Consider the following 144,179-nt stretch of genomic DNA (forward strand, 5'->3'; position numbering starts at 1 on the left):
TGTTGTTGTTAGCTACAACATGCTGTAGCACATGAATATGCCTTAAAGAGAAAGCGGCACAGTGGGCCGGGTATTCACACTGTCAGCAATAAAATGTGTCCATATTTCTGCATCGACTATCAATGCATCATACTTAGTGTAATTTGTCCCGGGCAAGGACTCAGGAATACTAAAGAGGTGCCATCATCGATTCACATGCAAATCCTCAGCTCTTATTGGTGGGTGGACTGACTGATTGGTCACAAAGCCCCATCCTTCATATCAGCTGCTGGAGATTCTGTACATGTGGAAATCGGCTTTTTCTCATCAACCATTTGTCTTTTAATACAACATAGATACTGACATCTACTCCATCACTGATAAGACCCTAGCACACGTGCTTGTCGCCCTCACATCTCTTCATGCACCGGTGCCCAGAAGATTGTGGAGATGTGACAATGAGTGTGTGCTCATGTGTGTGGGTGTGTGTGTGTGTGTGTGTGACAAGCATCACAAGCTTCCAGATGGGCGAGTTTCACTGATTACCTTTTCACCACTCAACATATCTCTGTATCTCCACCCTGATCCTCTCTCTCTCTATAACTGACTGCAGGGTTACAAGGACTATGTGTTAATATGTGTGTCTCTGTGTGTGTGTGTGTGTGTGTGTGTGTGTGTGTGTGTGTGAGATGCTTCTCTGATTGCATATCCAAATATACTCTGTATTCAGCCACAGCACTGCCTGCCCCAATTGGCATAGCTTAAGAAGTGCCTGTGCCCCTCCCTTGGCACTGCTGTGTGTGTGTGTGTGTGTGTGTGTGTGTGTGATCCATACAGTCAGGGTGCAATTAAAAGGCCTGTCAATGTTGTGTCGGCCATCACAGAGGCTCAGACTGTCACTTTCAACCAGCCTCAACACACAGTGTGTATGGAGCAGCAAACAAAGAGAGAAGAGGAGGAAGAGAAGGACAAAATAAGTGATAGTAAAGAGACAAAATCTGCTGTGAGTATTATTATTCCATCTGTAAAGAATAAATCCACAGTCCTATTAAATGTTACACTACAGAATGAATCACAGAAGAAACAAACAAGTGCTTATTGCTTTTTGCTTATTGAACGGGCTGAAAATTGTGCTTTGTGTCTGTTGCCACATCCGTTTTCGGTGATGTGACATCAGGTGTTTTCTTAAGCTAATGCAGTGTATGAATACATTTAACAAGCGCACGTTACGTTCGCCCGTACTGGTCAGAAGTATTTCTACTAAATTCAACAAAACAATAAGTTGGACAATCATCTAATCAACTGAAGAAAATGTTAATAACTGCTTTATTGTCAACAGTGAATTAGAAGCATTCGCTGGCTCATGCTTCTCAAATGTAGGGTTTTCTGATTTTGTATTAAGAATGTTTGGGTTTCAAACGTCTGAAGACACCTTGAGCTCTGGGGAATTGAAAAGGACGTTTCACTGCAAAGCTCAACGCAGTGTTCATGAAAGTTCAAATGTGTTAAATAGAAATAAACAGAATTATCCTCGAGTATGAAGAAAAATGTGAGATCATGTCACTGTGATTGAGATTTGATTGGTTAAAATCTCATTATGTGGCTTTACTCAAATATTGTGTCTTCCAATGCCACGATTTTATAATTTAGAAAGCTGCAGCTCTGACAGGAGTAAAATTAACAAATTGAATTAACACTTGTTTCAGCAGAACACATGTTGACACTGGTACTGAGGGTTCAAATGAGGACACATGTTGTTAGTAATCAACAAGTAAATGCTAATTATTACATGACACAGTGGTCTTTATGGAATATCGTTTTATGTTGCATGTGATGATCTCTCCTAATGGTGGGCGGCCTCTTGAAATCTGACTATTTGTGTTGATGTACTGTGCAGTCTAATGTCTATAAAAGGTAAACAACTATCTTAAAAATGTCCCTATGAGGTTAAATGTAACATATATAAAAAAATCACACAATGTCAACTTAAACAGTCTTTTTCAGATTTTAATCTCAATATTCAGAACAGATGTTTTGTTTACAGAGGTCAATTAAATACATGTACTACAGTATATTTACATCACACACGGTCTTTGCCTCAACCTGCAGGGGCAGCTCACTCTGCCATGTTACTAAGGAATGTGTAAAGACGGCTGTTAAGGATGTGCACAGTTGTGTTGTCCCCTCTTCTTCCCACACTCCTTCTGTACAAATTCACATCAGCGATCCCCCCCCCCCCCCCCCCCCCGCCTCATAGCAGGATGCGGTACTTGAGGGCCCGCGGGACCCTGTTGATGACGAGGCGCCCGTCGTAGCTGAGCGAGGCAAAGAGCCAGGGGTCGGCCGACGACCACTCGGCCGCATACACGCTGTCCTCGTGCTCCTCGTAGGTGGCCACCACGCTGTCCTTTAAGGGCTCCTTACTCCTGGTTCACACGGAGACACAAAAACCACACAGAGAGGTGAGAAGAGGAACGGATCACATGTTGCAGATGTGTACGTAGAAGTTTCCATTTCAAAGAGTGAAGCTCTGCCAATGTGACTCCACTGAGGGTCGCGTCCAACCAGCCTTCTCTCCTCGTTTCAGAAAATATTAAAAAAGGTGTCAGAAGTTTCTATAAAATGTTTTGTGTTTTATGTATGGAATGTATTGTATTCCTATTATTTGAGTGGGAATATTGTGAAACTGTAATTGGTCGATATAATCTTTAGTATCTTCACTGGTTTTGAAGGTGAACTGGGACGTACCTTTGTGCATTATCCCCACAGACTGTCAATCAGTGGAACAGCGGGAACCAGCGAGGGCGATGACCCTTAAGTCCCCAGTACTACCACAAGGTACCTTTAATGGTTTGTTTATTTTAGGTATTCATTAGTGCTGTCAACTATTAAAATATTCAATCGCGATTAATCGCATTTATGTCATAGTTAACTCAAAAATAATCGCGATTAATCACAAATTTGTATCTATTCTTAATGTCTCTTCATTTATTTTTTCTCTATAATTTTTGGGGGTTTTAATGCTCTATCAACATGGAAAGTGGATTGGCTTGCTTTATGCAAATGTTTTATTTTATTGAAAAACAACATTGCCAAACAGGGCGCTACAAAATAAAATTATAAAGTGCACATTTCAGGTAAACAAGGACTCAGCCTATAGTGCAGTTAAACCATGGCTTCATATTTTCTTTTTTTCAAGTTTGCTGTGAACATAGCAGTCAGGCCTCTCAAACAGACAAGCAACAAAATAACAAACAAACAAAATTTGTTTGTTATTTAAGTGTCTGCCTACAAATTAGACACAGAACTGTGTAGGGCTATTTGAGTCCTCCCCATATTTGTGGAAAATGTATGAAATAAGAAGAACCCTATTTTGAAATAAATAAAAACATATAGCTGCAGCCTAGTAGCTTAAAAATATATATTTTAGTAGGCGAAATATTAAAACAAAAAGCGAGAGCAGGTCAGACTGGAGGCGAACACAGATACTGAAGATCGGTAGAAACCAACTGCAGCTTCTGCTCTGATCAAGACGCTGAGGCGCTGATCTCTGATCAGCTGAGACCAGAGAAACTCTGTGTTTTCACTGTTTTCATAGTTAAGAAGCAGTGAGTCACTGAGAGGCTGCTGCACGCAAACAAGCTCTGATCTCACTGTGTCTCCCTGAGCGAGTGCGCAGGGGCAGGGGGCGGGGTTACGGTGCGCTATCTGGAACCACACACACACACACAAAGACACACACACACTCGCCCGCTCCTTGTACTTCATGACGGCCTGATACGATGATGTTTTAAAAAATGATTGTTATTTAGTCAACCACCAACATGCAAAAGCGTGTGTCACACGGCGAAAGCGTGAGAGTTGGCAGCTCTGCGTAAATCTCGCGATAAAAAAATTGACGGCGTTAAAATTGGTTTGCGTTAACGCCGTTAATAACGCGTTTAACTGAGAGCACTAGTATTCATAGATGGAATGTGGAATGTGTGATTATCTCACAGGCACATGCACACGCACAGTTTGTCTCCTTTGTGTCGTGGTCAGCCCAAACACGCCATCGCCTGCCGAGGCCTGGAGAATGTTTGCCTCCCCAGTGCTGGGACACTTCTCCCGCTGCTTCAACAATGTGACAATAAATACAATTTCAGAATTATTATCCGGCATTATTGCCATCCCAAATTTCTCCGAAACCCACTGTTGTAAGTAGTCCTGAAGGAAAACAGTGACGTACATATTTTGATTTATTTTACACATTAACTATTTCAAGGGGATAGAAGCGGCTCCCTCGGGGCTTCAGCCTAAAATAAAAACCATCCGAGTGCTGAGTTCAAATAGACACATTGGGGAAGAACCGAACAGGACGGTTTATGTGAAGTAAGCAAGGATTATGAAGGAATGTGAAGTTTTTAGAGTTTATATTGTGGACAGTTGTGCGTTCTGAGACGGCTGTAAGAAGTGGTTATCAGAGTAACTGTGGCAGTTCTGCTATTTGCCACAGGCCACTGTCAAAGTCACAAGCTGTTTTCAGACATGAACTCAGAAAAATGTCTGGAAAATTGAGTCCAGATATTTTCAGGAGTTTGCCTTTCACCCATAAAGACGACACAGGAGATTTTCCTGGACGATGTGAGACTGTAGCAGGAGATTCTCCGCAGGATTCAATGCGAGCCATGTTGAAGCAGTTCTAATATGCAAGAATAGCGGGCGTAAAAACGAAAAAAAAAAGGATGACAAAGTGGTGTCGTTGGAATAGAAGACACAGACGAAGATGTCAAAACATCGTTTGGTAATAAGGGCTGACGCCGGTGTGTTGGAGAAAAGTCAATTCTGCTGACATCGTCCGGAGTTCATGTCTTAAAACAGCTGTGGTTTGGAGACCAGAGATTCTTGTCGGGGGTTTCTCCTGGTGAAACATTGTGTATTGTGTGACCCCCTTTTACCAGTCAATTGTCTCACTACCACTGCAAGACTCCCGATCACTAGACAGCAAGTCATGTAGTTAAACTGCACAGCGACGACCTTGAAAGTGGTTTAGTCTGAACTTGGCATAAGACTAGGCTTAAATGATCTGAAAGGGGAATATGTTTTGGGAAAAGGCCTTTTAACCCCATGAATACACAATGTGTACAATGACCAAGCATCAACAACGTAAAGAATCTTAGTTTGCTTCAACTTGCAAACCTTAAAAAAAAGTCATCATCCTCAAAATTGTCTGAATTGTTGAAAGTTAAAAGTGAGTCGGTCCAGGCAGTGGAAGACATCTGTAGGTAGCTCTCAGGTGCTGTGGAGTGGACACGTTCATACAAGAGGGCTCAATGACTGTAGTGGATGGGTTGAAGCTAAAGCGGAGTGTTGGTGATTAGGAAGAAGAGATGATAATTGCGGATGGGAGTCGCTCATTGCGTGGTAAGAGCTGGTAGTTATGGATGAGAGGGGGAATGGGACCATATAATGGACGGAGGACAGTGACAGATTTTGGAAAGCACTGTACGGTAACCATTACACATGATATCCCTGCAATTTTAAAATCAACTCTAATCACTATAGAGACAAGCTCCTGAAGTATTTTGACAGTAACGCAGTTTTAATGTGTTACCCCTCCGCTTCTATCGGTCTGAGTGCCACAGCATGTGGACGTGCAGGTTCAGGGAGTCGGCTTTAATGTCAGGAGGACCAATAGCAAATTCACTGTTTGAAATGTGCAGCGTGTTTTTATACACACTCAAGTGTCTCAGTTTTCTTCATCAGGCTCCTTCTCAAACTCCAGAAATGTACAAGAGTAGAGTAATTAAAAAAATGTAATCTCATCAGGAAAGATATGAAATACAAATGTCTTTAACACACCGGTACGATTCCAAATCTGAATTATAATATAGAATTAAATAGGAACAAAAGAATTTGACACATACAATAAAAGACGACTGAGGTTATTCATAGATGAGCCTTTAAAAAAGAAGAATAAAATCCCAGCCCTGTTTAAGAAGAGGGGCTGTGAGGGAAGGTTTATACGTGGTTATAAACATTAATGACTGGCAGTGGCGCTGTGCCACTCAGTTTAAATTTACACTGAGTTTTCTTTTAGGTACACAAAGCTCAAACTAATGCAGTATTATATAAGAGTCCTGTGATAAATCCCCACTTCACATAATGTTCACTTTTCAGTTGAAACTGTATTTAAGATTCGGCTGCACGACCATTTCGGGGGCTGCAATAAGTGCTGCTGTTGTTGCGTTATGCAGAGTTGTGTTGGCCATTTAGTCTGTTTTGTAAACTGCAGTTTGGACACCTTGAGTTTGACAGTTTGTCCTGCACCATCTTGGTTTTTGAAACCTGAAGTATCCATATTTGGAGGAACAGGAGAGGAGCCTGACAGGGTTTGAGGACACTGCACCCAAATGGACGTGTCTAGCTGTCAATCACATGGTATTCATGCCCCAAAGCATCCTCTGCTTTCTTGTCTATTTGACTCTAAATGGGATAATAATGTTTTCAATTCATAGATGTAGTCATTTTTATACATTTTAATGAAGAAATCTAATATATATTATGTATTTAAACTCTACTAAATGGTTATTTAGATTTTGTATCATAACTGAGGCACAACAATAAAAATCGAAGCTCTAATAACCACTTTTTATTAAAGGACCTGTGTTATATCTTCCATCATACCGCAGATAATTAAAGCGATTACTGCTGATTTTAAGAGCGCTGTAAAGTTGCTCTCACTTGTCGTCCTGGTGGTTTTCCTCCCCCTCGCTCAGCTCCTCGTCATCCACCAAGTGTCCGAACGGCTCTGAGGAGATGGACACCATATTGGAGAGGATGAGGCGGCTGTCACTGCTGGCTGTCAACACCAGCTGGTCATGGCTGTGGTTGTAGCGGACGCTCCACACCCTGGGATGGAGACACACATTTACAGACGCGCATTCAGAATTTTTAACAATGTGCGGAGGACACAATGTGGGGTACATTAATATATTCAGGCGTGGAGCTGGCTGCCATGCACGTAGAGCCCATTGTTCCAAATAATACCAGAGTGAGCGTGTGATAGACATTCATGTTCAGTGTATGTTGACTGTGTGCTTACAGGCAGACCCCACATGCTGACACGCACACGCAGGCGTGCAGAGAAACCGCATGTGTCTATCTCTCTTTCACACACTCGTGCCAACACAAATCATGCAGAAAATGCAGCATTCTCACAGTGGGATTCACAGCGAAATATGCCTATCGTGGTGTGTATTCAGATGCCAGTAATAGGGATTTGGTACCTTAGAGTCAGTGTATGGGCTTAGTTCACATGAGTTGACGATCATTATCATAAACTCCCTGATCCTGGTTTTATTTGCCGGTTGCTCAGTTTCACTTTCTCGATCCAATTGTTTCTCACCTTTCCTCCATTTCTCACTCCATTTTGTCCGCTTTTTTTTTCTATTTCTGAAACTGTCAACACTGTCTCTCTCACTTGCCTGTTTTCATCCTCTTTCACTCTCTCTCCTGGTGCTTGTCAATGCCTCTTTCTCTCTCTCTCTCTGTGAGCCCCGGGCACAGCTCACAGTGCGGTCCCACTTCCCTCACAGGGAGGGATTGAGGGATAACCGTGGCTGTTGACAGAAAATCAGCCTTGGCCACGCCGTTCCCTGCGCTCCTCTAATCCGCTTCCCTGCTAAAAAATAGTCCCTAATACCCCCAGCAGCCCTGAGGCCATATCCTGGCTGTGCTCTGAAAAAAAATGAACACGCACAATAATCACACACACAGATACACAAACACACTCAGGGTAACACCCACACACACATGTATATGCATCATATTAAAGATAAGTGCACAAACAGGACAAATACACACAGACACAATGCAGGAGCATTATAGAAATGCTTGAATACACATGCACATAGATTCACAAAGAGATAAAGAGAGTGCTTGAAAAGACACACACACAGACACACACTCTCTCACACACACACACACACACACACACACACACACACACACACACACACTATCTGATATCTGCAGCTATCTACGGTTATGGATATGTTTGCCAAGTCTATCTTTCCTTTGGAGATAACACTCGCTCTAGTGTGTGAATGTGTGTGAGTGTGTGTGTGTTTGCCTTTATCAGGTGAGGATTGGTGTGCTGCAGCAGTAGCCCAGTTTAGCTCGAAGACACACTGATCGTCTATTCAGCTCACACAGAAGAGAGAGAAAGTGTGTCTGTGTGTGTGTGTGTGTGTGTGTGTGTGTGTGTGTGTGTGTCTTCCATGGAAACATGCTCCTGCAGTACACCACCGTCAGCTCTTAGCACCGCCTGAAGCTGCACAGAGGACAACTCAGAGCTCGACTGGGCCGTACTGATTCGATCCTCCCTGACAAAACCAGGAGCTCCCTATTTAATTAGTAATTGCTATATTACTACTTTTTATTGCAGCAGTAGTTAGGGCATTTCATTAGTTAGGAGATAAAGCCATTAATAAAACTAGAAAGCAATCAACAGCGAAGTCAACAGAGTCGTCAAGTTTATCATTAGTGCCAGTGCGTTCTCCTAAATGTGCCTGAATTATCCTCTAATGCTAAGTGAGAGGCGTTTTGTTCATTATGCAAATACATTTTTTAACACCTTAAAATAGTCAAAGAGATGAATGGCTTGGCAATATTTCTTGTCAACTTATACCCTATACAACAATAAAAGTTTCGGTAAAAATGTTACAGCCTCCGATAATTTCCCCAATAAAAGTTCACACTTCCCAACATTAAAAGTGAGATGGGATAAAAGTTTTGTGCTCGAGGCGCCAAATCAGAGCGACTCTTTGAAAGAATCTATGACATCCATCACCTCTAATATAAGATTCATCCTCGCTTATCATTACTGGTATATAGCCATTTGGATATATTTGATTGAGTTGGTTTCCTTTTGTGGCGTCTGCCATCAAGTTTGCCACCTCCCTCGAAAACAGCAGAGTTGAGATTTTTTTTTTTTAATACCACAAAACACACTGTCAACTGTTTTCATGTGGACTAGTTCTTCTGATATTAAAAGGAAAGTCATTTTCTGTGAAAGCCGTGGATTGTTCAATTGACCCTGGATATTGTTTCTCCAAAGATATTGTGTTGCTATATCTTAATGTAAGATGCACATGTAACAAGCCTTCCCAGAATCAATAGGTATTTTAAAAGTAGTGCATTTTATGTCTTGCTGCTACAGCACCAAGCTAATGCAACACATTGGCTATGCCGTCACTCTTTCTACTTGCCAGTGGGCATTGCTTATCTACTTGCAGCACATGACCTGCATAGCTGCAGATGACTCGCTGGGTCAGGGAGTGACGGACGGAGAGAGAATTTCACTTGCATTTGAAAATAAGCCGACATGAAAACTGAGCCCAAAGCTTGGCACGGTCAGTTTGCTGGACTATGTGGAGCATTAAAATGTCTCCTCACTGGAATTAAAATCCAGACCCAGACAGAGCTGTCCATACAGCTTTGGCTATTTAGTGTATTTTAAAATGTGTGCACCAGACATTAAGAACCTGCTTTAACAGACATTTTATAAACTTAGGAAAACTTTGAGCAGTTCTCAAAATATGGTTTAAGTGTAAGTAATATTGAACACAAGCACATGTTCTAGACCAATGTGGACGTCGCAGTGAGTTAGATGAGTGAGATCCATACAATAAAGATGTGTTGGATATCAGAACAGTGCAAAAAGAACAATGTCTTGACTTTCATGGAAGAGAATAGTAGAATAGTAGTGTTAAACAGGCCCTTAAAGCTAAATTCAGACATTTATGGTAGAAAGAACTGGACGGATGAAACTGACAATGCTTATCACGCAAATCAATTAGATAGTTGATAACCATAAATCAATAATAGCAGTAACCATCATTCTCAACAGCTATTTCATGATGGTAAACACCATTGTCCTATGTAATCAACTTTAGCATGTGAAAAGAAGTAGCGAGTTGCTCATTGAGAGTTCAACTTCATTAGGTATTCTGTTAGATAACTTAAAGTGAGTATTGTTCTTTCTGAAAGCTTTGGGATAAGGACGTAACAGACGAACTGGAGCAGTATCACCAGAAATCCTGGGGGGCAGTGTAACTAACATTTCCAGTGAGACAACTTTTTGAGTGGAGATTTGCAGAGTTTGTTAGAAACTACAGGCACAGGGAGGAATAGCCGCTTTTGCGAGGATCTTAAGAGGATCGTTGTCACCACCGCCTTCACAGTCACCAGACTTCTGTGCTGCCCTCTAGTGGATGTATTTCTTTACAACCGTGCCAACGTGAAGGTCCCATGGAAATATTTGGACAATGATTGCTACACCCTATATCAAATCTTTTCGCATGTCCTGTGATTCAAGATTGCTGACTCCCCCTCCCAGGCCAACCCTGTTACCCCTCCCTTCACAATTCACCGACCAGTGGGAGTGCTCCTCCAGGGTCTTGACAGGCTCCTGGACATTGCGGACATCCCAGAACTTGACCTTGCAGTCGTCTCCGCAGCTAGCCAGGTAGTACTGTCGGTTGGGGTTGAAGTCCAGGTCACGCACCAGCTGGCCATGAGCGTTCTCGATACAGTAGATCTGACTGGAGAGGAGAGAGAGGAGGGAGGGGAAGATTGAGTTGATTAAACGGAAAAAGGGGGGAAAAGATGAGAAGTACAGGTAAGGAAAGGAATTAGGATGGAGGGATAAGAGTGAGAGGGAGCAGCCAGGGAGAGAGATGATAAAAGATAGGCATTGGAAGAGAGAGAAGGAGAAAGAGGGGAGGGAGACATAGGACAGAACAACAAAAGGAGATATGAGAAAATGATTCACAGCGTCCACACATGGAAGAACATTCCCAGGCTAAATCAAAGCCTCCTCTGTATCGGTGTCTGTCAGTGAAGGCCAGGCTCAATAAAGCAGCGATCACCGGTGGTGGTAAATTATAAAGGCAAGTCTCATAACCACACAACCTTGAGTTCCTTCCAGAGTGAGGTTAACAGAATGACAGAGGGAAGAAAGACGCTCTTTGCATTGTGTCTCCATCTTTCTGGTCTCCTCCTCCACTTCCTTTCAGTTCCTTCTCCTATACATTCTCCTGGAGTCACCTTATCTTCTCTATTTAAACGTCTACACTGTTAAAACAAATCATTTATTCTAGTCCTCTTGCATCCTTCCTCAAAACTTGGATGTTTCTAAATGCACTGCGACGTTCATTTTTATTTTCAACAACTTAACTTCCCTCTTACTGTGAAGTACAGCGTTTATTTGTCAGCTGCCCTACACAATGAGGTTTAAGTTATTTCAAGAGGCCCTGAGCTACATTTCCCCCCGACAATTACAGTATGGTAACATAGAGATAATAAAGATAGTGAAGTATGGAAGATGCGGCTCATATGCAAAACAAAGCCAAAGAGATTGATCATCCAACTCTGCACTTTCCCTCCGCTCTGTGGAGCATGGCAACATCTTTTAGTAAAATCTGCTCTTATCAACATCATTTCCATAAACAGCTGGCTGATATTTTAAGCGAAAAAAGCTCTGATCATCCCACTGCATGCCTCCTTCCCAGCATCACGAGGAAAGACAGACACAATTTCTAACTGCTGAAGAAACTATCCAGCAAGTTAAAGGCTGTTATATAAAAATGAAATAAAATATATCTTCTCAAACTGGAGGAGAACATGGAAAACACAATAGATAAATTATTAAAGTGATCATTGTCCCATGATATTTGCTTGTTTGACCAAGTTGCAAAGGGATATTTAGGATAATCACAAATATAAATTGTCCCCAAAGAAAGGTTGATTCATTCATTCTCAAAACTGATATGATTATGACTGGCTTTGTAAAAGACTGACCAGCTCACTGAAGATGTGAATCTACTGTTTAACTTCAATTGTTTGCTAAAAAGGTAGGGGTGCTAATTTGAACCTGTAAAAACAAAACAAATCACGAGAAAAAGAAAGAAAAAGGAATGTTTCTAATAATCAAAACCAGTCACTTCATCAGTACGAATAAAGTGATTGATCGTTTTTTCTGTCACTAAGCAACCTGCCTGCCTGGAGTTTTCAGCCAGCGAGACACACCCCGCTGAAGCTGAGACGTTCGTCCCAAGTAAGCGAACACGTCGCTGAAAAGTCAGTTTGGTAGTTGGTGATTATAAAACAATTTAATAAAAGGTGGGCGAACATGCACATTTCACCAAGAAACCAGGGAAGAGATTGCTCTCACGACATAAGAAGGAGAAAGCAAAACACACATGTTGTGCAAAATCCTATTTGTGCACAAGCAGCCCTTTTACACAACGTGTGTGTGTGTAATAGTGTCACTAGGTGTACAGGTGTATATATATGTTAATGGCTGTGTTACTAATATTGGCTAGCTGTCTTTGTAGCCTCCTGACACTGTTTTATAAATAAGACATAAGTCAATCAGCTGGGGTTCACGGAATCGAATCCCATTTGAATAAATTGGTAATTAACAGGATCTAGAGCTCTGCCTTTGCCATTAATGCAACATGAGACTGTGTCAAATAACTACTTTGTTTTTCCTCATTTCCTCTCCAGACCGGCCTAGCACGGCTTAGTTTGGCACAGTTTTGTTCAGCGGAGTGGAAAGCCACAGAGTTATTGCCCAGCTGGATGCCAACAGCAGCTAGCCAGCGAGCTAGTCACCCTGCTGATCACGTTAGGCAATTAACGTGCTAATTAAAAATCTCATTAAAATAGGGGAGGTGTAAGAGAATGACCTGGGGCAGACCGCTGGGCTTCAATTAGGTCAAGACAACGTCAGGGACTGTGTGTGACTCTGCGAGTGTGTGTCTGTACGTGCAGTTGCCACCACCAGACCGTGGCATCGGTGATGGCATATGGAGCGCGACAGAAAACGTCACACAACAACTTTGAGCCTCCGATGAAAACACACATTTTTAAAGAAGCACAGAGTGAGCTGACAGGCACGTTGCAAATAACTTATTCAGTACAAATGAGTGTACATAAATAGATATATGGTGTACACTTGTTACCATGCACACACACAAACATTGATCACTTTTCAACCTGCTATCTCCGAATGTGTCAAGATTTGCAAACACAAGCTGTGTCCCAGTTGCATAATATATACAATAATCATGTGTTGAATATGTAGTGCATCCTCACTGGAGAAAAGACAGGCAGTATAATGTACAGACATAAATTAAGATTGTTTTTAAAGTGGCATTGATAGACACTGTTGTCACTGCGATGTAGGACAGTGCAGGAGCAGCACAAAGCTGAAAAATAAGAACAACCTTAAATAATCAGAGGACACAGTGTTGCTCCTGCTGCTATCTCTCGTGACAGTTCAGGAATCAAAGGAAAGAAACATTTATCCAATCTTTGGGTATTTGTTTATATGTTTGATGAGTTCTAGTTCCAGCTGGATTGATTTCTGAATCAAGACTTGTTACCTCGGCAAAGGAGGTTATGTTCCCTATCCGTTGATTTGTTTCTAAGAAAGATAACGCAAAAACGACTGGATTACCACAAACATTGGCGGACGGATGTGGTATGAATCAGGAGAGAAGCCTTAAAATTCTGGTATGGATGGTTTAAAAAAGGTGTCACTTTCTTAAACATTTTAAGACTGCAAGATTTCAATATTATCATTGTTTTCGTGGGGAGTAACTCAGTGAGACAGTGGAAAGCTGTCAGAGATTGATGTTTTCTTCCCTAGTAACAATTAAACAGAAAAATTAAAACAATTGCTCTTTTTAGCTGCTTCTGTTATGGATCCAGTTCCTGGATGTGACATATTAATGTTATTGTCATGATTAATTCAAGCCAGTCTGTGTTCACCCGACAATCACATGAGTTTTTTCATTCTTGAGCAACGCATTTTAAAATAACTCTATAAACCACACTATTTCTGTGGTTCAACAATTGATAGCTTGTCACTAATAAACTAAACTGCAATGGATAATTATGTAAATAATCCATTACCCTAGTTCTGGGAGTCAACATTTCTCAGGTATATGCCATACGTATGATGCCATTAATTGATTGATCACTAAGTTGTGAAACAAGACCCCCACTATTCTTAACTTTAGTTACAATTGTTGAAACCTGAACCCAGATGGATTTGAGAAAGGATTTGGAGCTGATAAGTGGATTAGATGCCAGATTCAGATTCTGTTATCAAACCCCAACACTGCTGGTAATCACTTCAACATTTCTTGTTTCAAGCCACTGCGGACAGTGCTGGCTGTAATATGGCTTTATTGGATAGGATTTAACAGGATTTTCACTACATCAATTTGATGAAGTACCTTGATTTGTGTTTTTCTGTAGGAATGAATGGAACAAGGCATCCCTGTCTGTTATGTTTCCATACCATCTGCTTATCAGCAGGATTAAACGAAAGCTATCGAACACATTTCCACAAAACTTCAACCTTAACATTGAACACATAATGTCAATTAACAGTTTATTATTTAATGTTCTACTTATGTAAATATAGGTATATAACGATTGCAGAATTAACTTCATATACTGTGATCAAAGACTTTATCCATATTTCCCACCCCTTAACATATTTTATTCAGATATATCTTCACATGCAATGACAAATGGCAATCAGACTGCTATATAGATGCTCTACCTGTCTCTGCTGCTCTTTTCTTTCCACTTCAGTCTTAAATTCACAGACTTTAAATCTGTACTGGACCCGTTTAACTGACATGTGAATGCAAGGATTGTTTTGTTCTTTCATTGTTTTTTAAACTGTCTAATTTTCTATTTAGCCCTGTTGCAAGAACACATGGGAAACACTATCTCACTCTGCCCTAGACAGCTGGTGAAGTAACAATAACTTGAATCTTCAATCTTGCATTATGGGATATTTACTTATTTATTGCATTGATTGGCCTAGAATTTAAAGAAAGTAAATCACTTGTGATTTGAAACAAGCATTTATCAACCAACAGTGTTATAATCGACTCAGAACTTTTGGTGAACTTAAATTTGTACTCTCAATTTCTGTCTAATTTTGAGCTGGTGCCCATGATTTATTTACAGCCCTCCCTCCCTCTCCTGAGTGTGACTCTGAGGTAAAAGGCGTGACCCCAGGCTGCAGAGTGGCTGGTGTTCAAGCCGGCCCGCCGTGGAAAGGGACGCGGCCGCCGCGTGAAAAAGGAAATGGAGCAGGAAATTGGGTTAGTTTCGCTCATTCCCTCTATGGTGTCTCTGTGCAATCCCCTCCTCAAATGCACGCACGCACACGCACACACACACACACACAACAACACACACCCAACTGTCAAACTCCCTCGGCACAGGGCTAATAGTGGAGAGACCTGGGACTTTTTGTATGTGTGTGTTTGTGTTTGTATGAGTGCGGAGGATTAGAGCTGTGGCCGACCTAAGCCACCAGGCGCACTCCATCTAAAGTCATCCAGCCAGCTTTGCTGAGTGTGTGAGAGTGTGTGTGATGGGAGGTTGATGAGGGGACAGGGGACCTATTACACACACTGTTAGGCTCACACATATAATAACATAAAACAGGAAAACACAATCCCTAAAATAATGTTTTATGTGCAAATACAGAAGAAGATAGAGGTGTGTAAGAGGGAAGACACAAAGGCGGTACACATTTGACCATCTCTCTATCACACACACACACACACACACACACACACACACACACACACACACACACACACACACACACACACACACACACACACACACACACACACACACACACACACACACACACACACACACACACACACACACACACACACACACACACACACACACACACACACACACACACACCCCTTCCTGGCTTAGACTGGGTGATAAATCTCCCTGCTGAGGGGATCGACTGGAGCACAGACGCTCACAGTCACACGCACACACAAAATATCTCTCTCTCTCTCCGTCTCTCTCTAACACGCACACACACATCTCTGTTTCTATGACAACTGCTGTGGGGAGAGAGGGGGAGAAAAGAAAAATCGAAAGAGGAGAGCAATCATTTCATCGCTGATCAAAATTAAAGCCTGGCTTTGAGATGGAGCTGGCAGGGAAAGAAAGATGTGAGGGAGAGGGGCAGGTAGACGGAAGAAGAGAAGGAAGGAAGGAAGGAAGGAAGGAAGGAAGAAAGGAAGGAATATAACACATTATATTATATTATACTGCATAACATTGCATATTGCAATTTGACACTGTTCACTGTTTTGCATTTTGCATTTCACTTCACTTTTTATATCTTGTATATATTTTTATTTAGATATGTTTATGTCTAAATAAATGTTACTTTATAAATATTAGAAAAAGTGAGTAAAGAAGAAGTAAATAGTGAGTAATATCATACTGTTTTTTTTTATTGCTTTTCTTATGTATGTTGTATTTATTGTGTTTTTATGTTTCTATGTTCATTGTATTCACCAATTACCAGAGCAAATTCCTGGTAGGTGTACACCTACTTGGCAATAAATACTTTCTGATTCTGATTCTGATTCTGAAGGAAGGAAGGAAGGAAGGAAGGAAGGAAGGAAGGAAGGAAGGAAGGAAGGAAGGAAGGAAGGAAGGAAGGAAGGAAGGAAGGAAGGAAGGAAGGAAAGAAGGTAGAGAGATTTTACGTGTATAAAAGTAAGGGATCAATACATCAAGCAACTTAAATGATTGGGTGAATCTTCATGGACAGATGGAAGTGCAAACAAAAGACCACAGGAGAAAAACTAATATTACATATGTAAGTTCAGGATAACCTTGGAAATTAATTATGTTACAGCCTCTACACATAATTTCAGTGTAATTAAAGATGTCTGAATTCAGTACTTGTTGGTAATACTGTATCAATCAATGTACCACAAGTAATAATGCATAAGTGGTGTTTATGGGGTTGTAGTAAGAGTGATTGGGTGGTGTCCGTTTTAACCTTTCCACTGTGAGGAATGGCTCACACAATGAGTTTATCTGTTAGCACACCATTAAATTATTACATTCGTTTGTGTGGATTCAGGTCACATGTGAGGAAGCCAGTCCTGGGGATGCAGCTACTGGTAGTCCCTCTGCCCTGCTCTTTAATGGATTTGGGTAATTTACATACAAGATACCTCAGCAATAATTAGCAAGGTTTGTTAAACAACTCCTCATCCTAGATGCCGTTTATCTTCAAGTTTAAAAGTGAAAAGATAATACCTTTTGAATGATTGGTAGATGTTAAAACTGCTTTGGGGTAATTTGGGGTTTGGTGTCTTGCTTAAGGACACTTCCACATGTGGACTGGAGGAGCCCGGGCTCACCCAACCGACCTTCTGAAGAGTGGGCTCTACCTCCACAAGCAGCCTTACTTACATCAATTTAAGAACAACGCTGCTTCTGGTCTCCCATTCATCAACAACTGCTTTAGTATCAGTCTTCTCGCACAAAATTATGTACGCAGCCACCAAATGCATATTTAACACCTTTTATACTGAGTTGCCTTCGTAGAAGGAGTCAGCTGGAAACATTTAAAACTCAGCCAAGGCATTACTTTGCAACCAATGCATAGAGGTGACATCAGCTGAATTTACAGTGAACCGATGTCCTGGTTTGTACAGGATTGTCCTGGTTTCAATTATATAAACATGTCACCTCCATTAATCCCACTCATTATTACCTAACCTAGTGGTGATCGCAAGCGAGTGGGGGTGGAGGGTGAGGACACTTCTAAAATGTGAAAGACGTAAAGAAGAAGGAAAGAAACCACATATCAAGAGGCTTACTCCCTCCTTTATAAGGCGTTGTGTCGTCCATGGTGAGTAAATGTGCCTTGGTAGTTGTGCTAAGTACAGAATTTATTGCCACCCATTCTTGTGAAAACACCCATGTTGCATGAACCTTCTGTGAAATTTAAGGTTACATTTTATTATTATTTATAATATGGTCACCATAGCTCACTTAGCTATCCAGCTAAGCACAGCTGATTCAATCTTTGAGTAGCTGTTTTCATTTAGAATAGTAACAATTATTTAAAAAAAAGAGAATATCGATTAAGTCTAACTCCATCTGAAACTGAAAAAATACAACAATTTTCCTTCGACAATTTCTTCCTCCATTATTATCACAATTATATTGAATATGTAGCAGCAAGAGAACAAAAGGCTCCCAGTAAGAGTCAGCAAGAGGTGTGGTTGAGTTGCAAGCATAAATCTGGAGATGTTAGTTTTTATTCTTTAATTTCAAGGTCTGCATAAGGTCATGAATATACCATTATGGGAGTTACAGTATAATGTCTGGTTCATGTCTACTGAGGGGGAGGTGGGAGCACATGAAAAGGTTACAGATGATTGATTTGACAGTAGCAGAGTTCAAAAGGTCAAACTCAAAGCAACAGTGGCAGTGGAAAACCAGCATTTTCTAAAGCAGCTGACATCTTTTGCATAAAGGCTTGTATATGATATTCCTAATAGACAACACTTTTTGCATAATGGTGCTATATTTGAATCTGTGAATAAAGTATGATACAAAAAGCTTTTGAATAATAGTTTACCTTCGGAACCCTATCATCATGGAACGGTGGAGCACTGTTAAATCCGATGACTAGGTGGCAAGAAAAGGATGTTTTAGGAAAGGTGGCGTGTGTGTGAGTGTGAGTTGTCTGTGTGGATGAGCAGCTCTGATGCCGTCGGCTTCCTCTCTTTGTACCAACAGACAGCAAGCTTTTAACCTGGACAGCAGAGGAGCATAAAGCACCACTATCCATCTTTTAGCCTTCTTTTACGCTCTATTCATATCTGCTCATTGTGCTGTCTATGTTGCGTATGACACACACACACATACAAACACATACACACACATTCAAACCCACACACACACCACAGGGGAGGTGTAAATAGTACATGCTTCACTGCAGCACTGCACTGCTTTTCAGTATGCACCCTGCAGTGAATGGTATGGCTCTTTGTGTGTGTGAGTGTGTGTGTGTGTGTGTGTGAGTGTGTGTGTGTGTGTGTGTGTGTGTGTGTGTGTGTGTGTGTGTGTGTGTGTGTGTGTGTGTGTGTGTGTGTGTGTCTGTGTGTGTCTGTCTGTCTGTCTGTCTGTCTGTCATAGGCAATCTTTGGGGGAACACTTTACACTAAAGAACACTTAAAATGGGGATGGCTAAACTGGCTCAAGCCCCACCCACCTACCGTGGACCAGTGGGCCCAGAGGCTCCAGGCTGTGAATTGCATGGAAAGTTTAACTGCAAGCCTAAGACTCAAGATGGACATTTACTTTGCAAAGTGGACACCTGTGATAATGTATCTGTTAAAATGAACATTCTGTTGACATTTGACTGGACAAGCTGGACTGAATGTGAAACTATGTGAACCCTTTGGGATAACTCTTCTGCAATTTGTGTTTTATTTTTATTTTGTCTTCACTTGTAATATTGTATGACTTGCTGTGTGAGACTCACTGTCAAGGTACTTGTTCTAATAAAAGTAAAAAAAAAAAAAAAATGGGGATGGCTTGTCCAATGTGTGCAATTGCACACATGTATTAAAATAATATAAAGTGAATACTTGGGAGGCAGTTAGTTGATACAGTCAATGTTTAGGTATGGGGCTAGTGTGGAGATTCATTCATTCAAAAACTTAAACAAACAAAACATGTTTTACTAATTCCCCACCCTTCACTTGCAAATACAGTCTGGTTTTACAAAACACCATTAACAAACTAATTTCACAAAAACAAAATGCAACCTGACAAACAAATTATACTTCAGAAACAAATAGCCTTCCGGATTACAAAAATAAATAAATCCCACAAGTACTAAAACATGTGTCCTACATTTACCAAAAGAATTTGAATGAATTTACTGCAAGTACAACAATTAAAAAAAGATATTGTACCAATTACGACACAAAATCACGTGTCTTTGGTCACAATGTTTCCCCCCTCCATGCCCCAACAAAAGATGGCACTATGACATGCATGTCAATTGCCTGTCAATTTAGTTAGAAATGAGAATCTCGAAAGTACATTTTTGACTCCATTACACAATTCTTACAGTATATTTTGTATAAGCTAATATACTGTCCATTTAACTATTGTTCCCTTATATATGTAATACTTACCAAATGCAGACATTTACACACTAAGATAAAGATAACTTGTAATCTTCAAACTTCAAATGATGGACACTAACAGTCAGTATTCCAGACTCAAGGATGGAAAATGGAAGTTCACAAACTAAAGGTCACCTTCACGTTCGGTTAACAGTTGGTTTGATCTGAAATTCTTCCCTTGTCACACAATTAAAAAGGGAACATTTACGCTTTCTACATGAGAACATTTTACTTGTCACTGAGAAAGTTTTTCATTAAAGTTTTTTTATATGAATATGAATGTAATTTATAAATCACTTTGAGATTTATACGTTCAAGGCGCGTAAGAAAGTTACTAAGTAACTTGCATCAGAAAAGCTCTGTGAATACGACACAATGCCCCCTCAGTTATTCCAATAAAGTTTTGCACCACAGACAGATGATCTCTTATAAAGCCCTCTATTCAGGAAGAAGTCCTTCTTAGAACAACTGTGCCAATTATGGCAAGAAGATTAACTAGTCCCAGTGGACAGGAGGGAGACCGGCCCAGACCCATTGTCAACAGACACACTTGGCCTGCTTAGATTAGTCTTGTCTGTAGTTATGAAATCCACACAGGAACACATCTGTGCCAGACTAAATCTGTTCAACTTTTTAATCATGTACTACTTGTTTACTGCCAATAAATCACCAGGTGCACCTGTGCTGCACCTTAGTGAAGTAAGTGGTTGCGAGTTGAAAGCTTGCAAGTGTGAATGAGCAGTGAGTCACATTTGTCTGTGCATGTGTGTGTGTCTATTTGAGTAAGTGACTTGCATGTGACAAGTGATGTGTGCTCGTGCCCGAATATCTAGCCCGGATATCTAATTCAATTTACTTCAATTAAACTCATATCAATTTAATACGATTTATTGGCATGAATGTCAAGAGAACAATAGCCAGTATTAAGTGTTTAGGATAACCCAATTCAATAATGAGTAGTTTTTATGGGCTGTGTGCAACAGTTTTTGCAATGGTTCCATGAAGTTCTTAGCATGTGTGACATTGCCCTATGTGAGTGAGTTTTATTATAGAGAGACAAAAATAAGATAATTAACCTGGAGGTGAATTCAGTATTGGCATACTGAATTGCCCCCCACACTTCTTACTTATTCTGGAGTGAGTCGATCATTAGGTGACCTTACTGAGAGTTAGTGGGACTGGAGTTGAAACAACAAACTACAATTTTGTGATAAATGCAATGAAGTATTTATCTGTGACATATAGCATGACATATGAACACATCATAAAAAGTATTTAAAAAAGCAACCCTACCAAGAATAGCCATACTTACATATCAGTGTAATTAGAGCAACCTAGAAAGACAGAAATCTTGGTCCATGTCCCATCCACTGACATGGAGGCAGTGGGGTTTTATGACCTATTATGTAGCCAGCCACAAGGTGGCGATTGAGGCAAATTTCATGTCATCCCTCTTAAAATACATACTATAGGTAGAACTAAAACTTATCAATCTGCTGTATGTGTCGTATGAGAGCCCCAGTGAAACCTCAACATCCGTGTGAGAAATAAATAAAACCCCATTAGAAATTATCTTTCTAGTTTGCCAAAATAAAGAAGTAGAGGGAGAAATGAGCGCATTCACCTGGGCTACATGTTTCCATCACTTCTGATTGGAGCCGGAGCTGATAAAGACCTGTGTCTAATGCAGAGTCATTTGACTCAAGAGTGAATGCTGACTGTATCTATTCCCACTGCAAAAATGTTTAATGCTAGTTGGTGTAGACCAGTGGAAAAGGCTTTAGATTTAAATATATCTGCAGCAGGACACCGAGGACTGTTAACTATACAAAGGCTTCAGTTTCTTATAGCAGCCGCTAAATGGAAATTTGTCATTGAACATTGAAAGTAAAGCCCAGTAACAGCCAGATGTTTCAACCTCCTGACTTAGTACTCTGTATTTCACTAAGACATATTTTTTACAGCTGCCATGTTCCCCATAACATTTTTTACACTTGCACATATTATTCATCAAGGGAACTCTTCAAAATGCTGCCAAGCACTTTCTGATGACCTGTGGCAAAAGTGAAATATGACCTTTTAAAAACACATTAATGAAAAAGACCTTGCCGGAAAATCACAACAGCAGCCGTGTACAACAGGGATTAGTTTCTGAATAATGTAAAAGCCAAGATACGCTAAAAAAGACAGGCTCAGAGAAGTGAAAATGTGTCAGGATTTTCCATTAAACACCGCTTTCTGTCCCCAATATCGGAGTAGAGTATTCCATAATTTACATAATGCTGCATATTACATCAGTACAAACTAGAACAGGATCCATATATATTTTATAAGTAGTGTTATCTTTATAGTTTTTTCAAAGTGCTGTGTGTCTTTAAGAGAGGGGTATGCAGACACTGTGCTGCTCTTCAGGGTGTTAGACTAACTAGATGTGGGTGCTACCGTCGGGCTCTTGTCCTCTACTCCTCTCAGAGTAGGGCGGCGATGTTTGGGTTGGTAGAGTGGGTGACAAGCCCTGGGAGTTTATGTGGAGGGGGCAGAGAAGAGAAGTGTTTGCTGTGTGTGTACTTTTGTGCATGTTTGAGGGGACACCTCAGAGGTTGTCCGAGGAGGCAGTGGAGCGTACTGAAAGGCTGCCTTCCCACAGCTGCCACACCAACTGGACTCATGCACACACACACAGAGCATTTATGGACAGGCATGAGTGCACAACACCACGTACACACAAAAGCAGAAAGGTACACATAGCAGAGAGCAAACACAGACGAGCACACAGTCACTTGTCACATGCAAGTCACTTACTCAAATAGACACACACACATGCACAGACAAATGTGACTCACTGCTCATTCACACTTGCAAGCTTTCCACTCGCAACCACTTCGCACTTGTGCACTGATGTGCACACATGAACACACAAACTCACACACATACACAGACACACACACAGTACCCATGGCTGGTGCCTGCGTATGTCTAAAACACTGGATTGAAAGAAGCTGGAGGAGGGGATTCTTTCAGTAAATTGTTCTGATGGACAAATGATGTGGAACCATACAAACCACAAACCTGCTAATTACAATAAGAAGATCACCAGTAACAGTAAAGGAACAGAAGCCCATCATAATTACTCATAGTAATTATAAGTTATAAAGTTAGTTATAAAATAATTACTAAGATAACTTGTTTAGATGCTGTGTTCGTGGAACAATAGAATGCTGAATCAAAGAGATTCATTATATCATCACAGCAAAGCTAAGATGATCAAAACTGTTGTTCAAAATGTCCCTGCCTCAATTCATCAATTAATCATTTTCAAGTCCGTTTCATGGATGACCATAAAGAAACAAACGTAGAGGCCATGTTTAAAAACAATGGAATGATATGTGTGCATCTTAGACACAATTTGTTACCAGATAATTATTCATTCTTGGGCCCAATAAATTGATTTAATAAAACAATGCTTTATGAAGGGCTGAATTCAATCCTAACCTCCAACAATGGTAAGGATTGTTTTCATTTTTATGAAAATTACAAAAAAATAAAAATATTGAACATGATTTGTACATATCTAAACTACACAATAAGTCTCTGAAGAATTTTAAAATGAGTGAGTTTATTATAACTAATTCATGTTATTAGTTCAGTGACCTTTCAGAAGTTCATTACATGAACTAATGTCAAGCAGAAATACCTATAAGGAGACCCATTATACTTTTTCAGTCTTTCCCACTCCTTAAGGTTGTATATGTTTTTTGTGAATGTATACTATATGTATAATGCATGGCTCAAAATCCCAAAGTCTGGAGGAGAGGGCGCTCCCCTCTCCCACAGTAAACATTTGTCTGCTGGCTGTTGAATCGCCTCATGTTTGATTTTTTTAATAATTTTGCCACGCGTCTACATCACGACACATGCACGTCAGGGTACGGCGTAGGGCTGTGCTTAGGCCGAGAGGAGGGAAGAGGGGTTTTCTACATAAGCACATTTCAAATCAAATAAGGCTGAATTTTGGCAGCATATTTAGAAACATTATTAACAAGACATCTAGAGTACGTAAACTTGATTGGATGGTGAAACACATGTGTCCAATGAAAAGCTGGAGCAGTCTGGAAACGAAATCATCTTTTTATCTTTACTGTTACTAACAGAAGATATACACAAAGAAAGCTGCATGTTAAAATATATATGGGAAAATAATGAGCTTATTTTAATATTGTTGTTTAAGGCCAATGCACGGTGCTCCCTCTACTGGCTGCAAGGGTCTCTTTAGATAATAATGGTGTATTTTCAGTTCACTTTCATATCAGAGATGAGACTGTCGTGTCTGCTAACAAGCCCTGTGCTGCTGCCCCCCTCCTTCCTTTTGTGCCGACGGCCAAATCAGCACTGTTGCATCTTTCAAAATAGCACAGCAGGAGGAGAACGGCCAAAACGGAGCATGCAGGAACTCTTTAATTTATTATGTGGCTGACGGGGAGGGATATCAATGATTCAGCTATCTTATCTGAGCCTGAGATGCGCATCTTGTAAATATATTCTCACTCTCACTCTCTCTCTCACTCTCTCGTTCACACAGCCCCGCTCTCAATCTCTTCAGCACTTTGCTGTTATCATCGCGATCGATAGCGAGGTGATTATTATTCCTCTAGCAGAGCCCACACATTATGACCTCACTCATCACGTATCGCAGAAACACAGGAAACACAAATAAAGCACACACAAACACACACACTTACACACAGCTAGAGGTTGTAAGATGGGCTGATGATAACCTGCAGTTACAAGGTTAATGTGTGGTACTACAATGCTCCATGTCAACATTAGTGTTCCACCACCTCGCACCTTATCAGGTGTGCTGAGGAGGGGTAAACACTTCATTACATTCATGAACAACCACCACAGGCAGATAAACACAGGTGTCGTAACAAGCCAAGGACAAAGATTTGCCAGATAGAGACTTCTGGTTTCAGATTTGGATTTGAATCGTAGCAATGAGCAGGTCTCCCCCGACCCCCTGCATGTAATTTTACTTACTTAACGCCTTAGGCATATTTAACAAATCTACTATGAAACATATGGATCTCACACATTTCCAATGCACCAGTGTCTAATTTTGTCATATCCATTGACTGTATATAAAGACAGACGCCATGAAAGCTTCCAAAAGTTAAGCAAATACATCTTGACCCCCTCATACCCCAGGGGCTGGCTGCGGTATAGGTCATAAACCCTCCCAGTTCCATGTCAGCAGATCGGCCATGGACACAACTAAGAAGCCATAAAGCTCCCCTCCTGTGGAATCACTTCCCAGTTGGGGAGCGGGGCGCTTTCTCTATGTTTAAGATCAGCTTGAAACCTTCATTTTTTATAAAGAATTGTAGTAACAGCTGGCTCAGGTCGGCCTTTGGCGAGCTCTTACTCATGCTGCTATATACTGTTACAGTTACTGACTTGACTTCTTCACCGGAATCCATTTGCTTTATCGTTGCAGATCCAGGATCGCTGCTGCGGCCACATGGTGGATCTTGGACCATGGCGGCAGTACTTAAATATATAATAGGCCTGCCCTCTTAAACTGCTATTACAAGCAATTCAGCTATCACTACATTTGCCATTACTGCTTCCTTCATCTGTCAGACATTTTCTTTTGCATAATTAGTTTAAGCATTGATAGACCTCACGATTGTTTTAAATATTCTTATTTTGTTGATGTGCTCCGTTACACGCAACATCCACTGCATGTCTGTTCGTCCTCGGAGAGTGATCCCTCACTCGCGGCTCATTCATGCAACAGTATGAGTATAGCATAAAAATGTGGTCCTGTCAAATCTCTTGTCACTGGGGCTCATGTTGATGGGTCCAACTTAATTTTATCTTTAGCTGATAAAAAGCCATCAGACCTTCAGTAACACACATAAACGGCACCGCTGCTTAGAAATACGAGGTGTGTTTCTGCTTGCAAAACAGGAGAAATGTCATTAAGCTAACAAGTATCGGAGGTCTGAAGGATCCTGGTTCTGTGCTGTTGCTGCTTTGCTTAATGGTATGACTTGTTAACTCACATCAGTGAGAGCTGTCATGTGAATGTGGAAATTGATTCAGGAAGGAAAACTTGCAGAAGGATCAGAATTCAACGGATGTGTCAGCCCTTCACAACATTTTCATTAATTCATTAAATGTTGGTCAGACTCAAAAAGTAGTCGAGTTCAAAACCCAGCCTTGGTCATAATATGAATCATGTCATTTAGATATCACTGAATGCATATAATATAATTGAAACTGCATAAAATGTGAGAATCAGAGCTTTGCAGTGACTGGATATAAAAGGGCATTTTTAAATATTTCTAATGACTGTGCAGCTCTGATGTGGATAAGTGCAAAAGTTGAAGCAAAACTCATCAGTAAGATTTTCTTTCAGCCTGATGAGTCACATTAAATGCATGTTTCTGTGTACTGCACAAACAAAATCTTGTAATGACATGTAAACACGTGCTGAGAGCTAAGCCCTGGGAGTTTAAACATACAGGACTCTTACACGACTCACTTCTGTCAGATCTTAATTCTGGCTGTTGGAAAACATCCGACTGGTTTTAAGTCAGGTACATGTGGAAATATGCCATGTAAAAAACAGAAGTGCCTTAATACTGAGTGGCACAGCTTATAGAAAACATGCCTTGTGTTGTTCCTTTTTTAGTTTTCAATACTCTGTGAGACCAAAGCCCTACTTTTAAATCTTCCTGGCACTGGCTTATCAGCAGCCAGTAGATGAGTAGATGTGGTCTTATCAACAGGAACATCTGTACTTCTTCAATTTTCCATGAAAAGTATGGATAAAGTGAAACAGGAGGAGACGTCTTAAAATAGAATCCCTCAAAGGATAGTTTCCATATCAATATCAGGATTTGAAGATGTGAAAAGGGATTAAAACTATATGTATGCACAATATGTTGGAAAATTGCATTTTTTACGACGAGCCCCACGGCAAACCGAGCTCACCTCATAGTGCGAAGGTCCCAGCCCCGTATGGCCGTGTCATTGGCTGTGGCGAGCTGACTGCAGTTGTGGTGGGGGCTCCACTTGCCCGAGGTGAACTTCAGCTGACCTTTGCCCTCCAGGGTGGCAGTGCTGGAGACCTGCAGCAACACAAGAAACCTCTTCATTAATATCTGAGCGGGGATGTGAATCTCATCCAAATTTCTTGGACGGGTTCAGCCGGCGGTGAACATCCAGCATAATTAGACATAATTAGAAGTCATTTTCTCTGCAGGTCACACTCAAGAACTACATTCGTCCAGTGAGACTCTGTAGTAATATTTGGGGCATTACTCGCAAGGCTGCTGCCAGTAGATGAACACCATACTGAAACATCAACACACTCACCGTCATTATTATTTCTAATTACCTTGCTATTAGTCAACACTTCAAAATGTCTTATTTAGGACTCACAACTAATTTAAAGCTGCATTTTTCTTTCAACGTTAACAATTGATCAAATGACCAATGTGTAATGTGATAGTGGGTCACTCATTGTGGTTAACATACAACTGTTAAGCCTCTTTAGGCTCATTTACTCCTTATTTTAGCAATTAAAGGCATCTGCTTGCAGCTTAAAGTTCTGAGTGAGCCTTTTACACCCTTCTCCTGTGCTTTCATCCAAGTGTCCATAAGCCCTGACATTCTGGCAATTTCAGTTATTTTTTAAAGTTTGAAGATGTGATCACCAATTTCTTTAATTGCATTGGATTGGGCTGCAATACTGTTTACTGCTGAAACTCCAAAAGTGTTTTTATGGACTCAAACACTTCACCCACCCTCCATCAGTATAGTGGTAGATAATCAGTGAATTTTCATTTTTGGGTGAACTATTTCTTTAAGATGCGGGAAGTGATTGACAGAATATCAAAGTAACGTCAAATGCCATGTTTAACTAAATTAAATTTGAATAAAAATGAAAGGACATCCCCGGTAGCATTGAACCACATTTAAATGAATGCATCCCGTTAATATGAAGAGCCACTCTCTCGTGTCTGCAGTACGCTACAAACAACGCTACAATGTTCTGAGCTCAGTTCAATGCCTTGTAGCATGCAGGTTTTTCTGAAGGACCTATACAGCAAGAAACTCCTAGAGTGAAGTCTGCACCGGCCTCCCTCTAACCTCCTGCTCAGTCAGCAGACCCTACTGACCCCTGACTCTCCACGGCCCCACGGTGGAGATCTAGCTTGCGCATTTAGTTATGGGTACGAAAATGAGAGCAGTTTAGCTGAAAGGCGGTCAGGTTCAATTGCAACATTTAAGACTTTTCAAACCAGATGACATGCTTGTCATTGGATATTTATCAAACCTGCTGCACATATTTCACAGGGCAACAGATTCTGTGAAATTAATCAAAGTCAACACACTTCAAGGACTTTGAATTATAAAGCATATCACTTCATCGGGTTACTTTAAAACTGGAATTCCAATTAATTCATCAGGCTGGCTGTGGAAATGATTATCTTTCCCTTAAATTATGATGCATCTGACAATCCAAAAAAAGCTGCATCACACGGCTTCATTTTTCTCTGCTCTGTGACTGTCTATGGGTTTTTATCCTCATCTCTCCCCCTTCTCTCCCATCTCTGCCTGTCGGAGCAGGGATCATCGATCGCGCCGTCACCGCACAGCTCCCTGGTACACTCTCATTATTTCAGCTAGAGAAGACAGAGGGAGAGCGAGCGAGAGCGAGACAGGCCAACCGACCAGAAAGGAGGGAGGGAGGAAGGCTGAGGAAGAATAACAGAGGGGATAAAAGGAGGGAGAACAAAGAAGGCAGGAGAAAAGAAAGGAGTCATAAGAAAGGAGTTGAAGAAAGGTGGCAGAGGACAAGGGACTGATAGAATCAGACAAGGAAGAGAAGCAGGTTTTCCTCTGTGGCCTTGATGTAAAATTCCATGACTTTTCCATGAGTGTTCATGATTAAATCACAGTAGCTCCATAAACTCGAACTATTCCTGCTACAATATTTATTAACAGGAGCATTGACGTGATTTGTAAATAGATATTTGATTCTTGGGTTATTGTTAATAATCTTACAAATCAATTACAGACATGTTGGAACTAAACTATGAAGCGAAATGGCAGTAAGAATGTTTTGGGAGCAATGATATGCCGCATGATGACTGTCCCTGCGTCTACTGCATTTTTAGATCATCTAAAATATTGATAATATTTGTAACATTGAGATGGAGCTACAAAACACAGGGACGTTACTAACTATGCCTGCCGCAAAAACATCTCAGATATTCTTCATTGTGAACGTTAACGTACTGAAGACCTACCTAAACTTTTTTAAAGCAACACTATTTATAACCTTTACTGAGCAACAGCGCCCTCTGCAGCCACTTAAGGTGATCAAATCAGTATCGCTTAGTTTCCGAGCGATTAAAAACAATCATGTTGTCCCCACCCACTGAACTGAAACACAGTCAAGCTTATTACGGAGCTACTTTCTAGGGTAAATATTTAACATTATGTCAAAGGCCCAAATCCCTTTTTTACATGGTGGCCATCTCACAGTTGATCGTACACATTTCTGCATATACCCTAAAGATCAGCTTGGGTTGTTCCGCTGTGTCTTGAGCATTTTCTCAACAGACACAGTTGGGTTTCCTTTTTGACTGAGCTTCTGTGTTCAAGACACACTCGAGAAAATCTACTGCAAAGAATATATAAAGAATACAAATTACAAAGCAGTCCATCACAGTCCAGTGTCGTCCTGAAATGTTGCACGTTTGCAAAATATGATGCCTGTCCCTGAATTCTTCAAGTTCCTGTTACTTTCCCCCGAGACAGTACAGAAGCCCAGCAAGCTCTGCGATCAGTGGGAGGTCTGGAGCAGGAGTCTCCCACTCTGCGCCAATGCTACAGTGTTGCCGCAGAAACATCTGATCTTCGTGCATCCCAGGTTCCTAGCTTTATTAGTGCACTAACCAAATTAGGGGCCCTAACATGGCAGCACACACCACACCAGGGGACGCAGTCAAACAGGACACCAGCGGCACAAATGCAAGACTATCAGTTATATCGCCATGCATTACTGCTTTCTCCAGACTCCAGAAGAAGGAGAGAGAGAGTGAGTGAGTGAGTGAGTGAGTGAGTGAGTGAGTGAGTGAGTGAGTGAGAGAGAGAGAGTGAGAGAGAGAGAAAGAGAGAGAGAGGGAGCGTGCGTGTCTGTGAGCAGATGTGCAGGACAAGGTGTGTGGGTGTGCCATGAGCCAGTAGAAATGTTCCACTAGTGATTCTATTTGATGAGCTGTGCACATGGACACACACACACACACGCACACGCACACGCACACACACACACACACACACACAAACACACAAATCTTACTTCAAACAATGAACACTGGTATGCTAATGCAAATGATCCTGTCTTATACATGTGTACACAGAACACACACACACACAAACAAATCTAGGCCAGGGCGTTGAGAGAGACACATCCACACTGCAGCTGGACACGGCTTGAGATGAACACATCACCCTCTGACAGATAGAAGGAGAGAGAGAGAGGAGAGTGGGATGTAAGGAGGGAAGAGGGAGGGAGAGAAGGAGATTAGCATTCTCATCAGCACAGGAGGAATTTGTCTTGGCTGCCAAATTCTTTCTCCTCTCTTTCATTCCCTTTCTCCTCATCAGTCCCACTCGCTTTCCTTTTCCATATCACCCGCCCTAATCTCCATCTTTCCAATCAGCAGGGCCCGTCATTGTTCCCTCAGTTCCCGCCCTCCCTCCATCTCACCTTTCTCATGTTATTCCCTTCCCTTCCTCACTTCTCTCCACCTCTGTCCTTCTCCCTCACTCCAGCATTTACGTGTTGTCCATTGTGTGTGTCAGAGGACAGGATCAACAAGCCGCTCGCAGGCTTCCTGGTCCAACCTTTCCTGGTCCAACCTGAGACATGCACGCACGCACACAGAACTGAGAGACTTTAGTAAGTATAATGTTTGAATGTCTTTCACGTCCATGGTGTCATTTTGAGGAGGGTTAAATCTAAATTATGAAATTGTTTTTGGGTAATTTATCATTGTTCAAACTCTTCCAGCTTACATGAAGGTTTGAATTGTCCACCAGTTACTGTCTACTTGTGTAGTGAGACTTGTTTCTCACAGCTCTGCCATATTTAGCTCATTAGACAGGATGGTATGTGCAAAGGTGAATGTGGCAACAGTGCTGTTGCCGTGTGCCTGGTCAGCTGAAGATTTTAATGTTTGTGTTGCAGAATTCGCAGAAAGTATGTTCTGACTAAAAGCAATACAAATCTAGAGGTCTGGTCCAATTCAATTCAAATGCAAAACAATACATATTGCTCAAGTGGCACGTATTGTATATACTAGATCTAGACTTCTAACTTGTACATACATATTTGTTCCTATCCAAAGGCTTTACCCTATAGTTTGTCTGTACAGGTTCCAGCAAATAAAACTAAACGGAAAAACAGCCAACACATTAACACAATAAGGGGACTATTATCTTTGCAGATGGACCTTCAGAAATGTGTCCTTAGACTGCCTGAGTCCCAACAACTTCAGCGGGCTGTTGGCATTACACCAACCAACGTCTGCGCTTCCGGGTGATTGTGTGATTCACCCATCTGCCTCCACAGCTAAAGGAAAGTACCAGTGTAACACAAGCACAGAGCCTTCCCCCTGGAGCAAGCACCATCATCAGACACGATGACCAGCTGAGACACTTGGTGACTTAAAATTACATTCAACTTACTGGTTGTGGGGAAATGGTTTTATTTTTTTCATTTGCACCAGCATCACAGATACACAGATGCTTCACATTAACAGCTCAACGACAGCATTTCAGTCGAGAAGATAATCTCGGCTCTGCGGATGGGCGTGTGCAACGTGACAGTCTTGTGCTGATAGATTCGGTGCCACAGAAAATCTGTGAACTGGAAGTAAAATGTACCATGTCAGCTTCCAGTGTTCAGGTAAGCCCACCACTTTGAACGCTTTTCTTCTTAAACCAAACCTTCATCAGTGATCAGCTTTGATTTGTCGACCATGCTACAGGGTTTTAACTACCCTTACATCATCTTGTTTTTACATACATTTTTAACAACGACCTTTTAAAGTCCCTGTTCCCTATTGATTCACTGCGATATCATTGATGGTGACAAACAGGTTCACTTTTGCTTTTCTTGGCACACAGCATTGAAATTTGATGACCAAGGATTTGTTTAATCCACATTAATTATAGAGATTTTTGCACCTCATTAGGAAGAACCTACACTGAGAAGGGCCTCCCTTTGTTCTCAAATTACCCTAGATTCATCTTTGCATTTATTCCCCAAGATATTGGAAACTTTCCTTTTAGATTCTGCTCCATGTTTATGCGACTGCATCATTACCATCATCAACATCATTTCTGCAGATTTGTCAGCTGCACATTCACACTGCCATTCTTCATTCCAAAGATGTTCTGCTGGATGAGATTTGGTGACTGTGAAAGGCACTTTATCCACCATCCTATTCATGAAACCAGTTTAAGACTAGGAAGCCATTTGAATTTGAATTTCAGGACTTCCAGCCCCTATATGACACCCCACAAGCCGTAGGCAGGCAGTTATTTTTACGTTTGAAAAATGTATCACAAGCTACTTCCATTGTATTGGATTTGGCTGGAACCCTGTTTAAAACTGGAACTCCAAATGTGTTTTGTGGAGTCAAACACTTCACCCACCTCTCCATCGCTAAGAAACTGCACCATGACACCACCACCAGCATAACAGACAGTTGACAAGGCAGGTCGGGTCCATGGATTCATGCGGTTGACATCTAACTCTGATCCTACAGTCTGTAGCCTCAGCAGAAATCCAGACACCTCAGACCAGGCTATGTTCTGTCCGGTGTTGCTGAGTCTTTGTCCACTGCAGCCTTCTGTTATTGGCTGTGGGGAGAGAAACCTGGTGTGCTCCACCACCTTAAGGTTCGACGTGTTCATTCTGCTCAGCACAGTTGTAAAGGGATGCTACTGTAGGCTCGCTGTCAACTCTAACCAGTCGGACCATTGTCCCCTGAACTCTCTCTTCAACAAGATGTTACTGACGAACTGTTGCTCTCTGGATTTATTTATTTATTTACTGGATTCATCCGACACCAACAATCACACCAAAGTCACTGAGATCACATTTTCCTTCATTCTGATATAAACATTTACTGAAGCTTCTGACGTGTATCTGCAAGATTTTATGTGTTGCACTACTGCAACATGGTTGGGTGATTGGGTCCTTGCCTGAATAAGCAGGTGTACAGTTGCCTTTAATAATCTACTCGACCAGTGTATCTGAATCAATGGAGAAACAGTCAATCAAATAATCACTTTGGTAAATTACAATGTGATGCGCCATTAAAAACGAATCAACTAATTCAACTGATATCTAGATGAATCTAGATCAATCATATTTTCACCTCGACAATACGACAGCAAAATCATGTTTAAAGATGTTCAATTCCTGACTGTATCTAAAAATGCATCTTGTCAGTGATTCTTTGGGATGAAGAACGTATAGTACGTACAGTCTAAATGGAAAGGTCTAACCTCAATTTGCCAACACAGCTGCAAACTGTCGTCACACACCACAGATGGTACAACGCTAGCTTAGAGCTAATATCCATATACATTAGGCACGGTGGGAACAAATGCTGGCCCAAGGCCATGTTCTGAAGGACGACAAATGAACATGGCAGACTTCTCAGTCATCCCGCAACATGACAACCCTCAACAATTCGATATTTATATTGCACATTTCAACAGCCTGATACTATGGATAAACTACAAACAGCTCCATCTCATGAGCAATCTAAATCATTGCATTTTCTGAAAATCAGTGGCAACATTAAATCACCTGAAATAAAACGCATCATTGTGATTTGAATCACTTGGTTGATGTGAATGTGCAAAAAAGTTGGAATCGGAGTACAACACATGGCCCCACAATGACAGAGCAAGAGCCAGTAAGGCAAGTAATGTACATGCATTAATCCAAACTGTGACTAGAAATGTTTCAAAAGGTAAGATTACTCTATTCACATGACCACACATGCATGCCCACACAGACAAACACACTTGTTCCTATTAGGTGTGTGGCCCGGCTGCCCTTTATGTGAATCTCTCAACGAGTGCATGAATTACTAATGACTCATCTATATTCCCCATCGCTCATGGCTTCTAATGGAACAACACACACACCCATGAAACACTGGGCAGACAGACCACTCTATTACTTCTTCCTCACATGCACATACACCTGACACACACCATTATCTTGAGTCTTTGAATACATAATGGGCATTTTAATTGCAAAGCTGGCTGGCTGGAGACAGAGAATTTAGAGTGAAAAGCCTCTTCACCTTGCATTAGGAAGGACACATCTAAGTGAACTGACCGAGAGTGCTTAGACAAAATTCAGCTACAGGTGTTAAATATATTTGTAGGCAATTAAAAGCCATTATTGTGCAATTCTGCAGTATTCAAAAACATGGCGGTCTCTCTAAAATCCCTGTGAGACAACAGTTTGTGTTGGTCCCTCTCCTGATTTAACATAAAATGATTCTTGTTCACACATTGGGGACCATAAAGAAATAGTTGCCCTGGTTTGGTTGGGTAGAATAGCCCCTTAAAACCAAGCACTTACAGGAACTATGTAACCATAGAAACTAAAACTGGGAATTACAAAAAAACCTTTTGAAAATTCCTATGTTACCACTTCACCTGAAGGACGACGGGTCTCCTTCCACTATCTAAAAATTAAGCCAAAATATTCTAGGTACCAATGGAGCCATCTTTTGCCAATGATGGCATTTGGAGCCAAAGTCTACACCGTAGGGCTGGAGTATCGTTATCAAGGTCCCTCCGATAAACAGTCGTCCAATCGTGAGTCTGTCTCAGCTGTCAATCATGACATTTCACCCTGTTGTTATAGCATCAAATGGTTAAGACCAAACTTACCAGAGAATTAGCAATTGAACAAACACCAATGTGATAAGAACTAATATAAACTTGTGGAGCGATCATGTCATCCATCTGTACAAAAAATGTAATACCTTAGCCTGTGCCTCACAATGTTCAACTCAAATTCCACTCTAATACTGTGTGAACTATCTGAAAGTGTTTACTCAGAACACAGTTAATACCGTTGTTCTGGCACTAGACAGACATTATTCATAAATACCATATATAACTAAGTTCCGTAAAAGGTTCTTGGTTATCTGAGAAAGTTTCTCAGTAATCAGTAATTCATTGTTTTAGTATCATTTGTTCTAGTAGTAGATTTAGGTATAATGTTCCAAAGGCCACAGACATTTGGCCATGAAGTCTATGAACTTTGCAGGTGAAACTAGAAGTTTACTGTGGAAACAGATACAGTGAAGGACTTTCTTCTTGTTTATTAGTATCACAGTGGCAGAGACTTAACCAGAATAATACTGAAATGCCACAGCTTAGAAACCTGACCAGGCTGTGTGAGTGTGTGTTTGTGTGTGAAACAGAATTACTAGTGCACACTCTGCTGTTGTGTCAGAGAAAGGATGTTTGCGTCCGATAACACCGAGACGATACGGTGGTTATCAAATAATGAGTTAGCTACTGTATTGTGTGATATGGGGTTTGTGAGTATTTATTGTAGTTTACATTGTGTGTGTGTGTGTGTGTGTGTGTGTGTGTGTGTGTGTGTGTGTGTGTGTGTGTGTGTGTGTGTGCGCATGCAAGCGTGCATGTGTGTGTCTTACCGTGGCCTGTGAGGAGCTCTCCTGCAGGTCCCAGAGTAGTGCGTGGTTATCAGCCAGTGAAATCAAACGCTTGCCATCCCCCATGGGTTCCCACAGTACACTGTAAATACATACACACACAGACACAGGCCGACACAGTCAATTGTAATCCAGAGGTTGGTCATGCCTGCATGCACGCTAATCCCCACATGATGCAGATATATGGTAATATGCCAAATTGGTAAGATCTTCAATTGCCTGTAAAATACAGCACCAGTGAACTGATTTTAAACATCTGTATGTATCCCCAGGTCATTTTACTGGTGAGTGTTTGCGTCCAAATATATGGATGCATATTTTCTGCACTTACAGTATCAAAAAGGAAATTACATTCATAAAAGGTTGATAATTTGACAAGCTGAAGGTATTCTCCATTCTTCATGGTAAACAAAAGAACATGTCACACAGGGAAATAACGGAGCTGTGTGGTAAACAGTAATAACATATCAGGCACATTTCTTGTTAGTACAATATATTCATTGTTAAATTTATTTATTTATTTTTCAAATTTTTTGACAATTATCAAACAAGGCTAAGATGCCAAAGCCATGGCAGCAGCTATGTGAGGCTGTCCACAGGTACAACAGTGCACTTAATGAATCTGAATGTCAGCATGCTAATATGACCACGATGACAATACTAATGTGCTGATATAATCAGATATTATATAAAGTATGTTCAGCCACTCAGTTTTAGAGTTTTAGCATTCTATGATTTTATATTTGCTCAAACACAAAGTGCTTCTGAGTATGATGAAAATAGAAATGTTCTTACTTCAACTTATACGCTATTAATCTTCCTATAATTCCCCTAAACATTCGATTTTGATTCTATGATTCCAAATACATATTGCTGGTAACTGTTCAACCCCTTCACATTTGTCCAGTTTCTGTAAGCCAGCTTCTGTAAGCCAGACCCAGCAGTCTATGTCATCACCAGCCAGAGGTGTTGCAGTTTGTCATGTTAACGGTGGAAGCAGATGGCCAGCCACCCTGAGTCTGCTTGTGCTGGAGGTTTTCTTCCTGTTCAAACTGAGTTTTTCCTCCCCTCATGTCGACACAAGTTTTCTCACTGTGGGAAATGTTGGGTTTCTCCTTAAAATATCGTAAAGTGCTTTGAGATTTTGTATGTGATGATTTGCCACTTTATAAATAAATCTGAGCTAAAATGTCATATTGCCAGTGGCTGGTTTGATTTTCCCAAATTAAGCTACAGCCTGCAGCATCATTACTTTGCCAAGAAATTGACGATTGCATACAAGTGAGTACTTACTGCCAAATCCAGCAGCCCAATTCTGTCAATCTAGTGTTCAAAAGCAGCAGTGGGATACAGGGTAGCCTCAATGGTGTTACTAAAGTGGTAGATTTAACTGCATACTGCTTTGATTTTGTTTTTTACAGAATATCGATTCCACACAACATTCTCTTTCATAGTTGTGATTCTCCACTTTGTTCTACCTAAGGAAATCCACTCTGCGCACAAACCTCAGGGACGTAACCACACCTGACACAACAGAGCCCGAACTTCAGCTTTATAACTCCCTCGGTGTTGGTTGGACCACTTGCATGCTTTTGTTGCCTGCTCTCAGTTTGGATCGGCTCAGCAGCTAAATGCAGGCAGGGACACAACTACACGGTATGAAAGAGAGGACACAGCCCGAGTGAGTAAGCAGTCCTTTTAACTCTTGAGCTCTGTCGACTTAAAAAAAGCAACATGTCGGGAGACCTGGCAAAAAGCGTAACTTAACCTTGGCCTGGAAAAGCTGCAATGTACTTGTTCGGCTTTTCATTAGTGTGACTTTTTCGGCTCAAGGAAAAAAGAAATCGGTGTCTAATCTGGGTTAAAGGAGGTAAAATGTCAGGGAGGTGAAGACGTGGTCTGCGGCTGAAGGTTGGGGTGTCTGAGCCCAGCAGCTTTGAGAAGCTACTGACATTAGCGGTTTACGAAATGATGCTATTTATTTAAAGGCTCCATCAATTAGACACCTGCATTTCCTCGGACTCATTTGTCAATTTGAAGCAGCAATAACGATGCCAGTGTTACAGAGAGAGCGTGTGTGAGAGGAGGTGAGCGTGCTAGCCAGAGATAAAATAAATGACAGGAAGGAAGAAGTTGGTCTGAAGAGGACTGCTTTTGAATGTAGTCCAAGGCTCAACTATGCATATGTGTGGAGAGAGATATAGAGAGAGGGAGGACAAACGGGAGGTAGGACAAGGAGCTGTGTTAATAAGTGCTGTAAATTCATGGCTGCTGAGGGACAGATTTTATTGTCCTCCCGAAGAGCATGAAGTCATGGGCAGGGACGCACAGATACACCAACCACACTTGTCATTTAGGAGGGATCCTTACACTGACTTACATTTATTGCCTGGAGACCAAAGGTCACATGACCGTGTGTATGTTTAAAATGTCTAAAACTGCAGGGTTATTATCCATCTTGAGCTAATGACACTAGCCCATTGTTTACAGCAAACTCAAACCAATTGCACCAAAATCATGTGGCACATACTTCAAGTATAAGTTTGATTGTGGAATTCCAGCAGCTGCCTTCTTTCTGCCACCTGAATATTTTTGTATGAAACCATAAAGCTGTTGTGTCCTCCCCCAGGACATAAAAGATCTTCAGCCAAATGCATATAGTAGAGACACAACCATGGAGTGAACATATTTCAGAGAAAAGGATTCAGATCAGCTCACACAATCAAGATCCCTTTGCTACAGATTAATACATTTAAAGGTGGCAGTGACTAACTGTTTATTTGTCCTCTCTTAGCTTTAATTTTAAATCGATTTATTATTCGGCCTAAGGTATATCAGTGGTATTATTTCCTTAATCCAAGAATTTTTTCAGTTAACATATGTGAATATTGTGTTACAATAGACCTGAAAACACCTGACAAACCATTACCCCTGCATGTCTAACCCCAACCCTTATCCTAAGCAAATCCAACATTAAAGGAGAATGAGTTACCTTGGGAGGACCAGCTTTTTGGCCCTGAAAGCAAGTTGAGTCCCTATAAGTTAGAACATTTTTCGAATGAACATACTTTACATCTTTGCACTTAATATGAGAGCACATACACACAGCAGTATCTCAGCATATTCACTTGTAGGCAGGATGTTAGAAACCACTTCTCTTTCTCTCACACACACATTCCCAGCAGCTCAACACTTAAAACATGCTCACCACTTTGGGATTCACACACCGTATGCTTTCCTATAGTCTCTATTAAGACATGCAATATAGGGAGGAAGAGAGAGGGAGAGACAGTTGACTCTATGGTATCTTATACCACCTTCCTCTCTTATTAAGAATAAATGTTACGTGCATTTGACCTTGAGCTCGGCAACAAGCTGGCACACTGTACTGGAATGGTGGTATGCAAATACTGCTGGGGAGAGCTATGGAGGTTTTACAGCCCCATATATCTATGCCTGGGACACAAATGCACCTCTCTCTCCCTCTCTCTGTTTCTATCTATGTCTCTCACTCATCAGATTGTGCCCCACTTTGCTGTGCTGTGCAGCCATATGAGTTTCATCACAGGTCTTCAAATACAAAGCTCACAACCAATAGAAAAATGGCATGTGACTGGTGACTGGATGAGATTTTGGCAAGAATATAGTGACACTGAGGTCAGTGTTTGTGTGTGTAATTGCACTTCTAACTTTGTGAGGACCATAAGGAAAAAGGGGACATATTGGTTGGTCCTCATGTTAGCTTCTTTCAGATATGCAGTCCTGAAATTATGCGAGTATGTGAGAATGTAAATGGCCGAGTCCGGGACTTTATGTGTAATTCTTAATGCCAGCCCCCTTTTAAAAACTCCTGATAATATCAGAATGAGCACAATATCTGGAGGATTCACCCCGAGTGAGTGACCGCATTGAGGACAATGTCAATGTGCTGTAAACAAAAACTTGTGATCTCTGCAGTGGAAATGTAAGATCGCCTCCTGTGCCACCCCTCAGCTGAATGATCTTGAGATTTTTATGCTTTTGTGAATACGTTTGGTTGGATGACCTCCTGCTGCATTCTTTATACGTGAAAGCAAAACTCGGGACAAAGACCGTTGTCCAGACATTTTCTGGAGTTCATGTCTGAAAATGGATTTGGTGGCACATTCAAAAGGCTATTTAACATTTGGTTCAAGGGTTCAGGTTAAAATTACAGATCAGCAACAGACAAGTTAAGACGGCAACCTTACTAAAAAATAAAACTACCCCAAATGGCACAAAGGAAAACAGTGCATACACAAGTATGGTGGGAAAAGATTGGTTCTATCAAGGCAATTAGAGATTCACAGATTTCAGTCTTTATTACTTGATGAGTGTCATGTTGTGTTCAAACCACAGGTTTTCTATTTTGGTTCTGCTGTTATGTGGAATTCTACTTGACTCAACCAGTCCCTGAACGCGTGTCTTCCAGTGGGGGGAGTAATGTCATTTTATCACCATTATTATTGTGAGTAACTGGTAATGCAAGTGATTACTTTTTGAAATAAACACTATAACAGTTATTTAAACATATAAACAGATTACTCCATCAGATATATGGACAAATTCACCTTGGAGGAGAAAAATGCAGGCAATACCCGACTTTACGATGTGGAAAATGAGTGGATCAATCAGCATTAAGCAACACAATGGCCGACAACCTGAGTAATGTGAGCTGCCAAAGGACAGAAATTTACAAAATTCTAATATCAACCAATCTCTTAGCGAACCTTTAATCTCTTTTGTTTGCAAAGAGCAATGCTTAAAGCATCAGGGCTGGTCTTTGCAGATAAAAATGGCAAACACAGGTTATACATGGGTTATGATAAATGGTGCAACTGTGTATCTACATTAGAGAAATACATGGATTTGTTAAGCATTGCTGACATGGAAAACCTAATTGAATCTTTTATTCACGTTCACTCTTTGGTTCGTCTCTTTTGCCTCCCGCTCTGACACTACAGGGATCGGCACGGAAAAAAAAGACTGATGTGGTATAAAAAAAAATCTATATATATATATAATGAAAAATACAAAATCGAATATTTACTTGCCAAATGTCAGGTCCTTTGTTTATCTATTTATTTACCATCAAGCATGTTTATACAGATCCACCAGACATCAGTAAATCAATATAATTGCTATTCACTGAAAAATAAATCCGAATCAATATTTGTTGCTTTGACTGAAGCTTATAAATCTCTGCGGCTGCAGAACAGCAAACACTGTTTTCCCCACAAGTACAAAATGAGTCAGGAGAGGACTAATGAATGTCACACAGCAGTGATACAATATATAGAGACCCCTACAACCATTCAGCACAGCAGAACGTATTTGATTTAGGGTTGATAGTAGATAGTATTGTAGATTATATATTTGTTATATTAGTGTCACATATCCTGCTTAGTCTGGTATTTTCACTCAGTTCATGTGTGAATTCTAAACCCTTAAGGCAACAATTGATATAACCTAAAAACAAATTATATTAAAATATTAGGTTTTCATTTGACAGCATGTGTACGGTGACCCTGAGAAGCAAATCAAGACAAATCACAAAACACAAATGCAAGTAAGGAAACATGAAAAAAATCATGAAATGTGTTTTGTCATTTCCTTTGTGAAAAAAAGACAGACGGTGTGTTCGTCCAATGAGCGACAAACCTTGGGATAGCACAGCGGTCGGCTGTACAGTGCATGCTGCGCATATTTTTCGCGAAAGGTGAACTTAACGAATCAGTTCTTTCATATGATGAACGTGAGTGAACGTAGCGTTCACGCTCATTTTTTAAATAATCATCGTATCAGGCCATCATGAAATACCAGGAGCGGATGAATGTGTGTGTGTGTGTGTGTGCGCGCGCTCCCAGACAAACCCTGAGCCCCGCTCACTCGCTCAGAGAGACACAGTGAGATCGGACCTCGTTCACGTGGAGCAGCCTCTCTGTGACTGACCGGCTGCTTCTCAACCGTGGAAACAGTGAAAACAACAAGTTTCTCTGGTCTCAGCTGATCAGAAATCAGCTCCTAAGCTTCTTGATCAGAGCAGAAGCTGCAGGTGGTTTGTACCGAGCTTCAGTTTCTGTGTCCGCCTCCAGTCTGACCTGCTCTCACGTTTTGTTTTAATATTTCAGCAACTAAAATATGCGTCACATCCTATTATGTCCCGGAGCTCTTCCCTGCAGGTCGCTAATCTATAGTTCCGACCCACGGCCTCGGTAAGCTAATCATGGATAAATCCCAGAAAAGAAAAGTCTGGGAGGAAAATAGAGTTTAATTCTGCGTGGACAGATTAATTTGCTTTCACTGCCATCGATGCTGTCTTACATGTATGCTTGATATGTGGCGAGGAATTAGCAAACAATAAGAAATGTAATGTTGAAAGATATTTCCAGAGCAAGCACACAGCATCTGCTGAAAAGTACCAAGCTGGAGATGAGCAAAAAAAGCTGAGTTCTGTGTTTAATTTATTCCAAACTAGGCCCACACATGTATTTTGTTCTCCAATTCATACGAGTTTGGTGTTTTTCTATTTTGTAACAGGTAAAAATAGCAGTTAAATGTCAACAGTTGTTTTTATTGTCATTCTATTATTTAATAAATGCAACAAACTATAGTTTTTATATATATTGTATAACTATGTATATATATATAACTTTATAACCTGTGTTATCAAATATGTTGTGCGGCTCCAGACAGATTTAATTTGGGGGAAGAGGGGGCGAAATGGCTCTTTCGATAGTAAAGGTTGCCTACCCCTGGGATAGCAGGTACCCACCCTCTGTGTTAAAAGTTAACAGGTTAATTGTGTTTTGTAATTTGTTGTGATTCGCACTTCAGGGCCAACGAATCAGAGGGTGAGAAGAGATTATAATTGCAGTTACTTACGGTTTCAGTTCGAATTTGGCCCTTGCACTCATACACCTCACTTTTGAGAAGCCAGGCACATAAACAGACAAAGAGCAGAGACACTATTGCTCTATAGGGTATGAAAGGCATGCAGCCAGACTTTTTAAAGAAACCCAGGATATCTAAAAGCCTTTCACTTGCAATGATCACACATACTGCACATGATTGCATCCATGCCTGTGTGCACCAACACACAAAATCACACCAACAAACACCTCCTACCCCCTCCTGTCACACCCCACTTTAGAAAATCAACCTCGTTGCCTTTTGCGCTTTGCCATTCTCTCCCAGGGCTCTGATTGGCTCAAATGGCTCCACGGGAATCGATTTGCTCGACTGGCACGCGGCTCCCAATCGAAACCAAGTGCAAGGAAGAATAAGGAAAAAACAGCCGAGCACCAGAGAAGAAAAAAAACATGGTTTTCCCCCTGCTCTGTTTAGCCCTGTTTTGTTGGTTGTATTCTGCCGATATTTCCATTCAGAGCACGCCTCACAACAGGGCACAGGCTCAAATGTTTGCCCACCCGAACAATAAGGGGATTTGGAGGAAGGAGAAAGTGTTATTGTTGGTGGGAGTGGAGGGACACCAGCAACTAGAAAACACACCCACGAAGGATGCAGGCAACACACGGGCAGACACGCTACAGAAGACCCAAACACACAGAGAAGCAGGTGAACAGATACACACACATGAAAAAGACAAAAGCCTCAAAAGTATACACGCTCCAATCGCCTCACTATTTGGCTGCTCACACGAACACACACGCAGACACACACATACAGTCAAAGGTGCAAGCCACCAGTATTATTAGAGTCAGTGGGGATAAGTGTAAGTGTGTGTGTGTATGTGTGTGTGTGTGTGTGTGTCATGAAAAGATGGAAGAGGTGGGCAATAGACCAAAGCCATCCATCTAAGGAAGCCAATAGTGCACAGCATAGGCTACAGGCTTCACAGCGCCCAGCGCACACTCCCACCAAACACACACACCCACACACACACACGCACACAATTGCACACACTGTGGTGCCCTTGTGAGGGTTACAGCTCTCGGGGCGTTGAGATGTTGGACCTCAGAGCCATCAATCTTTACCCAGCAGCCTTGCTTGACCTACCCTTTGACACAGACACACATACACACACAGTACACATACATGGATACTGCGACCCTCATAGATACAAAGACCTCCAGTTACTACGCACAAGCACAAAATACACACAAAGTTGTGTACCCCCCCCTACACACACACCTTCTATGCTTTGTTAGCATCTCACCATCTTTCTCCCTCCATTGTCCTCACTCTCTATCCATATTTATCCTCGCAGACACCTGCTACCGTCTACATCATGCTAACTGATTGGCGCCTCTAAAATTGAGAGCAATCATGAGGCAGCTGATGAACAGTGGACTAAAAAGGCGAGTGACCATTGATTTTCATTCTCATTCGCATTGAATTGTAGCAAGGGCTTGTGCACAGGACTAGAGAAGATCAGGCCTTGAGTACAATCTCAGATCAGGGCCGGTCAATCTGTCAGAGCCATGAAAATAAAATGAAATTTACGGAACATTATACACACAGAGAATCATAATGAGAAGGGTCATGTAAGGTAAGATTCTTTTCCTTTTAAGAGATACTGCTCACTTAAATGTGTTTTTGAGCTTTAAACTTAATATGACTGTTCCTTGATAAAATATATGAAAGCTGGTTTTAATATAACATTTATGACAACAACAAAAAAAAAATACCAAAAAAATGAAGTATTTGTTGGCTCAAAACAACACCTAGTGTTTGAAGCTGTCTTGGACCTTTCAGGGCCAATGCTGCTGTAGAGTCAACTATATGGGACGTCTCTTCTTAATGATATTCATATATAATAAAGTCAACACCCTCTTATCAAAAGATGGCGGCCGCCCCGCCTCCAGCAATCACTCGTGAGTGAGAATTAGGAAAGCTGCTGAAACTAAACCTGTAAACTACCACATGCTCGGCCACCTCCTCAGACACGACTGTCTCACACACACCATTTGAACCACTGACTGGGATCTCTCCCTGTGCCAGCGGTTCAAGCGGCTCGGGACCACAGTCGCCTTAGCAATCAGGAAGCTGTTGACAACATTCACTTCATACAACATTGCTTTTGCCAAAGTGTGCAAACTGACACACTTAACTTGCACTTAACGTGTGTGTGTGTGTGTGTGTGTGTGTGTGTGTGGATCATGAGAAAAGAATACTGCTAAGGTGCCCTTGAATTCTGAAATTACTTTGTCGAACTTTGAAAATTATTTCTAATATGACTACGCAGACCAAACGTGATTCACTGTTTACTTTGAATAGTTAGATTCAATAAATCAAAAGACTGTATCGTTTAACTGATATATCATAAAATTCCATTAGCTAAATGTGAATCTTACATCAGAGTAGTGTTGTACTGATTTACTGCTCAGTTCTATTCAGAAAATGGATTATGCATTAATCAATACAAAGGTTTGGAAGCGACCAAACTGATCACATGAATGAGGTCATTGATTATAAATAAGACATATTTATATAATTTTATCACCAGAAATGTATCTAAGTGTCTCAGGCCTCTCTTTGTAATTCATTCAGATTTCCATAAAAAAATATTTTCCTTCAGATACACACAGGAGCCAAACAAAACTGCACACAGCTCTGGATCAGAAAAAATCGCTGCACTTGCATCAACTTGTGTTAAGACTTTTACAATCATTCCTCAGCAACACCTACCAGGCTGTGTTGCCATGGGCACTGCTGTCTAGGTGACAAAGCAGCTCCAGGGTTTGAGGGTTGTGGGCGGTGTCGTCAGGTGACTCGTGGCTCCCCGTCTCCCAGTCAGTGGGCATCCGCCATACCGCCCCACAAGAGACCACCCTGCTGTCGCTGGCTGGAGGGAGGAAAACACACAAGCACACCACACGGTCATGCACAGTGTAGTGTGTGTATTTATGTTGGGGGGGGGGGGGCACTAATGCTTTAAAGCCACATCACAAATGATTTATTTTGGCACCTGCACACCAGAGCCAGAGCTGCTAATTGGACGCAGTGGAGTAAATGTAGAACTGATACAGTAATTGGAATAAAAGTTTAAGGCTGGAAGGCACAACCGATCACAGACACAGAGCGAGAGAGAGAGAGAGAGAGAGAGAGAAAGCATAGAGAGAGAAAGCAAAAGAGCCTAATTTCTTTTTGGTATAGCTATCGACAGTGTGTGGGCAGGCGTTGGGCTACGAAACACTGGCGTTAGGCCTGTTTGTCAAATTAAAGAGCAATGTGGTGCGAATCCACAAGCTCTTGAGTGGTTTTAGACAACCTTGCATTTGGAGTATGTGGGCAAGCAATCATCTTGAACAAAAGCCCTATCTTACCCGCAAACAGGAGCGCTGGTGGGAGGCGGCATATAGAAACATTGTAAGGAATGCACTTGAGTGTGTGTGTATATTGTTTGTACTGTATATACTGTATCTGAGCGAGTGTGTGTGTGTGTGTGTGTGTTTGTGTGTGTGTGTGTGTGTGTGTGTGCATGAGTGTGTGTGAGCAGCAGTGCGAAGTGAGATGTCGGGAGATCCTGCCTGGTCGAGAGTGGCTGTCATACTGTGAACTCAAGCATGTAGCGATCACCTGACAGACGAAGAGACAGTAAGAGAAATAAAAGAGAGCGAGGAAAGAAAGAGATGGAGGTGATGTGTGTGTGTGTGTGTGTGTGTGTGCGCTCACGTGCGTGTGTGTGTGTGTGGTCTGTTTGCCTGCTCTTGTGTGTTGCAACCTCAGTCACACATTCTTGCTAGGACCCTCAAAAACAAACAGCAATTCTAACTCTACAACCAACTTTTAACTTAAATGTGTTTTTGAGCTGCAAACCAAATTTTACGACTGTTTCATAAAATACATATTATTGGTTTTAATATCACATTTCTTACCAAATAAAAAAAAAAATCTACATTTATGGGATGAACATAACTCATAACACCACTTTGTTTTTCAAACCGTCATTTGAGATGTCTCTATATCATGACATGTACACATAGCTGAAAAGGCTAACACCCTCAATCAAAGGGAGGAGGCCAGCAACACCTCATTTTCAAATCCAATCTAAATCTAAACCACCACATCGTCCCCCACCCTCTCCTGCCCCTCAGCTGTCTCTCACACACACACACCAGTGCGGGACAACCGTAGTCCTCACACACAGTGTAGCCCCGGGTGTCTCAGCACGGGCAACCTGTGCCAGTGGTCCAAACAGCTAAGGATGACTTTGGTCTTGGCTGACAGGAAAGTCTTCATGCAGCATTTCTGGAGTCCTAGACATCCTAGCTGACTTATTTTTTGCAAGCTAATTAGCATGCTGCATGTGTTTGTGTTTACGATGTCCATGTGGGAGGGGGAGAGAGATGGGGTTGAGGGGCTAGGTAGGCGTGTCTCTGCCTCGCCTTTTAGAATTTCCAGGGAGAGCACTACTCCCAATACATAGGGGTTATACTTGAAAGAAGAGCGCACTGGGAAATTTGTTTTGGCTTTCCAAAAATATCCCTGCTGTGAGATGTTGACGTGACTGCATCCCATAATTTCAACATATTTTTTCAGATGCACATTAAAGGTGCAAATCACCCATTCAACCAGACAACCAAACCCTGAAGGTTTTCTATTGGATTCAGATCTGGTGACTGGGGAGGCCACTGAAGTGCACTCAACGTCATCGTCACGCTCATGATACCAGTTTGAGATGACTTTTGCTTTATGATACGCTGCATTATCATGCTGGAGGAAGCCATTAGAAGATGGTAACTTGTGGCCATAAAGGGATGAACATGGTCAGCAACAATTCTCATTAAGGCTGTGGCGTTTAAATCATGATTGATTGGTGTTAAGGGACCCAAAATGTGCCAAGAAAACATTCCCTGCACCATTACACAACCAGCAGCTTGGATTTTCACATCATTTTGGACCATTATCCTTACAGTAGTTATAAAAATACAACACATGTTGTTGTTTTTCACCGTGCACTCAGGCATTAGCAAGAGCGAGGCAGAGCGAAACAAATACACTCGCCGAAGATGAGCGCTATGTCCTGAAGTAATCATTTTTGTGAGTGATCACACTGTGCGCTGGACAAAATAACGATGTTAAAACTGAGTTGATTTGAACTTACATTCACTCCTCCTGCCATAAACCACCTGACAGTGAAACAGTGTTTGGCTGTTTTCCAAAATCTTTCTTCGTATTGGACGTCTCACTTTTCCAGTGGCCACTTGTCACCTGACGGAGTTCCTGTAGCGCAGGCGGTTGCTCTCTCACTCTCATCCCTCTTGTATAATTATTTTCTCTGACAAGTCAACATTTTTCAGACTGTCAGAGTGCAACATAATAAGGCGGCAAACAACCCATAATGCAACACTCTGTAAAAGACCATAGTTAAACTGAAATGCTCTCCATTCATAAAGCATATCTGATTTAATGAATGAACAGGTATATCGTGTTATACACTCTTACTTTTATACCTTAGAAATAAATGCTGCCACTTTAACTGCCACCCGCTGGAACATGTACTCCACAAGAATACCGAAGGTGTCCTGTGATATCAGGCACCACAACGTTAGAGGCAGATCCTTTAAGTCCTGTATGTGAGGCTGAGGTGTGCGATGCGAAGCAGCCATGGATAAGACTTGTTCCAGCACATCCCTCAACAACCTGCCACTGGCTTGTGGTTTGTCCCTACTTGGCAGTCGGTACGTACTAACCATAGACTATAAGCCACTTCTCAACCGCAGGAACTTTCCCCTGTGCTTTTGTTACATGATTATAAACTTTATTCACTTCAAAGTCAGCCTTTCTCAGGCCATGAAAGTGTGAGAGAACATCCGTGGATATGACAACAATATTTACACTATATGTCAAGACCAAAAAAAGTGAATCAGATGTTCAAACTTTTAAATTCTGACACCAGCATCAAACAGCCACAAAGAGGATCTTTTTTCAATTGTATATAAAAGATATTCAATTTCATTTCCTCCTGTGTTTATAAATATGCATTGATTTCCTACGTGTGTAGTCATTTATAAATTGTGAAAAAAAATATAGTTGTAAAATATGTTTCCAGAAAGAATTTAGTTAGTAATACATTTCTGATTCTCCTGTATGCAGTGTTGGGATGTAACAAAGTACATTTACTTCATTATTGTACTTCGTGCATCTTTACTTTACGTGAGCAGATTTAATTACAGGTACATTTCACTTTTACTCCACTACAGCAAATGGCCGTACTAACGGGTGCCTGTCGTAGCAGCTCCTGGTACTACTGCCTTTTTTTTGTGTTTTTATAACGTTTGCTTGTGTTTGGCTCTAAGCTTGTTACCCTGGAGGAGGTGGTGGAGGACAGGATGCTGGCAAAACTGCTGGCAATCATGGACAATCCGTCTCACCCCCTCCACATAACACTGGACAAGCTAAGGAGCAGCTTCAGCCACAGACTCATTCAACCCCGCTGCTCTAAGGAACGATACAGGAAGTCGTTCCTCCCAACCGCAATAAGACTGTACAACGCATCTACCTCTGTCAGAGCCACCATCACACAACTGCACTAAATATACCTGTCTCAATTCATCACTTTATACAATAATATTGTCTTTTGCACACTCTGTTTACATTTTCTTACACTCATAGTATATTATATTATGTATTATAGCCAAATACTTATATTTATACCCGTACTATATATATCATATATTATATCATACTCTTTATATATTCTTTGTATAGATAAGTCTATATACACATATTTATACATGTGTACATGTTATACACTATACATTATATTATATTTTACTATTATCATTATAATATATACTGTTGCTGCTATTATTACTATATACTGCTATTATTATATTGGTATAATTACCTTCATATATATATTATATACTATATATACTGTAATATTTTTTTTATATATACTGTCTAAAAACAACATTATCATATTATCATATCATCAGTACTTACCATCATCTGCCACTGCACCTTATCTACCCATTTATCTTGTGTTTCTGTTTTTATTGTTTCTACCGCAATATTTTATATTTTATATTTTATTTTATTTTATTTTATTTTATTTTATTTTATTTTATTCAAATGTACCGGCTGCTGCTATGACGACTTAATTTCCCTTCGGGGATGAATAAAGTAATCTATCTATCTATCTATAGGAGTCACAGTTAATGATAAAGTTGACCATTGCATTAGGCAATAGGCAACACTCTACACTTACGTTTAATTTAAAAGAAAGTACTTAATTACTATACTATTATATTTAGACTCTTACTAGAGTAACATTTTTGAAGACTTCCTTCACCACAGCCTGTATGAGGACGAGAATGTGAAGGTTGACATGTTCACACTGTCCAACATTCCAAGGTACTTCCTTTTCGATCGCAATGGGTTTACCTGCCTTGGTCTGTTGTAGATTGTTTTCTACTTTAAATTCTGTACAGATATATTGTAAATCCTAAAATAACATGTTTATAATATTACATTTGACATACATGTCCCTGACCTTAAAGGATTTGTTTCCCCTGGCAGACAGTGAATTTGCAGCTGCTGCTACCATCCCTCACTTGGGTCATCATGTCCACACATTAGTATTGATTCTATCAGTCTGAACATGACTCTGAACAAGTCCGCTATACTAGCAGACCTGTGGAGACAGGTCATCTGTTAAAGATGCAATTACATGTTCTGAGTTTCAACTGGACTCCAGGTCAGTATTAGTTCATTAGGACATTAGGATATGTAGACAAAGTAAAGAAGATATTCAGCAAATGCAAAAAGGAGACAAAGAGAAACAGAAGGAAAAAGAGAAAGAGAAATATGCTGAATACAGAGGCAAAGAATAGAGCCAGAGACATAAGGAAACAGTGGGACTCACTTTTGCTATAGCAGGTGGTAAGCACAGCCTTATCTGCAGGACTGGCGCCAATGTGCCATATCTCCCCAGCTTGGTGCAGAAGGACATTCTTATTAATGATGTTATTCTCATCATCAAAGTCAATGATGTGGATCTGGAAATAACAGAGAGGCAGAGACAGTGAGGAAGAGATGTGTTGAGGATGAAGCCAGAGCTTTAAAACACTGTGTGATCCTCCCTCCACACACCAACCACAGTTCAAAGCTCCACTCATTCCTCAGATTCCTCTGGAAAAGAAGAAGGTTCCTCTTTTAATATGACAGTAAATGCAATTTCAAGGGCAGACGTCGCTTTGGTTCTTTTTTTTTCCTCAATCAACTTCATACAGCTGAAAACTTTTCATCTCGATTTGGCCTTTAAAGTGACGATTAAGGCACTTTAAGAGGTCAAGTTCCATTCGAGGGAGTTTTGCATTTATGACGTGTTGGGGGAGTCGGAGCATAAGGTACAAAAAAGAAAATCAATAAAAATCTCATTCATTTTTAAGACAATTAGCCCAACTCAAAGGGAGTGAGGATGGGAGCATTATCAATGTGAGCTTTTCGGTGAAAGGTTTTTAATTGTGTTATTTTTCAAAGAGACATTTGTGTGAGCACAGATTTTGTTTAGCTTTGTGTCCTCTAATTTCTTCTGTTTGTTATTGTTTTGCATACTGTAAGATTAATTTATTAGTTAAATACGTGAATGAGAACAATATAGAAAGCCAATGTCAGTGTTGAATAGCTGTGTATTAAGTTAGAAGGTGACAGAGGGTCAACCTCTTTTAGCATAAACACTGGAGGCAGTGGCAAATAGCTACACAATACAATAAAATACACAACACAAATCTTTACTATTACTACCGCAAACTGACTAATAATCCCAAAGGCAATTTGGTTTACAGCAATTCAAAAATTAAAAAACAACACAAGATAAAAGACATGTACTGACAAACAGCACAAAAGGCCAAACAAATAATGATAATTATTAAATACATATTTTTAAAATGGGAAATTATCAAATGTGGGAGAACACAGACATAATGACATATGAAAATTATTTCAATTCTGAGAATGTATTTGCACTATGGACAATTCAATCGGGAAAAAGGAGCACACCGATTTTGTGAGCGAATTCAGAATTAGGAACTGAGTAACTTGCCTTATCAGTCATGCTCTCATTCTGTTGCCACATTTCAACATTTCCAGTTTGCCCTCTTTTCTATTGTCCTCCTAATACGGGAAAAAAAAGTCATCTACACTGTAGGCAGCCATGTTTCAGTTCTAAACACAAGTTCAAAACATCTAGTTGGTGACGCTTCCCGTGAACTCACTCTTATGGCTGTGGTTCTCACTCGGCCAATCACTGTTCCTTTCATACTTGTCTCCCCAATTTTGAAATGTGTTTGATATTAACACTTTAAAATCAGAGAGGCTCTGATTTAGTTGATAACATTAAGTCTGTAAACCTCTGATAGTACAGAATTATTAAGCCAGATAATCTGATCAGATCAACTTGAAAACTGAAACGACCCTGGGATCTTCGGAAGTCCTGAATTGACTCAAACCCAGTCCGATAATCCCTTATTGAGCAGTAGGCATAACATGAACGTCTTGCAGAGGAAGTGACTGAGCGTATTCCCCAAAATGTAAGACAGCTTCTTTAGGATGCATTTTTAAATGGATTCCTCCTTTAACCCGGCTGGTTTGACATTCTGCTGACATGAGGGGAATGTCTGATGCAATTATGCGTCTGAGGTTGGCATCCTTTAAATATAATTTTGTAAAGCTGCGGGTACTTCTTAACAGGGTAAAAAGCCTTTTGTTGCGGTTTAATTCCATAACAGGTGAACCAAGGCTCACCAGTCGGGAAGTGGTGCTAAATCTGAATAAGTGATGTTAAACTGATGCTTGCGTGCCACAGAAGAATACAGGTGAAAGTTCAAATAGTATGACCCTGAGATGGAATTGTTCTCGTCAGGGTTGAGGATGCAGAAGATGAATGCCAAGAACTTGTAAACACTTACACCACTACATAATACTCAGCTATAAATCCTTTTTCAGCCGTGTAGCTCCTTGACCTGGCGTAAAATTGAGGCCTTGGCTGCACTTTAATAACACAATCAACAGCCGTGCACACGGCAGCACTCACAAGTTGAATAAACAAGCTCAACTTTTATCCATAAGAAGTTAATGGAAACTCCTCCATGATCTCTTTTCATTAGATGGAAATCTATTCTATGAGGGCCCTCCACTGAAAGCAGTTCAGGGCCCACCGCTGCCGTAAAACAGTGAGGGCCTCAAGGTTTGATCAGACAATATATGGCAGTTTCTCCCATAAGAGAGACACTTACTGCACCTCGGGGGACTGTTAATGGGGTCGCACTGGACAATAACTCCTGCTAGGCATTTCCACTCCCCTTGCCAGTACTACTTTTACAGGCAGAACAAGAGGATGAAAGGAGGGGGCGTACGGAGCAGGAGGAGGAGGAAGAGAAGAGCGTCGGAGCAGCAGCATCCTTCAGCCTTTTCAAAGTCAGCTAGGCGGCTATTAACCTTGGGTTAGACTGCATCGAGCAAAAAATTATTACGCAAAGTTATAATTTTATGGCGGAGAGGGAGCGGTACAAATAAATTCAGGCCGGCGGGACAGGGTAATTGGAAGGCCTAGTAATAGGGTCCCCCCAAATGAACTCAGGTGTGAGGGGAGAGAGAAGTTCTAACCCTCCTCCTCCCTCAGGTGATTTATCCGCCATTCTTCCGGGCCCGGGGAGTGACTCATAGCCTTCAGCCACTTGGGCATCCGGCCCAGTGCTGTTAATTATGTGCCGCTAGTGGGAGGAATTGAGGTATAGAGGAGCGGAGGGGGAGTCTGGGAAGAAGGGGGTAAGAGAAGGGTAAAGACGAGCATGGCTTGTGGCCCCCACTTCAGACGTGTCTCCGCTAAAGCTCTTGAGCCGCACAGATGACAGCGAGCAGGGCGAAGGAGAGGCGAGCGGGTGAGAGGTGCCAGGCTCAGGCGCTTTATCTCGTTAGCAGCCTTAAATGCCATGCCGACGCTCCCTCCGATCTGTCATTCCAGCTATTGGTCTCTGAGGGATTTGAGAGGTGCTCGGCGAGTTAAGAGAGGCATTTCCAACCTGCATTATGCTTAATGGGAGGTGGAGAGGCCAGCGGGCTTATGGTACAGCGGAAGCTATCAGGGCTGAAATGCCAATCGAAAACACATTTTTCATATGGCAAGTTCGAACTCGGGAAGAACTGAGCCTACCAATGTTTGCCAGCAAAGCTACGCAGAGTGGAAGAGAGAATGAGCTTCATGAATAAAAGGCACCGCACTGAGTGAACCCAGGAGTCTAATGGAGGCTGATCTGAAAGAACAGAACAGAGGATGAATAATGATCCCATTTAGGATTTAAAGCTTTGAATGCCCTTTGACGTTGATATTAGAAAACAAAGTAGAGGTCAATAAAGACATTGCCTTTTGTATTTTAACTACTTGGATTAACACATAAGGCATTTTCAAACCAATCCGAATAGAACAAATGGTTATGTATAGTTTTGGACCCTATGTTTTTCTCATGATAATAATGGTATTGTGCTCGGTTATAGACAAGACATCTTGAACTTAAGTATTTTCATGACCTAAAAAAAAAAATCTAGACTCTAGAGCTATTCCTGATTTCAAAATAGCACGTTAAGACAGGTTAAGGATGTGATAAAGTCAAGAAAACATTTTCCGGATTACAGGCAAACAGATATGACTTGGTTTTGAAACAAAGCATTACCAAATAACCCATTGTATCAATCTCAGTTTTAAAATTCAAATCAGAGTCAAGGAGGATTCTTAAGTTTTTGGAAGAGCATGATATGGGTCAGCATGAAGCCAAGTCTTTCTTGTTCTCTCTACTACATTTACTATGCTTTTATAACATGTGTTTATACTGCGATCCATGTTCTCTATTTTAAACTACAATTTGTTCAATTAAGGTGTGTGAGATTAGAGGTCAACAGCAGATAGCAGCTAGCACTAGTAAAGGCTTTGACCTGCTGCCAATTTAAAATAAACATCTTTCCAGGCGGCAGCTACAGCCAAACAACTGCTCACTGTCCTGTAGGCAGGGTTCAGACACACTACACAATATCAGCCCGATTATAGCCTGACCCTTAAGACGTAGGGCATCAGGTGAGTCTTGAAATTATTAACGGGCATTGGGCGACATGGATGAAAACCAACGCCACATTTAGGATGCCGAATTTCTTTTTTTTCCATTTTACACAACAGGCTTTGTACCTCTGTGACGTTGAACAATTGGAGCACGGCTGACAAACGTACACTTGGCGAAGCAAAAGGGGAATGATGCCGTTAGTGTCACAAGGTCGAACTGTGAAACAGAGGAAAAGATTTTGGGCTTTTCAAAGCACAAAACACAAAGTATTATACACACCACTTCATACGCCATGTTTGTTTACATCCTTGTCCCCTGATGTCAGTTGCAAGTGCTTCCTTTCTGGTGAGGTCAAACAGGTTGTTAAAGATAGGAAACAAAAATTGGAATTTGGACGGGGAGCATCATGAAGTCTGTCATGTCTCTGGGCCATGAATTTTTTGACTATAATCATTTTATCTGGAATGGCAACCATCTTGACAGATAAAAAGTAGTCAAGCCCGCAAGCATTTTGTCTGAAACATACTGAGGCTCAATGCAGAGCTGTAGCAGGCAGTGATCTTTATATGATCTTTATCAGCCGTCAGTCACAGGTACAGATCCAACTAGATTATTCGGCAGAAACAATGCAGATAAACAATGTAACAGGTAGCAGGAACCCTAACCCTGACTTAATTTCCTTCAGTAGATATTGGTCAGAAGTAAAAGGGTCAAATTAAAAACAGGAATCAGTATCAGAATCAATTTGAGGAGACAAAAAGCTGGATTTGCCTTCTTTGAAGCGACAACCGACGATTTCTCGCATTATTAATTTTCATCTGACACAGAATCACAGTGTGTAGTTGCCTCAAAGCAACAAGTCTGAATTAATGAGCAATTATCACTTTCTTACTATTTAAATCCAACAATAATACCAGGATGAGATCAACATGACTCTGAAGAATTCGCCTCTTTGGTTTTGTTGTGTTTCAGCTCTGTGCTCACACCAGAGTGGAGGAAAGTGTTAGGAGGAGTATGTTAAGATAGTGACAGTGCATAACAATTACAAAGACCAACTGGGATGCATTGTCGCCCTTCGTAACAAGCACAGTGTCTACACAAACCTTGGATTGAACTACGTCTGTATTCAGTCCCAGTTTTTCAGTTTTCACACTGAAGTCTGCCAGAAAATTGGCAGTTTTTTTTTTTTATCAAGGCACAAATCCTTCTCTTTCTCCCACACACACACACATACGAACACACTCGCATCCCTCTCTTCCTCTTGCTCTAAGAGAGCTAATTATTTCTCCCCCCATTTAGAGCCAACTGTTTCTGTCATCTGTCTCTGTAATGACCTCTGCATGCATGTATGCATTCGTTCACACACACACACGCACACACGCACACACGCACAGACAGAGACACACAAAGCACAGAAGCCTCACTACAGACCTTTGTTGATAACCCACACAGGTCAAATACATCACGGATGCACGTGCAACAGATCTGTCAATTAATTAGTATGACAATGGCTTCAGTGCAGTCATTGATGTATACGCTGAAACCTATAATTAATTTTAACTTTTTTACACAACGCTGGGTGCTACAGCCCAAAGGCCATGGACCCCCAGCTTGTCACTGTTGCTGCTACTGTAGGGTAATACATTATTAATCGACAACCACTTTGATTTCTTATTAGGATTTGTTGCTGAATTAATTTGTTGATTAATCAATAACTCTACAATCAGAAAAGTAAACTGCAATTACAGAATTTGATTAATTTTTTAAGCAAGAATCTCAACATCAAGACTGAAATGGTTAGAGAAGTGATCAATCATCATCATTTTCTTCAGTTTATATACATCTTTGGTTGGTTGGATAAAACAAGTCAACTGTGGATGTTTGGACTTGAGGATTCTGCACTATAGTCAATTAACCATTTTCATTGTTTACATATTTTGATCTACCATTTAGTTGTTTTATTTTGTAGACAAATTATGAGGAAGTGACTCTATGAATGTTGCTGCCATGATGCAGATCAGCACGAGTTCACGAATGTCTGTTGAAATGAAAAAAGTCAAGTTATCAGAATTGTCTTGTGGACGGATCATCCTAGTAGGCTGCCAGTTGCTGACTGTTGCTGCAGTTTATCCAATGACATTGAACGAGATTCAAATTGGTCCGCAGAGTAAATTTGCGCTGCCCGCCCCCACTGACCCCAGATTTTAGGTTATTTGGTCATGCTTTTAACATTTAACAGATATTACAAAAAACAATTTCCATCTGTGTGCCTGTGATCTGGAGGAAGTTATTAATGACTTTGTCACATCCTTTCCCAGAAATGAAATTTCATTTTATACCACTGTATACAAAAAAGAAATGTATCACCTGCAGTTGCTTCAAAATTAAACTTTTAAGGAAAATATTATAAAAAATTATTTTGGCTAAGAGCAAAGTGCAAGACAGAGAGTTAAATGTGGAAGACTATGAAATGTAGCTTGTTTTTGCCAAGCTTGTTTTATGTTTCAGAAATCTTAACCTCTTATTTACACGTATAAACTATATACTTATACACACACTTCAACTTATAGTACTTATTAACAATCAATCAATCAAATTATATTTGGATAGCCAACAATCACAGGTCACAATTTGACTGATAGGGCTTCACAAGGTGCAACATCATCTTCCCCTAACCCACAATGAACAGGGACAAAACAAGACACTTGAGGAGGCTGCTTAGGGATCCCTTGTATACAGATAAACATCTGGTAAAACTGATGGATTCATCAAGAAAATAATCTATAATGAAAATAATCAGCACTTGAACCCAGCAGATGCAGTGTAATGCATTTCTCAAGAAGAAAACAATGCAGCAGGTAGCAGGATGGTTGTGCGACACTTATTATTAAAAGACAAGTATCAAACAGCTGCACAGCCACACAAGCTACCACTATGACATAAATGAGTAACAACAGTGGGTCCCCTGCCCCCGGTTGGGAAACGTCTCTTCCATCAGGGCTTTACATGGAATATAAAACCCGCCATAGAGTGTTTTTCTCACCTGGTTGTCAAACTTCAGAGACTGGGTGCCCACGAGGAAACGGATGGCGTCAGTCTCAGCTGTCTGAGCAGTCAGAGCTCGTGCCTGAAAGGTAAACACACAGGTACATGACTGTACATCCACAATAAACAACCTGTTAATAACTACCGCGATGAGGTAACATTAAGTAAAACAGTCATATATGAAGCCAACAAAGTAAAGGGTATGGGTGTAACAGGGTGACACGGAGGAGAATAGCTAAGAAGGTCTCATTTGAGGGATATAATATAATATAATAGAGCTGAGCTAACGTTAGCTGTCAGTGTAGCATCAACATGTACCTGAAACTCGAGACCGTAGATGACAGGAGCGTCGTCCTCCATGTTGGGTTCGTTATGAAAATAAGCACTTCCTTATTCTTTTAAAAGCGTTGTCTCACGGGGGGGGGGGGACATGAAGTAAATATCAATAAGAAATTGTGCTGCGGACAGAACACAACACAACACAGGAGCTGCACAGCACTTCCGCGATTTGAAAAGAGGAGAAGCGCAACCGTGCGGGTAACGTACGTAGCGGAACTCGTGCGACGTTGCTTATCGGGTTGAATAGTGCGTAGAGGGCGTTGAGAATACCAAACACCGCTGCGGCGTCAGGTTTGTCAGCTGTGAGCCACCGTACATGTAGATTTCCCGTGGAGCTTCTCTCGCTGTCAGTCAGCTCTACGGTAAGAGAACCCCGTTGTTGTGTTTTATACTCTAGCTGTCATTGTGTAGCGCTGTGGTTAGCATAGCAGCATGTTCCGCTGCTTTTAAAGCGCGGCTAGCTCTCATTGAAGCGTGTGTGACACAGCTGCTAAGTTAGGTTAGGTTAGCTTAGCAGTCGGCTAATTTAGCAATAGCAGGATAGCTAACAACAACCATGCAACAACCTCTGCTTTACGCATTAACTGCTCGTTTCTTGATGAAACCGAAAGCTTGAAGTGAACCGAAGTGAACCGACCCTGCGTCTGAAACCGCAGCCCGGTGCTGTCGATAAGGGTTTGTCAGTATTTAGCATACAATTACAGGAAGTGACCAAGGCACCGTTGAGCAAGAATATTGAATAGTCACTGTTAATGTTAAAAGGTAAATTCCCTCTGTTTATATTGTCAGTGTCGGTAAGATGGAAAGTGGGGATGCTGCTGCTCAGCGGCCAGTCACCTTGGACATCACCGTGGAGGATGTAAAAACGGACGCTCCAGTCAGCCCAGAGCCAACGTCCCTCCAGATCCCCTCCAGAGACCTCGTCCTGCCCACGGAGGACAGCATCGACCTGGGTGGTGGAGAGTTTGCCTCTCCTCAGGAGGTCAGCATTGCCACACCTTCAGAGAGCCTGATGGAAAAGCTCAATGAGCAGATGATGGAGAGTGTCATGATTTCGGATTCGCCTTTAAACAGTGAGGAGAATGATGTGGCGCCCATTGACTCTTTTCTGGATGGAGAGGAGGAGGAGGAGAAGGAGGATGATGATGAGGAGGAGGAAAGGGAGAATGCAGGAGAGATCTCAGGAGACAAGCAGGAACTAAGTGAAACTGGACCGACTATAACTACTCTTCAAGTTCCAGTGGAGGGACATGAGGGAGGGGCTTCTGAGGAGGAAGTAGAAGAGGACACAAAAGAGCAGACAGACTCACAAGAGGATGCTGTGGCTTTTTTTTCACCTCTGGTTGACACACAGGATCCACAGATTGACCTTCAAAGTGAGGATCCAGCTACAGAGGAAGCCAGCGGGATGAGCCCAAAACACAAGCCTCTTCCAGTGTGCACCATATTCAGCCACGGGACCCATCCCAAGTCTCTGGTGCCTGATGGCTTCCAGCCCACCCTCATCAAGTCCCCCAGCTTTAGCATGGGGAGTGGTGGGGGAGGTGACGATGCTGTGACCCCCACCAAGTTAACAGCCCCTCTTGTATGCCAACCCAGCCCCAGCCTCAGTAAATTCTTCACCGACAATGGACAGACCAATCCAGCTACGGACTTCTTTGATTCATTTACTGCCCCCTCCGACTTCATCTCTGTTTCCAATCCCAATGCAGAGATTCCTCCGGGCGCCAGCCCTGCACCCATAGCCCCCACACCTGAGCGCCAGCTTTCTTCCACCTCCTCATCCATCTCCTCTGCTGCAGGGCCCTTGGACTCTGACACTCCCACCCTTATTACAGTGTTTGGCCCCGTCCCTACAGAAACAACCACTAAAACCCAACCTCCTACACCCCAAATAGTCCCAGCTCCAACTGCTCCACCTGCCTCAGTCCCAACCACTCTACCACAGCCCTTCAATCAGCTCCAAGCTGTATTCTCAGGCAATGATGACCCGTTTGCGACAGCGCTGAGCCTGAGTGAGGTGGATAGGCGCCATGATGCCTGGCAGCCATCTGAAGAGACCAGGAAGGTGCTGATCTCTGTGGCCACTCAGCAGTTCAGCCCAGCCTTTGTGGAGACCAGCAAACTTACCATGCCAGGACTCAAGTTTGATAACCTGCAGGTAGGACAAGCACACGGGCAGTAAAATACTACAACTGATGGGTTTTAGAACGGGAGAAAGTTCTCCTTTTACAGAGCCACTACACTAATTGAACACTTTGAAGTGGTGGCTGGTCATATCATTTAATTGAATGTATCTCACTATTATACAGAATAATTTTTCTCATTAAAAAAGCATATATTATTTAGAATCAGTGTCAACATTTGTTCTGAAACAGAAATTATTATAATAAGTATCATTAAGTTTAGGGATGCAGGAGGCAGGACATGACGTATACATGTCAAAGTGACAGGTCCAACACCCCTAACCAATCAGAAGCTGCAACGTCAGCAAACCCAGCACCAAAGTTGTCCTTAAAGTCCGGCCCCTGGACTTATGAGAAACGGGCACGTTGACATTTACATAAAGACCTATGTAATGTACCAGAGGATAGAAGTTATGCGTCTCCATAACTACCCATTAATATCTCTATTGTCCTAATTTCTGTGTCTGTGGCTGAGGGGTTAGAGTGGTCGTCCTCTAACCTGAAGGTCGGCAGTTCGATCCCCAGTCTGACCCATCTGCATGCCCAAGTATCCTTGGGCAAGATGCTGAACCCCGAATGGCCCCCCTAGAACAACAAAGTGCTGCAAATAGATGCACTGTATGAATGTGTGTGTGAATGGGTGAATGTAAAACTGTACTGTAAAGCGCTTTGAGTGGTCATCAAGACTAGAAAAGCGCTATATAAATACAAAACCATCTACCATTTACCATTTCTGTATTTTTGGATATGCCCCACATAGAGCTATAGATCAGCTCATGTGTGTAGGCTAGAAAAATGAACAACAACCGAGAAATCAAGTGATGAAACATACAATGCAGCTTAAGCTCTCTGTCCATCTCAAGCATGCTAACTAGAATAGTAAATGACTTGTGTTTAAGTCAGGTAAACGCTTAAGTAAAGATATCTGGCCCTCACTATTGTAGTACTCATGAAGGCCACTCCGGATTAACGTCTCATAAAGTGGCGTAAACTTGATGCAGCAATTAGAGGGTACAGCCATCCTGAAGCTCCTCTACAAGGAACATTCATTAACACAGCAAGTTTAGGGCAAAGTCAGTAAACCTCAGATTACAGATGAGGACATTTACAGTACAAAATTACCAATGTTTAAAATGTATTTGTTTCATTTTCTCACCTATAATTTGTGGAAACCCATACGGGCCGATTTACTCACAAAATGTGTCAAAATCCAGGACTGCTCTATCTGTTGTAGCCAGCAAAACATTTAATTTGCGGAAATTTCTGTACAAAAGAAAGTCAATAATTGTGTTTTCTTTGTTATTCAATTAATTCAATTATCAATCAACGAGACATTTGATCAAACCACCTGGAGGCGTTGAAAGGCTGCAGCTAACTTGATAACCAATTCAGTTTTAAAAAGTTATTAATTTGGGAGACTCGCCAAAGACAGGTAAAACTAAATTAGTGATCATTCATATGCAGACATCAGAATCTTTTTAATCTGTAAAATGAGTCCAGATCCAACAAATTGCTTGCTACATTTCCCTTAATGCAACTTTCATGATAGTGCAGGTGGTCTCACACTCTCGCTGGTGCTTTTGCAGTTGTGTAAGTTAGTTAGTTAGTTAGTTAGTTAGTTTGTTTGTTAGTTGATCTCAAGGAAAATGTAGGCGTCCAGTAGGTAACAAAACAGTCAAATACAAGAGCATAAAAATCTGGAGTAACTGACTCAGGCATTTGCATTCTCACAGAGGGATTTTTATCCATCAGTCTTGCACCTGCTCCAGCACTATTTATTACTGAGAAGACAGTTACCTGTAAATACACATGCATATGGCCTTCACTGCTCCTTCCACGCTCCTTCAATGCTCCTTCGACGCGCCTCCTTATCATGTTATTTTCTCATAAACATCCTCTGAGCTCGAGAGCAACATTTATCCGTAATAACCGCCCGGATGAAGCAACAATTTTACTTATTTATTCGGTTTAATCTTATGGTGTGTGTGTCCACCTCCCAGCTTTGATTGTGTTCATTATCCCCCCAGAATGTGTTTGAATGCATGCTTGAATAAATGAATAAGAATAAGTGATTTTCCGTCATCTTGCGGTTTTTGCCCACTAACCGTCTGTTTTCAACAAATTAGATCCACTCTCAGGCTGGATTCAACATGGCACTTTCTTCAGTCTGTTTTGTTCCTTTCCTCTTAGGGGTGGTTACTGTTTTACAATAATAGTGATAATAATATAATGTTACTTATGAAAATAAACTTTATTTATTTAGCACTTTTCCTAGGAATGTTACATAGTGCTTTCAAAGACAGAAATATAACCAGACAAGGCAATGCAAATAAAAAAGTATAAATAAAATCTTCTGTTAAGCAAAAGCTCTTTTTAAAGGGTTTTTCAAAAGAAGAGACTTGTGTCTGAGAGATTTTAGGCAGAGAGTTTCACAAAATGTGACCAGGGAGTAACAGGCAGAGCTCCATCCATGGATGTCAGTGGTCGAGAGGGCACACACCAGGTCAGTAAATCAAAGAGGCACTTAAAGGCCTAGGCCGTTTAAGGTCTTAAAAGTGAGCAATAAAAATTTAAAATCAATTTGAAATCTAACGGGGAGTGTAGATCTCGGCGTAGTGAGGCAAGAGCAGGGGTGATTTGATCGAGTCTTGGTCCCAGCAATGAATTGAGCAGGAGAGTTCAGAATGGGATGCGTTACCTTATAAATTCTTAGAAACCTGCATGATATTATCTGATAGGCTGCCAAGATTAGGGGATGAAGTTTAGGGAAAGAGCTCATGGACGACCAGACCACAATCCACTCCACAGAGTTACCCCAAATAACATGTCGACATCGGATATGTCTATATCGCAGATAGTACACATAAAAATGCCAGCGTGGCGACACTCTCCAGGCTCTTCATGTATTCTGCTGTGTTATTTTGCATTTTATTGAACGTGAGTGTGTTTCTTGATGCAGGGTGACGCTGTGAAAGACCTAATGCTTCGTTTCCTGGGAGAACAGGCAGCCATGAAGCGTCAAGTTCTCAACTCCAACTCCGTGGAGCAGTCGTTCACAGGCCTCAAACAACTCATCGTAAGTCTCTCACTGTACTTTTGTGTGCATGGGTCACCCGGAGAAGTTCTGTTCTGAGGATCAGTGTGAAATGGAACCTGATAAGGGATAAAAAGAAAGCCATGTTCTTTAAAAATCTTTTCATTAATTAAACGTATTTCTTTTTCCAAGGAGGTTATGTTTTCACCCTTGTCTGCTTGTTTGTCGTAAGGATTGGAAGGATGTGGTATGGGTCAGGAACAACCTGGGGCTGATCCGTATCGGGGCGAATCCAGGATTTTCTTTTCACTTTCTTTAGCAAGGCAATATATGGCATTTTTCGACATTTTCAGCAAATTCTCGAAGAATGATTAATAGATCGTTATGAAAAAACATCGGAGATTTTTTTGTCTGTGATACTTATGAATGTGTGTGAAATTTGGTGCAGATCCAAATAAAAATCCAGATCTGTGGAATTAAAGTGAGCTTTCATAAGGAGACTGCTGGGTCTTGGCGGAGGTTTGCATTCAACTATTCTAGTTCATATGTTATTTCTGGATTTGTGAGGTTTGCATACAGTTGAAGCAAACTGCTAGTTTGGCAGTCCATTATTTTTCTTGGCGGTGTGTGGTTTACATGCTCACTTGTGCCCGATTTTGACTTGTCATTTTACACAAGGTAGCTATTCTCAACATTCATAGTTTCTTGACAATTGAAATTTCTATATCTCTCAATAAAGACTATGTCATATGGTTGGAAGATCCAGGTCAAGCAACTCAATCAACAGCTTCTTCGCTTGTTCAGCTCAAATTGTGTATTAATAAAGCGAATACATTTGGACCATTTTTAATGGGGACATATTGTGAAAATTCCACTTTTGTAGTGCTTCTACACGTTAATTTGGGTATCTGGCATTTCTACCGTCCCAAAAACTCTGGAAAAAAAACACTCCCGCAATTAGTTGTTGTTCCTCTATTTCAGAAACGACACGCTAGTGTGCATCGAATGGGATTACGACCGAAATAAACGTCATAGTCAGACCATGCCCATGTAGGGAGTCTGGCAACATGGCCTTGGACGAGCGAGCTAACGCTAGCCGGGGAGCCGGGCTCGCTGCTGCTACCCGTCAGACATTTAAGTAGCCGCATTAACAAGGGACCCCCGGGACACTTCTAAACGTTGACTCAACAGTGTGGAAGGATGCTGCTGCTGCTGCGCCAGCTCAGGCTCCCACTGCTCCCACTGCGGTGCTGCGCTGGGGAGCTGGAGCTCTCGCAGCAAGGCTCACCGGGGGTTAGGGGGGCGGGGCACTCAAAACAGGTCAATCTGAGGAGGGCTGTTTTAAACAAGGTAAAAAGGGTGCTGTTTTAAATGATCCTTGTGGTTTTTTGACCAAAATATGTTACAGACATTTCATTAAGACCCCAAGGAATCATATCAACTGTGGTAAAATGGGCATAATATGTCCCCTTTAAGTCTTAATAACTCAGCAGGTGCTTTGATGATCTTCTGGCGGTAAATGAGAACCATATGCAGGTCACTACAGATTTACATCCTGTGGCGTCTGCAGCTTGTCTGACCTTTCCAACAGTCGGTGACTTACCTGAAACTGCTGGGTGGTTCAGCTTTATAGCGGACTGAAAACGGTGAATCGTTCCTCTACTCTACTTATACATCTTCTCCTACCAAGCTCCGAGCTCCATCCATCTCTCCAGCCTTCGTGCCTTCCCTCCATCATAATTTCTGACCCACAAATGACCCTGAGAGATGGTTGTTATTTAAAACATATGCACAGCAGCAGCAGACAGCGTGATGGAGTGAGCGGTTGAGGAGAGGAGGAGGAGGAGGGGGGGGGGGGCTGGAGTGGAGAGGTGGAGATCCACTCGGCTCACACGTTCTTTTCTCCTGCTGTGTCTATGTATTATGCATGGGATTGGTGTGCATATTTCAAGGGCCTTCCGGACTCTGTGTACATACATACATACATACATACACATACATACATACACACACATACACACAAGATGGTGCTTGTATTCAACTGCACTATATTGTGTGTGTGTGTGTGTGTGTGTGTGTGTGTGTGTGTGTGTGTGTGTGTGTGTGTGTGTGTGTGTGTGTGTGTGTGTGTGTGTGTGTCTGGTGTGTGTGTGTGTGTGTGTGTGTGTGTGTGTGTGTGTGTGTGTGTAAGAGGATCACACACTGTCTGCCAATTGGTGTGGGTGGTTCCCTGGAGGAAGAGGAGAGAGAAAAGAAAGACTGTGAGCCAGAAAGGTAACACGGGCCTACAGGAGAGATGTCATGGAATGACAAGCAAAAAAGAAATGGAAAGCAAATGTTGTGTGCGAGGAGGACTTCACCTGACCCTGAAGCACACACACAGGCCAACTTTTGGCTGTTCCCGGCCTCCACGTGAGATAGGACCTACTATTGATTAAATTTTGGTTTCTTGATTATTTTAACTAGTTTAAGTTGAACACTGGCTACTTAGGATTCAAAAAATGGAAAAATAAGCCTCATTTCAGAAATATCAACGCAACACTGCTATATTTCAATTTAAAATAACACCCCAAAGATTACTTTGATGGTACACTGACTTGCAATATGTAACTTTGGTGAGCAGATTCGATCTCCTGTGAGAGCTGCAGTTTAAATAGTCAGAACCAGGCCCAGCAAGTTCAAGATTATTGCCGAACTGTTGATCTACAGATGTAGAAGTCATTAAAAAACATATTTTATCACTGTGATAACAGATGAAGAATTCTAAACAATGTTTGGTGTATTTGTTAAAGCGGCAGCTCTTCTGGTTCAGGAAGCCAGGGATCATGGGTAATATCCACCGTTCGGTTGTGTTTCAGTTCAGTGAGTGGGACAATGCAGTCAGAGCTCCGATTTGTTTTTGCTCAGCATGAAAACCACTTCATCACTTGGACACAGAGCCCAACAGAATTACTCACCACACATGACGCCAGAGGGCGCTGTTGCTGAGTAAAAGTTGCATACTGTTGCTTTAAAATAGTGCAATTCAATTTTAGTTTAGGTATAGATTACAAGTTATAGATTTATCTAGTAAGTATCCAGGGATTTCGTTTGAAATGACTTGTAAAAAAAACTACGACATCCCTCTTTGTCTCCTCCAATTTAGTTATTCAGTGTGGTTTTGAGTACCACATACTGAATGTCATACCCAGGTCCATTTTATTGTTACTTTTTTACAGAGGAGAAAAAAACTTTGCCTTTTCTGTCCGATAAACAACATAACTTGAGGTACGGCTTCTAAATTACCATTAAAGGATCTGACATAAAAACTGCCCGGTAATGAGAAATATCTTGACAGATGAAAAACAAGCATTTGCTGCCTACATTTAGGATTTTAAATTGTGTTCAGTCAGGTTTAGTTTTTTTGTAGTTTACCTGTGCTTCCTGTCCCCTTTTATCTTTCCTTGGCTCTCGGATCTTGTCAAATCGCTCTTCTTCTCCCAAAGCTGAATGCGGATTGATGCTGTTGGTGTTTTATTTTTCCTCTATGTGTGTGAAAGAAGTAAACACAGGGTCAGTCGGTAAAACTATGCAAATGTTATCAGCCTATAGCGGTCTAAATTATATTATATAGTGGTACCTCATTTTAAGAAGCTTTTCAACTCTTTACACATGCTGAATTTGGAGGCATTTCAACTCGTCAGATCATGTCTGGGGATGAAAGGTACTGTGCTACAATCAGTTCCCTATAGTAAATCTCTCTTGTTACTTGTATCACACTCTGGTGGATTCCGCTGCCTGCATGGTTTGTTGATATAATCAAAGAATCCTTGTGTTGACAGGATCAGCAGCCGGTGATCCGTTTTCTCACCATTGTAATATCATATCTCTGCAGCACCACAGTACAGTTATTTATAAGACTTATATTCTATACAACTTGGTTAATTTACCTATAGTTGATACGCTGGTGATTAGTATTTCTGTTCCACTTGTCCCCCCAAAAACAAAAAATGTCTTGGATAGAAAGACGAGCCTAAATGTTCACCCCTGCAGTGCAAGTTTTTGTATTTGAGCTGTCATGCCTGTGTGTGATTGTTTTCACATGCCAGGGTTATCATATGTGTGTTTACACTCTTAAAACATGTTTCTTGTGCGTGCGTGCGTGCGTGCGTGCGTGCGTGCGTGCGTGCGTGCGTGCGTGTGTGTGTGTGTTGTGGAACTCTGCTATGAGCTGGCAGAATGAGTCATGCTGCAGAGCCAGAGTGTGACTGCACCCACTGCCACTGCATACTCCCCATTTTTATACATATACAAAAGCATATGCAATGAATGACAATGTATAGTGAATACAACTTGAAGAGGCTGCATTCCCCCCCCCCCTCTCTCTATCTCTCTGTCTTTTATCTCTTCGTATGTGTCCCCCTCATCTGGTAAATGTGGACCCCACTAGGACTCTGTAGGAGAGCTGCCATTACACACACACAGACACACTCAGTGCTTCTCTCTGATGAATCTTCATGTAGAGTGAGAGTGCTACATAATGTAGCACTGTTACACACTGCTGAGAAGGATCTTTAGAAATATTTCAATACATCTCTGGGAAAATAGTTGGACCACCACGCTGCGCTCTCTGCTTTCATGCAATTCGCAGGCTCTGAAAAAGAATCATCATATTTAAAGCAATTGAAGATCATTTTTGTTATGAATGATTCAGTCTCTATTACTTTAAGTCCACTGCACATTCAAACTGGATCGAGTGAATGTTTACAATGTTTCATTGATAAATGATTACTCAATGTCATAATTGTTGTTGATAAGAAGTTCTTTCAATCAGTTTATGAATTGAAGGATAGAAAAGTCAGAAGTAACAAATAAAGGAGTTTATTGTATGCGAGAGGAAATTACTGCATTTGCAAAACCACTGTAATTAAAATGGCAGTTACTGTGGTTTCCAGCTTGTTGCTTTGTTGCCCTTCCTTAAATACTTTCTAGAGACACATAAACCTTTTGATGCAATTCAATTAAATGCTTTCATACAGACATTTTATCTTGATTTTCATCAGGTTTCCCACAAGGCTTTGTCAGTTAGGTAAACACAATGAGGCCACAGTTTTATCAACCAGTTTAGTTGGACTCAGAGGACTGATTTACAGCTGTTAGACTCCGTTAAATTATTCAGTAACTGTCTCTAATTGAGTCATTATTCATCTTCATTGACGGGACGATCCAGATTTCTTAAAAGTTCTTAGAAAAAGGTGCCATGCACACAGAGCATACCGACGAGGACATCTTCTTGGAAAGACGACTAAATCGAGAGCCATTGGTGATCAGGGCTGAGGTTAATGTTCTTTTAAGAAAAACACTGTGCTTTCGACGGCAGAATTTACAAATGACGTCCTGCCTTTTGAATGCTCTACCTATACAACATCCCTCACCTGAATATTACAGCTATTTTCCTGTTAATTTGAACGCATTGACCCAGACAATGTCCTGCTGCATTCTTCAACTGTGAAAGGCAAACTATATGAAAAATGCCTCCACCCAACTTTATAGACATTTACTAGAGTTTAAATCTGAAAGAATTATAGCTTTCTTTCTTTTGAATGTTTTCTAGTTGTTTGTCTCTGTTTTATACCTTTTGAATTGCAGTGATTTAAATATTATATTATGAAAGTAGTACTGTCTGATTGTCTGACTGCGTGTAGCACCATTGGACTGTGACGTTATTCTGCTCTTCTGTCCTAGATCATACTTTGGTGAGTACAATGGTATCATAAACTATAAAAAATAATTGGAACTTAAGCAGGATCTTAATATCTTTACAATAAAATCAAAAAGCATTTCTTTTAGAAAAGGTTGTTTATTGAGGTTTTGATGTTCTATGAACCAAGTTTATTAAGATATATCTGCCAACCATCTCCCTCTGCCTTTGTCTTCCCTATGACCTCTGCCTCCCCTCCTGCCCTCGATGTGGTGTGGTCAGCAGTGGGCTAATCTCTGGCTCAGCACCACCCGGGGTTGGCTTCATCTGTCTCTCTCATTAGCAATCACCCCCCCCAAATCCTCCCTGTCTCCTCCTACTCGTCCTTCCCTCCTTCTCCTTCATCTCTGTCTTCAACTCTCTCTCTGCTCCTTCTGTACTTCCCACCGGAGACTCTGTCTTTCCTCCCACAGCATGATGCTGTCTGGGCCCGGGGCCAACATATATGTGTGTGTCTTGGTGTGTGTGTGTGTGTTTGAGATAGAGAGAGATGTGATTGTGAGAGAGAGAGACCCACCTTGGCTGGGTCAGACAGACACACCCCCATATCACTGCAACAACCCAGCTGCTGCATTGCACTTTGATATCATTGCTGTAACCTTTACTCGTCATTATCATAACCTTTTTACATAGCTGTCATTTCTTCCACCAGTTACACTTGCAGGCTGAGCTGTGGGTAATGCACCATCAGCTTTTGTAGTGCTGAAGGGCATGTTTAAACCTTAGTGGTGCTTGTTCTCACCTGGATCTGTTTACGTTGGCTGCAGCTATAAGATCAGAGTCAGGCCGGTTAAGTGTAGATGGAGTAAAGTCTTTTAGTTGAGCCATCAGAATAATTTTAGCTTGTCACAACTTGGGATTTTTTTTATTTTGGTTTTTACTATCATTTGTATTTGCACGATTCAAAAATGCTTCTCAACTGTGCCAAGTTGTAGTTATCAAGAGCAACATTGGCATCAAAACATGCCTGAGGGTTTTCCATTCTATTTAGCTAAAAAGGCATATGCATATTAACAATATGGCAATGGTGGACCTGACAAACAATATGCCACTTGCAGTTCATTTCTTGTAAACAACATAGGACAGTTTTTATTCACCTGTCATGGCACTCCATCCAATACTTGCAAGGGCATTTTAGTTAAAACCATATATGTAAAGTTATATGTAAACTAGAGGTAGTTAAAGCTACAGTAAATGTTTAATTTATACAAACTCTTATCCTCTTTCAGGTTATGAGCAAAACATGGATAATTTGGCAGATTTTAAATTTTTTTTTATCTTCATGACTTCGATCAAAGTGCGTCTCAATTGGTCATGTTTTAACTCCTCCCCCCCCAACCTCTGTGATGTCTGAATTGAGTACTGCATCCAAACATTTTGTTTCACTGCCAAAAGGGAGTGATAAGTTATGCATTTTCTGAAATTTCCTCTCAACTTTTTTTTACAAATACTGTCGCTTTTAATTTTTTTTACAAAAGAATTGCCATTGTCTCCATTTCCATCCTTCCATCTCAGTATTAACACTTCTACATTCAGATGTGTTCGGAAAACTCATCTTCACTGTCTAACAGTTAGTGTTTCATTGTATTTCCAGATCTCAGCAATGCCTTTTTTAAGTACAGTGTTGCTGGCCTATCGGTGTCTTTCCAAAATCTGTCAGTATCAACTTTAGCTCTTGTGTGCGTAACTTGTCTTGAATGCTGTCTTAAGCTGCCATCTCAGAGGAAACGGGAAATGGGACATGCTGTTATTGTTGACAACCAAACCATCAAAAGATATCCAGTTGCCCACTAGTCAATCAGTGGTTGATATTACCCAGTGGAGCATCACTTAGAACTTGGAAGCTGAGTTGAACCATCTTAGGGAGTGTTATGTGGAGTTCTCTTATAAGCCAAGAGCTACAATGGTGTTTTCACATAATATATTATGCTGGTTTGTATCTCAACGTCTCTCAGTGAAAGTGTTTGAAGAGTCCAGCGATTGCCTGTGGGAAACGAAATGGCTGCTTTGCTAAGTTCATATCAGTACAGTAGCCAGGCAGATAGTCCTAAGGCTTGAGGGCGACAATCTGTCCTCTGGTGTTTGTAGACGAACTGCAGAGGCATCAAAGTAAAGTTTTTCACAGATTGGTGCTCACTTTTGCATATTACTAATATTTTTCCCACATCCTCTTTGTAATTCAAAATGTCAGGTCTTAATTGAAGTAGCAACAGAGATCCCTGTATTAACTAAAGCTGGTGTGTGCAAGCCTTTTTAAGTCTGATTCGCCTGGAGGCTTCGGGTCTTGAGAGAGAACAAGTGGGCGTTCGTTTGTTCATCAAGCTTTGTTGTGCAGGTTTTTCTTTTTTCAAACTCACCAAAGGATAGGTGCACTGAACTTGCGATCTTCCACACAATTAATAAGCCTCACCCTTTTTAAAAGTATGACAATACTAATTATCTATGTGTTTGTGTGTGAGAGAGCGATAATGGATTTTAGTTTTTGAACACGTTCCATGCACACATTTGTGTGGGTAGGTGTGAGTGTGAAGGAGTGTGTGTGAAGCATTGTAATACTATTGAAGTAAAGCCTTTTTAATTACAATCAATGACATTGTGTTCTTTAGTGATGAATGTACTTCCAGCATGTCCTCTCTTTACATTTCATCTGATTATGGCTGAATATTCCTGATGAGTTATACTACCTTTTCATTTGAGTTCTAAGCTTAAAGGGATAGTTCACCAAAAGTGTAAGTTCTACTTACCACTATGCCGATGGAGGGGTAGGTGAAGTGTTTGAGTGACAATACAGGGGTAAACAACATTGCAGCCAAATCCAATACAATTGAAGTAAATGGTGTCTTCAAAGTAAAAAACTGAAAATCCCTCCATCCTGCTCCTGTGGCGTTATCCAATCTTCATCGTCATAGTGGTGAGTAGAAAATGAGTGAATTTTTTTTGGTCAACTATCACTTTAACAACTCTTTTTAGCGCTGGTGTGACACTCAGTGAGGACGCATACGATTTTTCCTGCATTATTTATCTTCTTCCTTCTGTCTTTTGTCTGATGTCAGGAAAAAAAAGTTGAGTCTACCACCCACCAAATACAAACAAATGAAAATGGCTCTTCCCCACTGCTGCACAATGGACATGCCTACCCAATTCCAACACACACTTCTTTCACTAAGCCTCGGTACTCAATTCCTCATTTAATTTCACTGGCAATAAATCATCACAGTAATTCCCCCTCATTGGATTTGGGGAGATCTGATTATGCCTTATTGCAGAGTCACTTAGCTGAGCTTAATTATTAATCACCATCGGCCTATTGTTTTTTCTATGTTTCTGTTCTCCTACCACTCGCATTCTTTTTTTAATTGAAATCATTCAAACCTGGGAATATTAATGTAGTGTGGATGCAGGACAGGATTCATGGCAAGCTTTCATAAAGCACTTTGCAAATTTTTAGACGAGGAATAAGTTCTATCTATATCTATTATATCTATTGGATGGATTGGAATGAAATGTTATGCGTACCTGTGGAGCTCAAAGGATGAATTGTTCCACTTTTCTGATCCTCTGAAAAGTCACAAACATGTAACCTTGACAAATGAAGCATTTTAAACTACTGCTTTGTCTCAAGCCACCCCAATCATTATAGCACAAGACAATGTTTGGTTCGAAGCAGTGGATCTTCCCTGGATGCCTTGCATGGTTTTTCATGTGGCTGGGAATGCTATGACCACAGTGCATGGCTCAAGCAGGCCCCACTGTAATTGTGGAAAAATGTGAATAGAAATGAAAAAGACAAAATATGAATTTCGGTCAGTTTAATGTTGGCTGACAGCTGGAGCCATTACCCTGTACATCCTAAATGTTAGATGCATCTTGAGCACCGTCCAGTTGTTGATTGTTCTTTCTGCTTTTCATCAGTTGAGATGACACTTGAGCGGAGACATCCTTCATTATCCCATTCAAGGGTACATGGAGACACTCTCTTTAATTGAACTTCAGGTCATTGAAGATCACCACTTGAGCCAATTAGACCGTCTTCTGTCTATTCATTTCACTGATCATTTATTACTGCAAACATCTAGCGTTTAGTTTGGACTGATTTGTTCCAAGACCTGGTGAGAGATAACTTCTCTATAGAGCCATGCACAGCAGCAATGCTGCATTGTTACATAAAGGCTGAGCTGAAGTTCACTTCTCCAGCCTTGGTGTGGGGGGGGGGTTCACTTTGGCTCCTCATGGTGCCTCTCTGCAGCTCCCTTGGCTCACAGCTCTCTTCCCCTCATCTACTTCTCTCTGCTCTGCTTCCCACTGCTCCTTTTTTCTCTTTCCAACTCTTTTGGCCCAGAGTTCCTGCTTTTTTCTTCTTCCTACCACTATGGCCAACTTTGACTTCTGCGCTCTTTCACTACATGTAGGCAAGATTTTTTTTTCTTTTCAACTATATGCTTCTTATCCTCTGATGAATCTCTTTATCCCTTTGTGTTGTGTGTTTGTGTGTGTGGTTGTGTGTGTGAGTGTGAGAGAATGTGCCTGCTGTACTTCATGGCTCTCATTTTCTTCTTACCCTGTATCCCAGTCTCGCATAGAAACTTAAAAACACACACTTGCACACCTATCTTCCTGTGCCCTGTGGCAGTGCAGCGGTCTACTGTAGAGTACTGTAGGATATGTGTGTGTGTGTGAGTGACTGCAGCTGCTTTTGGCCATCCAGGCTGCCTCCTCGTTTTCAGCTTCATTTCCCCCCGTAATGAAGATTCAGAGGCAGCGCAGCTACTGGCACCGGGCAGGGGAGGAGAGCAGAGGAGGGGGGGAAGTGTAGGAAGCAGCAAAGAGGAGGAAGCCATAGCAGCAGCAAGAGAAGAGAGGCAGAACAGAGAGATGGAGGGAAAGAGGGGAGGAAGCATCGTGATGGAGGGAGAGGAAATTATGGGAGAACCCTGAGGAGGAGACAAAAGCAAAGGGAAGGAGACAGGATGACTGGAAGAGAGGACAGCAACAACTTAGAGATGGGTGATGAGCTTTGTGTTACAACTATGCAAAGTATCCCTCTCTCTCCCTCCTCCTCTCTCTCCTCATTACCTCCCTGGCTGTGATGAATGGCACTGCACTTGAGACCCAATAGGCACACCGACCTTGTCATGTGTGTGATGGGGTGGGGTGACTCTACACCCCTCTGCCACCTCTGCCCCCCTCTTACCTAGTGTACCACCTCCTGTGGAAGCAGATGCTGCTTGTGTGTGTGTGTGTGTGTGTGTGTGTGCGTGTGTGTGTGTGTGTGTGTGTGTGTGTGTGTGTGTGTGTGTGGAGGGGGAGGTGTTCTGTTACAGGCTACCTTTGGGGACACATTTTAAACTAAAGAGCAGTCAATTGGGGAGCACTTGTGCAATTTCAGACAAAAGCTGTGAAACCAATTGTGAAAAGGCTGATTTCTTTCTTTCTCCGTTTTAAAGACTGGGGTCAGAGAAAGAGAGGTCATGGTCGGGGTGGTAGTAAAACTATCTTGATGACTCTTCTCACCTTAGGGTTAGGATAAGTCTCAAATAAATTCATGAAATGTTAAGAGTTCTGCAACAGTCTCTCTGTGTAATGTGCCTAAAATGTACCCATGACAGTGTGTGTGTGTGTGCGCTTGTGTGTCTGTGTGATTTGATGGCACTTTGCACACATATCAACATCGACCACTGCATACTGATTTTCTTTTTTCTTCATTGAACAGTTTTAATATCTGGAGCTGACACTATCGTATGAAACACACCGTCACATGAATTAATTACTCAATTTTTTATAAATATTCAATAATTTTAAGGGGTTTTCTCTGCTCTTCTCCACTTCATATCATAGTCAAGTAAAAATCTCAGCTTTTTGGACACTTGAACACGTTGGACACCAAGTAATGCTTTGATTAATTCAATGTTTTAATTTCTGATGAAAAACCATGAAAATAAGATTTCTCCATCGTTAATATAAAATGCAGCAAGTGGTTTGATAAGCGCACAACACAACGAAAACATGGATGTATTTAAGACCTATTTCTTCTTGCATGTTTCCATCAGACGGTCATGGTGTGTGTTTCAGATGTATTGTTTCTCTTCTCCCCTGCAGACTAGTAAGAACTGGCGGGCTGCGGTAGATCTGACGGGCCGGCTGCTGACAGCTCATGGTCAGGGATACGGGAAGGCCGGTCAGCCAACCTCCCACACCACAGACTCACTGCAGGTGAGATGACAGTTACTTTCTCTTCATCCTTCCATTGTTCTGTGTTTCCAGAAGTCCACCTGTTGGCCCTACCTGAAATTTCACATTTCGCATCTTTGGTGATCCGATCACATATAGACAGCTTCAGAACAGATGCGAATACACCCAAGACACACTGAGATCCAATCACCTAAACCACGTTCAAAGGTGGACTTGGCCCAATATGGCCACATCACTTTTTATTTTAACAATAATTATGTCCTGGGCCATGATGAAAGATAATCTACTTAACTGATGTCCCCTGGCCTGTTGCAACTCCATAATTAATGCATATTAAAGTACCGGACGTGCACATTTATTTTTGGCTGTTTACTTGTGGAGGTCCACCACAATATCAATATTGACAAAAACATGTTGCTAATGACATTTTTTATTATGTCAAATTTGTCCAATTTCGTGGTAGGGCTGTGGGGAAAACATTGATCTGCCCAGTTCAATGTTTTCTTTCTCTCTCCCCCTCTCTTTTCCCTGCACACACACACACTTGATATTAAGTTTTTTTTTTGGTTTCTCTGGGGCAAGAGGTTGCCCCAGAGATTCTTTTGTGGTTTATTATAATCCGAACCTCTTCACATTGATGGTCAGCTGTATGAGGTCATCATGCTTCTTTGTTTTAGGTCGATGATAAATGCCCTTATTTTCCTTTATTTCTATGACAAAGTTGTTTCACCACACTGTCAGTAGGTCCATCTCATTTCTGTAAGCTATTTTATCCTTATTGCTGATAAGGGCTAGCACTGTTGTGTCGTTAGAAACCTTAATGATGCACTTGTTCCTGGATGAAGCAGTGCAGTCATACTTCAGCAGCTGAGTGTTCAGAGTGGGCTGAGTACACAGCTCTTGGGGGTGCCGACGCTCAGTGTGGGCGCTAAGGAGGTGTAGCTGCCAATTTGATTTTTCTGTTGACCATCATTGAGGAAGTCCTGGACCTAGGTTCAGAGTGAGGTGTTGAGGCCCAATTGGATTAACTTCATCAAATGTTATAGGGACAGGGCTGTGTGGAGGGCATACATGTGCTCATCCTCAGTGGAGTACTTGGAGTGATAAGCAAACTGGAGGAGGTCATGTGAAATTGAGAGACTGCAGGGCCAGCCTCTCGAAGCACTTCATATGTGAGTGCCACAAGGTGGTAAACATTCAGGCAATACACGGAAGACTTCTTAGGGACTTGGATGATGGCGGTGGCAGATTTGAAGCATGGGGGCGATGACTGCTGGGGCCGCAAGATGTTGAAGATGTCTGTGAGGACACTCGCCAACTGTCCAGCCAGTTCATAATTGAATGAACCATTGTATTTGGTTCTGCTGATTTGTGGTGGTTGAGCCTGGAAAGTGTCCTCCTCACATCGTCTATAGTCACATGCAGAACCTGGTCATCATCCCTACAAGTCCCATTTAGAAGTTATTAATTACTGTACATCTCAAAGGGAGGCTTCAGTAGCCAAAGTCTGTGGTAGGCCTTTGTAGTCTGTCATGGCTCTGATGTCCACAAGTGCTGTGTGTTGTCAGTAAATTGGTAGTTGATTCTCTAATTTTTTTTCCTGATACCATGTAACAGTGAAGTACTTGCTGCTTTGTGGGCTGGCTTCTCCCCAGATCTGAAAGAAACATCTTTGATCGAACCTCAGCTATCAGCCATGGCTTCTGGTTTGCCCTTAAGGTGATGGTTTTAGTGACTGTGACATCATCACATACTCATATTGATGTAGGCTGTCACATTTTCTGTGTATGCTTCTAGATCGATGCAGTCCCCACAGGAAGTTGCCTCTTTGAACTGATCTGAATCAAAGAGGCAGCATTCCAATCAGTGATTGCCATGCTGTCCTGCAGGGCTGACATTGGGCCCCTGGCCAGACCATAATCAGTTTTTTCTGGATTGGTCGGCAAAAGTTCACAACTGCCTTGCCGGGATTAACCATGTCAGAGATGGGATCTAAATGGCAAAGGTGGGAATGTAGGGGAACTCTTACTATGCATTCTCAATCCCAAAAGCTTCCAACTATGAGGAAGGAATCAAGCCTGCTAGACCAGAAGCATATCTATCTGCCAGAGATCATGGCAACAGAATCAGTCCAGACCTTCTCCTGGTCCCCTGTCCCTTCGCAGTGTGGAGATTACTGAGCCTTGAGAGTCTAGCAGGACAGCAAGGTTCAAGAGTGCGAGTGGAGATGACTTGCAGATGATTTTTGGTCAAATCATCACTGGGCTCTGGAAAGAGAAGTGAGTTTTGAGTTTGGGCCCAATGGCAAACCACCAGGTTTTTTTCAGAGACTATCAAGTATTACAGCAACTGACTTTGACTGACCAGGTGTGGGCTCAAAGGAGATCCATAGTAAGGGGGTGGAAGCAGAGGGGGCTCACCTGGGAGGCCAGATGTCTCTGGAAGGCCTAATGAAATACCAGTGAAGAAGATGTATCTACTTTGTGGCAACAATGAAGTGAATACCCCAGGAAGAATTGACACTGTAACAACACAAAGGCTAATGAGATCTAAATAAAGTTAAACCGCTATATAAGAAATCAAAGTGTTCTGATAATTGTTAGCGATGAATAAAATTCCTATGAGCTTAACTTCTCTTTGTCTGAAACACATGCACCTATAGTTTAATATGTTCTATCAATTTTGCTGTAAGAACAGTTTTGTTCTTGTTAATGGTGTTTTATCCAGCAGATGAATTGCTGAATAGGCCATCCATGCAGTAGGCTCTGCCTGAGACTGCCAATCAATCCACCATGTTGGCTTCTGCTATATATTGCAGTTTATTTTTTACATATTTTTTACTGCCTTAAATATGTGGCCCTCCTCAACTGTGTCTTTAAATGTACTTGTAGTACTGTAGAAATAATGCCAGAAAAATATAACCTAATCTCAGTATGTTTCACGGCAAAGGTATTCCTTTTGGTACTTCTTATGTTGACCTTTTAGAACCCAGTGTAAACCTGAGGGGCATTATGTTGTAATTGACTGGTCGCTCATCTTTTCTTTTTATTCATTTCCACAGTGGAACAAAAAATAAGTTTCTTTCTGTTTCTCGTAATGTTATTCTCCACATTTTATAGATGAGAAAAATTAATATTTTACATCATAGATAAAAATGATATTACATAATATAGAAGTCCTGGTACTTTATCAAATAACTGCAGCAAGTAATGGAATATTCTTCACCAAGTTGAGTGAATAATGTTTAAAGTTTGAGGGCAAATGTCATAATTTGAAAATTACAATCTTGTTTTTAATTTATTATTGACATTATAGTCAAATGGCATAAGTAGAGGGCAGAACAACTGTGACCACTCAGGATTAAAGGATCTGTTTTTTTTATCTTTTCTTATTGTAGTGTTTTCTACATTTGACCAATAAAGAGAGTTGTGTTTCTGTGTGTATTGCAGCTCTGGTTTGTGCGGCTGGCTCTTCTCATCAAGCTGAACCTCTTCCAAAATGCTGAGCTGGAGTTTGAGCCCTTTGGCAACCTTGATCATCCAGACCTCTACTACGAGTACTATCCCACTGTTTACCCTGGGAGGAGAGGTATGTGCACGCAAACACACACACACATACTCCACTTGCACAAAACAACTCCATCATCATCTTTTTGCTTACTATTATTGACCTTTATGTAGGAAGAGCATTGTTCATATTGTTAACAGAAGCTCTTATATAGAGACTTGCTTTGTAAAAATCACACGTTGTTTCATATCTCTTTTCATGTTGCACTCTCCGAAATCTGCTCTGTGAATTCTCATTGAGACCCGACTGAAGGTTGAATTGGGCTGTTCATGATGGTGTTGAAAAGCTGCTCTGAAGCTCTTCATCTGTGAATTTGGATTGTGTTATTAGCCTGGTCTCCAAAAGGATTTTGCATCTTACCCACATTTTTTTAAAGACACACAAGCATACCACCGCTATGCTATTAAATATTCAAAGGAAAGTTTCTGCCAGGAGCTTGATATAAGACTGTATCGTCAAGAAGCTCCAACAACTCCACTTGTCTCCAGCAGTTCCTTGGTTTTGTTTTTCCTCTTTTTAGACTGCATGAATTGCTCTCTAATGTATTCCCATTACTTTGGATCTGCTTCGCCCCTTGGGCTACTACAGTGAAGGCAGAGGCAGAAACTCAACTGAGCACACACACTTGAACACACACACACACACACACACACACACACACACACACACACACACTATACTACACCACACTGCACAGCCTTCTAAAGAGAGCACCAATTGACTATCCATTGCTCAATATTAAATGCTTTGTGCCCTGCTAGGTGCTCGCAGACAAACTGGCACGAGTTGTGTAGCCGGGTGTTAGAAGTTGCAACATTTCTCTGGCCCTAGTCTTGATTCCCATAAGAGGCATGTGCTTGTGTAACGCTCTTTCTGTTATCAAGATCAACCGATCATTTGTGAAAAAATCTATGTTTTGGGTTATTAATTTGTCTGCAAAATTTAAAGTTGACTCTGATTGGGATAAGAAGACACATTTAACACATGTCTATGAAGTATTATTCATTCATGCTGTTTTTAGCTCTATCTTTATTTTAAGGTCAGATTCCTTTCATATGTAGATCAATGAAAAAGTCACGCATGGGTTTTCTTGTAGGTGACATCAGTGTTAATTTCGTTGACGAAGACAATGACGAAATATATTCGTTAACGACCCTTTTTCCATGACGAAGACGAGACGAAGATGTAACGAAAACGAATCTTTGAAAATAAAAACTATGACGAAATCTATTTTAATTTTCGTTGACGAGACGAAAATGTTGGTGGATGACTAAGTCACAATAATTTTTAAAACATCATCGTATTAGGCCGTCATGAAGTATCAGGAATGGTCGAATGACTGTGTCTGTGTCCGCCCCAGATAGCGCTCCGGTCCGTAGCTCCGCCCCCCGCCCTGCGCACTCGCTCAGAGAGACACAGTGAAAGCAGAGCTCGTTCTCTATGAGCAGCCTCTCAGTGACTCACTGCTTCTTAACTATGGAAACAGTGAAAACACAGAGTTTCTCTGGTCTCAGCTGCTCAGAGATTAGCGCTGCAGCTTCTTGATCAGAGCAGAAGCTGCAGTTGGTTTGTACCGATGTTCAGTTTCTGTGTCCGGCTCCAGTCTGACCTGCTCTCCCTGTTTGTTTTCACATTTAAAACTAAATATATATTTTTAAGCTATTAGGCTGCAGCTATATGTTTTTATAAAAAAGGAGTTTAATGTGGCTATTAAATGTGACTAAGAAGGATAGGATAAGAAGGTTAAAACTAATAAGGATAAAAATGACTAAATGTGACTAAAACTAGACTAAAATGGAATTCGTTTTCGTCGACTAAAACTAGACTAAAATGTAATTTGTTTTAGTCGACTAAAACTAGACTAAAACTAAGAAGGATAAAAATGACTAAATGTAACTTAAACTAATATGCATTTTCGTCAAAAGACTAAGACTAAATCAAAAATAGTTGCCAAAATTAACACTGGGTGACATCAAATGTGCTAACAGTCAAAAATTAACCTTCCCAGCTTCTTTGAGAAATGGTCCGTGTCTTTATTCAACAGCTAGTTTAAATAATATTGCACCTTTTGCACTCTAATAAATCAGAGTCAAGTGATTTAATGTCAAACAAAAAGACCAGGGAAACTCATTAATAGGAATGAATCGTGTAAGAATATTTAAATGTCTCAATTTGATTCTAAAGGTCCCCTGTTTAGTTTTATAGTCAATGGTTCTCACCAAAGTCATCTATAGCTGTGTCTCATTTTAGTGGCTGCATCCTGCAGAGGACCCATACTGGTGGTGGGTTTACTGAAATGAGGCGGTCTGGTCTTCCTATTATGTCCTCAGCTTGTCCCGCCATTACAGCCGTCACCTAGCAAAAAGCTATGGACTAATATGTTCTTCAATTGATTATAAATGTAGAAAGCAGGTATTTTCATGTTAAACGTTAGCTGTTCGGTTGAGTACATTCTCCTGACATTTTGGTCTCGCTTTTTGCCACCATTTCCTTTTTGAAAAACAGTGTCACTGAATCACGATGAATCATGGGATATCTTGGGTTGGGAAGGATTCACCAAGTGGAGCCTACATTGCTCGGGAGTAGAAGGACACATTTGTTTGTCGCATTTGGAGGAGCCTTCGAATTGGGATAGTCTATTCAAGCCGCTGTGACACTTGATCTATGAATGCAGCGGACGAAGGTTGCAACAAATGTGAAGAAAGCGTTTCAGTGTCTACAAATCATTTACACAGGGAACCTGCATTGTTACACCGATATTTCCTACTGTACGCTAGCAGTCCTCTTCATCCCTGCCCATCTGGATCTGCCTCCAACTGTTGCTGAATCTAAAATAAGTAGGACTGAAAGCTTAGTGACCCTTCGTAGTCCATATGTCCAAAGTCCACCTATATTAATCCAATTCAGTCAAGATATGTATAATAACCCACCATCCAATCAAAATTTTAATTATTGTTTTTTAATTTTGAATATGTATTACTTGTATTAATTGGTTTATTTGCTCAGGACATTTTGTATCTTTCTTATCCACTCATGTTGTGGTCTAAATCGGGTGTGGAACCTTTTTCCCATCAAAGGCCATTTCAGTTTTTATAACATCCCTGGAGGAGCATAGACCTTCTATACTTCTCAATACACACAGTATATCACTCTAACTTTTTAATACTGTTTCGCTTTAGGGAGGTCGGTTTCCCAGGTTTTGGTCAGTTAAGTATTTGAAAGAGTCCATTTTTGAAAATAACAGCTCAGTGGACAGAGCCAGAGATCCTTCAGTCTATATTTAATATATAAATTAAATATTTGAGTACAACGCCTACAGATGAAAGCTACATTAAATTAAAAAATATTTTAAAATAATAATTATTAAATAAAATATGCTAACGACAGCATTCTCCAACCTATACTTATAGTCATGGTCTGTTTGTTTAACACTTATTAGTGTGTCAAAGTTTGCCAAAGTAAGTCCAGCAATTAAATCTATGTTCCTGAAAAATGTCCCAATAATGCTAATGTGACCAGGCCCTGCAGTACTGGTGAATCTAATCACCTGTATGCTTCAGTGCATAAATGTGCAGTCTTAAAAGAGATGAGCCATAAATTAAATATACACCATCACACCAATGCTAAGTAAACCCCACTACGAGTTTAAAACTCACAAGGTACTTAATTTGTGTACAAGGTTGTGTTTTCATGGGTTTCTTTTCTTCTTCGTTACAAACATTAAATTCTAACAGATATTTTAACAATAGAAAATGCATCTGATGAGACTTGCTAATACGGAAGAGTGCTGTCCCATCAGTATGAAGATATAACAATGCAACAGAGGGCAGTCATATAGACAACAGGTTAATGGGGAGAAGGAGTGTGTATTCTGATGATGGGGAAGATAGAAAGCACAAGCAGATAGACAGCAGAGATAGAAATAGAGATACATAGACTGGATCAGACAGTATCAAAGAGACCCTGATCAAAGCCTGGGGACTCACCTGAATATAGGCTCTTCCTCAAGTTAGGGCTTGTGCGTGCGCGCGCATGTGCATGCGTGTGTGCGAGTGAGGCAGTGTGAATGATGTAGAGGCAGCTAGAGACAGAGGGATGAGGCAGAGAGATGAGTGATGGAGCTGTGCAGCACACCCAGAGAGAGAGATGAGAGGGTTTAATAAGCAGCCATACGTAGCCCAATGCCATCTGTAGGTTCCTGCCTCCAGGGCTATGTGCAGTCTGTGTGTGGGTGGATGGGTTTATATTCTCATCTTGTGCTCTGTGTCTTTCTGGCTCTCTCCCTCGCCTTGCCTCTCTTTTCCCTCTCTCTTCCTCCTGCTATGTCCTCATCCCACCCTGTTTCTTATTTTCCCCTTTTTCCCTCACACATTTCCCTCCCTCTGCCTCCTGTTTTCCCTTCTTCTCCCTCCCTTCCTCCCCGTGCAGGCTCCATGCTGCCGTTCTCCATGCGGCTGTTGCACGCTGAGCTTCCCCAGTACCTGGCCAAGCCCCAGGAGGCTCTGGACCGCCTGCACACTCTCAAAACCGTCTGCCTTGCCGTTAGTATCCACACACACACCAACACAGCCTCTGGATGAACATAAAGATATGCATGCTCTGTAGCGCCCGCACAATAAAACTACACACCCACAGAAACGCACATTAGCCATGTTAATCCTTAAGCCCACCTTTATAAACAGCCAAATATGGTTGGATTTTAGCGTTATTGTATATGCATATTCTAGTACACACATAAAAAGCCTTCAGGAATCACTGTAAAGCAACACCTCTCTCTGAAGTTTGAATTTCTCAATTAACAGATTGTAGAGAACTTGGAGAAAGGCTTGGCTGAGGATGGAACCATGATCACCTTAACACCGGAGAACAGGCAAGGTAAGAGTACACACACACACACACACTCACTCATATGGACATTTGGCAACAGATCTGGACTCATTCCCAGACTGCATCACACTGTGTGAAGAGAGTGAGGTCATGGGCCCCAGTGGGTAATACAGACACACGCACACTGAGGCAGAGGCACACCTGGTGCAGGACTGCAGCATACCTTGGCCACACATACACACACGCACACACACTCTCAACCACACAAACACACCAATGCGGTGCTCTAAAAGTGTTTAGCACCTCACTGCTCCGCTACTCGCGCTGCATATCAAACGGTGTCTCCAGCCCTTCACCCCGAGCAGATCAATACAGATCAATTCTATCCAATCCACTCACATCTGCACAAGTGTGCTGGGGAAATAGGCACCTTCATCTAAAATTCACTAGTTTTGGGTCGACACTCTTCCACATAACCCCATGTTAAAAGAGCTCTCCTTCTCCTTCTCTTCTCTTCTCTTTTCTTCTCTTCTCTTTTCTTCTCTTCTCTTCTCTTCTCTTCTCTTCTCTTCTCTTCCCTCTCTTCTATTCTCTTCTCTTCTCTTCTCTTCTCTCCTTTCTTCCCCCTCTTTCTCTCCATCTCTTTCTCTCTCGCTCTCTCTTTCCCTCCCCCTCACCTCACCTCTTCCTCTCCTCCGATCTTCTTCCTCTTCTCTCCTCACGTCTTCCGCCCCTCTCTAGCTGTCTCTCTCTCCCCTCCCTCTCTATTGCTCTTCCTCTTTTTCTCTTTCCCTCACCTCATTTCACCTCACTTCACCTCACCTCACCTCTTTCTCTCCTCTTCACCTCTTCTCTTCTCCTCTCTTTTACTTCTCTTCTTCTTTTCTTCTTCCTCTCCCTCACATCTTCTTCTCCTCTTCCTCTCCTCATATCACTTCACCTCTCCTCACCTTTTTTTTGTTCTCTCTCTCTTTGTTTGCCTGTGACCACTGATTTGACTTTTTTGTAAGTGACTAAAAGCTACTTAATTAGCTAATTCACATCAGTGAACAACAACAAGACACTTGGCAAAGTTGACCTAAATGTACAAAGATGCTTGCTCGATTGTAACTCTGAGAATTGGCAGAGCGATGACGTGCCGGTTCTGCCGACTTCTCCCCCTCTCTAACAGTAGAGTACTAGCTGTGCCCTCTGTCTCTCCTCTCCCTGCCCATGCAGACGGTCGACAGTCAAGTCAATAAAGCGCAGGGCCTTCCCTTCACACATCAGACCCCTACTGAGTGATTAGCTCCTCTCCCAAACACACAAACGCACACACACACGACTGCAGCGATGAATGCTAATAGGCCTGCACACAAGCCCTTCCACACACTGTCTGAGGGAAAAGAGGAAAGCGTGTGAGAGTGTGCCGCAGTGTCTTCCTCACCACCTCGCCTTAAAATAAACCCTGCTGTGGAGGGGGAGGAGGGGATGGGGGGGGGGGGGGGGGGGGTCGGGAGGAGCACTGGGGGGATGGAGGAATAAGAGGGATGGCTTTCAGAGAGGGGGAGAAAAGGGGACACACTACAGGGACACCCAAAACAAGTGAAAATAGGAAGAGTCACCCTGTTTCTGTCTTCTCTTCTTTTTCTCTACCTGTTTGTAGCATCACTTAAACTGTGGCAGTCTCGCCTCAGCCGGGTCATGTACTCCATGGCCAACTGTCTGCTGCTGATGAAGGTAGGTGTGTGTGTGTGTGTGTGTGTGTGTGTGTGTGTGTGTGTTTGTTAGTTTGTGTGTGTGTGTGTGTTTGCTGACGCTTTATGTATCGCAGTGTGTTGGATTGAATATGTTCCTCTATTCACGTCTACCTGGATGCGTGAATGTATGTTTGTGTGTGTGTGTGTGTGTGTGAGAGGGAGTCTCAGAAATCTCTGATGCCAGCCTGGTGGAGGATTCACAGTGAAATCCCCCCAGACTGACCACTAATTGGATTCGTGGTCAGTGAGAGAGAGAACAAGACGGAGAGAGTGTATTTGGATCAGACTGGAGAGAGAAACCACAGTGCCATCTACTGGTGAAGTCCAGTATTGTTCAATTGCTTTGGCTTAATTTCGGGTTTCAATTCACAAAACCGCAAATAAAAAAGATTGTAGCACATTTACTTTAAATTTACTTTATATCCCAGCTGACTGTCAAGCAAAACCGACTGAAGGGATTTATATTGTTTAAATTCATATTCATATTTATATCCTATAAGGTGCTAAAACAAAACCTAGCTCTTGAAGATATGATATGTCACACCACTGTTTCTCTAATAAACACTCAGAAGCAATGTAGAGACCAGACATAGGTAATCTTGTTGTTTGTAAGAATGTGGATTTGACTCTAGATAAAATCTGACTCGAATAGAGATTGTATTTTATTGTATTCAGATGTACCGGCTGCTATGACGACTTAATTTCCCTTCAGGGATGAATAAAGTAATCTATCTATCTATCTATAAACAGTTATACAGTATAGTCAATAGTCAGAAATAAATAGAATACGAAAACATGCATTTCTCAATTTGATAGCTTTTCTTATGCTGGTTGAATTTTGTATAATTTCATCAAGAGTTTCCCTGGAAACTGTTGTGATGTGAAAACTGAGACAAAAAAGTCATAAAATAATTAAAATATCCACTATGATACACACATACCTGCACATGTACAAACTCTGTGTACTTTGTCCCAGCCCAGTGCACACTTTATCTCTCTGCACACACACACACCCCCCTACACCTCTCTGACCTCTCTCTGTCGCCCGGCTCAGCAGTCGAGTCACCATGTGAGCGATGAGTAGCAGTGTAGTGTGGAGGTGGGAGAAGGGTCACATCGCCCCGCTAATACTCCATATGTTTGATTAATGCTCTCTCTCTCTCTCTCTCTCTCTCTCTCTCTCTCTCTCTCTCTCTCTCTCTCTCTCTCTCTCTCTGTCTCTCTGTTTCTTTCTTACTCTTATGCTCTTTCTTTCCTTTTTGTCTTTCTTTCTTCATTTCTCTCTTTTCCCTCTCTCTCCATCAGGACTATGTTTTGGCTGTGGAGACCTATAGCTCCATCATCCAATATGAACCTCACCAGAGAGTGCAGCTGCTCAGTGGCATAGGACGCATCTTCTTGCAGGTTTGCAGACTGGCACACACACATTGCTGCCTAGTTAACCAGGAAGAGGTTCATGGTAGCTCATTCAGTCCTTTCGTGACCAGCTCCAGTTTGTCGGTCCAGCCAGCACTTCTATGCAGAATCTCACTCCACAGGTCGACTGGAAACAATGGCGATAAGACTCTGGAAAATCATGCTAGCTTTATGCCAACGTGTCTGTACCTATTGCACAGACATGATGTTAATATCAATATTCACATTCAACTCCTAAAAACAAAGCAAATAATCAATTTCCTGAATTATTTGACTCTGATGAGAATCAGGAGTAGATGTAGGAATAAGGCATCTTAATTTCTTTCACTCTACTACCAGAAATACTGATAAAGAATGCTGATAACACAGACACTCATTCTTCACCATGTTGATGACAACTTGTCTGTTAATGTATAGTTCAATCATATCATCATTAGTCCTTTGCATAGAAACCCTCGATAACCCTTCAGCCCATGAAAGAGATGTCAAACAAAGATGTCTCAGATTCACAGCGCTTTATTGTTGCAATTAGGAACTCAACACTGTGTGTGTGTGGGGGGGGGGGGGGTGGATTGTACTTGTACCACTCTTCACACCTTCATATGCACACAAAGTCGAGTGGTTAATGTGTCGCTGCTGCTTTGTTGTTGGCTAGATCGGAGATGTACAAACAGCAGAGGGGTACTTCCAGGATGTGGAGAGAGCCTGCCAGATGAAAGGGAGCCAGTCCAGTCACATCACATGCATGCTGATGAACAGGTACGTCTGCTGTACGTTAAGCACTTCTGTACAGCGGGCGAGTGTCTACTTTATGCTCTTCAGAATCATCTTTGCTCCACAGACTCTGTGCTTCCTCCTGGCATGTGATTTAGCACAGGATGTCACAACTCTGTAGCTCTGGCCTGAGGAGATGCGGAGTTATGAGGCAGAGCTCAAGTGACAGAGGCTATCTTCCTCACAGCTGCGTGTGTCGATGCTCTCTTCTCAGAATCAGTCACGTTATGTGTTGTTTTAGTTATTGTTTTTATCTAGTGCGTTTGCTAAGGCGGGGGTGACCTGTTAACCCCTCCCAATAATCATACAATCACAGTAATGGAAAATATTGACTGTTAAAAAACACTTGTGCTTGGTTTTCTCACACTTGGGTTTGACATTTATTAGATACTTTATATTCTTTGACACACATGCAAACAATGCTCCTGAACCACCAAGTGTTTACAATCTGTTACAGTTGAACTGCCCACTCATACATTTCCAAATGGCTCCACACTGTAATCCTCACTCCTTAGAGCAGAAACAGCCATATAGTATATATAATAATGTAAAGCTGCAACAATTTATGGGTCAAGCCAGCATCAAGAAGGAGGAACGATCTACCCTGATTCTTATTTACCAAATTTAAAATGGCTGCCTCCCTATATCTGCTCAGATGATTTTCCAATCTGCTCAATTTTGAGTTCTGAATTCTGTATTTTATTTTCCAGGGCCTTTGTCCACCTCAGTCAGAACAATTATGGTGAAGCTCATGCATCCTTCACTGAAGTCTTAAAAATTGACCCTAAAAACCCTGTGGTAAGTATGAGCACATCGCAACCACAACTCTGCAACATGCAAGAGGAACACAAACTACACAACCAGTGGAATGATTACTTTTGTATTATATTAGTTGGATCTACTCATGATTAGTCTGAAAAGCATGTTTATCATATTAATGCAAACAATAGCACATTGTTCAAATGTTAAGTGGAGCAGCTGCTGAGACCAACTCAAGAAGAATGGAACCTGTTGTTACTGCCAACATGGTTTACATAAACACTGAATTTAGGGTTTAAATATATTCGTACATAACAGATTTCACTCTTCTTGTTTCTAAAAATATCTTGTCACTTTGTAATTTTTGGGTTATTCCGTAGATTCTCGTGCAAAAGTGGCAAATTAAAAGTAAATCAACGCAATAAGTTGTGCAAAGTCTGAACACCTCCTAAACCTTGATTGTTGTTATACATTTTATCTGTAAAATTCAACCTATAATCAATAGCATGTAATATCATATAAAGCCCTTCAGAAACAGTTGATCTAAAAGCACATAATCATAATACATTTTATTTATAGTTACATTAACAGTTTAGCATATTTTCTTCATAGCATATCTGAGCACAGCATCGATTCATTCAGCTCCTCCTGACTCTGCTCTCTCTTTCTCTCTCGCCCGGACCGACACACACAAACATTGTCATCAGACACATCTGTAAACTTCAACAGGGCTAAAACAACATAATCTGCTCTCTACGAACACAAATGGCATACGAGATTATTTGCATATAGAGCGTGGACGTGAGATGCGATCACAAGTGGTCACCGGAGACGCATTCAGGACTCATTTTAAAGAGCATGTGTGAACAGACGAACTTGAAGCTGTCCACTTGTGATTGGATCTTTCAGGACGGATGTTAATACCAGGTCTGAGCGGGTCCAGGTGTGATTTGATTGTTTGAAGCGCCGAAACATGAACTGTAATAGTCGACAGTAATGACACCATTAGTGAGAAGTTCACATTTGACCTTCCCTCCTCCTCAAGGCCAACAACAACGCGGCAGTGTGCCTGCTGTACCTGGGCCACTTGAAGGAGTCCCTGGGCCAGCTGGAGGGTCTGGTGCAGCAGGACCCGGCGCTCTACCTCCACGAGAGCGTCCTCTTCAACCTGACCACCATGTACGAGCTGGAGTCGTCCCGCAGCACCCAGAAGAAGCAGGCTCTGCTGGAGGCCGTGGCCTGTCGGGAGGGCGACAGCTTCAACACACAGTGCCTCAAACTGGTCTAAAGAGGCAGGAGGTGGGACTGGGGGAGGACACACACCCACACACTACTGCTAATGTGAACCCCCGAGAATAGAATCCACCTACCGGCTCCTCGGAAACTCATCAAATCCCCAGTTCGAAGTTGCTTGTTTAATCCGTACTGAAGCAAACGTGTGGAGCGTTGCAGTTTTAAAGGTGTTTGTGTTAGAGACTATTACTTGACCAGGCCCAGTGATCTCAAGAGACTCAGTGACGTCAATGCAAGACATGGGACGGCTGAGGGACCGCTACGACCTGCAAGGTGAGACATATGACCAGCAGGGGTCGCAGTTAACAAGGCTTTCATCACTACCAGCACTTGAGTGCTTATGGCAAGGCTGTTCAAGCCATTGTCATTATATTATCTTTGAGACCATGCTGGTTGTGGGTTCGACAATGTTTTATACATTTTTATGTCACACTGGATGTATCACAGCAGGAATTCACATTTAATTTAATAATGACTCTTTTCGGACTTTCCACTACATTCCACTTGTCCTCTTCATAACCGGTAATCAATTATGACGCTGTGAGCCGAGGTGGTCATTCACTCACTTCATGACACAAACATGACAGAATTTGAGGGAAGATTCTTGGGTAATGGAACTGTGATAGAGAAACGTTTTTAAGAACTTATAATCAGAATTTATGTCCCCATGGTTATTCTTGATTAGAATATATTTTTGTGAAGGGTGGTCTTGCTACAAGTCTTAATGCGTCACTAACAAGCCCCTTCAAATATGAAACCTCTGCACTGATTTCAGTCACATCAGTACTGCTTTATTTTAGATAGAATTGAAAGAATGAAGATGCATAGCACCTTTATTAACTAGCGATGCCACATTTACACCCTTTGCTGTTGACTTTCACATTTTGGACTCTGGTATGAAGTTCTTCTTTATGCTTATACTAAAAGTGGATCGGTTAGCAAGGCTACGAAAAGCTGGCCAATGACATCCATCGAGTGACTCCTACCTTACAGGTCATTGGGCGTGGCGGCCCCTGAGAAAAATGGTTCTGGCACTTGACGTGGGCATTATCCTAAGCTTCAGTGGGCTTTTTAGTTTAGCGTCCTCTTCTCATCGGCACACACCTGTAATACTGGACTAACTAACCACTCAGTTTGAGGTGCATGTTTTTTTTTACCGGGTTTATTAACAGTGAAGATGGAACACGTCCTTCAGATTTCATTGTGCCCTGTTTTCTTTACTTAATCATCAGGTAAGATATTAGGAATCCAAGAGTGTAAACGGAGAAGAGCGATTTGTTTAAATTATTGTATAAAAGTGTTGTCTTGTTAAATCTTTTATTGATTTGTTCTGGTTGATCTTTAATTATCATTGTTTACAATTTGTGTTTATCATATTTATGTATATTAAAAAAGGCATTGTTACATATACAGAAAGCCCATATTCATTTTGTGTGTGTGTGTGTTTTCAAAAGTCTTATTATAAAAGTGCTTGTTATCTGATCACAATTGAATATTTAATTGTCTAATTTCTGTCATGACTGAGTTATATTAATCATAACGATAGACCCCATTTAGGTTTATATAAATATATTCAATTATATATAACTACGAAATGGCAGTCCTAGTAACAATTTAGATACTGCAGGAGGAAACATGGAGTGGAGGCAGACAGGATCGTCCACTAACCACAACGTTGGTGGTTGGATGCCCATGGGTTTAGATAGTAAATCAGAAAGTTAACCAGCTGTGTGTATGAAGGGTGTGTGTAATAGAAATAGTGCTATATGAATGTGACTTGTATTGTAAAGACAACAACACTCGGAAATCACCATATAAATAAAGTCCATTTCAAAAGTCAGAGCCCAAATTCAGGACTGATGTTACACATGTATTCACTTGCCAATTGTAAGTTACACCTGGTTATAATGATACGCAAGCATCAATCTAATCAATCAAACTACATCAATTTAATCACAACGTTGATTTACTTTAATGTTCATTTGACTGTATTTCATGATCAGCTCGTGGAAAACCATCTCACCAGAGAGCGTTTCTCCTCTTTGTATGTCTCCTCTCATTTCATTGGCCACCGGAATTAATATTCTGACCCATTTGGCCGAATAGAGAAATAAAAAATATGTATAATTTTACTAGAGTGTACAAAGTTATTATTCCGGACATCCCCATTGAGGTGTGTAATGATAAACTGTCACTTTAGATGTATAATTATTATACTAGTGAGTGATTGGCCCCTCTGCTGGAGACTCAATAGCTGGGTGCTCTTTATTTTGGCAGGGAATAGATAATAGGTGTAAGAGTTTCCACAAGGTTAGTCAATGCCACTGAACTCAATTATATAACAATTTTTTACACAAACTAAACAGGATCGTAAGGAAACTAACTATATGCGCAAAGTGCCATGGAATCCAGACAGTAAAACTCTCACTTGAATTGTACTCCTAATTCAACCTCCTTTCATGATTTCAGTCAGTTAGCAGTTCACAGGAAAAATGGAAAAGTTCAGCTTTGCATGTATGCATTGTTAGCCATGTTTGGACAGCTGAAGGTCAGTGGGGTGATAAATAACTTAGAAATCTTCTGATAGCCAGTTTTATTTTCAGATATAAAGTTTTGCAGCACACACGCTCACAATCAAACATCACCAGCAACCAGGATATTTTACGCTACCTATTCATTGCCTAGTTAATTTTCCTCCCCTGCTGGTGAAGCTGACATTTGACAGAATCTCGTATACACAAAACAATCCAAGAGAAGAATGCACTTTTACCCAGATTACCCAGCAGTGGTAGAAGTATTCAGAAACATCATAGTGATAATTGTGGCACGACTAATACTGGTGCAAATTCTATGGAGTTGTGATATATACACGTTTGTTTGCGTTATCCTGAGGAGGGATGGGGTTGTTGTTCATTAAGTAAAGTATTCCACAAAGTACCAAGTATGTTATTTATTGTGAAGCGCTGTGGCGCTACATGTACTGCAGACAGTGCTGTAAACAATGGAGTTGGAGCGCCATCTGCTGGACAAACTGACTATACCATTTCTCATTTACCATTTTTTTTCTGTATCTCCCTGACCCTGAAATAAAAGGTTTTTATATCGTACGATATATACACTGATGCTCATAATTCTGTGATAGAACAATATTAAGTGTCAGTTTGCACTAGTGCTAATTAGCACATTTGAGATCTCTGCAATCAAAGCTTAACCTAAAAAGCTGAACTTATATATAGATAATAATTTATACCTACATAATATAAAAGCACCAGCTACATATTTAAAGAACGTACCAAAGACAGAGGGGCTCATTTGCCAAACGGCCCCTTCCTGAGTGAAACATTGCTATTTATTGTAAACCTATTTTAACAGTAGCTGGTGATATGGAGATTGTCTGGGTTTAGATTTATTTGTTTATTTCTCTCAATCTCACTTCAATTTCTTCATCAACAAGCATGACACAGTTCACAGATTTAGGTCAGATTTGGGGATGTTAATGATCATCTCCATGATGCAACTGGTCATTACAAATTCCATCTCCATAAATCTATTCCTTCATCCTGCAAGGGTTCTGTCCTGGGAGGATTCAAGTAATTATTCAGATTTCCACTGAGTCTGTCTAAATGTACGCTACATCATTTTATTTGCCTCGATATAAACATCTTAATCATTCTGTTTTAATCTCCTTTAACTAACTGATGGAAAACCTGCTACATTGCCCTGGTAGAACCCAATCAGAGACCAGGATGGATTCCAGTCTGTCGATGAGGACAACGTGTGCAGCATCTTCCTCTCTCAGGATCCCGGCAGAGAAGCCATGTACTTCGAACGGATGTCCAAGTCATCAGCTGGACGGTTGTACGCCTTCCACACAGGCTCCCCCACAAACAGCCGCATGGCTTTAGTGTAGTTCTGAGGAAACAAACAATCCCAATGATAATCATGCGTCTCTGACAAGCTGCATGTTTGCCTTTCTCCAGTAAGACTTTGCACAGCCAATGATTAACATTGTGACATCATTTGAACCAAAACAAAAATGATCTTACCGGTAGAAATCTCTTAACATTAGCCTACAGAAGCACATATCAAGGACTTCGTTTGAAATAGTTGATGGGTAACAATGGCTCCAGTTCCAATTTTTGAATGTGTTTAAATTTGCATAATCCTGTGCTGCTTCCTTGCAACCATTTATTGTGTTAACAGATTTAAAGTTTATTAGTGTAGGTGTTTATTTTTGCTTCTGTTGTTTAGTTTGAGTAACATCATTAGCTCTAGGTTAGACTCCTCCTTTTGTTACCCTTGCCATTGTTTCTGCTTATGTAATTTCATTTGATTGAAACATAACTTAATTTAAACTGCCAATTCAAACCTGGTATAGTTACTTCCCTTTGCCTCTCGAGTTAGGCTCGTAAAACAACGCACAATTTGACTTATTAGTAGTTCTAGTTAACACTTATTTGATTAGAAAAGGGCCTCTTTTATCAGCTGAGAACCACAGAATCTAGTTTAGTGTAATCAAGCAGATGCCTTCAGACGTACGGTCTCGTCCAGGGTGAAGCGGTGGTAGATTCCTGCCGGTAGAGTGATCAAGTCTCCTTTGCTCATAGAAATTCGGATCCATCTGTCCTCCTTGTCCCTGACGTCAAAGTAGGCCCGGCCGTCCAAGATGTAGCGGATCTCATCGTCCTGGTGCAGGTGCTCCTCGAAGAACATCTTCAGCTGAGGGGACAGTCGCACAAAAGACAGAGGCCTGAATAATGGTGTGACGTTTTACAACTCAGTGAATAAGACACATAGTTAAGTGCGAGCAGTCTTTATCTTTATAGATGCGTTCCAAATAAGGGGTATATGAAATACACTGAATGCTAACGTTCTGTAGGTTATACAATCTCCAGCTCCTCATTAACGTTCCGCTGTCGGAAGCCTCTTCTCCCACGAAGATTCAGACTCTCAGAATGAAACTAGAAGGTTGCTCCGAGGGCGCATACTTCCACCGAGGGTAAGGCCGTATCTCGCCAAGAACATAGAATGAATCCTTTCTGTGTCCACCTGTTTATCTGAAACCGCTCCGAAATGCAACAGGTTCTCTCTTGCCCCACCCCTTCTCAAACTCAAATGAAATCGGTTCAGAAATCATGACACAGTCTCCTTGGTGCAAGTAAAAAGATTATTAAGTGACTAATTTAAGTGTTTTAATGTGCAGCTTTTTTTGCAGTGTAGCCCCCTCAGGTTACCTTGTCCTCATAGCCCGGTAGTGTGTCCTTGTGAATGGTGATGATGTCCATGTAGCTGTAGCCCTGGTCTTTGCGGATCTGCTCCAGCTCTGGGTCTGTTTCGTAGATATCAGCGTTCAACTGCACAGACAGAATAATCGTCAGTACACAACACAACTGACCCAGTGCAAAAGCCATGGGTCGCCTTTGTATCTCATGTTACACATTATATCAAACTCAAAAGCTGGCATTCAGCCTCTCATATAATAAGTAGTTAAGCTTTATTTCAGTCTTAAGGCTCCATATTGGTATCAAAAGTATGACAAAATCCTGCACACAAAAATAGAATATAATACAGCTATCACACTAGGGGGCTCCACGGGGATCACAACACGGACTTCAGTTCCAGTGTGTCCACCAACAACCTCTACGCATTCCTCAGCAGAGCTTGAGAGGTGGAGATTTCTCTTCAGCCGCAAACCTGTGACTCGTCCACTTTGTAAGCCTGGAGCAAAGCAGCAGAGAGACGAGCTGTGCACTCAAGACTTTAATGGTGATGTGTACAAACAACGCGTCCTCGTCCACAAGCCTCGACACTTGTCAGATCAACAAACTCAGGGCTACAACCCGATGTAGACATGTTTGTTACCACGTTGGTTTCTGTGTCACGGTGGTTATCTAACTGTAGTTCCAGTTAACAGAAGCTCAGTGAACTCGTCATTCAAAACGCAGACTTTAGCTGCAAGTGGTGCACGTTGTGTTGTGTTGTGCTGTCCGTTTATAGGGAGTTGAAGTGGTATGAAGTTGGGGTTGTGTTTTACCTTCCTGTGGAACACCCCGAGCTGCTCCAGCGCTCCCAGTGAGGCGGGCTGGTTCGGCTCCAGTTGGTGCGGCCTCCTCTGGTCCTCGGCCGAGCTGTCCATGTACCACGCTTCCATCGCCATCGCAGCTGCTGGACTCCACAAGTGAACAGGAAGCTACAATGACCACTGGGGGTCGCGCGCACCGTGACGCAATGCACCGTCATGACGTCAGGGCTGCGAGGGAGGAAGTCGCAGGCAGGACTCGAGTCAGTGTTGACCACGTAGATATATATGGTCAACAATAGTGTTTATATATATCTATGGTTGACCATAGACTTGTAAGAAGACTGGTCCCTCTATGTCAGTGGTCTCCAGCCTCTTCGAGCCCAATGGCCACCAATATGATTGTTGCTTTGTAGGAGAACTCGAACTTTTTAAACAAGGGAATGGATTCCATCTACAGAAACACCAGATGCTTTATTTTGAAAAGGCTTACAGCTATTGCTGCAACCCTTTGTTTGTGACATAAATTCATCAGATAAACATTAAAAGACAGGTGAAAGATAATTGTCTCTGTTTATTGTGCTGTGAACCACAATGTGTATCTGTTTATGACACAGATGTATTTACAACCCTTTCTGAACCCGCTTCAAAGTAAAAGCACTCCAGCGTTTGCTCTATGTAAAGGGCCTTGAAACAGTGTATATTATGATATGCAGTGTTGTGCATGAACAAACGCAAAAGAACGCGCTCATTGATCGCGTCCACCTTTATGGGAACGATGAACTGAACGCAACTTAATCTTAAGCATCTTAATCTCTCAATGACAAATAATGAATTTGAACGGTGAACAACTAACTCGACTTCGCACTACGTTACCCATCACTCATGGCACACATATGCAGACCAAACAAGCAACGTATTCCAAGTGTTTTCTTCTCTGGCCAGTGTCTCGGCTCAGAACCACACAACTTGGTAGAAGGAAGCTTCATGGATCAGAGATCTGTTGAGCCGTATAGTGAATGAATCTGGAATCTTCTCTCAAAAAATATTTCCCCCCCACTGGGCTATTCTCTAACAATAGGTTTCATCCAGTATCTAAAAGCCAAAAATATAAAGGTAACTTTTAAGTAAGGCTTTCAAATATATGTAGTAAAGTAGAAAATATTTTCTCTGAAGTGTTTAGCAAAGGCAGCATAAAATAACACCGACACACACACGATAATTTGTCCATCGTATTTTTATCCTTAGTTCAGTATGGAAACCATCAGCTGAAGTGGCCTAGTGGGTAAAGCATTCGGTCTCTAATAAGAGTGACCCGTGTTTGAATCCCACTCCTTCCCATTTTCAAGCTGGCAATATGTTAAACTCTTAGTATTGGCAGGACTTAAATTAATTGCAAAATATCTCACACTATGTTAATTTAAATTAATTAAATAAAGAAACAGGGGAAAAGTTTATAAAAAAAAAACAAAAAAAAAAAAAAACTGAGCGTGCAATTCCTGCGCAATGGGCTTCGGCGCGGAATGTGCGTAGTAGGCTTCTGCGCGGGATGTGCGCAATGGGCTTCTGCGCGCCCAGTTTTTTTTTTCTTTTTTTTTTATCCCCCCATTTCATTTAATTTAAAAAAAATATATATTTCATTTAATTAAATTGTTTTATATTTAATTTTATATTTAAATTCTTTATATTACATTTCATCATCATTATTTCTCCGCGCTGGTTCAGGGGTAAATGCTGCTGGTCTTCACAGGTGACTGACCTACGCAAGCCTGTAGCCTCCACCCCCCTAACAGGAGATAATGTGCCTGTGTGTGTGGTCGCAGCGCTTCCTGGTTCTTCCCGGCACTACGCTGCCGGTGCGAACAGCCCAAGTATTTAACATGGGCGAGGAAATGAGGCGGACCGCTTTTCACAGCGCTTCTACCTCCAGTGCGTCCCCGGGGTTAGAGGATGATGGTGGGACGTTAATGTATTGTTTTACATTGCATGTGTCACGTCATGATAAATCAGTCTCCTGTGTCGCCTGTACCAGGAGCCGCCCCTTTCACGGGTTATCTTGGCTCGCTGTCTGGCCGGTAACTCGTATCATCTCTAGGTGGTCCGTCACTTCTCCTTATAAACACACTTTTAGCGTGTTTTCCCACAATACCCTGGTGCACTACGTCACACCCTACAAACTTTCCTTAAAGGGGCAGGCCATACCTGCAACTCAACAGCTCTCGGTCTCATATACAGAGGGCAAGAGAAAGCAGAGGCGCAGACTCAGCAACTACATCCGAGATCCGATGCACCTTATTATTATCTGAGGGATTTTTACACACTCTCTGAAAAAGATTCCGACAGTAAAGGCAAGGGGTAGTGATGGATAAGGTTTTCTTTAACAAGTTAAGTCTTATATTCTCAGTTTCCACCTTTAAACTATGACATGAACTGAACTATGAACTAGTTCAGAATTTAAATGGGGAACTATGAATGTGAACTATTCATGTTTACTTGTATGAACTGAACTTTGAACTAGTTCATGAGAGGTGTGAACTTGCACAACACTGATGATCTATACAAACTATACTATACAAATGCATTTTTATTGAAATTGAATGTACGCTTGTCCGTTGGGACCAAAGAGAAAAGTAAAGAAAATCAATTAATTTGCATGATAACAGGATAGAAGTGAACAGCATTAATAGCAGGGTGGAGCATTTCCTGAGGCAAAGTGCTAAGTGAACAGGTGGTGTTTGAGGAGTTTTTTCTATATTGACATGTCAAATTTAAAGTAGAGGAGTCCCTGGGTGTGTCTCTCAATGCGGCGCCTTCCTTAGTGCTCTGGGGCCAGAAACCTAGTCGAGCTGAAAATTGCATAAGTTTGCCTTCATGTCTTTTCTCCACCACATTTGAATTCACTAGAATCTGGATAATTATTGAGATCTGCACCAAATTGGACACACTCATAAATATCAGTTCCGATTTACATACAATTATTCTCTATGAAAATGTTGAAAAACGTTGTATCTAACAACGCTAGAAAGAGAAGAGAGTAAACCCTGGATCTGCCCCCAGATCCGGATCAGCAACAAAATTGAATGTCTTCTTTTCTGTTACATATTTGCTCCATTTCCGGATAATGGGAGAAATTGAAGAGGCATTGTCCATCTTTATAAACAGTCTGTTGACAATAATTCAGTTTATTTCAAATTAATTACGATGCTAATTGTCTCCAGCAAAAGCACCTCGGAAGAGGCACACCGATTTCTTTCGTTGTATAAACATATACATGGAGATGGAATTAGTTTAAACCTACTCTGGGACCAATTATAAATTCATAATTACACTATTTTTTACCCGCAAACTTATCCATAGGAGTGATGGAGTTATGATGTCATAATGACCTTAGGGGGGAAAAACTATTTAATGGAAGTCCTGAAAACACCAATTTTCACACTTCATTAAAAAAGTTGTCAAAAAGATTCAGGATATTAAGAGAAGTAAAACATAACTTCCACTTACTATCTACAAACAAACCAGAAACAAGAGCCATTAAAGGAATAGTTCACCCACAAATTAAAATTGACTCCTTATTTACTCAGCACTATGCTGATGGAGGGGTGGGGGAAGTGTTTGACATCGGCGATACTTGCGGGTTCTTATGATAGCTGCGGTTACTGGTACAGTACCTGTAGCTATCGCAATTGCTCGCTGATGTCATCACTCACCATTCATAGACCATAGAGGCGAGGTTTGTGCGAACATAGAAGTGGCTCCAGAGGAGGATCACTGAGGACCTTTAGGCTACACACATGGTGTAAATGACGTTGATTTGAGAAGAATTTTAATATTGGATGGACCAATGGGAGCAGTCTGGAGGCATTTTATGCTTTTTTCTGTTGTTTATTTAAAATTTGAAGACAAAGGTGTCGACTCAAACACTTCACCCTATGACCCTCCATCGCCATAGTGGTGAGTAGATAGTGAGTGAATTTTCATTATTATGTGAACTATCCCTTTAACATGTTTTACTGTAAACCTAAATTCAACAGGGCAAAGAATCAATAACAATCCATTCTTTTATCCACTAGAGGGAGGCATAGACCAATAAATGATAGTAAAGCCTGTTAAATATTTTGTGGGGGACATCTTAATCAAGTTGGTATTATTCTGCCATTGATAGCTAAATATCATGTGTTACATACATAATTAATTCATAACGATGTAAGAGAACTTGTTATGCAACCTGAGCGGAGCTGCCTGACGTCACTCTCATACAGACCTGCCTATTTGTCATGCATATAAGTTGTATTGAAGGATATGACGTGGTCCTAATGTTGTGCCATAAGACTAGTATGATATACGGATGCAATAAGGTGAAATACAAAGTGTATACCTACAGAAACGAGTGTAGGTGTGTATTTTATTGCGCACAAGGCTAAATCAAGAATTACTCAGGCTTTTGAAAGTTCATCATCTCCTTAATTGAGGATGATTAGACTGATTTACTGGTTAACCAATAATAATCTGCAAATATACACTTTTTACTGCCATGTAAGGGGTTTACTTATATGTGGCAACGTCAGAAATTTGATTTTACAGAATTTCCACCTCAGCAAATATACGATTGTTTATTTTGCAGATATGTTGGGCAGATTTGGTTGTACAGGTTTCATTTATTTATTCAAAAGAGTTTGTTTAAATAGTGATTCCCTCATCATAAGGGTTTGATAATGATATTATTGGAATTATTGCAACATTTTTCCCTAATATATATTTATCTGCGTGAGAAATATGATAAGAAAGCCCTTGTATCCAAATCAGCCCATAAGAATAAGATACAGCTGGGCTCTAAGCTTTATTACACCTTGTTTGTCTAGACTCACATGCTGCAAATGTTTATTTATTGTGTAATTTTTATAATCTAACGAAATCTTGTTTATATATGTTAATTAATCTAAGATCATACTTCTTTTTAATCTAATATGTATGTACAGGAGAATTCCAGACTCCAAAACTAAACCTAACCCAAATCGAGATGTCTAACTCCAGTAGCAGTGTTGGTGTGAATCAGCAGACAGAACACAGACAGAGGGGATCAGACATTTATTTACCCTTATTAAAAGTTACAATAAAACCATTAACATCTTCAAACGATAGCAAAATAAAGAGAACCAAAAATATTGGCCAAAACATATTTACAGAGACAGTTTGCAGATAAAAAGCTCACATTTTGTACACAATCCCAAAAACCTGCGTCATAAACTCTGAAATGTGAACACTGTAATACTCAAGAAGCTTGAATGTAGTTTTAGCCAGAAAAAGAATGAAAATGCACGAACAAAGACATTGCTCTTTTTCCACCTCCCCTCCTCGATTTTCACTTTTCTATACATGACAAAATACTTGAAAGTTTGGGGTAAAACATAGGAATGTAGAATTCTAAAAATGAAGATCATTTGAAAGGTTTCATGTGTCCGTATAACAGTCATTTCGAGTGAAGGAGATGGTCTGCCCCGCTCCACAACGCTGAAGATTTTTAGATCCCAAAGAAAGATGAGAAAGAAAAAATAAAATGTTATAGGGCTGCCACGCTGTTAAAAAGGATGCTTCTCCATGAACTGGGAAAATAAGTCAGTATTCCTGATTCGCTCCCCATCCAATCCATTACCTTGCAACATGCCAGTCCCTGTGTGTACCATGAGGGGGCGACACAAGCCCGCACTTTCATCATGAGAGGGCCCGATGAGATTCCGTCTGTCAAAGAACTAATAAAAGGCAGTGAACTGGTGGTTGAATCAGCAAATGTGATATATCCTTTGTCTTCTTTTGTAGTTTTGTTTATAACTTTAAGAACGTGGCACGAGTCTCTCATATATATATTTATATACTTTAATCTTGGAAAATCAGTTCAGGTGCCGTGACTGGGAGCAGTCACTCTGCCTTGGCCTCGCCCTCGGGGGCTGCGGGTGTTGTGACCTCGGCGGGGGCGGGGGCTGCAGCAGCAGCAGCGGCGGGCTCCTCAGCAGGAGCAGCCTCTGTGGCTGGGGCCTCCTCTGCAGCCTTGGTCTCGCCCTCTGGTGTAGCTGCTGCTGCCGCGGCAGCGGCCTCGCCTTCTGTGGCCTCAGGGGCCGGCGTCTCCTCTTTGGTTTCCTTGGCCGTGTGGCCGTTCTCCTCTGGCTTGTCCTCGGCCGTGGGGGAGGTGGCCTCCTCCTTGCCCTCCTCGCTGGCCTTCTTGCTCTTCTTCAGGTTGATGCCCTTGAACTTGAAGGAGTTCTTCAGGGAGAACTTCTTCTTCTTCTTGACTTCCTTAGCTGCTTCACCCTCTGCTTTGGCGGCCTCGCCCTCAGCAGCAGGAGCAGGCTCGATGGCATCTCCAGCGCTGGCCTCACCCTCCTTGGCTGGTTCAGCTGTTCCGTTTCCATCGGCAGCAGCCACTTCCCCGTCGGGCTTGGCTGACATGTCGCCGTTGGTCTTCACATGACCGTTCTCCTGCAAAAAGAGGATCGGTTAGCAATTCAGTCAAATATTTGAACTAGGCCAAAACAAACACTTAGCCTCTGGAAGAGAAAATATAGTAAACTGTTTACATCTATTCTAACAAATCACATGCCAGACTAGCAGTAGCTGCCTTGAATATATATCAGTCACACAGAGAGAGGCGCTTGGTCCACAGAGGGGATCAACAGCTGTTTGCAGGACCCTACGCTGACACACGGGGGCAGTAGTGCTGCATCGAAATGTCAACATAGAGCGAGTTGAGGGAACAAAGGAATCCCAGAGAAACTGGTTTGTTCTCTCATCCAACATCTATACAGCTGCCGGAGCGAGCGGACATCAGACAGAGCCACGGCCACTCGTTTTCACTCCATCCACTACGGACTGTATGAAGTCAACATGTGTGGATGGAGGAGCACACTTTGGCACATTAAACATCTGATCTGAGGTCAGACTCGGTCAACTCTCCATCAATCATTGACCGATCAATCAAAGCACCGGGTCTCCATGAACCTCCATTTAAAACAGACTAAAAGACGGTTGGAGGAAAAATGGAGATTGAATTGGCGCCTGCGCGCGCTTTGTTTCTCGTTCCGCAAACTGCGCCTCCAGCAGAGCGCGTTCACATCCTTGTTGCGCCCGGTTTGCATTTTTTGTTCGACGCCGGAGCTCGAACCCAGCCCCCTGAGGGAAAACACGCTCCGGCCGCACACTGCCCCCGGAAGGTGTGTTTCTCTCAGTGACACATTCAGGTGATCCAGCACCAGACCGGCTCTACTGGGCAGGGCTGGGGCGCGCAGAGCGTGGCCACTCGACGGCTGCTCCGCTCTGCTGGAGGTCCCCCCCCCCCCTCCTCTCCATCCAGTCCACCGGCTCTTTAACTTTCGGTCACTCCTGATCTCTCACTAGAGCCCCGTGTTTGCACTCAGAGACCCGGAGACCCGGCGGCTCAGCCCCCCCCTGCAGCCCGGGGTCCCCATGCTGCCAGTGGGCGTTGGGTGCCATGTGGCTCTCGGCTCTACTCACCTGGCCGTTGGCTTTGGCAGCAGCAGGTTCGACGATGGCTTTCCCCTCCACAGCTACTCCACCCTTTGCAAGCTGGGCTCCCATGTTTTCTCTCCTGTTGGTGTTGCGAGCACAAAAATAATAAAAATCGAAAGGGGAAAAAACCTCGGGGGAGCTTTGGAGATTTGGCTTTTTTAAAAATCCAGATGGGCTGGTGGATGAGATCTGGCCCGAGGAAGGTGTAAAACTAAATCCGACCGGCTCTCCTTCTCCCTGGCTGGGTCTGGAAACGAGATGATCCCCGTCTGTGTGAGTGTGCACCCCAAGGCTGCTGGGCTCAAATTAAAGGATTTCAGGGACACGACTGTGTGTATTTCAACCGCGCCTCGAAATCGACCAGAGTCTCCTCCCACGGGCGTGACAGGCGGGCCTCGACCAATCTGCGGCCGGGGGATGGGCCTCGCTCAGCCCCTGTCACTGCCACAGATTGCCGCTGAACTGGAGCATCAGCACAGACTTTTTTTTCCACTGTCTCAGGTGCCTGGAAGGTTGTTACACTAAGTTTATCAACTTACTCACAGCATGTTGCATAGGTATTGTGACAAAAACACTTCAATAACATATATTAAAATGGTAGATACATTGGTATCATCGGCTGTTGAGACTTGGATTGAGTCCCCACGAAAGCATGAATGACAGGAGAATAACAACTAGAGACGAAGACCAAACAACGCGAAAGCCATACAAAATGTTGTGTATTTTATGTTTTCAACCCTTACAGTTTGTTTGTTGGTGGGTCGGTTTGAATGTTTGTTTGTTTTTGAGCAAGATTTTGCCAAAAATACTGGTTGGCTTACCGCGGAATATGATGGACGGTTGTGGTATGAGTCAGGGAAGAACTTAGGTGTGGATTTAAATCAGGATACCTTAAGATAGGGTGTTTTTTAACCTTTTCACAGAGGGAATTATTACATGCAACAACAGCACATAGCTAGAGGACTGTTTGGCCTTGGCCTCGCTCGACTGAGTGACACTCTAGTTTAATGACTTTTCTCAACTCTTTGCTCATTTCTTGTTAAGCAGCAGAGGGTTCGACTGCCGGACTGTTGAAATAGAGGAATCTGAGAAGAGAACATTCCTTTTTTTAAAGGCTGACATTTCCAAGATATACAGGGGGTGATGAATATTTTAAATTTATAATTTAAAGTAAGGGAGAGGACATTTATGTTATAAAACATACAAAATTTAGGCCCAGTGCAGTCGATCAGTCAAAGCTCATACTCAACTGTTTTACTTTTGTATCCAATCGGTGACCCTTGTTATCTAGTTTTACGATGTATTTCAGTGACTTTCTATCACCAAAATAAACCTCTCTGTGGAGGCTCTGAATGAATGGGAATTTGAGCGACAGTGCCCGTGCTCTCTGAGAGTTTACTGGTTACATAATCCAGGGCCAGCCTCCAACTTGGTGGAGAGACCTTGCGATCATGGCACTGGGGCTGCTTTGTCACCGCCACAGACAGGGAGACGCTGAATCCCCTTGTCAGCCGCTAGCGAGGTCTCCACGAGGTCTCTCGGCCGCAGCAGCGTGTCCCACAGTCGCAGCAGCGATGACACTGCATTTTGCCTCGGGGGGCATGAAACTGATGGGTTCTCCTTGTGACCCAGTGAGGTCGGGGGGGGGGGGGGGCAAACGTTTGAAGCTGAAGTTATGAGATACACTAGAAACTTGGGACTGGGTCGCGCATGGATTTCAATTTGCCAGCTGCTTTATTGTGAAGGCATAACTCTTAATTCTGGCAACTTAATTGTCCTTTCTTTCCCATTAACCAGGCCCTCATTTATCCCAAAGAGGAAACCATGTCGCCTAAATGGCTCTCTGTCCACTTGCGAATAGTTTATTTGGGGAATTTACAGTCCTCTTATCACAGCTATTCTGACGCATCCGGTTATACATCTCCCTCTCTCTCTCTTTTTACCTTGTTTCTACCAATTAAATGACAAACAGAACGCCCCCATCCTCACACACACGCACACACCCACCCACATTCACACCCCCTCTCAGTCATGTCACAGCCGTGGTATGCGAGGCATGCATACACCAACCAGAGAAGGATCTCTATCCGTTCAGGGGGCTGAGCTTTCCAGGGAGGAATACACCCTGAGGGGTCCGTCCACCACTTCGCACATTCTTCCAAACTGAGTCAAGAGGGAGACCAGTGAATTAACAATATGTTTTTTATCCTCCCCCCAATCATACAGCACAGTCTTGGTTTGGGAATTCTCTGTTGCCCTGTGATGTGGGATCTTTCTGGGGAGGTCTATACATTTCAGGTTGTCAGGTTTCAAAGCGATGCTTCAGGTCCAATCAGCAAAAGAAAGAGATATTTCACAGAGGGGAATCCAAGCCTCTGCAGAGGGATCCCTGACAAGAATGGCCTCAGGTTTGAGGCTCTTAAGCTGCAGTTAAAGGTGGTGTCTTCATCGATGTGGATCATTCGGGAAACAAATAAGGTTTTCTCCATTTCGGCCTTACCTCCAAACTCAGGGGGCCTCGCTGACCAGAGACACAGTTGTAAAATAGGGTTTGTAGTGGTTGCTCAGAAGCTGCTTTTAGACATACACTGAAGACTGGACGTTTACTAGATTCATCCTTGCCACAGACGTTTTATTTTATTTAATATTTAATGATTCTTGTCAGCAGCCTAGTAAAACAATCCGAAAAATAGCAGAGTGAGCCCATGTGAGAATACAGTTGGAAAATGTCTGGGAAATTCCAAGCAAGCATGTTCATGTCATGGGGACGCGATGGACGCGGATCTGAAAGAATTCAAATATCTCCGGATGAAAAAGAGATTCATCACACGTAGAAGACAACGGGATTCGAGAGCTTTTGAAGTTAACGGTCAATGCTGTTGTCTATGTCCTGGAGACAAAAACACTCGACTTCCGCAGCAGATTTTAAAACGTCCGGCCTCCTGCATGCTCCAACCCAGGCTCCACCCCTCACCTTGATGTTCTCGACATTCCCCTGCTCTTGTGAACGTGTCTGACCCACACAATCTCCCACTGTGTTCTTTATACGTGAAACCAAAAGCAAATGATCACATCTTAAAACAGCTATAGCGTTGTTTATGGAGATTCTTGATTTACTGCTATCCTCCACACGCTTTGCTTTCGAAACGTCGGAAAACTGCTTATCGGGTCTATGCAGGCGGCTGCAGCTGAGATTTATGTGTCTGAATACTGACAGTGAATGTGTGTACAAACCCGCACAGTGTGTAGTACATACTTGCATCACACACATGGTGTGATGATGACAGGGCCTCATCTCCTTGAGAAAAAAGGAGATTACTGCTGCAGGACTTCCTCCAGCCTCCAACCTGCCGACTTATTTCACCTTTCACAGAGCGAGTCTCCTCCTCTTCACACACTTCTCTCTCTTGCACTCATCAATGCCCCTGATGCAAATGCTGCTGAAAAGCTTCCATTGAGACAGAGAGAAGAGAGAGAGAGAGAGAAAACAAAAGGGGGGGGAAAAGAGCAAGGAGGACCAGAGTGATAGAGGAAGAGTCAGAAACACGTCCCCGGGGCTCAGTTTGCCTCAGGAAGGAGAAAAGTTTATGACAGTCACCTTGAACAGATTAGTCAGGCATTTCAGCATGATGAATATGTAATTTCCCAAGGTTCCTCCATTCGTCAGAAGCTCATGCATAAACAATCGGATAGACAAGAGGGGGCCGTTTCCTGCTTGCTGCCTTACGGTTTTGTGACATAATAACCGTTTATAGTTTGTTGCCATTTTCCTGAGCTAATGGGCTAAACACATGAAATGGGTGTGGCTTTAAATATTTCTTTTATTGGAAATAATCTGACGACAAACATTGAAGTGGATTCTATCGAGTAAAATGAAATTGTTTCCGGGTAAATCTAATGCAAAAAAAAAAACGTTAGACTCACAAGTGATATACAAGCAGTTCTGTGAGCCTGTTGAGGTGTAAATGTGATTTTATAGGTCTGCTACAGCCTGCCACAAACACAACATTTGCATTGCCAAGCGCCTCATCACAAGGAGACTCCGGTGCAACTGGCTCTTCACTGGCATGAATCAGGGCTCGTACGACTCAAGAGAAAGCCCCCTTGTGATGCTAATTAATTCGATCCACTGGCTTATCGACTGCAAAAAGGAGCTCACCAGCAGGCAACCGACACTGCTACACATGGCAGCCATCTTGGCCGGGCGGCTTGTGCAGACGCATGTGTCTGTCGGGGCTCGGGCAGCTGGAAAAAGAGGAGGAGGAGGAGGAGGAGGAGGAGGAGGAGGAATGGATGCTGTAGCTGGGATGTCAAATACTCAGCCAGGCTTCCATGTCTGACTCGCCTCATTGATAAAGCGGCCGTCGGTGTCACAGGGGAGCATGGAAACGCAACACAGGGAAACCGGCAGCAATCATGCTGATGTGTGTAGATTTGCCCCCCCCCCCCCCCCCCGATTCTCTCCGTCTCCCGGTGCCTAAGGTGTCAGACATCGCTGTGTGCGTGCAGACATACCACGGAGCTGGTTACCAGGGCAACCGCTGCTCCTATCGACATCTTTTCCGAGGGACGTTAGTCGGTGGGAACCCAGTCAAGGGGATATGTGTGAGGGGGGGGGGGGGATTGGGGGGCTGGAAGAGGATATGGCTTTGCCGTTGTTTTTGTTTCTCTTATCATCTCTGGCATGTTTATTTGAGATGACTCCGACTCCCACCATTTGCGCAGCTGAGAATCCCAACCTCCGTGTGACCGCAGGGAAACGAAAACGCGGTTTCCTTCTGACCTTTGCCCACACCACCTCGTCGTCACATTCTATTTTCCCCCCCCCCTCATTCTTTCTCTCAAGTTTCGTGTCCCTCTCTCCCAGCGGTTGCCTCTGTTTGAGTCACTGCAGCCAAACTCACCCAGCGGAGGCTTGTTTCCATCTGTTGTCATGACATGTAGGCCAGGTGAGAAAAAGTAGTGATGAGCAGATGATAAAACAGATGACAAGACAAGAAAAGGGGGCGTGGGGTTAAGAAGTGTTGATGAGTGAAGCAGGGAGAGAGGAGTGTGTGTGTGTGTGTGTGTGTGTGTGTGTGTGTGTCAGACAGGGGCACACAGTAGTAGGGCAGCTCAGCCCCAATGGCGACGGCACCGCAGCATTAGTAGGTCAGTGTGCCATCATCCCATTCATCATTATATCACAGCCTGCTCTTCTTCCTCCACTTTCCCGCTCTTCATTCCTCCCACGCTTCTTGCAGTAGCTGTCTTCTTCTTCCCTTACTCCCACACACACACTCCCACACACTAAGCATTTTAGACAGAATAGAAAGTAAACCCAGAAATAGCCGAGGTGTATTTGATGGTTTGATTTCAGATTCACAGGAATCACAAGGGCTTACGTCATCTGGCCATGCATCCACCTCAGTTGTTTTTTGTCTTACCCACGATGTACCTGTTTAACATCAGCATATTAGCGTTGTCTTTGCGATTATGTTAGCATGCTGATGTTGGAATTTAGCAAAGCTTAGCATAAAGGCAAGGGTTAAAATGCAAGCTGGACATGAAGACAATCACCAAGCACCTCCAAGGCTCTCTTATAAAACGTAAAATCATATTAAGGAACAAATTTTAATGATAAAATAATTTATTTGTTTAAATAAAAAAAAGCCATGCAACATATATTGTCAGTTCAGCTCAGATAAGTCTATAAACTAATACGAGATCAATTCAGGTTTTATTTGCGTTTTTTCTACGTTTCAGTATTAACTTTTGTCCATACTAACGCACCTGAAAATGTATTTCAAGGAACACTGGGCATGTGTGTGCTGGGGTAAACAAGAAGCAGAGTGTGTCCTAAGCAGTTGGTTGCATACTTACAGCAAATACTATGATCACAACGCAAATTACTGTAATTTTTTGTTTTTACCCGTCCTGACAAGAACGCAACCCTGGAGTTTTATGACTAAAACTGGGCCCACAGCATTTCCAAACTTTTCTGCTGTAGCTGCTGGAAAAGTATAAAGTGTGGAAGGTAGGTGTAAACATCTCGCAACAGTGATGCCTTTTAAAACCACAACATAGTGGTGTGGGTGTAGCCTCTGCTGGTAAATATGCAAATCCGTGTCTCATGGACAATAACATTATTTTAAAAGGCTGCATTGTTATTTTAACAGAAAAGCACTTTATTAGAGGAAGGAACCGTTTATCTACCTTTAATTACACAATTCATTAAATCCACATCTTTTTACCGTCAAAGATCACAAAACGTCTGCTGCCCTGTGACAGACGTAAATCAATTACCCCTCGTTGAATCAGTTTAATGGTCTGGAAGCGGAGGGGCACAGACACCCTGACACACTCTGCACTGTTAAAAAAGCAGCCCAATAAAACCTAATGGGCCGTTTGTCATGACACAGCTTTGCATTCCTGCATATTACTTTAAAAAAAGGCCTGAGCGATACAACCCCACACACACTTGGGTCCCCCGCTGCTCCGAGACTGGTTTGTTTAAGTATACACAAAGACATATATCTGACAACAACCACTTGCGTGCAGCCACATGCAAATAAATTTGCCCCCTACCACCGCTACACACACACACACACACACTCATTAGCTCAGTTCTGGGTTATCTACTGGGGGGGGGGGGGGTTTGGGGGGCCATTCTGTGAGATCTTCACTCTCTCCGAACCCCTTCAATTTCTCCTCTCCCTAGGCTCCTCAAAACCCCCTGCCCCCTCCTTGTGTTCCTCCACCATCCTCATTGTAATGCAGATCTAAGATCAGGTGGGGGAGGGTAGCGAGATGGGGGACACAGAGAGAGAGAGAGGTTTGTGGAGAGGCTGTGGTCGGTGTTCAGTATGACCTGGCAACCCTGCTGTGCCTCAGCGGGCAGTCCAGCTAGGGCTGGGGGAGGGGAGCCTGACACAGAGAGAGAAAGAGAAAGAAAGAGAGAGCTTCGAGGGTGACCCCCCCCTCATCCCGTATACATGACTCAGACATCAGATATCAGCATCCCAGCCTCATCTTGGAATAAAAAATGGCAGACGTGCCCCTCGGACCTCCGCCCGACAGTAATCTCATCCAGGAGTGGGGCACAGAAGAATGGGATGTTTGACGGCGTTTTGTTCTGTCTAGACATAATGAGCTTAATGTCACCGAGGTCATGTTTTTGTTCCCTCTGTCGCAGAATAATACCATGTCAGACTAAGTGGAAAATGAATATATAATTTACAAATGGGACTGTATTAATCTGTGTATTATTTGTGTGGACGCAGTAAAGCCATTAGCGAAATCTCACTAATTTACCCCGACAGATTGTTATGCTATTGTGCGGCGAGAGGTAGGGCTGTCAATTTGGGTTTTCCTGCAAGTGTGTCAGGGTGTGTCTGTTGTATAAGTTTGTGTATGTACATGTTGTCTGTTTGTGTGTATGGGGTGTCTAATTCTTATCCCTGCTGCTTTAACTGTGTCCACACTCGCTGCAGCTGTCCGACTGTAATCCTGCGTGTCTGTCCGAGAGCAGTGGCGAGAAGTCAAACTTTGTTTACCGAGCGCATGATGCACCCCGCCCCTCCCACCAAAAACACACACACACACACACACACACCAGCATGGGGGGGGTTGGCAGAAATGGCAGAGAGCAGAAAAAGCCTGCAGCGAAAAAGAATCCATGTCTAGAATTGATACTCAGCCATTGTGCTTTAATGAGCCGTGTGTGGGATTTATTGACTCTGGACCTCTTACTGCCCTGAAAAAAATGACGGGTAGCTTATTTCTGCCTTCGAACTTCACTCACACTTTAATTACTCTAAATTGCCTTCCATCTGCAGAAGAGGAAAACATTGTACGATTATTTGCAAAGTTCTGTTTGGATTAGAGGATTTTTAATGTGCTTTCTAAGACATTTATGATAATAATGATTTTAATAATCAAAATATAACAACCTAGCCAAAAAAAAAATATAGCACTTGAAAGGTCGTTTGGTAAAAGTATGTAGGCCTTTTTTATTCTAGGCCCACATCTGCATGCTCAATTGAACCATTTTTAGACATGAACTGGAAAAAGGTTGTCGAGGTCAGATGCGTTCACAACTGGAAAATGTCCGGGGAGTTCAGTTGAAGGGTGATATCTGGGTAGAGCACTCAGGAGGACATTATGAATTATGTGGTAGTTAGTATGTCTTCCAGTCAGTGGAAACTCAGTTAGGAATGGAGAATGGAAGACGTTATAAAGTTGCCGTCAGCCCTTTTTATCAAAAGCTGAGATATTTATATTCTTTTGGAGAACTTTTTCTAGTTTTGCGTCTTTCGTGTGCTGGAAACATCATCACCCGCTCCCTGAGAATTTTCCTGCTGTACTCTCACATGGGCTCACTCAGATATTTCACTCGGGGGCTGGCAGGAAAGGTTCCTTAAAAATAACTAGAGCAAATTACTTTTGTGTTCGGTCAAAACAGCCTGTCCTGACACTTTCAGGAAACGTGCAGAGGTCAATGCAAGTCTGAAAGCAGCTTTACAGAACAAGTAGTGAATGAGATGCAAAGAGAGGGATGACTTTTTTATCTGTTCACTCTGCCTTGGCGTTATTCATTATTTGGTTGTCATTCTGCTCTACTTTTCCATTTTATCCATCTGCCATTGCAGCTGGGTTGTCATGGAGCATCATTGCCGTGTGTTGCGCTTGTTTGTGACTGACCTATTTATAACCCACCCCTTCTTTCTCCTGCCCCCAAATCCCTCCCTTGTCTTCCTTCAGTTTATCAAAACACAGTTAAATATATATATATATATATATATAAAAAAAACAACTCCCTTTGAAATAGTGCATGAAAATCTGTGTGAGTTATTGAATCATTCACGAGACAGGTTGAGGTGTTAAGTCTGGGCTATTTACATTTCACTCTTGAAAAATGTCCTGGGATCAACAGTGGCACAACAAAGACACAGTACCAGAGTGGCCCATGTTTATTGTACAAAGAAATGTAATAGGAGCTAATGGTAGCATATTTTCTGACTCTGTCCTGTTGTCTGCACACGTGCATCTGCCTCAGTCTGAGTGTGGAAATCTGTTCCCTGTAGCCGCCAACATTTATCAGGTCTTTATAATATTAACAACTTTATAGAGATGAGAGTTTGTATCTGCTTTCACTTGGCCACAAACTCCTATCTGGTATGATTACAAGGATAGCACTGTGGCTAACACCTCAGAATAACGTGAACACTCATTTTCTCTTTCTGCCAAAAGTGCTTGAATGCAGCTTTAAATCAGAATGAGAAAGTTGTTTTCAATCGAGATCTGAACACATCACATCTCTTGACTGCGAACCAGGCTAATGTTCAACCGCCATTTTTAACGATGAACCAGGTTAAACAGTTGTCACATATTGATTTTGGATAAATACTCTATATACGCTAACAACCTTGGTATGAGTCAATGACTTACATGGACAGAAATATTACATTATTATCCTGATTAGGACTGGAGTCTTAATAATTTTATTTTAAGGTCATACTTGGAAATTATTAATATAATATGTGGAGTATTCCGATCTTAGTCACATTATGATATTTATTCACATTAATTGCATTATATCGTCCTGTTGGAGTTTTCTTGGCATTTTGAGACATCGATATATCGAAGTTAGCAACTGCTTGATGTCATTATCAGACTATGCTCTGTGACATGTATCAAAACTGTGAATTGAACATTCTATTAACACCTCATGAAAAAATTATGATCAAAATAATGTCCCATTTAGGAAATGTTCAATTGCTGGAATATAGCTGTCAGTGTAAAGATGGGCACTAATGACAAGAATTTTATAGAAGGAATAATTTTTGTTACATATACCTAGCATGTACCTATTAAAAGCCAAACAATTAAGAAAGGGACATAGCCGACCTTGGAAAATGTATGTCTTTTAGTTGCTGAGTTTTGATTATCTATATGAGGTTAAGAGTTTCCAATGTTGTATATACATCTGTAGTTCCTCCTCCTTATTAGATTAACAGCTATGTGGCTCCAAAGACAACGGTCTCCACTTGTCAAAGTCTCACCCTGCCTGCTGGCTTTGTCCTCAAGCCAGGGTTCAAAATTATATCATCACTCCGCCAGTAGTATTGCTCTCACCAAGACTACTGGCTGTCTGGCATATTTTTCCTTCCACTGTGCCAGCACACTTACTATCTTGCTAGAATTGATCTAGGACTGCTCGACTGTGTTTGCAGTGCCGCACCGACCTCATCTCCACTGGTCTGCAGAGACAGCTAGCATTGATCTGTTCTAGCTCGACCAAACCAGCCCAGTTGAGTCTGTGCTAACCTGCTGTAAACCCAGGTCTGTTGCCCATAACTCTCAGAACACAACCTGACAGTGATTGCAAGTGATTGATTGGGGATTGATTGGTTGAAAGAGGGTACTGGGAGGGAGGTGGAGCGAGGTAAGGGTGTGGGGTACAGCAGGCAGTTATTTACATTTGTGTCTCATCAGGAAATGAGCGCAGTCAGGATGGACAAAGATTTACTGTTACTGCCTGTATTACTCTCTCGTATATTCACTGCTTGCCAGAGCTTGAGCATCCCTGCCTGAAAAGAAAGATACATTTAAAACAAAATGGGATGAATATATCTCCCACTGACAGGCACAATATGAAAGACACCTGCTCTGACAGCCGAGGGGACTATAAGCCATATGTCAGTTCCTTTGTGTGTCTTCCCCCCTGGGCATACTAACCAGGTTATCATGGGTCAGTGATGAGCTGGGACTGGAGATCAATTGGAAATCAGTTAGAAGACTTTCAGCAACAATGTACAATGGAGCGCTGGCCATCAGGAGGGACACAGGGTGACAGCAGGCACGGTATTAGGGCCAAGGGCATTGGTTGGTGCAGGTCTCGGGAGGGTCTGCGCCATATGATCAGGTGCGCCTGGTGGACCTCCATAACATCCTCAAATACCCAATATGTAAGCCGATCAGGCCCATTCAGGATGGTGTGGGAGATAATCTGCTTAAACCCAATGACAAAGCCTTTGCTATATACAGTATATACTATATAGACGGCCATGATTTGATGAGATTGTCAGCTCTTTATTGATGTCAGCAGGGATTTAAGCCTATAGGTGTGTAACATAAGCACATAACCCCTGTCAGGAGGAGATGAACAGACTGATGCACAACAGCAGCAATTTGATCACTGTCCTTTGTATGCTGATTTCTGGTGCAGGGTGCCCTCGGGTATAGTGGTGGTTTCATTCTGGTAAACAAAGGCTGTTGAACTATCAAAGCTATTTGGTGTCATGATTGGTCCCTGCAGAGTATGACGGCTGTCAATGTGTCTAGTTATGGGCCAGCTCCTTTTTCACTTTCGCAGAATTTGCCTAAAAGGAATGCATTCCTGACACATTCCAGGGTGTCCGATTTTCTTCTTAAATTTGCCAGCATGGATGTATCCAACTGTCCTACTCACAACAGCAAGTTGACAGAAAATGGAAAAAGGCAAATTGACTGAATCTTTTGACCCTGGACAGGATTTGGAATTTGGGCTGGCAAGAAACAGCTTAAAAGGACGCTGTGTCTTATCTAACCGTGCCGTGTGGTTTGAGGCTCCCTGCAGAGCATTCAAAGGGATTCGTTTAGGGAGATTTATGAGGGTGTCGTGGGAAAGTTGTCAAGGTGGATCCAAGTCTCTCCTAATGGGCTGAGTGACCCCGGGCTCCTTAAGGTCAAGGAGATTCGGAGTAAATAATGAGCGGCGAGAAGCTTTGATCGGTTTTATCTCAGCTCCTGTGCTATCATCAAACACCACGAACCATACCGAGGGGCCTGCTTGGCTCTGCGTTAACACAACAATTCACAACGCACCTGTGTGTATGCTACCCACACAAACACACACACACTAAAGGCTGTCCAAGGACGCATGCTTCAGCGTGATCGATAGCCACATGTGTGTGTTTTCCCAAAGTGCTGTGTCACAGTCTAACAAGAGGTTGATTCAGGACAACAATGGCTCCGCTATGGGCAGAAAATCTAACTTAATAAGCTGAATGTCTAGGCATTGGCAGCTGGATATAAACACGACACAGAAGAGAAGCAACAGTCTGTGTTGGGCACGTCGACCTAAGACAAAAAAATGTCCCAACCTATAGACCCATCTCCTGGTAGCCCTGTCCATCCACTGACTGAATCCCCTTATAAGGCCTGAAAGAGTTTGGAGCCTGAGGTGGTTTGGCAGCAGGCTAGTGACTGTTGGTCCTGATGTATGGCCTTGTTATTCCAAATAGAGAAGAGGGAAATGGCTGATTTTTGATATCTGCTAAGTGTCCGGGGTGAGTAATGTGGCTGTCCAACCAAGCAGCTGTTCGTGGATCTTTTGGCAGGTGGAGGGGATCAATAGGAAGATGCACCTTTTAGATGAGGACAACAGAAGCGTAAGAGGGAGGGAGGGTGTGTGTGTGTGTGTGGGGGGGGGGGGGGGGGGGGGGGCAATGGAAAGCAACTCAACTTGGCATCGGCCCAGGCCTCTCCAGCAATTACAAGGAGGGTAATTACACAACGGTGATGAAAGCCAGTCCAGGAGCAGTAGGCTTTCAAACAAACTACTTGTTTGACCAACAGTGTACGTTATACAGTTGCGGTTTGCAAACAGACTAAATGGTTTTCATATTTCCATAAACAATCCACTTATCAGAGGTAGAAGCCCAATTACCTCTCTCAAAATGGAACCAGGCAGCATTCCTCCTTCGCCCATTGTTTCCTCACCTCCCATAGGCTCATAAGCATCTTCACAGACGGCGAATGAAGACGCTTCTCCTCAGCCTTGACATGAATCACATTCCCTTGCTGAGCTGAGCCCCCCCCCCTCCTCTTTTTCACTTTTCAACAGCTTGCATCATAACATGTCACTTATCATCCACCGACGCATCAAAGAGGAGCAGCCTCAGAGTCTTTGCACACAAAAACAAGTCACAGTCTTTTTTTCAGAGGGTGCTAGTATTGTTTAAGAGGCAGAGCGTGTTTGTAAGAATCCCGTTTGTGGCGAGCAGCTTGTAAAGTGACACCCGAGCCTCCCTGACTCATTCTTCTCCCCCTTTGACTGCACGCTCTGACTGTCAATGTTAAAATGTAAAAGATACAGTAATGTCCATGTCAAATAACAGCTAACGGTGCATGACTCTTTCTCAGCCCTCCTTCCCTTCTCTTTCCCTCCATGTTGGTCCCAGTGTTCACCCCTCTCTCCTCCCTGCTGCCGTGCAAATGGATTAATCTTGTACCTTCCAGTCTGAGGGGAGGGTAGAGTGGTGTGCCTGTGTCAGGGCAGAGTGAAATATGCATGCATGTGTGTGTGTGTGTGTGTGTGTGTGTGTGTGTGTGTGTGTGTGTGTGTGTGTGTGTGTGTGTGTGTGTCACAGATTGTTACAAAAAATGAGCTAGAAATAGGAAAACAGATGGAGGAAGAAGGGCTCAGTTGATGTTTGATTGTGAGCCTGCATGAGTAAGAAAAAAAGTGCAAGAGCAATATAACTCCACATGTGGTTTAATCTGACAGCGATATTTGTTTATGTTCTGCATATTTTTGTTTCTATGTCATGACACAGATGGAAAGGTGAGGAAGGAACTTTATGCCCTCAGCCATGTGAAGATGAAGTATGTGTTTTGCAATTTTTTTTGCCCTCTCAGACAACTGTTCCTCACATGGAGGCCCAAAATAGAGTCAGACCCATTAATAAACGATGTACCTGCTGTGCATCCCAGCTCTTTTCCAGTATCCCTGCAGGAGAGAGAGAGGAGGGGACAGTCATAGTTGATGTGTCTGTTAACAGAATTGGATCCGTGTAAAGCCCTCTGTCTCTAGTAGCACTCATTTTTCTGGGTGCTCACTGCCTCTATACTTTATCAAACCATTTTAATGGTCGTTTCACATGACATTTTGATTCGTAATATGTTATTCATAGTAAATCTCCCCTTGTCACTTCTGACTTTACAGTGACAGATCCACTTTCGACCTCCTCCTGCCTTTATATTGCTTTTCTCTCACTCTCTCTTTCCTCCCCGTCTGGTTCTCACTTCCCCTTGTTGACCGAGCAGCAGCATCAATGACATGGGTCTCTGTGGTTGCCATGACAATGCCATGACGACAGTTATGGAATTCATTGGGCATGGGGCTCACATGAATGAAGGAGTTTCAACCTGAAAAACCTCACGTCTCGTTTCTCTGTAGAGAGCAAAAATATAGACTCCATTAACCCCCCACAAATATTTATAACACAAAAACTATATTTATTGTACCTTCTTTCACAAACATCAAATAATCCAAAATTTACTTATAAAAAATGAACAGCCTGCCGGAATTCTAGGTCACAGATCCTGCCTCCACCATGTTAATTTATTAGACATGTATCAAACTTTAAGTAGTTCTTATCACACTGATTTACTTTCAAGTGTTCCTATTTTGGGTAAGTTTGATTTAATTAGTTATTTAATGCTTGGGCTGGGGAATTAACTGATAATGGATCCAAACCGACATTTATACCGATAACCGTTAATCTTGCTCATGTCGTTAATCCGGTTACTACTCTCCCCAATGCACATATTCCGAACTGTCGCATTACCGCTTTGATTCGCTCTAGAGTTTATGAAACATGTATTTAAACAATTTCTTTTACATTAAGTGACCTGAATGATCCAGGTTCATGATCCGACAACACCGATTGATAATGAAATAAATGTGATCGATCATTAATTGTTTGAAAAAATAATGGTGTTAGTGATTTGAAGTCATATTGCCCAGCCCTATTTGATGCTATAAAAAATGCGTGATTAACAGCTGGGACTGACTTGAGTTTAGTAGAGTGTTCGTAACTGTGGGACCTCGCTACTCTGTCTCCATCCCCTGATTTCTACTTTTCAGAATCTGGCTCCAAATGGGCAAGATGGCTGTGTTTGTATCAAGGATGTGTTGGCTTCAATTTTGGATACATTGTCCCTCTTTATATACAGTCTATGGTCTGAACACAGTCTATGGTGATTGTTTTTGTACAATGGCAACATTTACAATAAAAAAAATGATTATATAAGGTTATGGATATGGCAAATTCATTCTGATGGAAGTATACTCATGGTTAGGCGACTAGAACAATTTCTTAATAATACTCCACCAATTTAGGAGGAATCAGGTTTTGAAGAGAAAATCCTGAACAGTCTACATACAATATTACCACTCATCCAATCACAGTGTTCTGAGAGCCCGCAGGAGACGAGGAATCCTGGGAGGTCAGGATAGGCGAGATAGGGCGGGATTTGCAATATGACATCACATCCATAAGGGCTACCACAGGCCCCAGCTGCCACCAGCTGTTGTACATTAAGCAAAGTGCAGCAGAGAGATTTGGCTGAGCCAGTTATGGGATAACTCAATAACATTACTCTGTTAGGCTCTGCCTTGAGCTCTTTAATTCATTTTGTATTGTGGTTTTAACCACGCTGCCTGCCGTCAAACTCTCAGAAGCTGCTGTGAACTTCTAAGCTGATTACTGCTCCCGGTGCGAAGTTTATGGGTCAATACAATTGGCCTCTGCCCATCAGCCTAGGTCTTACGACACCTTGTCATCTCCATCTATGAAAACACTGTGGACATTATGTCAGTTTAGAGATGTGAGTGCTGGATTTCTTCAAGCGAGACCATCAAATCAAATATTTGTTTGTTTTCCCGGCTCCTGGCTTATACTCTTAACATGACTGGATCTTAATGCTTTCATGGAAGTAGGTTAAGTGCCTTGTGCCAACGCAGAGTGCCACACAGTATGCCTGCATTAATCGGACCCATAACAAGTGCCACACAAGTGTCCCTTGAATTGTGGGAGATCACAAAAACTCCTAAATTATCAACAAGGTCGCAAAAGTCTGCAGTTGAAAAAGAGTAAAATGATTGAGAAACACCTGTAGGTTCCCGGCTGGTTTGCTGTTGGTAGAAGTGTGATTGAGAATATGTGTGGTATGTAGCTGGAGCTTTGTGATGAAGGTGGCAGCTGTGGGAGAACTGAGAGGCAGAAAAAGGTTATAGTCTGACCCTCCTCACCTTCTAGCCACGCCGGGTCCAAGCTAATGGAGATAAATCTGAAACAGCATCTTTTTCTTTATTTTTCTTTACGTTGGCCCACATCCCTTATATACTGGCCTTTTCCACCCTCACACACAGAGATTCACTCTGGAATGAGTCAAATAATTGCGGACAGAGAACATTGCGTCTGTGCATCTTTAAGCAACTGTTTGCCTGGGATCACTCATTTGTCATTGAGGCAATTTTTTTTTATCTTACTACATATTTTGTCAATACGTTGTCAGACTACTGAATAAGTGGGGAAAGGCATGTCTTAGACATGGATCCATTTGGAGATTCCTTTTTCACTTATATGCAAAGACAAAATAAGTTTAGTCAGTAGTGTTTGCTTTGTACTTAATGTTAGTTTATTTAGATTGTGGTATACTATACTTCTTACCCACCCACCACACTTCATGCTCAAAATATCATCTCTCAATGTTAACTCCTCTCAAACTGCATCAGTAAGCCTTTACCTGCCATTTGCCGCTAACATCTGTTACATGATGTCTGGCTTTGGGTCAGATCACAAAGGCTTCTTCAGCCGTCTAAAAATTTCACCCTTGGATTTTCCATCTCCACTTTTGATTGCATGCTGTCTGGTCCAGCCGCCCGGGTTTAATCCTGCGGCTCTATATTGGCTGTATGCTTGTTAGTCTGTCCTTTAGTCGGCTAGATAGGAGAGTATAAATACCTTTTTACACGCTTCCCTATACTTCTTTCCCTCATCCTGTCCTTCACATCCTTCCCTTGGCTCGATTCTACTTTCGTCTGCCCCCCTTCCTTTCAAGTCTGTTTATCTGTAGTGAGACGAAAACATGTGGGAGGTTAGACAAAAGGTGGTAAACACTCTATATATAATGCATACTATATCTTGGTCTTATAGCATATAAAAAACACGGTGCGAAGCAAAATAGACAGCGCTGGTGAACATTTTATATGATGTAGAGCCTATACTCATATCATTCTGTTGCTGCATGTGTGGATGTCACCACTGGTTTAAGCTGCTCGCGTACAATGTTGTAGTGCCACAATGATAAACGCAGTATAGGAATGAGTAGGGAAAGAGGGGTGTGGGCTCCCATGCAGGCTCCGGGGCTACGCTCTGTCCACGGGGGGTGGGTGGCGGTGTTGGAGGGTGGGTTGGACCAGAATCAGCTTTGGCCGTTACGGCAATCTGGGTCAGTCCAGGCTGAGAGAAAGAGAGTGAGAGACAGGGAGAAGCTGACCTCATTGCTTCAGCATTATCATTATCTTCCCAGTAAGTTATTGTGCTGGGACAGATTTTTCCTGGACAAGGAAATACATTTAATTCCCCCTGTGACAGCAGGGGGAATTGCTGTCACAGGAATTGCTGTCACAGGTGTGTGTGTGTGTGCTGACACACACACACACACACACACACACACACACACAGGGGAGAGGAAACGTAGTTACGACAGCCCTGAATTGAGAGGTCAAAGGTTACCATTACAAATGGCTCACTCTCACGTTCAAGCATTCAACAGAGGCACTAATCACTCTCCCACACACACATACATTGTGACCCTGAACCCTTCTCTCCCTCCATTCTGCCTGATCCTACATTTCATGGGATGGGATTTCGTGCACAGCTATGAGGTGGGCCCCATTTTCTCACCATCTAAGTGTTTCCTCTCTAATCTCCCTCGCAGTATCGAAGAGCACAAAACTCGGTGAAAGCGGGAAGGATCTGCCACCTCTTGAGCAGCACCTCCGTTTTAATCTCAAAGACCGAACCCAGCAACATTTATCCTCTTTCCTCGCCCTACTGGCACTCCCTCTATTTTCTTTTTTGCTCCATTTCTCATGCGCCCCCATCTCCCTCTCCTGAGCCCTGATCTCCTGCCAATGGCTGTTAGAGGAATCTGATTTGCGTTGATTTCATTAACTTCCTCCAGATGTTCATAGTCTATCATCTGACACCTCTGTCCCACAACTGTCTCCTCCTGGAGAGCAGAGGGATGAAAGGCTGCGTCTTGTCAGAGTTGTGAGGGAACGCTGTATCTCAACAGAGCATAAGCAGACGCATGAGATGACCTTGGAGCGGGATCAGACGAAATGAGGTGTGAGTGTTAAAGGGAAAAATGCTAAGGAGAAAACAGAGGCAAATGAGTGATGCAGAAATAAATGAACCTCACCACCATGACCATGAGGAAAAGCAGAAGACATATTTGTATAAGAATAAAGAAGTGAAACCAGAGAGAGTAACTTGACAGCAGACGGACAAGAGGAGCGGGACAGCTTCGGTTTCAGAGGAAATACTCAATTCCCTGAGCTCTGTCGTGTCCATCTGTTTGGTCTTGTCTTTACAGGGTTTGGCAGGAAGTAGCCAGCCCCCCCCCCCCCCCTTCAGAGGAGAACGGGATCAATATAATAAGCCCTGACATGGTCCTCCACTGTCGCCTTAAGTCCCCCTCAGGCTCTGCTGGGAGCTTCATTTTGGCCTTGGAGAAGGTTCGAAACCCATCACCGAACAGGGACGACAAAATGCAGCCCTGTAAACAAAGCAAACATTTTGGGAGGAAGAATTAGAAGCTGCAGAACATATGTGATTATTGGTTGCTGTGATGTCCCACGTCTTGTACCGCAGACAAAATGTAGACAAACCAGATTTCGCTTATACCTAGGGTTGATTATCCTTGTTGTTTTGTTCCCCCGATACTGGTGCTTCATCGATACTAGAACGGTTCTAGTGTTGCTCTGAAAAAATTGCACAAATCGACAGTCGAAAATAAAAATAGGAAGTTTCACATGTATCTGTGTTTCTCACTAGGTGCTTGATTGAGTTTGTTGTGTTCCTCCCTTTACTGATTTCATAGATTAGTTGCACATCCACTGTATGTGTCGGAATCCTTTCGTCCCGAAATACAGCCACACACCGTTCAGCTTGAGAACTTTGTTGCCCTGCTGACTTGTGTTTGACGTAGCTACTGGCTAGATGTAGTTTAACATGCTGCCAGAGGCTACTAAAGAGTGTGTAATGTAATGGTCATTATAGACACATTCAGTTATGTTGCCTATGAGCAGGACACCTACTTCAGTACAGCGCTCAGGCTCTGAAAAGAGGCAAAGAAATCGTTGCTTTGCACTGTAATCAGTACCCAAACGTATAATGCATCACGCCCCTGTCCCCATACAGAGATACTGGACTATTTCAGCAGCTTGGACATTTTTCACTGACACCATATATCAATCTCATGGATGCGTGCGATTTGGTTTCCTCCATATTTCCTCTTAGCACAGATTGTCCTCCATGTGTTGCGCATTTGTGTGTGCAATGCCAAGCCACGAATCACTGGAATGCGTCATACAGTGGAGATGACATTCATATAGCATCAGCAGGATACTGCACACACAGTGGGTGATGATGAATTTAATCAATTTGATCTAAATCAATTCTACTCTATTCCAAGTATTTTTTATGCATTCAGCTTCAAACTGACATTCCTTTGTGTTCACTTTTTCTTGTTATTCTCTCCGCTCCAGTCCCTGACTGAGATCCAGACAAACATATCAGATCCCAAGAAGATGGCGTTTCATATTTGAAGTTCTTGTATATCTTGGACAGTGCACCTACATGTGCACGACTCACTGTGGAATTCTTTTTTGTTTTGTGTGTTTTATCGGAACCCTGCAAGCTCCAAGCTCAAATACTATCATCCTCCCGTGTGCGCTGAGAGAGAATCAGAGAGAGAATCAGAGAGAGGACGCCACAGGCTCAAGTTAAAAAGAGGAGGGGGACTCAGAAACGGGGACAAGAGAATGTGTTTGATGAGGGAAGAATTCTCACCTCAACTGCACCAAACACCTGGAGAAAAATGTTAATCATCTGGTTTCCATGAAAAACGAAACCTCACTGGGTTCAACTTCTGGTGAAAGCACTTCATAATCTAAACCCCAACATTCTTCAAGCTTCATCCCAAGATGGGGGGAAGACAAGCCGAGGAGGAATCTCTATCTACTATTTGTAAACACGGACGGCCGGAGGAATCTGAGCTATGAAAGCTATGGGTTAGCACTGTTTACACATGCATGAAAAACGCTCACAAACACACCACACTGAATACACACACACACACAGATAACAATGTGGTGCAAACAATCCGCGGCTCTCGGGGTGCCAATTTTCACAGTGGGCATGTGCGTGCCTGGACACATTCTTTGTCATGTTTGTGTCAGAGTACGTGTCATTTCTGCACTTCCTCGCTGAGAATGGAAATGTGTCATATTGTTTCTTCTGGTGGAGATTTTCTTTCACGATGAAGAGGAGAAGAGGAGAAGAGGCTTGGTCGACAGTAATTAAGTTGTTACTACATCTTCAAATTGAACAACAGTTAATACAGTCATTCTATCACAAGGTAATAGAGTTTTTTAGTTAATTCATTGACAATGATAATCAATTATACATATTGGCTGTAATATATAGCCAATACACAAACAATTCATGATCCAACCCATTTTTAAGCCAGTGAGCAACGTAAATGGTAACTATAAAGGAGCTTTCTGCAGTGGAATTTTGACTCCAGGCACCACTCTAACCTGAATGTTTCAGACATTTGTCTGTTGTTGTGAACGTGTCTTCAAACCGGGAACTGGAATCATTTAAGTAATGCTCACAATGTACTTTCATCTCTCGAATTTGAGAATGTCTTTCATTCTGAAGTGGCGAGCCGCTGCGTTCGAAGAGTCCATCTTCCTAGTTCAAAACAGCCCCTGTGTGATGATGAGCTTAATCATGTAAACATAATTACCAGATAATAATTAATTGTTGTCAATCTGAGTACGTAAACAAATGGATCATCATACATGTCGAGCTGATGCTTCCGTTTATATACGAGCATTGTCTTTTTTCTTCCTTAATGGAAGCCTAGCCTCTAAGAAGGACTTTAAGAGTGCGTGAAAGAAAATAGCTTTTAGCAAAAGCTCCACCTTCGCCAATCAAACACATGCAAGCTGGTGGATCACTGTGTAACGTGAATGCTGTATTTCTACAGTTAACCTTACAGTCACCGTGACCAAAGATAAAACAATTACCACTGTGAAAACTTTCCAGAGTTCCACAAATCCTGTGTGTGAGAACAAACCTCGGTGCCGCGCTCTGATGTCTGATAAGCCTCGACAAACATTAATCTGTTCGACTTGCTGGATCGTATTTCATTGTCTCAACGGCGCTGGTACCTCAAACAACACCACCCTGCCAGCACAGCCCCTTGCTGCTGTTTTAACACAGAGCTGTTTTCAGACTGAATCCCCGCTAAAGCCTGTAATGATGGAAGCCGTGCCTCCAACAAACAAGCGAGGTGTGGATCCCTCGGTGCAAGCAGATCTTTCAGGGATCTCGATAGAAAGCAGAGACACTTAAAGGCAAAACTTACACCCTTAAAAATGAACTGAAGTGGCGATAGCTTCATATGTGGCTTTATAATCTGTAGCTAAAAATATGTATAGTTTATTTAAGTGTTTACCTTCTCCTCAACCTGTAGTTCATTGATTTTAGGACACGGAATTGAAGATATAACCAAAAAACAAAAGCCTGAAATATTTTTCAGTTTGACGTCTGTTGCCTTTTAAAAACCTCCTCATCTCGACCAATCGCCCGCCGTATTCTTACATGGGCTCACTCGGCTGGCAGGAACAACTCACACAGATTGGGAATTTAGTGGATTATTAGTTACTATAAGCTTCAACCAGAACCACTTTCTTTCACTTATAAAAAACGTCCAAGGCAGCTTCAAAGTGGCTCAAAGCCTTGGAACTAACCCTGAATGAGAATGAGCTTCCTAATGACTTTCATGCTTGGGAAAATGGAGCAACTGCACACTCATTAATTTCAGTTTCTGCCTCTCAGGGGCTTCCTAAATGATCCGTTCATCGCATCATAATGAAGACATATATCCAAGCGAGCACAACACCTGGAATAATACGATGGTTTTTACCCCTCCTCCACTTTGGGTTCCCTCCGCCACCCCCCACTGAATGCCCTCTCAGCCCCCAGGTCAGACAGGAAGTGACAGTCCCCCTGCTGGGCGACAGAGCATACACGCAGGATGCCGGGAGACTCATCCCACAGGAAGAGGAAGTTCCCTTGCATGTTTTCCCCAGAGATACGAGGGGATGACACAAATGTGAAGGATTGTCAGACGGAGACAGAGAGAGATTTGAAGAGTCATAGTGTCAGGCTGATAAACGTGTAAAGCATTTAGAAAATCTGCAGGAGCCAGGACCGGAGGATATTGGGTAATAGTGTCTGCGATGATGTTGAGTCACCAACCAATGAGACTCTGTAGACCAAACACTGATAAAAGGAGTCATTCATTCTCTGTGGCAAAAGAAATGAACCACCCAGATAAGTGGAGTCAGAGAGGTGGCAGATATGAAAGATGAGGATGTGCAGTTGAGGTTGGACGTAGTGCTTCCGGCCTCTGCTCCTGGGAGGAAAGAGGAAATCCTCTCATAACCAGTCAGTCTCCACTTGAGACTAACAATATACTTGGATGGCAGATTAATCAGCTGAGTTTCATCAGTAACTGGCTTTAAGTACTGACCTACCTAAAATACCTTTATGCAGAAGGCACTTCAGATGGGCTGCTTTTAAAAATGTGTTTCCTTTTTACAGTTCAAAAGTGTGTCGTCCCACCAGGCTTGGCACCTCATATATACGTGCAAGTTTTGCTTAAGCGTTAATGGCCTTGTGACACAGTCATCCTAAAGGCTAACTCCCTGACCGGTCAGCCTAACTGCCTAAACCTGCCCCATTAACCCAACCCCCAGGAGAGATCAGAGGAGTGAGTTTCTTAAAAGTGGCCCCATCCCGACTGCCTCCAAAAGGCAGCCTTCCACCAATTAGGACCTTGTAAATGAGGAGAAGAGGTATGTTGTAGGTCCTTGCTTAGACCTGGTGTTAACATGTGTCTCCGGTGACCTGATCACAAGTTGACAGCTTACGTCAGTTGTTAACAAAAACAATTGACCACCAAATCGAATCAGTTCATCCTTCAATCCAAATGAATGTTTGTACCAAATATGAAGAAATTCCCTCAAGGTGTTCTTGAGATGTCATGTTCACAAGAATAGGACAAACGAATTGGACAAACTGAGAACATGATGCCTTTTGCCTCAGGCTTTGCCAAACATGGAGGCATACAAAAGGCAAATCAATATATGGTGGTCAATGTTGATGTTGTTGTGTTGGCCCCAAATAAATCAATGTGTGTGAAACACTGAAACGTGTACAAATACTTTTGGTTCATTATGTAAAGTTACAGAACTTCAGTGGTCCATCATTGTGGATTCACACAGCTGAAAGAATATGGCCATATGCGTCCCAGCACACATTTAAATGTGGTCTGGTGATGGGATCTCAGTGTGGCCTCAATGCTCCGTTGGTGATGCAACACTTGTACTTGGAGCCGCACAGCTGTGATCTCCACCAGTCTGCTTTGATTATTAAAAGATATAGTCATATTGTTTATTACCTGCAATCAACAATGGAACGCATTCTTTAACAAGGACAGTTATGGGTCACTTCACTTATCTTATACTAATACACACAACTTGCTGGGTTAACGTGAATGTTCATATTTTTTTATTCCAAAAGACAAAAGAAGAAAAGGGCAATGCGTCAGCTGACTGTTTATGTTAATGAGAGTGGCATTGACGGCACAGATCACCACTTCGACCAACCCTCCATCGGCTTAGTGCTAAGTGGATAATGAGTGAATTTTCATTTCTGGGTGAACTATCCCTTTAATTGAGTTCTTTTGAAGATGGGCTTGCTTAAACTATCTGCATCCATCATCTCGAGCCTCACACCTTCCGCCTGTTTTTACATTCCTGACATGCTTGAGTAGACTGATGACACGTGCCCATAAGAATGCTGGCTGAAAGTTTAAAAGACTCCCATGTGCCTCACTCCTCATGAACCTACGAGCCTTTAATCAGCGCGAGGTACAAACGAGGGGGGCTAAACATTTGCTGAATGGGAACTTTAGGCCCATAAAACGAGCAACATGAGGACTATTTCTCTCCTTGTCTCAGTAACCGTCTCCAAACATGAACATAAAAATCGTAACTCTGTCTCATTCTACAACACGCGTGAGATACTTAGCTCACTCTTTTTCGCCAGGCATCCCCTGTAGGAAAGGGTGTTTTCCCAGAGCGCTTCAACAGCCCAGCTGTGCGAGCACGGGAAATCGCACATCTTTTGACAGGAAGTTCCGTCGACAGAAACGCACGCCAGAGAGCTGGGAAGCCCTGCCAGGCTTTGCTCGACTGCTCATTCATAAATCTTGACACACAGATGCAAAGCACATCAAGAGCGCAGAGCAGATGAAGCCCTGTGTGTCGGTCAGAGATGTGGGTAACTTCTGACAGGAAATGAAAAGGCCAGAGGTCAACTGAGAGCTGGGTTAAAGTCGGGATCTCTGTGGGTGGCTTTACGAAGTTTACCAAAATAGGAATTGCATCATCCTTTGACTTCAGATGCTTCCTCTCTGTCTTTAGATGGAGCTGAGGTCAGCTGTCAAGTGGAGAGGAATTTCCTGTAAAGATGCAGATCACATGTCTTGATTGCTCAACTCCTCAGCCTACATCCATACTATGGCTGATATCTGTCCACATGAGGATTTTGGCTCCAAATCAATTTGAATCCCAGTCGATACTATGCCTGAAGACGCATATCACGTGACCATCACTCATGTGCACTGCACATGCGCATGCCGGTGTACACAGAATGCTCTGGTCAAGTTTTGTCACTATAAAATGCAGAATTTAACTACACAACAAATGAAAGGAAAGACAACAAGGTCAGCAACACTTGTAATTGATTATCCATGTTGCACTCAACACTGGTGTTGGCTGGTGGTTTTCTTCCGTAAGGGGGTCATGTGATGGGATCCTGATGAATCAACAATGGCTACATCCCTAAGATGAATTTAATTTTATTGTGCATACAAGGCAGGTGATCACAACAATAAAAACCAAGGGCCTTGTTAAAGTTATAGAGCGATCTAAAACACGCTATTTTAGTTTGATTGAAGTCTGACTAGCTCTGACTGAAAAGCATCCTCCCAACACTCATGGAGCTACATCCTTCAACAGACCCTCTTCAAAAACGTGATGTCACCAATTTCCACAAAAGCCTGGTTTTTCCCAGAAGGGGAGAGAAAAGTAAGACAGACAAGGTGAAGTGTAGCGGAAATGTCAGAAGACATACTCATCTGCCTGGACTTGCCCCTCACATGGCCCTTGGTCTTGGGTAATGAATATGCCCGCTGTGTCAGAGTGTACAGTATGTATGACTACCTATGAGTAGATGTGAACAACATCTGTTTTGTGCTCTTTGTTTCTGTGGGTGACAGAGAATTTAAAAGTATGGAAGCTCCTTGTAAGTTGGAGGAAAGTTTTTTACCATCTCGACAGATGGTAAAAAAAACAGTAGGATTCGCAACATCAACATGACTTTTGACCTTTACTCACCCTGGGAAGGTTAAACACGGCCTCAAGGTTGTGATGCTGAAGAATGCCTCTCAATTATTTCCATGAATGTTCGCCCCATTTAAGCAATGTGATTATATAATAGCCAAATGTATGATGTACAGTTTTTGTAAGGAGTTTTAATAGCGACATCTTTCCTCTTCCACCTCTTCTTCTTCCTTGTTAACAACTTGGTGCCTACATTAGCCGCACAAGTTGTGATCAGCAGGTCAGTCAGAAATTCAGTATGTAATGCCAGCAGCAGCTAACAGAGCCTCTGGCCTCTGGTCTTGAGCTGAAATGAGGAGGGAGCTACAGAGGTCTGAAAAGTTCACCTCTTTCCCTCTTCTCCACAACCCCGATTTTTCTTTCATCTTCACACTTTAAGTCTTCAGACGCAGCGGATACTGACTCAATAAACATCACTTGTGTTAACAACTACTTTGACATATGCACCTCTTGGACCAATCATGTTTGAACAGGCCTTGGTTGCCTGCAGGTAAACAGTCGGTGTTGAGAGACAAACTGATGGAACACGTTGACCGAAATATATCGGCCTATTCATTGTCCACATTCATCACTCATGTTGCAGGCCCATCTTGCACAGTATTTGGTATGTCTTGGATTTATGTCTTCATAAAGCAACAATCACTGCTATTATTATATATGGTGCTGTCATCCTGTTGTGTGACCTCCATATTAAGGTAAGTAGAAAATAACTTCATTTTTCAAAAACAAGAATATAATGTCTGTTTGTGTCTTATGTTGAGTTTAATATAATAAAAATAAGTAACGGCATCACAATGTCCTCTCAACACGGCAAACACCTCCAGTTATGTTATTTCCAGGGTCATCACACCCTGCTTCCCTCTCCCAGCCCTCCATGACCCCTCCGCCCGGGATGCTCATCCTGTTTCCTATAGCTTCCTCTTCCACACAGACAGGAAATGGCTGAAGCCCATGCACGGATACACACGATGGGGTGCAGGCAGGAAGTGATCTCAATGCAGCACCTGCAACCAGGAAATAGAACAGCCCCAGCAGCGATCTAGAAGAACGGGCCTTGTATGCCCACACACACACAAAAAAAACGCATGCACACACACACACACACACACAGAGACACACACAACCACCCTGTGACTTCCCTTACAGCTGTTGCCACTGTAACCACAACACAGGAAGCAGAGCGTGAGCAAAGATCTCAGATGCACCCGTGCAGCTCCTCTTTGCTCAGACAGGATCACGGTGTATTTAACTTACACCCAAACAGAAACCTTTGTAGATATTAAGGTAGGTTGAAGATCAGGAAAGAAACGGTGGTTAATCTTTATTTCTGTAATTCAGGGTTGTCTCTGTTCTCGAGCTCAGTTATCTGGGCTGAAGGAAATAACTTCTAATTTGATTTGGAGCGTGGGTGGGGGTTGTGAGATAGGGATTTTATTATTGATTTAGGAAATGCATTCCAAAGCCTTATTGATCGTGCAGACAGTCGTATAATTTGAGGTAATGAGGAGCAGCGTCCCACCTGCTCGCACTTCTGAATCCATGCTACTGTTGGATGAAATTAGGGTGAATGTCTCCTCTGACTTAAGTGTTAATGTACATGAAGATATCTTATTATTCTTTAATAAAAACTGCTGCTCAGAGAGCTCTTATCTTTAAAAAGTGCTCAGCTAAGCAAACTTCTTGCTGTAGCTTCGTATAGAAATTAGAATGGCGTCAATATTCTCTTCCAGCTCGGGAAGAAAGCATATTGCATATTTCACAAACTGTTACATCATTCCTTTAAATGATCAAGCATAAAGTCTTGTCCACAACATTTTTGATGGTTTGAACCATAGACTATATATAAAGATGGACATCTGTCTCCACTTCCTGCCACTATCAAGATACAAAGCCTCACTGGCCAGATACGAACATGGCCAGCTTGCTTATTTGGACTCAGAGTCTCAGAGGATGGAGCTGCAGTATTGAGGTTCCTCTGCTAAGTTTGCTCGACCAATCATGAATGAAATTCAGCTTTCAATAATTAATTTTAGCAGAATAATGAACAGTGATGATAATTACTTTAAAAAAAAGAAATCATCTCTCAGGAGAAAGTTTTGGTGTGAAACTTTGACTTTTTAACTTGGTCCATGTCCCATCCACTAACATGGAAAGGGCAGGGTTTATGACTTATACTGCCACTAGGGGGCAATCAAGATGTTTGGAACCTTTAGCTTTGGCTTCACCTTTGGGGAGCAGTCATGTCGTCCATCTTTATACGGTCTATGGTTGAAACTGGGCCCTTTAATCAAAATAGGGTAAATCATAACAAAATTCACACAATTATATTTTACGCAATAATGTAATTTGAGTTTTGCGACAACTAGGGAAGGAAAAGGTTCTGTTCAATATGACTTTGCCCTTGTGCACAATGTTTTTCCCAATTTTGATGGAAGGGAACTAGAACTTGCGGAGTCCTGACTTCAACCACATCCAACACTTTGGGGAAGGATTTGGAACAACGTGTCTTGAATATTAACATTCATCCAGGACCTCACTTCTGTTCTTGGGGCTGAATGGGAGCGGCAAGGTTTCTGAACCTTGACAAAGCCATTTAGAGAATCTCAAATTCTGACGCAGCCTATTACTGGTGACCGCATACTTTTGGCCATGCAGCGTCTTAATTCACTTGACAAGATTACATATGTTACTCATTAGGCAATCCCCTTATAGCGTTAGAGCATATGAATAGAGATGTTACAGTCGAGCGACGGCGCCTCTAATGAACTGAGGTCCTGCCGTCCACATAGACTCCTTCAGTCCGTCCATTAGCGAGTCAATGGGAGTGAACAGCGTGCCCTGTGAGGGAGTGCAGAGTACGCACCCGGAATATGAATTGGCTGCACTGGCAACAGACTACTGTACCTAACTGCACCGAATCACTGCCACTCATACAGGCTTAGAGAGAGAGAGGGAGATGTGGGCCAGGCTGTTAGTGCAGCCCACTGACATACATTCTTCATATGGAGGAATGGAGATTTATTCCTTCTCTCTCTTCTTACCTCCCCCACCGTTTTAATCAGACTGACTACGAGCAGCTCATTCCTGAGTGTGACTGGACCATTATGCATTCAGCGCGGGGAAAGCTTTCATTCCTCTCGAGTGTTATTGATCATCGTGTATATGTTGGAGGACGGCGGTGGAAAGAAATCTGGATTTTTTTTTTCCTCTTTCTTTTTGCTTTCTCTCTCTTCTGCTCAACCTGCCGCTAATCCCTTTCAATAAATCTCTTGTAGTCTCTCCGGCAACACATTTATTTTCACTGGAACACATTCTGTCATCACACAGTGTAGAAAGTTCAACAAAGAGTCTTCGTCTTCCTCTTCTTCTCTCCGGAATGCTGGATTCTTTTTGCCTTGCACCCTCCCCCTCCCCGAACCCCCTCTGCAGCCCTCTCTTCTGTTGTCAGAGTAGGACCCTTGTGATTCTTGAGATTCCAGACTGTGAAATACAGAAATATTTTTCCACTAGAGCTCTCATATATTACTGTATATACTATATACTATAAACATGCCATTGTTGGTTTTCCACTGTGGCCAGGGGAGAGAAAGAAAAGTGTTGTGCTGCCAAATAAACACAGTGCAGATATTTATAAGACGGGTCACCCAGAGTATTCGCTTGACGTCGCACACGGGATTAACCACTAAAACAAGAATGATGCTGCTTCAGGAGAGTGAGCGATTTACTAATCTGTTGCCTTTGAGGCCTTGGCACGCTGGGCCCCTGACTCAAAACTCTGCAAGTTTATATAAAGTGGATTCTCGTCCTTTCAGAAGATTTAATACCAACTTTGTCTTTGCGCTGTTAGCTAGTGTAAACACATTATAGCTCAGCGTCATTAAAGCTCTGCAACTTTGGAACTGTGTCTAAGCTCATAATTTGGTTCAGACCACCCTTATGTGTTGTGGGCCCACAGCTGCCGAGCTGCAATTCGTCTTTCAACAGAGTGTTGAGAGAAGCAATGAATCCTGGGACTTATCTTGGTCACATGTACCTCACAGAGCTGCTCTCCTTACCCCACAAACCCCATCATTATCTTTGGGTTTGAATTTATTTCATGATGGACTGATATAAATGTGAGGTATCAACATTTGCATGTTTTTCAGGCACTTCCATGAAAAACTCCAAATTGAATAACGACTTATATCAGAAATGTCAGACTTTCTCAGTGTGTACGACAACGTAAATGTTCATGTGAATAAGTGAAAAACGTATAATTGCAATAATGACGAGGTCACGCGAAGATGGATGGGTCAACAACGTATTGGATTTCAACATGGGAGCCAACTGTTGAATTCCCATTTCTATCCACAGTCTATGTTGGTTGCTGTGAACCCTGATTGTTCCCCAACCTGAACCAAGTGGTAATTATCAACCGTGACGAAAAAAGGTTCACTAGCCTGCGTCTTATGTTAAGGAATTTTTTGCCAAAACCACAATGTTTAGATCTCTATATATAAATGAACAACACTTCTTTATGTTTACCCACTCTCCAGATATTTAGCTGAAATATCCCAGATTGGGGCTCGGCCATGTGACACTTTGACATCATATTGAGCCAGAGTCTGGGCAATAGTGATCGTGGCGTGGAGCGAAGTTCCGTTAACCCACATTTTTGATCAATCAGGAGTCAGTCTTAGCTGTCAATCATGTTTTACCCTGGGTTTATAGCATCAAATTAAAACCAAACTTACAAAAAAAATGAAAACGTTAACACACAACAGTATGATAAGAACAACCAAAAATGACAGAAAAAAAAAATATATAATTTGATATGTATATGGACTTTTTATTTTGGTCCAAATCCCATCCACTAAAATGGAGGAGGCAGTGTTTATACCAAACCACCACGCACAAGAGGATGTAACTTCAGTTTTGGGAGCTGTTATGTCATTCAGTCTATGTCTGAATGTAACCAAAATACAAAACAAACAGTTGAGACTTTTATGAAACAGTGGCCCCTATGGCAACAAGTTGAAATTACAATACACAAACTGGTTAATGTTTTAACTTGACTTGCTTTAATGATAAAATCTTGATATGTTTACATGGGACATTTTTGAAATATAGCATTACAGTAACAATAGTAAAATAGAATGATGAAGTAACTAAAACAAACCAACTAAACTGAACGGAAAGTTTGCTAACGTTAGCTAGCACTAGCTATGACCAGATACTGGTCGTGCCACTCCAGAAAATGCTGTAGCAGCAAAACCATGAATTAGACAAGTGTGCAGTTTATGCATAATAGACATTTTCAGTTGTAAATATAAGATTTGTTCTCTTTCTGAAGATATTTTAACCATAGTGTTGCCAGATTACATGGTTGCAAATAATGAAGGTTCTTTAGTGCATCATTTGATAATCCCATTGCCTCAGTTGGCCATAAAATCCGCCTGGTGACAATTTATTTCCCCCCCTGCGTGGACAGGATTTTATGAAAAATGGCTGCCTTACAACAGAAAGAGAGGGAAGGGACTGACGAGTCAAAAACATCTCAAAACCACTTTCAATATGACCAGATGCAAAAGGAGCATAAGGGAAGTAGGAGTAATCTCTCCAACAGTTAATAGACCAAAAGTGACCTGCCACCTGCGTCCTCATGAAGGCTTTCTTTCTGTTGTCTCACTCCTTTCTGTTGTTTTTCTGTCACACTCTCATTGATTTCCTCTGCCTCTCCTGTGGTTGTTGTTAGCAGTCGCAAAAGTGATATTGGAATTTTGGATTCTGCTGATATTTATCGACCGCCTCTCTCGCCCTTGAACCCCCCTCCTCACCCTCCTCTTCATCTCTGCCCTCTCCCCTCCGCCGTTTATTTGTCTCTCCCTTTCTCCCTGCCAGCTGTCAGCATTGGCAGCGTGCCACGTAGGCGCTTGCCGCTCCGCTAGTGACAGATGCAGGGGCGACAAAAAGAGGAACGAGAGTCAAAACGGAGAGAGAGGGAAAGAGAGAAAGAGGTGGAACGAGGGAGAAGGGAGACAGAGGAGAGCAAGGATAAAGATGGGAGAAGGATGGGTGAGACAACAAGAGAGTCGGCCCTCCCCATTGTGACCAAAGGGACACAGCGCTGGATTAGACCGCGTCCAATAATCACAGCCAGATGGGCTATAGAGGGGCGTGGACGGAGAGGGAGGCTGAAAAACAAGATAGCCCAGGACATTTTCAGAGTTAGGTTACAGCACTTTATTCTGACATTTCCACTCACAGCCAAGAGTACAGACGATACATAAATTTAACGACCCCCCCCCCAACATTGTATTGCATCTAAGAGTGCTCCAACTCGTTTCTTTGCCAGATTGCATCGATAGGCCACATCTGTGTGGCATTTAAGTCCTGTTGCCCTTTTCCCCTCCCCAATTTACATTCCAGAGCCCATTCCTGAACCACAGACACCGTGAGATTACCTTGACCAAAACATGCGACCACAGCACAAATTGCAGAAGTCATTTTGTGTTTTCGAAAGAGCAATTTGTCATCCGTGGAAGTATCTAGTGTCAGGCGTTTTTTATTTGCACGGATCATGAGGACCTCACCGGACAAGACAGTTAGTAAAAGAGAGAAGAACCAAAAGAGGATAAACATCCAGTTAGAAACAAGTTAAAGTAGTCATCTCTGATTTAAATTTATTGACAACAAGGTTCACTTTCTTACTCTCGTCTTTTGAGCAGTCGAGGGACCGTCTCCCTCAGTTTTCGCCAGCGGTACTGCCCCCTTTTCAGCCAGAAGACAAAACACAGTTTAGTTTAGCATGTTTGACCAGCTTTGCTTTGTACAACAAGTGTAAAATTCTCATCAAAATGAGAAGTGTTACACATGGGATCTCGGCTATCAATGAGTCAATGAATAATGATTAATTGCAGTCCTCTGGCCCGTGAACTTGGCCGAGGCTCGCATTGGCCCAACAAAGACACAAACACGCACAAGCAAACAAACAAATGAGCCCAGACAAAGACGCACCCCCTGCTCCCGCTGCCCCCTCTCCACCTTGGCTGTGCTGCCATTATGTCATTGTTTTTCTCCCCCAGTTTCTTTGTCTCTCCTTATATCCCCATCTGGTGTGTGTGGACACGGCTTCGTCAAGCTAATTCACTTCCTTGGACACCATCTGCCATGAGACTTTCTACGGTAAACCGAGCCTGTGCCGGCCGTCTTGGGGAGGGACGGCGTGTGTGTTGTCACCTGTTCGGCACGCCGCCTTCTGCCACCCGGCATCGTCTTTCACTGGATGCTCCAAGCGGAGAAGGCATGACAAAGGGGGGGGGGGGGGGGATGTTTGTCAAGAATTGTCACTTCACTTATCTGATTTTCAGCCCTTGATGTCTCACTCACGTCTCGGAGCAGAATCATTTGTTATTTGAGAAGAGCTATTTCTCTCTATAAAGGTACATTTGTTCAAATGTCCCAGAAGTCCTGCTAATCCTATATCGGTGAGGTAGTGAGACAAATAATACAACTTAACACTTTTTGTTAGAGTAAAATAAAGTCAAATACTTTAATATGTAATAAATAACCTATTACATTTGCTCAAATAACATGCTCAACACAGATAGCTACACTCACAGATCATACATCTCTGTCTACCACTGAAATGGAGACAATCCTCATGACTATTCCCTGTGAATCTAATTATATATCAGGTCTCTAATCAGCAAACTTAATTACCAAAGACTTCATTATTGAGCATGTCATCCTCTCTGAGGTGAGCTGGGATAATAATAGCAGAACAATTACAGAGTTTAGCAGATGATTTTCTCACGGCACCAAAATGTGACTGGGTTTGAGGCCTCTGTTCTCAAAGGGGGTATTCTTATAGCAGTATGCTGTCTGTTTGCTTGTGTTCATACATCACTGCACAAGAAAAATTAGGATTGTTATGAAAATGAGCTTCAAGGAGTAAATCAGAAAACAGATTCTGGCCTAACCCTAATGGATGTGTTCCAGTGTGTGTCGAGTTGTGGAAACACACGGCTTGGCTCGGCTCGGTTTCCTCCCTCGTTTCCAGCCAGATCCATTTCTTTTTCCCCTCGCTCTGGCTTTTCGACCTTCAAGCTCTCCACCCCTGAGCGGGGATGGAATTCTCCAAAAGCTCAGCCCGTGTTCTGCCATCTGTGCCGTGTGCTTTGACCCTTTTCCAGGGCTCAGGAAGTGGAGGATCTAAGCCCTACATAGCGGGGTCTAGGGGGAGAATTGCGCTGAGGCCTGACTATATGTCTTACCCACTGACCGAGTGTCTGTTGACGTGACAGCTGGGCGAGGAAATCAGAGCCGCTCGCAGCGAGACGACTGGCAAAGGACGGAACAGACAACGCACTGGATTGTTTAAAGCTCTGATTTAGTGAGCGACACATGCATGTGGGCACAGATGAACGGACATGCAGAGGCGGACACACGGCAGCAACTGGAGTGTTGCAGCTGTTGACATTGCTGTGTAAGAGGCTTGTGTGCTCGCAAGCATGACCCAGTGGCAGCATCCCTGCTGATGGTGATTGCAGAAAGTGACTGTCTGTTGAATATCTGTCAGTGGAGACCCTCAGTGCCTCCCCTCCCTCCTGCGCTCCTTTGGGGGCTGATAGCAGACCTCCATCCAGCGCCTCTCCCAGCAGCCTGTCTTTGAATTGCACTTTCTACCCTTTAATCTTTTTTAACAGGGCCAGCAGAGTGCAATTTATGACACTGCTGTCTTGTTTGGCCCCCGCTTTGGACTCTGGCTTGGTTTCAGTACAAGATCGTAAACAACCTCTAATGTAGGGGCTACCGCTGCAGTGCTGCGGGTGAAACAGAAACCTTACATAGTTAATTGTGAACTCTGGAACTCTGGACTGCTGCGTTTCTACAGGTGTGGCTACCTCCACACTGGTACATTTAGGTTTAAAACGCAATTCTTGCTGCTTAGTTAACACCTGCCATCCACACTTATTCAGTGTTATTGAGCAACGTAAATGGAGAAGTTTAGGAAAGCTGTTTAGCCCATTTTAGTTTGAAGACTCTGTGGCTGCGTTGTAGTGGACGGGCAAAAGTATAGACCGGGAAGGCCTAACTGAAATGAGATGTTCTGGTCTGAAGAGAATTTCCATGATTGGTGTCACTAGCTGGTGCCGCCTTTATTGCTTTCACCTAGCAACAGACCTGCAATATTTTGACATGTTAGCTGTTTAGTTGAGTTGAGGATTGATACTCAAGCATTAGAGCCTCGAGGAGGGGATGGAAGGATGCACTTATCGACAGCCTAGTTGCGCCACTGTGAGACAATTAGTCTTTGAAAGCCGCCTCCCACACACACACACCTAATGAAACAGTCAACCGCATCACTTCCTGGTGGACTCTTATCAGTCATGACTCGACTGCCATTGGTGAATGCAAAACGTCATAAATAAATAAATCTCTGCAATTACCTTTCACCATTGCTGTTTCTCGTTGGTAGCATTCTCTGTACATAAGCAACCAGCAATAGAGTAGACTAATCTGCATCATGACTACACCGGCGCACATGGTCCGTGTAGTGAATGGACACATGATATATGTTTTCAGGTGTGTTAGGAAGGACACGGATTATCACTAATGTGGAGCTAAAAGGCTCATGTGGATGCATATCGCTTTCAGTTTAAAAAATACCACTTATTAGTATGGATGACGCATCTGCTACACCATGGGTCACATTATAAACGAGAATAGAGCATCATTGAAATTCCAGTATCCTTTTTGTATTAAAAAAAAAGAGCCACACCCTTTTGAAACTTCTTAAATAGCCTCTATTTCCCCCATTTTCCATCCATTATCCTTGTGTCCATTTCTGTCCACATGCTGAGGGTTTGCACAGCCATGTGGAAAATGTGTGTCTTTCCTGCTGTGGTGGCACATCACTGATTTATACCGTCATCTTGTCGAAATGGAACCGTCTCGCTTCTTTCTGCTCACTGAGAACAAGTGTACGAGAGAACCATGTGGTCGTCTGCGTAGTAACTCATTCAATCTCAACCCCTCCTATCTACAGCTATCGATCCCTGCGCTCATTTAGTCCAATCAATCCTTATGGAGAATCAATCTACAACTGATGCTGCACTCATTCAAACTCATCTACGTCAGGAACAACAGTATGGACCCCTGATATGGCTGTTTCTCGCATGGTAAATGTATTGCAGTGTGTGTGTCTGCGTGTGCGATGTCCACCTGGGGGGTGTGCGTCTGGATAGCGAGGGCGAGGTGAGTGCTGACGTGCTCCGGTGTGTTGAGTTAGGAGTCGGGAGTCAGGGGAGAGCTAAAGCAGAGGGATGCTCTCCATCTGTCAGCCTTACCCACTCTAAAGGGGCCATCACTCAGGATTGATTAGCCACGAGCCCATTAGCCCCCTGGCTTTTTCTCCCTTTCCACTTCTTTCCTTTTTTTTCTCGCTCTCTCTTTTTCCCCTGGCCATCAATCTTTCTCCCTTTCACTCAAAACCATCTCTTTCCGTTCTCCTGGGCCTCACATCTCTCTCTAACGTCCCAACTTGATCTCTTTCTTGTCTTCTTTTCCATATCTGTCTCAGCTTGCTGCAGGGTAATGGTTCTCCCTGATAGGGTCACTTCACTTGTTTCACCCCCTCCGCCGGATCCACCAGTACATCACACCTCTTCATTGCTCACTCCTTCCTGCTTTCTCTGCTTTAACACCAATCCCCTCTTATCGACCGGGCAGTAAAAAAATCAGGGAGCGAGGGAACACACCACATTGTCACAACCATGCCGCTGTCATGACAACAAGATGCTGTGGGCCTTTTTTCAGCACATTCATTTAGGTCAGTGTCGTCTGGGTCCTTGAGGGATGTGGGGTGTGATGTGGACTAGCAGGGGGGTAAGATGACTGTATATATAGACCCTGTAGAGCTGCTTTCAGACAGCCGAGTTCCGGATAATCTCCTGACGCTCCCCAGAGTTTCTCCTGCCAGCCCCCAAGAAAAAACCCCTGAGTGATACCTGAAAGAGTCAATTTGAAAGCATGGAGATCATCTGGAGGATTCCCGGTTAGCGAGTGAGCGTGTTGATGATGTGTCTAACACACGTCGGACGCAGAACTAAAGAAAAAAGAAATGGTAATACGATTATCACAGGATCAAAAGCTGTCACTGTGCTGTAAACAAGAACATGCAATCTCCACAGAGGAATTTATGTGCTACACCCGGCCCTGCCTGCTGCACCCCCCCCCCCCCCCCCTCACCCGAACGCCCCAGAGTTTTCTGTCTAGTTGTGTGCCAGCGGAGAATCTCCTGCTGTGTTTTTCATGTGTGAAAGACAAACTCAGACGAAAGCCCGGACCCCATTCTGCGGAGTTCATGTCTGAAGAGCCACTCTGTGACAGGCCCTAACGGCTCCTGTGTAGAGATGTGGCCTTGGTGACATGTAGGGAGGGTGACAGCATGAGGAGAACTCCTGACTGTGGCCCCATGCCGAGCCTCTGATAAGCTGGCGGAGTGCTGATTGAGTGCTAACTTGTCTGTCGTCTGCTTCTCACTGAGTGCTGACAAGCAACTTCTACTTAAGAAGAGGCTTGTCAAAAGCAGGCCTCTCAAGACGCACAATGTCAAAACACAAACACACACACACATGCAGGGAGGCATTGTTGTAAACCCAGCGTCTCTGTAGCGGACTACTCAGACCAGGGTGGGGTGGAGGTGGCAGTAGCCTGCGTTAAGAGTTGAGGGCACGTCGGTGAAGCCTGTGTTTCCAGGAAAGACCACACGGCGTCGGTGTGTGTCCCTCCAGGTAGACCCCACATCCTAGTACCTCTGGGGACTCTACCAGTAGCCCCCCCTTCCCCTGGTGCGGGGTGGAGAAGCTGGACAGCTCCGGACTCCAGTAGCACCTCACGTACAAGGGCTTTTCGTGGCGGGGATGTTGAGCAGAAAGGAGAAGAGACAGAAAAATCAATACATCCACAGTAATACTCAGTGTTCCCATTTCCTAGATGTGTGGGCCTATTTAATCACAGCAACAGAAGCAGGGGCACCTTCACACACTTCCGTCTCATTTCGAATGATAGAAAGAGGGTGATGCCTGTGTTTTTGAGAATCACCGGAAGTATCCAGAAAAGACCCTCCCCTTCTTCTGCTTGAGTCTTTTCCTTTCTGACTGAGCGAGTGAATTCAAAGTGAATCAGCCAGCACACACACAGGCCGGCATTAGCAGCATTGTCACAGTGCCAGCTCCGGCTAGTGATAAGTGATTTATCTTGTGGGCACTTCACATCTCTCATTAACCACACTGGACCTGTAATAAACTGGCCTGTACTGCGGTGTGGGGAAGAGGATTAGAGGTGGTGAAAGGAGCAAGAGGTGGAAAGGATACACGCAGAGAACGAGTTGCTATGTGTGTATGTGAATGACCGGCATACCCCAGGACCAAAGTATGATGGCGATGTGGGTCCACTCAGGCGTATCTTGTTACAGCCGGCCTTAAATAAGTGTAGTGATGGGAGACCCGCCAGCCGCCGCCACAGACAGTGGGTAACTTTAGAGGGACGCCTGGGGATATGCTGGCATAGACGGGGCCTCAGACCTCCATCCACTCAAGCCCCACACCCCCTCCACGTTGAGGCCTGCTCGGCTCTCTCTTACACACAACCCCCCCCCCCCACACACACACACAGACATCCTTTAGAGAGGCTCGATCCATCCATACCCACCTGAGGTGAGGCAGAAAAGCCATTATGAAAGCACTGTCAAAAGAGAGCAGCCAGTTTCATGGCATTGAATAGGAATATATATAAAGCATGAGACATGAGAAGCTGGAGTGTGTTTCGACTGGTTTAGTCCCACGAGGCACAGAGTACATCACATCAAAACAGAAGCACGTACACACACGCCGGTTGTTTTTGAGAGCAAGCACATTGTGAGCGAGCGTTCGAGACCGTGTCCCAGCTTCAATGGCGACGCGTCTCCAGCTATCGGATTTCAGCAGGCCTCTAATGAACTCACTGATGTGTGTGTGTGTGTGTGTGTGTGTGTGTTTGTGAGACAGAATCAGAACCCATCCCAGCAGGAGCAGCTGTAATCACACAGCAATCAAGTGCACTCTGAACAGCAGCCGTCTCTCGTTCGCTCCCTCCGCCTCGCTACCTGCGTCCCCCTCTCCTCCTCCGGCTCACCGGGGATGACGATGACTGATGCTTTGAAAGTTGACGTGATCCGATGCATTTTTCATTTCAGACTGAGGCCCAGGAAGAAAATCAAAATCACACACACACACACGCATGCATTGCTGAGCCCTTTGCGACATATAGATGGAGAAAGACACTTTTACGTAAGAGCGTTAGTTTGTCTTTTGTAAGTTATCAAACAGGGATGTTGGAGACCTAGAGGAAGTGAAACAATCATGAGCCTCCAGGCAGACGGGGTGAAATGGTGAACTCACATTTCTAAAGAAAGCAGTGTTCTATTTTCCACACTTCTGCTTTGGAAAAGTATGTTTTTTTTCTTCTTTAAATGTCACCCCGACCTCAAACCACAATGCCACTGTGGTTTCCTGCAGTAAGAATGTGGACAGCAGATTGACAGGCACTCCTCGTGGCTCATTCTGCCTCACGGACACCTACTGAGCAAACATCCACATCATGTCTCCACTCGCCGCTCAGTAAAACACAGCGAGCCCGTCGAAAACAACTCCTGCCCTCAATTACAGATACAATGACTTGGTCTGAAATCTGCTCTGCAAATGGTAAACAAGGTCAAAACCATGACCTACCTCAGGATGAAGTTAGCCACATATCCAGCTGTTTCTGGATACATGGCCACCAGTGTTTCGTTTCTCTCCTTGGCCGGCGAAGGCACGGACTGTTTCTTAAGTATGTGCACTTGCTGTGCATTATTATCATTTGTGCCCGTGTGTATGTGGGTGTGTTCTTTGGCCAATGTGACGTTACTGAGTTTATGTCCCTGTTTTAGCAATCCGATTCTCCCCCAGGTGGTATCAGATTGGGCACATCTCTACTAAAATAGAGCGCTCTGAATGTGGTTGAATCAGGCAGAGCCATGTAGGGACTCCAGCACCACTGATCCCCAGGCAGTATGAGCCTTAGGCTAACTATCACCTGAAATCTTCTTCTCCGGAGCCATTTTAGATTTGAAAGTGTTTGCCTGTCACATTTGAGGAACGGTACAGGAAATTGTGTCGTTCAGAAACATTTACAACAACAGGAAACTGTCCAGAACAATCAGGCGAGGGGTGGTGTCTGAATGTAGTGTATAGGAGGCAGGACATGACATGTTAATTCCGCTACACTAATCGCTGCATTTATGTGTGCGGCTCCTCTTTTTTTATACTGGGATAATTTGTGTTATTTGTTGATTCTTTAAAAGTAGCGTGATAAGCTGTTTTCAAACATGTCCCGTGGAGGATCTCCAGAGAATTGGGTCTGGACTTATTGCCTTTCACACATGCCCAATGCAGTGGGAAATTAGGAATCAGGTCAGGGGTGGTGCAGCAGACAGAGGAAGGAAGTCACATATTAATTCTGCACCGGCATCAGATCTTATCACCACAAACTATTTTGCCATCTTCGTCTTCTACGTTTATGGCTCCTCTTTTCACCGGCAGATATTTATATACTGACGTTATACTGGGTATCAGGCGGAGAACTTCTGCAGAATGTCCCGCAGCTCTCCCTTAGACATTTACATTCACACATACACATCCTCCAGAGAAGATGTGGAGGATCTCCGGAGCTCAGTCCATCTCTGGAAACTTGAGACTTTCCCAAACATTTTCCTGCTGTATTTGGAAATGGGCTCACTGACAATTTACTGGAAACTGGGATGGAAAATATACGGTTCAACTGACTCGGACATTTGCCCTCTCGCAAAATGTGCAGACTTCAGCGCTTGTCTGAGAGCAGCTTTGCTCTTTGTGCTAACTGCAGTGGTTAGATTCCGTCCTCATTCACCACAGTAAAAGTATTTACAACATGACCCCCCCCCCCCCCGCCAAACCAAAATATGATATAAATTCTTGACTTAATGATGTCTGAGTAATTGTCGTCCAACAACTCGACCTAATACATACACAAAATGAAAAGGGGTGGGGGGGGGGGGGCAGATTTAATGGACTGTAAGCCTACTCAATGGGATTACATTGTAAAAACGATCAAACATGATTGCCGTGACATGCAGTGGATGGGAGTCGGTTCTCTGGCCCCCTCCATCTTGGTGTTAAGAATCTACAAAAAAAAAGCAAAAAAAAAACACAC

General features: G+C 42.5%; 4 protein-coding genes across 4 annotated transcripts; 1 reads left to right on the plus strand and 3 right to left on the minus strand.

Moving 5' to 3' along the window:
- Positions 1-1,960: 1,960 nt before the first annotated feature.
- Positions 1,961-58,407, minus strand: eipr1 (EARP complex and GARP complex interacting protein 1). Its single transcript, XM_062397691.1, has 9 exons — positions 58,255-58,407; positions 57,935-58,018; positions 50,706-50,838; positions 45,521-45,677; positions 35,834-35,933; positions 27,045-27,181; positions 10,398-10,565; positions 6,703-6,870; positions 1,961-2,405 (listed from the first exon to the last, which is right to left on the minus strand). Exons 1-9 carry the CDS (start codon positions 58,294-58,296, stop codon positions 2,231-2,233), a joined length of 1,164 nt encoding a protein of 387 aa, XP_062253675.1. The 5' UTR covers positions 58,297-58,407; the 3' UTR covers positions 1,961-2,230.
- Positions 58,408-58,593: 186 nt separating this feature from the next.
- trappc12 (trafficking protein particle complex subunit 12) lies at positions 58,594-91,931 on the plus strand. The gene is made up of 12 exons (XM_062396799.1): positions 58,594-58,637; positions 59,065-60,436; positions 63,421-63,537; positions 75,332-75,445; positions 78,874-79,012; positions 83,420-83,532; positions 83,794-83,866; positions 85,464-85,537; positions 86,863-86,961; positions 87,629-87,732; positions 88,458-88,545; positions 89,552-91,931. The coding sequence occupies exons 2-12, from the start codon at positions 59,075-59,077 to the stop codon at positions 89,792-89,794; spliced, it is 2,526 nt and encodes an 841-aa protein (XP_062252783.1). The 5' UTR covers positions 58,594-58,637; positions 59,065-59,074; the 3' UTR covers positions 89,795-91,931.
- A 446-nt stretch (positions 91,932-92,377) lies between these two features.
- adi1 (acireductone dioxygenase 1) lies at positions 92,378-95,999 on the minus strand. The gene is made up of 4 exons (XM_062396801.1): positions 95,834-95,999; positions 95,034-95,153; positions 94,339-94,518; positions 92,378-93,711 (listed from the first exon to the last, which is right to left on the minus strand). The coding sequence occupies exons 1-4, from the start codon at positions 95,954-95,956 to the stop codon at positions 93,595-93,597; spliced, it is 540 nt and encodes a 179-aa protein (XP_062252785.1). The 5' UTR covers positions 95,957-95,999; the 3' UTR covers positions 92,378-93,594.
- Positions 96,000-100,891: 4,892 nt separating this feature from the next.
- Positions 100,892-103,651, minus strand: marcksl1a (MARCKS-like 1a). Its single transcript, XM_062397794.1, has 2 exons — positions 103,325-103,651; positions 100,892-102,292 (listed from the first exon to the last, which is right to left on the minus strand). The coding sequence occupies exons 1-2, from the start codon at positions 103,406-103,408 to the stop codon at positions 101,735-101,737; spliced, it is 642 nt and encodes a 213-aa protein (XP_062253778.1). The 5' UTR covers positions 103,409-103,651; the 3' UTR covers positions 100,892-101,734.
- Positions 103,652-144,179: the final 40,528 nt, after the last annotated feature.

Source organism: Platichthys flesus, chromosome 10 (genome assembly GCF_949316205.1).
Source record: "Platichthys flesus chromosome 10, fPlaFle2.1, whole genome shotgun sequence".
Lineage (NCBI taxonomy): Eukaryota > Metazoa > Chordata > Actinopteri > Pleuronectiformes > Pleuronectidae > Platichthys > Platichthys flesus.

Bases quoted from the DNA above. Each gene is read 5' to 3' on its own strand.
- marcksl1a (XM_062397794.1), bottom strand. From the start codon at position 103,408: ATGGGAGCCCAGCTTGCAAAGGGTGGAGTAGCTGTGGAGGGGAAAGCC. The intron at 102,293-103,324 runs GTGAGTAGAGCC...CTCTTTTTGCAG, and splicing joins CTGCCAAAGCCAACGGCCAG to GAGAACGGTCATGTGAAGAC.
- adi1 (XM_062396801.1), bottom strand. From the start codon at position 95,956: ATGGCGATGGAAGCGTGGTACATGGACAGCTCGGCCGAGGACCAGAGG. The intron at 94,519-95,033 runs GTAACCTGAGGG...CTGTCCCCTCAG, and splicing joins TACCGGGCTATGAGGACAAG to CTGAAGATGTTCTTCGAGGA. The intron at 93,712-94,338 runs GTACGTCTGAAG...TTGTTTCCTCAG, and splicing joins GCTTCACCCTGGACGAGACC to AACTACACTAAAGCCATGCG.
- eipr1 (XM_062397691.1), bottom strand. From the start codon at position 58,296: ATGGAGGACGACGCTCCTGTCATCTACGGTCTCGAGTTTCAG. The intron at 50,839-57,934 runs GTGAGAAAAACA...TGTTATTTCCAG, and splicing joins CTCTGAAGTTTGACAACCAG to ATCCACATCATTGACTTTGA. The intron at 45,678-50,705 runs GTGAGTCCCACT...TCCTCCCTCCAG, and splicing joins TACCACCTGCTATAGCAAAA to CCAGCGACAGCAGGGTGGTC.
- trappc12 (XM_062396799.1), top strand. From the start codon at position 59,075: ATGGAAAGTGGGGATGCTGCTGCTCAGCGGCCAGTCACCTTGGACATC. The intron at 83,867-85,463 runs GTAAGAGTACAC...ACCTGTTTGTAG, and splicing joins AACACCGGAGAACAGGCAAG to CATCACTTAAACTGTGGCAG. The intron at 88,546-89,551 runs GTAAGTATGAGC...CTCCTCCTCAAG, and splicing joins TTGACCCTAAAAACCCTGTG to GCCAACAACAACGCGGCAGT.